The sequence below is a fragment of the Helianthus annuus genome, chromosome 13 (genome assembly GCF_002127325.2).
Source record: "Helianthus annuus cultivar XRQ/B chromosome 13, HanXRQr2.0-SUNRISE, whole genome shotgun sequence".
NCBI lineage: Eukaryota > Viridiplantae > Streptophyta > Magnoliopsida > Asterales > Asteraceae > Helianthus > Helianthus annuus.
Window position 1 is genome coordinate 77,238,481 of NC_035445.2, and position 144,179 is coordinate 77,382,659.

Sequence of the window (144,179 nt, forward strand, 5' to 3'; positions counted from 1 at the left end):
TGTTGAAAGGGGGAGTTCTGATTGTTTATGCCAAGTGGATGGCGAAATGAAGCGATTCACAGCAGTTTGTTTTCAAATTTCTTGTACAATTTGTTTTCAAATTTCTTTAATTGTGTTTGCATTTTAGGGGGTGTAAAAATTTTCAGAAAATCCAAAAACAATAGAAAATTTGAAAAAGTCAAAAACATGATAAAATTCAAAATTGAGTTTTGGTGTATAAAAGAGGAAATGATAGTACATCAGTGGACTATCACAACATGCTAAAGAAATGGAAAGTCAAAATGTGATAAACAATCTCACTGCGGATGTGCTAGTAGGTTTTTACACATTTAGTAGATTGTTTTCGAGATATAAATCTAAATTCAAACTTGCTTATCGTGGGGAACATTTCTTGGATATATGGGTAACCACCGAAATCTTGTTTGAAAGATACCTCTTTCTGAGATACTAGGTCTTTATACTCAGTGATATCTAGGGTATTATCCCGGGACTTCTGATTTTGCGGAAGCAATGGCCTAGTTCCCGTTTAATACTTTGCAAATTGCTTGAAATATAGCACAACCCTCAGTACAAAAAATGATGAAACATTGAAAAATGCTAATCATGTGTTGTTGAACAAAAGATCCTCTAAAGAGGACACACCAAAAGTCGAGCCGTCATTTCTTTGCCGAACGGAAGTTCTGACCTGAGCTCTAACGATTTCGCATTTACCCTTTAACAGATATCATCTAGGTATACTCACCTGTAAGACTGAATATTGGGATCTGGATACGGGAGTATATTCAAGAGGTGGGACACGCGATTAAGTTTAAGTGCTTAAGACATTAATCTCGTTTCTCGAAACAGTTGAACTTTGTGTGAAAATTTAAGTGGATCAATATACTGACAATCTAGGTGAATTGTTTAGAACTTAAAATGAAATGAAGCTTAATGGTGTTGGTGATTTGTCTCATAAACTGATATGATCCTCTTACACAAACTCACAAAAATATTATCTGTAAATATTTCTTTACTGCATTTTATTTCTTTTATATAAAAAAAATCCCAAAAAGATTTTCAGTGTGTTTTAGCATAAAATTTTGAAAAATTCAAAAAGATTTTCGACAACTGGTGTTGAAGTGCTGATTTTCAAAATTTCAAGTGCTAAACATGATGACATTTCGTGAGGGGGAGTTTGTGTTTAAAAGTTTTAAAAAGGTTTTAAATCTATCTTACAAGTGGTTCATCAGAAAGAGATCTACAAGTGGTGTCTGTGATTGTCTAATTCAAAAATCATAAACTTATGTTTGAGGTAGAGACAATGCAAGTTTGAAATTTGAGAAAAGCCAGGTTCCGATAACTGAGGACTCTGTGATTAGAGAAAGCCAGGTTCCGATACCTGAAGATCAGAATGAATGTCAGGTGACGATCCTGATTACGAGCATAGCTCGAGAAGGAGTTTGCTTGCAAAAGGGGAGCCTGTGGATGCAAAGAGCCAGGTTACGATTCTGGAACTAAAGTTCACGCAAGCGGAGGATGTTGATGAACTTAAGTAATCAAGAGATCAGATCAAGAGAATTGGAGAGAAGATAGAGCCATGTTCTGATCCTGATTCTGAAAAAAGGGCATGTTGAGAGGGGGAGTCTGTTTGGTGCTGATAGAAAAGAGAGGAGACAGACTGATAAAGACTGAAGGTGGCAAAGACTCGACACAGTAGACTCGTCAACATCTGAGGGGAAGTCTGTTGATGCATACATCTGTCGACTTCGTCTTGTATCGAGTCTAGCATTAATCATGGCACGAGGATCAAGAAATCAAGTCAAGCATATAATTTCGCATAAAAAGGATCTAATTCCGCATGAAGAAGTCAAGTAGTAATTCCGTACGGAATTATTTAATTCCGTGTGAGTCTTAATTCCGCATGAATGTAATCTCGTGTGAAGCTTGTTTCATACGGAATTAGGTGTCTATATATAGAGGTTAGTTCCATGTCAGTTGGTACGAAATTACTTTGGATTTTTCCGACGGTGAAGCTCTGTCGAAGTGTCTTCAGATCTGTAATCGTTTCAGAATCAATACAAAGACAGTTATTAGTGTAAATCTAGCTGAATTCAACTCATTATGTCTGTTTCTGCCTTTCATTCTGAGTAGAACGCCTAACGATCCTACACGAATTCTCCTATAATAACAGCTATCACACTAGTATAAAAGCCGCACCATTTGAGGCTTTATACAGGAGAAAGTGTAGAACGCCCGTAAATTGGGCTGAAGTTGGTGAAAGACAACTCTCTGGACCTGAGATTGTCCTCGAAACAACTAATAAAATCTTACAAATCAGAGATAGACTCAAGGCTGCCTGTGATAGGTAGAAAAGCTATGCTGATAAAAGGCGGAAGCCTCTAAAATTCCAAAGCGGAGACAGAGTAATTATTAGACTATAGCATATTTCATGGAGCAATATCCTCCTTCTTCAACTATAGCATATTTCATGGAGCAATATCCTCCTCTTCATCAATGTATTCAATCTAATTATGTAGTCAATAGTTTCTTAGTCTAGAGGATTAATTCTCTCCTTATTATTAGTCCGGTAACTTGTATTTAAAGTGTTGTATCTTTGTAGTGAAAATCAAGTTGGCCATTGTGATTTCATATGGTATCAGCCTAAACATTGCAAGATCCTTTCTCCTAGAAATCTTCTTCTTTCTTTTCTATCGGTCCCTTCCCAAAACTCTCCCATGGCTGCCGATCCAACTTCAACCCCTCTCCACTCCCTTGTTCATCTAATTAACATCAAATTAACCTCAACGAATTGTCTTACATGGGAGAACCAAGTTACTCCGGTTCTCTCCTATCTCAAACTTCTCGGCCATGTTACCGGAGACAACCCTTCCACATCTGAAACTATTCTAACTGACAACAAAACCGTGGTCAACCCCGATTTTCTAAAATGGCAAATAGCCGATCAGAAAGTTCTTCTCCTACTTAATTCTACCCTAACCGAAGAAGCCATGGCCGAAACCATTGGACATACAACCGCCAAAGCCGTTTTGAAAGCCCTCGCTGATGCCTATAGCCACTCCTCTATTGAACGAATCCACATTCTCAAAGATTCCCTTCGAACCCTTCAAAAAGGAACCTCTTCGGTTTCGGAATTCGGTCGAAAGTTCAAAGCTTTAGCCGACCAACTTTCGGCTATAGGTCATCCCATAAGCGATGAGGACAAACGCCATTGGTTCCTTTGTGGACTCGGCGCCTCGTTTGAAAACTTTTCCACCTCTCAAAGAACCATTCACCCGACTCCATCATTTCGTGACCTCTTGGCTAACGTCGAGAATCAAGAGATGTTTGTTCAACAACTCCATGGTCCTCAATCTCCCCAAGCCGCTTTCTATGTCCAACCAACCAAAACTTCCCACACCCGCACTCCTTCTTCGTCTCGTGGAAGAGGTCGCGGCTCTTCCTCTAGAGGCCAAAACCCCTCTTAAAAGACCTCCACATTGCCAACTTTGTCGCCAAACCGGTCAATATGCGAGTGCTTGCCCTCAACTCGCCTTTTTTGCCCAAAAATCGGTCTCACTTGATGCCAATCTTGCCGAGGCTTTTCATGCTCAATGCAATGTAGCCTCCGACTCTCCAGATTGGACCGCTGACTCAGGTGCAACAACACATATGTTACCCTCAATTCATAGTTTACACAATTCTAAATCCCACAATGGTAGCATTCGTGTTACTTTTGGGAACGGAAAATCATCACCCGTTTCTCATATTGGAAACACTAAATTACATGATTTGATAACGTTAAAAAATGTTTTAGTTGTTCCAAATCTTACAAAAAATCTCCTCTCAATTAGTAGATTAACGAATGATTCTCCGGTTGATGTGTTGTTTTCTAATAATTTTTTTCAAATCCAGGACCGAAAAACAGCGAAGGTACTAGCTAAAGGCACGTGCGAAAATGGTCTCTATGTTCTTACCCAAAGTCACAAGTCTCCCATTGATGCGCTTTCTGCATCGCACCTTCGTGCTTCTTTCAATAAATTGCCTAGTCGACTAGGACATGTTTCTTTTGATACAATTTCTACCTTAAACAAACTTGGTCGTGTTGTTGTTACATCTATATTACCTAAACCAGGATTATGTGAGTCTTGTGAATTATCAAAAGCAAAACATCTACCATTTATTGAAAATCTGAAACGTGCACAACATGTTTTGGACCTCATCCATTGTGACCTTTGGGGACCCACACCCGTGCTCTCCACGGATGGCTATCGATACTATGTCATCTTCATCGATGACTATTCCCGCTTCACTTGGTTCTATCCTTTAAAATGCAAGTCCGAATTCTTCACCATCCTCACCACTTTTTTAACATTTGTTCAAAATCAATTTTCATCTAATGTTAAAGTTTTTCAAAGTGATGGTGGCACCGAATTCACCAATCATCAAGTGCAAACATGTTTTATACAACACGGTATACATCATCGCTTATCGTGCCCTCACACACCCAAACAAAATGGGAGGGCCGAGCGAAAACACTGTCACATAACCGAAACCTGTCTGGCTATGATGTTCAATGCCAAAGCCCCACCCAACCTATGGTTTGATGCCTTCACCTCCACCACCTATATTATAAATCGCCTACCCACAAAACTTCTTGACGATAAATCTCCGTTTGAAGTTTTGTTCAACCAACCACCCACTTACTCAAACATGCGTATTTTTGGTTGTCTTGTTTTTCCCTACCTTAGAGACTACATAAAAAATAAACTTCAACCAAGAAGTGCTCTGTGCATATTCATTGGTTATAGTCCTAAGTATAAAGGTTTTCGGTGTCTTGAACCAACATCGGGTCGTATCTACACAACCCGACATGCAAAATTTGACGAAGACATCTTCCCTTTTCACCAAAATTCGACATCAACCAACAATACTAACCTACCCATTACCAATTTTGAGGAACACATACCCACTCCTACCAGCCCTCAAACACCCTCACCAACAATACCAAAATACCAAAATCCTCTAACCCACCCAAACCAACCACACCTTTCTGTGATGACATACCACCCTCTCACCCTCTCGCTGAACCTCCCAACAGTCCACTTCCCTCACCCTTATCCAGCCCAACAAACACATCAAGCCCATCTCACTCCTCTCCACCCAGCCCACCATCTGTCCCTTTACCCACGGCCCCCTCACCCTCTACTCACTCAAGCCCACCAAACTCCCCACCACCCGACCCACAAAGCTCCCTACCATCCGATCAACTCGACCAACCCACTCCACCTTCTGCATCATCCACAACCACAACCTCCACCAACAATCAACCCATTAACTCCCATCCCATGACTACTCGTGCAAAGGACGGGATCTTCAAACCCAAACACTTTGCTAATCTCTCTCAAACCACCACTCATCCTCTACATCACTCTTTATTCTCTTCCCACATTCCTAAAGGCATCAAAACCGCTCTCAAAAATCCTAAATGGATTCAAGCAATGCATGACGAACTAAAAGCTCTTCATGCCAATCAAACTTGGACTCTTGTTCCTCGACCCGCTAGCACCAACATCATTGGCTCTAAATGGATTTATAGAATCAAATATAAATCAAATGGATCCATTGATCCCTACAAAGCACGTCTTGTGGCTCAAGGATTCACTCAAATACCGGGTCTAGACTTCTCTCACACCTTTAGTCCAGTCGTTACGTCTTCCACTATTCGGGTTATTCTTAGCCTCGCCACTATTAACAAGTGGTCCCTTAGGCAATTAGATGTCAATAACGCCTCTCTTAATGGCCATCTCGCCGAAACCATTTTCATGGAATAACCGCCGGGTTTTGAAGACTCAAACCGACCCAACTATGTGTGTAAATTCAAACGTGCTCTTTATGGTTTAAAACAAGCACCACGTGCTTGGTTTCAGCGCTTAAGCTCCTTTCTTCTCAATCGTGACTTTCGCAACAGTCGAGCCGACACATCTTTGTTCATTTACAACCACCAAGGTATCTTAATTTATATTCTTGTTTATGTTGACGACATCATTATCACCGGGAATAATGACCATTTCATCAACAACTTCACATCATGTTTAAACAAAGAATTTAAAATTAAGGACCTTGGCCACCTAAATTTCTTTCTCGGACTCGAAGTTCATCACACAAAAACGGGTCTATTTCTAAACCAATCTAAATATGCTCACGACATTCTCACCCGAGCCGGTTTACTTGACTCAATACCGGTTGCCACTTCTCTCACATCCAAAGATGTTTTCACCTCTCCCGGCAACCCATTTCATGATCCTACTCTTTATCGCTCTCTCGTAGGTGCCCTACAATATCTCACCATCACTCGTCCTGATCTCTCCTATTGTAACACCTCGAAAATTTACGTCCTATAATGTATTGACACGTGTCATAAGCTTGAACGTGTTAATGAATACCATAGAAGGACTAAAGTTGACAAAAGTTGAAAGTATGTGAATTCAAGGGTTAAAATGTCAACAAGTGATAAATATACTTTACAGTAACCCTACATGATCCTCATAGCTTCAAACGAATGAATCATGGATCATACGGAACTAAATGTGGAAGAAAGTGAAGAATTACAAACTACAGGGGTTAAATGTGTCAACATGTTTAAGTTATACCTCTGAGTGACCCTTTAGCAAATCCGAGGCTTTGTAACGGTAAACTATGCTCACTAGAATGCGCGATATAAATTTCATAAAGTTTCGTTGTAAAATGAGAAAGTTATGATCAAATTCGTACATGAGGGGTTGAAAGCGTCAACATTGAAAGTTATGACTTTTCGGGTAGTAACAAAGTAACCGAGGACTTAACAAGATGGGTAAAAGTCTCGAGGCCCTCGTACGTAAATAAGAAGGGTTCATAATGCAAAGTTACCCCTCCGAAGAGCCAAGAGCCAACTGCAATAATGTAAAAGATTTGAAAAATCTTACAGCAGGTCTCAGGCGGGCCGCGTAAGAGTTATCAAAGGCTTACGCGGGCCGCGTCAATAAGGTAAAGATTCGAAATCTAACAGCAGGGTTCAGGCGGGCCGCGTAAAGATTAGAAGAAACTTAAGCGGGCCGCGTCAGACTCCCAAATGCAGAAAACGTTGGCAGCAGCACTGTTTGGTGTTTTAACCGACTTAAAACCATTATTTCTCAGCATGGGCGACCCCTAAATGACTCCTAGGCTCTAGGGACGTGTATTGATGATCAGGGACTGTTGGTAGAGTTGTGTGGCATGATCTTAAGCCACTAAGAACACTATAAAAGGCCTTAGTGTTGCGACTTTGTAACCACACCTTATTTCTGCATTTCTGATCATCTCTGGAGCTCAAGAGCCTTCTCTAAGCCTCTCTGGTCATGCATTAGACTTTAGTAAGTATGCTTAACCTTTCTTAGTTAAGTTTTTGCTTAGTTTTAGCTTAGAAGTCAAACCGTCGTAATTAACGGTTGACTTAGCGATTAATCACAAATGGTCCAGTGACTAGTCGAATCAAAGGTAGTTATATGATGGTAATTATGTGGGCATTAAACCCTTAAAAGGGCACCCTCTAATTCCCAATCTAACTAGTTCAAATGTCGGGTCAAAGTTGCTTAGAAAAAGTCAACAGAACCTTAATTTTCGGATTAACGCATAATTAACCATCTAGAAGGCATGTAACCTATTTTATCACTCATATAACTTGATAATAAATTTAATAACTGGTCTAAGCTTGTTTGATCCGACAATTTCCTATTTAGACCCGGTTCGGAACCGAAAGTCGCAAAACTTTGACTTTTGCTTTGACTTCAGTTCTGACCCGTTTTAGTAGAGTTTAGATATGCCTTAGGACTTCCTTAGGACCAGGTTACATGATGGTATGACCCTCTGTGACCGGTTCGTTGTTCGCCCGAGTCATTTGTACATTTCCGTTATATGCTTAAAAGTTGACCATAATGCCCTTTTTACCTTAAAACGAGAATTTTGGATATGTGAAAGAACAATAACCTTAGTTACTGATTTCTAAACATGTCCCTAAAATTTCATGTCAATTCGAGGTCTAGAATAGGAGTTATGCTAAATAGCGCAATTAAGAAAGCTTTTGTTAATTAAACGGCGCACTTAGCATAAAGCCTATCTAAACCCAAATTTTGACACCAAACCTTTTACACACTGATGTAATATAATATTTTGAGATTTTTAAAGATTTTTAATTATTTTTAACCTGCTCATGACCTAAGGTTATGACCTTGATTCGGTAATACCGAATATACCCTTTTCGGACATAAAACGAGTTCTACATAATATTTTGACGCCAATCCAATTGCTACTGATTTTAAATAATAAATAAAGTATTTTGAACTATATAACCTGATCAGAAAACTCAGATTTCCTGTATAACCCGGAAATCGCTTGAAACGACTTTATACGCGTATTAAACGCATAGTTTGGGTTTAAAACCATTTTGTCATATAAAGACTTATTACCTACTGATGTAACTTATTAAAATAAGTGGTTTTACTGATTACTTCAGACCCAAACATCAGAAGTATAAATAATCTCTTTTATAAACTTTAAAATGACCAAAAAACCCCTACGGGGCGTATTATGGGATTAAACTCGTTATGGGCATAATGGAAGGTATCCCACTGATATCACAACATATTTAGAGCATAATGACTTAGGAAACCTGTATAAGACTCTTACGGTTACCCGTTACGCCAATTACGCGTTCGGTTCGGTTTATGTAACTAGTTTACATAAATTAGCCGAACGGGTCAAACCTTGTCGTTTTTATCTCAAATTCCATAATGTGGTTGGATTACCCATATTATACAAGTCTTCAAACTTGTCGGGCCTAAATCACATTCTATTCCGGTCTTCGCTTATTCGTGCGTTCTAACCGTATCTGTCGTTAAAACTAACCGGTCTAAGTTTAGGCTTAACTAAAGACCCGTTAGGATTCTAATAGATTATTATAAACCTTCGTTCCAGAATAGGTGACCCGGTAAAAGCTACTTGCAATTGCTGTTTGTGAATTATACTTTGCAAAGGTAAATACTTTTAACTTATTTCCCTATACGGGCTTGGGGTACGGTATATAAAATACCGCTTGGTCCAGCTTTTAACTTAAATTTTTAATCGATTAGAGGTTAAATTATTGATATGCTTTGTTTTAAAATGTTTTGTTTGCTTAAAGCCTTTGGGGGGTTAATGACCATGTCCCGGATATCCTTGGCATCATCTTACGAGATGGCCACGACCTGAGCATGGGGTGTAGGCGTACACTCGTCGGTGCATAAATGAATAATTAATGTGGTGTGTCTATTGATCTTTAACCCGGTCTACGGAACGGGCTACTGAACGCATAAGGAACATGTAATTCGTTTACAAGTATTATATTCAAATAATTATCCCAAGTTATAAAAGTTTGTGCCACGTGCATTCAAATCAATTTTATTAAAACTTTTTCAAAAGTGTCGGTTGAATGTATTTCCCAGTGTAAACTGACGTATTTTCCCAAAAAGGTTAAGTGCAGGTACTATGCGAACTAGGCTGGCCTTCTCCTAGCATCCACAATAAGTCTCGCAAGCTTGGATGTCAACTGTTGAACAATATTTCCTATTTATTTTTTATCCCCCTGTGGATTATTTTTCAACTGTTTGTGACACTTGATATTACAAATTATATTCGGTTGAAATATATCTATCTTTTGCTTCCGCTGTGCATTTGAATATTGTGTTATTTGACTGTAATGTTACCAACTACGTCACGGTAATCCCCCACCGAGCCCACCGGTGAAACGTGTGGAAATCAGGGTGTGACAGGTTGGTATCAGAGCCAACGTTGAGTGAATTAAACACTATCCTTATGTGTTTAATCTCAATGACACAATTGCACATACTCGAGTCTAGACAAGAACTTAGGACGAATTCAAATTGTTGTTCTAGTTTGTCCTTTATTGCCTGTTATTTTATTTCATTTGCTTAAGCAGGAAATATGCCACCGGCAATCAGAAGAGGAGGAAGAGGCAAAGGGCCAATCACTACCCACAACGATCACGAGGCTGGGCCTTTACACATGCGAGCTCCTGCCAGCACAATGAGTGCCGACCCTCAGAGAAACAGAAGGAACCTTTTTGAGCCCGCTAGACGGTATATCTCGCACAGTTTAACACCTTCTTGCCGTCACACCTTTGGGCCGAACTCAGAAAACGAGCCCGATAACCCTCAACCTTCATTCATACCTCTCCAGCGTTCTGTTTCGCATCGTTCCTTTGGCGACCATACTCCTGTCTTTCAGGGCCGGTTCAACCCGGCAAACTATGTCCAAGAACCAGTGGGTTTTAACCCATTGGGACCAGAGGACCATTTCTCAGAAGACAATGCGATGGACATGGACGAGGACACGGATCCCGTCGAACCTGCAAGAGGCACCCCCAACCATCCAATCGAGATCTCTGATGGATCATCCTTCCATGGAACACCCTATCAGGGTCCAGACAGTTATCAAGCAAGGTTCAACCAGTGTGAGTGGTACTTTACACCCTCTCACCATTTATCGCCTCATGAGCAGCAGCAGCAGGATCCCTCCGAGGATTCGCGTTTCGTGGCAGTCACGCCACCGCCTCCACCGCTGCCAGTTCATCAAGCACCTTCGGATCCTCCAAGGCGTAGGAGAACTGGCGCGCGGATATCCGCACGAAGATGGGATTTTCACTTTAGCACCCCTCGACACTCCAGTGGCAGTCATTATCCGCCACTGCATGAAGACCCACAAATGGGTGGACCTTCTAACCCAGCTGCAGAGGTGAATTCTGCACCAGTTGCACCACCTCCGCCACCATTTGGTTATGATAACCCGATACCTACATACGCCGGTTCCACAGCGTACAACCCGTTTGAGCAGCCAGCTCACACTCACTACAACTATATTGGTGTCGACCCCTACATAGAAGCGGCGGCAAACTACCACGCCCTTCATCCTGAAGTACCTTATGAAACACCTTGGGGAATGGGATACTCAACTCATGGGTATCCAATACCTGCTAGACCTCCGGCTCAGCACCTATCACAGCAGCCACGTTTTTCCCCACCGGAGCAGGAAGAAATCCTCCACCGTTTAAACATGGTGGAACGAGATTTTGAAGAAGAACGTAAGAACAACCGTGGATTCCTCAAAGGTTTGGCAAACCTGTTAAAAGGAAAGAAGAAGCGAGATCATTAGTCTCTATATATACTATTGTATTTCCTATTTCAATCAAGTCCCTGCATGGACATTTGTTTGTGTATTTAGTCCTTGTGTGGACATTTATCTGTCTTTCAGTCCCTGTGTGGACTTGTCTATCAGTCCCTGCGTGGACTTGCCTTTTCAGTCCCTGCGAGGACACCTATCATAGTAATTGGTCCCTGCGTGGACTTGTTTTCTGTTTAACCTCTGCGTAGGTATCTGTTTATTTAAAAGTCCCATTTAGGGCAGTGTGTAATCCTTTTTATGTTTAATGGAATGTTAAGTTTATGAAATTCATTTTGTCATTATGTACATTATATATGAAATAGATAAATCAAAATCATTCCTTTTAAAATAATCTGCCTATCATATATTAATTAAGAATCTTAACGGTAAAACCTAGCCTTCGTGTCATTATAAGACCTGGGCAAGATGGTAAGACCTGGTTAAAAGATTCAAATCTTTGTTAACGTCTGAAAACATGTTAACACTCTTGGCAGATGTGATTCATTAAAATCACACGCGTCATTCTTACACAAGGATCCTTCAAGGGATTCCTAACCCTAAATTAATGATCTATAAATCATGGGTTTAAATCATCAATTAAGATGATCACATATCAAGCATCCATTAGTGATGTAGTGCCTACGGGCTATATTCATTGTCATATAAGACAAAAGACAGTAGTAATCTATGACTCCCTGTCAAGAAAAGGTAAAAGAACTATGTTCAAACCTTCATGCCCGGATTCTCTGAAATCATGGCTTATAGTTTAAAACGTCCTTGTGACTAGGCTTTTGTGCCACTAACAATATTGTTTATAATTAGGATAAGTTATATTAAAATCCTAAATAAATGTGAGTAACAAATTAACCCAATATGGTCTATGTTTACCATGGTTAATGAATTGTTAAAAAGGGCAACTCCATAATAAACTCCCAAATAAATTTTTGTCATTATCTTTTGTAGCAGTTCAAGATAAAATGGCTGACTCGGATGAAATAAACAGTCACCCAAAGGAGAATCAGAATGATGCCCAGATTAATATAGCAGGGGCAGAACTCCAAGCATTGATTGACAATGCTGTTACAAAAGCCTTGGATAGGCAGTATAGTGAGTCGAGCGGGACTCGGAGTAGGACCCGATCCGCACCACATTCTAAGCCCAAGACTCATTCTGAGGCGCATAGCAAGCCTCCATCCAAGAAAGAAGAACCAAAGAAAGATGATGACGATCGTCACTCTTCGAACCATCATAGTGTTCCGTCTCAAAGAGTCGTGCTGAATCAAGGACCCCGTGATAAGGGTTGCTCCTACAAATACTTTGTTTCATGCAAGCCCCGGGTTTTACGGGGGAGAAAGGAGCAATAGACTGCATGACTTGGTTGGATGAGATGGACACGGTGGTTGATATCAGCGGGTGCGCTGAGAAGGATGTGGTGAAGTTTGTGTCTCAATCATTCAAAGGTGAGGCCTTAGCCTGGTGGAGATCGTTGATTCAAGCCACTGGAAAAATTCCACTGTATGGTATGTCATAGGAAAAATTTGTTGCCCTCATCCGAGAGAACTACTGCCCTCAGCATGAGGTTGAGAAGATTGAGTCGGATTTTCTGTCGTTAGTGATGAAGAATCTGGATTGCCAAGCTTACCTTACGAGCTTTAATACGATGTCAAGCTTGGTTCCTTATCTGGTGACCCCGGAACCCAAAAGAATAGCTCGTTTCATAGGGGGCTTAGCTCCGGAGATCAAGGCAAGTGTGAAAGCCTCTCGGCCAGCTACATTCAGGTCAGTAGCTGATATATCCTTATCCCTCACGCTGGATGCGGTCAGGCAGAGATCGCTGAGGAACAAGGATGCCGAGAAAAGGAAGCATGATGACGATGACAACTCGCGTCGATCAAATAAGAAGCACCAAGGAAACAATGACCACAGAAAGGGACCTGGTTCAAGGAAAGGTAGGCACCAATCTGGAGATAAGCCCAAGTGTAAGACTTGCCAGAAATATCACTTTGGGAAGTGCAGACTTGACACAAAATCCTAATATCAGACAAGGCCTTGTGGGATTTGCAAATCCACGGAACATAAAAACCTCGAGTGCAAGAAACTGAAAGACGCGACATGCTACAGTTGCAACGAGAAGGGGCACATTAAGACAAACTGCCCAAAGTATGTAAAGAAAGCGGATGAAGGAAAGAAGACTAATGCTAGGGTCTTCAGGATGGATGCAAAGGAAGCAGTGCAAGATGACAATGTGATCACAGGTACCTTCCTTATAAATGATGTCTATGCAAGAGTACTATTTGATTCAGGAGCTGATAAATCGTTTGTAGACAATAAGTTTTGCAAATTGCTGAATTTACCTGTTAAGACCTTAAGTGTGAAATATGAGGTGGAACTAGCTGATGGCACCTTAGCAACCGCCTTAACCATATTAGAGGGATGTTTCATATCCATTAAGAACCACTCTTTTCCGTTGTCCCTACTTCCTTTGAAGTTAGTCGGATTCAACATAGTTTTGGGTATGGACTGGTTATCTCATAACCAGGCCCAGATTATCTGTAATAAGAAGCAAGTAGTGCTCAAGACTCCGTCTGGTGAGTCACTTACCATTCAGGGAGATACCCGGTATGGACTGTCAGAGCATGTATCTATGCTCAAGGCCTCTAAGTGTTTGGCGAAGGGTTGTGTCATCTATATGGCACAAGTAACTATTGATGAGCCGAAAACCCAAGATTGAAGATATCCCTGTTATTTCTAAATATCCTGAAGTTTTTCCTGAAGAACTACCTGGTTTACCACCAGATAGACAAGTAGAATTCAGAATCGACATTATCCTTGGGGCAGCACCTGTTGCTAGAGCACCTTACAGATTGGCACCAACAGAGATGAAGGAATTAAGAACACAACTGGATGAATTGCTAGCCAAAGGTTTTATTAGACCTAGTTCATCTCCTTGGGGAGCACCAATCTTATTTGTCAAGAAGAAGGATGGATCGATGCGTCTGTGCATCGATTACCGTGAGCTGAACAAAGTCACTATCAAGAATAGATATCCATTACCCAGGATCGACGATCTGTTCGATCAACTTCAAGGGGCAAGCTACTTCTCTAAGATCGATCTGAGGTCAGCTTATCACCAACTGAAGGTTAGAGATGAAGATGTGCATAAGACTGCATTTAGGACTCGTTATGGTCACTACGAGTTCCTAGTGATGCCTTTCGGGCTCACTAATGCACCAGCGGCATTCATGGATCTCATGAACCGTGTTTGCAAACCATACTTGGATAAATTCGTTATCGTCTTCATAGACGACATTCTGATTTATTCAAAGAATCAAGCTGATTATGAGAAGCATCTTCGATGTATTCTTTCACTACTTCAACAAGAGAAGCTTTACGCCAAGTTTTCGAAGTGTGAATTCTGGCTTCGAGAAGTCCAATTCCTTGGACATATGGTTAGTGAGCGTGGTATCCAAGTGGATCCCGCTAAGGTGGAAGCTGTCATGAATTGGCAAGAGAAGAAGACGCCCACGGAAATTCGCAGCTTCTTGGGATTGGCAAGATATTACAGGCGTTTCATTGAAAATTTTTCAAGGATTGCTGCATCCCTAACTTCTCTGAATAGAAAGAATAAAAAGTTTAACTGGGGCCCTAAGCAGCAAGAAGCTTTTGATATCCTTAAGCAGAAGCTAAGCAATGCACCTGTGTTGACATTGCCTAATGGAATAGAAGAGTTTGTAGTATACTGTGATGCATCACACACCGGGATGGGATGTGTGCTTATGCAGAAAGGCAAGGTTATTGCCTATGCTTCACGTCAGTTAAAAGTGCATGAAAAGAATTACACCACCTATGACTTGGAGTTGGGTGCCGTTGTATTTGCACTGAAGCTTTGGAGGCACTACTTATATGGCATCAAGTGTGTGATCTATTCTGATCACAAGAGCCTCCAGCATCTGTTTAACCAAAAGGATTTGAACATGAGGCAGCGACGATGGATGGAGACTTTGAATGATTATGATTGCGAGATAAGATACCATCCTGGCAAGGCAAATGTAGTCGTCGATGCCTTGAGTCGAAAGGAAAGAGTGAAGCCTATTAGAATCAATGCCAAGAGCATTGAGATAAAGAATAGTTTGAATGAAAGGTTGTTAGCTACACAGAAGGAAGCTGTACTAGAAACTAACTATCCTAATGAAAAGCTAGGAGTAACTGAAGAACAGTTATCCTACGGAAAGGACGGAATTTTAAGGTTAAATGGACGAATATGGGTTCAAGTTTATGGAGGACTACGAGAAGTTATCCTTCAGGAAGCCCACAGTTCCAAATATTCCGTTCATCCTGGAGTTGACAAGATGTACCAGGATTTGAAGGCAAACTTTTGGTGGATAGGCTTGAAGAAGTCTATAGCTACCTATGTAGCAAAATGTTTGACATGTGCGCAAGTCAAAGCTGAACATCAGAAGTCGTCAGGTTTGCTACAACAGCCTGAACTTCCCTCGTGGAAGTGGGAGATGGTGACGATGGATTTCATCACCAAGTTGCCGAAGACAAGGAAAGGAAATGATACGATATGGGTAATAGTTGATAGATTGACTAAGTCAGCACATTTCCTACCCATTAAGGAGACTTATAGCTCCGACATGCTAGCCCAATTGTACGTAGATAAGATTGTATCTCTACACGGCGTGCCTGTGTCTATTATCTCTGACAGAGATACTAGATACACGTCACATTTTTGGAAAAGTTTCCAACAATCTTTGGGCACGCGCTTAAACTTCAGTACGGCTTACCATCCTCAGACGGACGAATAGAGTGAGCGTACTATCCAGACTTTGGAAGACATGCTTCGTGCATGTGTAATCCAATTAGGTGGTAGTTGGGATAACCACCTACCATTAGTCGAGTTCTCGTATAACAATAACTACCATACGAGCATTAAAGCTGCTCCTTTCGAAGCCTTGTATGGTAGAAAGTGTAGAACGCCCGTTTGTTGGGCGGAAGTTGGAGATGTCCAGTTGACAGGACTTGAAATAATCTTTGAAACGACGGACAAGATTGTCCAGATTCGTGACCGTCTAAAAGCTGCCCGAGATAGGCAGAAAAGCTACGCAGATTTGAAGCGTAAACCTTTTAACTTCGAGGTAGGTGACAAAGTATTGCTCAAAGTATCACCCTGGAAGGGAGTGATGCGATTTGGTAAGAAAGGCCAGTTAAGCCCGAGATACATTGGACCATTCGAGATCATCGAACGTGTCGGATCAGTTGCCTATAAGTTAAACTTACATGAAGAGCTCAGTAGTATTCACAATGTTTTCCACATCTGCAATCTGAAGAAGTGTTTCGCAGATGAATCACTAGTCATACCACATACAGATGTACACATTGATGAGAGCTTGAAGTTTGTTGAAAAACCTGTGTTGATCGAGGATCGACAGGTTAAGAAGCTTCGAAGGAAGTATATACCGATTGTAAAGGTAAAATGGGATGCCCGTAGAGGTCCCGAGTACACGTGGGAGGTAGAATCCACGATGAAAGAAAAGTACCCTCATTTGTTTCAGTAAATCTCGAGGTCGAGATTTCTTTTAAGGGGGTGAGGATGTAACACCTCGAAAATTTACGTCCTATAATGTATTGACACGTGTCATAAGCTTGAACGTGTTAATGAATACCATAGAAGGACTAAAGTTGACAAAAGTTGAAAGTATGTGAATTCAAGGGTTAAAAATGTCAACAAGGGATAAATATACTTTACAGTAACCCTACATGATGCTCATAGCTTCAAACGAATGAATCATGGATCATACGGAACTAAATGTGGAAGAAAGTGAGGAATTACAAACTACAGGGGTTAAATGTGTCAACATGTTTAAGTTATACCTCTGAGTGACCCTTTAGCAAACCCGAGGCTTTGTAACGGTAAAGTATGCTCACTAGAATGCGCGATATAAATTTCATAAAGTTTCGTTATAAAATGATAAAGTTATGATCAAATTCGTGCATGAGGGGTTGAAAGCGTCAACATTGAAAGTTATGACTTCTCGGGTAGTAACAAAGTAACCGAGGACTTAACAAGATGGGTAAAAGTCTCGAGGCCCTCGTACGTAAATAAGAAGGGTTCATAATGCAAAGTTACCCTTCCGAAGAGCCAAGAGCCAACTGCAATAATGTAAAAGATTTGAAAAATCTTACAGCAGGTCTCAGGCAGGCCGCGTAAGAGTTATCAAAGGCTTACGCGGGCCGTGTCAATAAGGTAAAGATTCGAAATCTGACAGCAGGGTTCAGGCGGGCCGCGTAAAGATTAGAAGAACCTTACGCGGGCCGCGTCAGACTCCCAGATGCAGAAAACGTTGGCAGCAGCACTGTTTGGTGTTTTAACTGACTTAAAACCATTATTGCTCAGCATGGGCGACTCCTAAATGACTCCTAGGCTCTAGGGACGTGTATTGATGATCAGGGACTGTTGGTAGAGTTGTGTGGCATGATCTTGAGCCACCAAGAACACTATAAAAGGCCTTAGTGTTGCGACTTTGTAACCACACCTCATTTCTGCATTTCTGATCATCTCTGGAGCTCAAGAGCCTTCTCTAAGCCTCTCTGGTCATGCATTAGACTTCAGTAAGTATGCTTAACCTTTCTTAGTTAAGTTTTTGCTTAGTTTTAGCTTAGAAGTCAAACCGTCGTAATTAACGGTTGACTTAGCGATTAATCACAAATGGTCCAGTGACTAGTCGAATCAAAGGTAGTTATATGATGGTAATTATGTGGGCATTAAACCCTTAAAAGGGCACCCTCTGATTGCCACTCTAACTAGTTCAAATGTCGGGTCAAAGTTGCTTAGAAAAAGTCAACAGAACCTTAATTTTCGGATTAACGCATAATTAACAATGTAGAAGGCATGTAACCTATTTTATCACTTATATAACTTGATAATAAGTTTAATAACTGGTCTAAGCTTGTTTGATCCGACAATTTCCTATTTAGACCCGGTTCGAAACCGAAAGTCGCAAAACTTTGACTTTTGCTTTGACTTCAGTTCTGACCCATTTTAGTAGAGTTTAGCTATGCCTTAGGACTTCCTTAGGACCAGGTTACATGATGGTATGACCCTCTGTGACTGGTTCGTTGTTCGCCCGAGTCATTTGTACATTTCTATTATATGCTTAAAAGTTGACCATAAAGCCCTTTTTACCTTAAACGAGAATTTTGGATATGTGAAAGAACAATAACCTTAGTTACTTATTTCTAAACATGTCCCTAAAATTTCATGTCAATTCGAGGTCTAGAATAGGAGTTATGCTAAATAGCGCAATTAAGAAAGCTTTTGTTAATTAAACGGCGCACTTAGCATAAAGCCTATCTAAACCCAAATTTCGACACCAAACCTTTTACACACTGATGTAATATAATATTCTGAGATTTTTAAAGGTTTTTAATTATTTTTAACTTGCTCATGACCTAAGGTTATGACCTTGATTCGGTAATCCCGAATATACCCTTTTCGGACATAAAACGAGTTCTACATAGTATTTTGACGCCAATCCAATTGCTACTGATTTTAAATAATAAATAAAGTATTTTGAACTATATAACCTGATCAGAAAACTCAGATTTCCTGTATAACCCGAAAGTCGCTTAAAACGACTTTATACGCGTATTAAACGCATAGTTTGGGTTTAAAACCATTTTGTCATATAAAGACTTATTACCTACTGATGTAACTTGTTAAAATAAGTGGTTTTACTGATTACTTCAGACCCAAACATCAGAAGTATAAATAATCTCTTTTATAAACTTTAAAATGACCAAAATACCCCTACGGGGCGTATTATGGGATTAAACTCGTTATGGGCATAATGGAAGGTATCCCACTGATATCACAACATATTTAGAGCATAATGACTTAGGAAACCTGTATAAGACTCTTACGGTTACCCGTTACGCCAATTACGCGTTCGGTTCGGTTTATGTAACTAGTTTACATAAATTAGCCGAAACGGGTCAAACCTTGTCGTTTTTATCTCAAATTCCAGAATGTGGTTGGATTACCCATATTATACAAGTCTTCAAACTTGTCGGGCCTAAATCACATTCTATTCCGGTCTTCGCTTATTCATGCGTTCAAACCGTATCTGTCGTTAAAACTAACCGGTCTAAGTTTAGGCTTAACTAAAGACCCGTTAGGATTCTAATAGATTATTATAAACCTTCGTTCCAGAATAGGAGACCCGGTAAAAGCTACTTGCAATTGCTGTTTGTGAATTATACTTTGCAAAGGTAAATACTTTTAACTTATTTCCCTATACGGGCTTGGGGTACGGTATATAAAATACCGCTTTGTCCAGCATTGAATTTTTAATCGATTGGAGGTTAAATTATTGATATGCTTTGTTTTAAAATGTTTTGTTTGCTTAAAGCCTTTGGGGGGTTAATGACCATGTCCTGGATATCCTTGGCATCATCTTACGAGATGGCCACGACCTGAGCACGGGGTGTAGGCGTACACTCGTCGGTGCATAAATGAATAAATAATGTGGTGTGTCTATTGATCTTTAACCCGGTCTACGGAACGGGCTACTGAATGCATAAGGAACATGTAATTCGTTTACAAGTATTATATTCAAATAATTATCCCAAGTTAAGTTTGTGCCACGTGCATTCAGATCAATTTTATTAAACCTTTTTCAAAAGTGTCGGTTGAATGTATTTCCCAGTGTAAACTGACGTATTTTTCCAAAAAGGTTAAGTGCGGGTACTATGCGAACTTGACTGTAATGTTACCAACTACGTCACGGTAATCCCCCACCGGGCCCACCGGTTAAACGTGTGGAAATCGGGATGTGACACCTATGCCGTTAACCAAGCTAGCCAATTTCTTCAAAATCCCACAACCGATCACTTCCAGCTAGTAAAAAGGATTCTTCGTTATGTTAAAGGCAACTTATCACATGGTTTAACTTTTGATCGTCCTCCTAACACTACTTTACTAGGTTTTTCAGATGCAGATTGGGCTCGATGTATCGACACATGAAGATCGACATACGACCGCCACCACCAGCCCTTGGCTCTCCCAGATGCGCGGAAACCCGACCTCCACCCGCCCGAAGGCACGACAGTGGAATAATCGGTAAAACCTCGCCTCCCATCCAAGACGAACCGGCGCCATCCGTATTCGCCCTTCACCTGGACGCCGCAGAAAATAATGAGAAGAGTAAGAGTCGAACCTGGGTCTCAAGGAACACCAAATCTTTCCCCATCCACTCCACCACTACCTCATTGGCTAGTAAACTCGTCTAATACTCATACTCGTATGACAAATCTCTAACAGTGACCTTTGAATGTGACTAAATCATTTTTATCTAAAGATTCATATTACTGAGAAGAATATAAACCAACTACTTAAGTACTTGAAGACACGACGAATTAAATTATGGATTGAATCAGATATCTTTAGTATAACAAATATATATTTATACAAGTTGGATATTTAATAATAAGACTATACATGATACATCTACAAGTGGTTGGACATTCATCTGGCTAGAGTTCACTTTCTTAGGAATCAAAGAAACATGGTTGTATAATACACTCTACCATATATATGAAGTTGCGATTTTGGTTTTTTGTTGTAAAGAAGCACGATGACTAAAGGGTTTATTGATGAACATACCTTACGGCTTACGACGCCAAATTGTTGCATCACAATAGTCAGTCCACACTATCAAGAACATGTAATCAAGTGTATAATGACAACTTCAAACATATTAAACTTAGACACATACATGTAATCAGTTAACAAGTTGTGAGGTGATCACCAATTCACCATTAGTTTCTTACCATCAAATAAAAACTTTCCACACCTTTTTACAAACAAAAAAAAAAAAAAAAAGATTACCAAAACAAAGCCTTTGATTGAAAGTACAATTCAAAAGGGATGAAACTTAATCCCACATGTGATCATACACGAATATGAAACCTTGTCTTAACATTTGGTGTTTCACCAAGTCTTAAGATCAAGTGATAATACATCATTTGAACATGACTCGAGTTTTGTATATTCATAACAATGCCATGGGGTTAGCAAAACTTGGAACCATAATGGTAAAGATGACCGTATATCGTTTTTTAACGGAAAATTTATGTTGAGGTGTCTTAGGTAAATAAACACTCTTAATAATACCACATGAATGTATAGGTATGTAATGGAACACTCTTAACAATATACACATGATTGTATAGGTAACTAAAAGGGTATAAATTTAAAGCAATCTTAGTACCCAAGATATAAGCGCATCACCGACAACGGGTCATCTTACAATAAACTAAACGAATGAGACGAAGGACATGCAAGAAATGTTTCCACCTAACATATAAAGAAAGATAATTTAGTTAGACTTGAGAACATTCATTAAATATAACCTAATTTTGCACTTACAAGTATTAAAAACTTACACTGCTTTTATAAAAGACAAAGATGATACTACCAATACCACTAGGCCATGAATCACTAATAAAGATTATTGGTGGAATTTGTATAACACCCATGGGATTTAGGAATTTAATTGGGTCAGGTCTTTCTTTTAGGAAATCAAGTATATTTTGAACAAGGGAGAATTGTTGAAAATATTCAAAATATTAAGTTAATTTTAAGTTGAGTTTTAGGAAGTTTGAGATAATAATTTTGAAAGCGATTAAAATATTTTTTGAATCACCCAATTAGATCAGGGTCACAGTAGTGACGTCAATTAGCAAAAAAAATTAATTGTGGTTATTAACCATCTATATCTATATTTATCTATACTTTTTATAAAAGGGCAAATGAACATGACATAAGAAAAATTGAGTTGGCAATTATAAAGGTTGTCCAACAATTTCTTTCTTATCTCATTTTCGATTACTTTAGCCATTATCTTGAACCTAAAATATTCCATCGAAAAGAACATTATAAATTTCATCAAACCAATCAATAAAAGTGGTTGGATGATAAAGTGGCCATACACTGTTTGTTTCAAAAAAGCTTGTGTTGACTGGTGCACAAGTGTTGTATATAAGCACAAGAAGCAAGCGATTTGTAGACAACCGGTACAAGTGTGTTGAAGCAAAAACTTTAGCTTTCAAACACACATTCATAATAATCCATCAAGATGTCTAAATTTAAGGCCTGCATGAGTGAATTCTTTAAAAATGGGAAGCCATTTTTTGCAGTTATTTTCATACAATTTGGGTTTGCAGGAATGGACATACTTTCAAAAGCAGCTTTGAATGAAGGTATCAGCAATTATGTGTTTGTTGTTTATCGCCATGCAGTTGCCACCGTTGTTATGGCTCCTTTTGCCTTAATTTTTGACAGGTATATATCCACTTCTTATTATTTTTTATATTTTTGTATGATTTTGTGTTGTGTTAGTTATAAGTTACTACTTTAGAATAAGTATATTTTGAACATGTTAAGCTTTTTTTAAACCAGGAAAATAAGGCCGAAGATGACGCGCTCGGTTTTCATCAAGATTATTTTTCTCGGGCTACTCGAGTAAGTTTTGCAATCGAAAACGAAAACGATGTTAACTAGAAGTATAATTCGATGTTTGAGTGACAAGGTTATGTATGTTGGCAGGCCGGTTATCGATCAGAACCTTTTCTTTATGGGGATGAAAGCCACAACAGCCACATTTACAGCTGCAATGGTCAATATACTTCCTGCTATAACTTTTGTTATGGCATGCATTCTAAGGTGAATAGTGATATCATGCATTGCATGCATGAATGAATTTGTTTTAGTTTCAACCCAATCCTATTGTGACATTTCATCTCTCTCCGGCACTAGGGGCTTGCAACGGTGTTCCTATGGAGCACGTTGCTAGTTCATCTTCTTCCACCAACTCTCATCAAAAGACTGTTTGGAGGGGGGGTGGGGTTCCAACGCATGGCGTGAACCCGAGGACGCACCGTCCGCCCTTACATAGTTATTACCTATTTTTTCAACCAATATTAAAATTTAAAACCCAAAAAAGTAACCGAGTTTCCTCAGTACTCACCAACCAAGTTATATTATATTTCTGGTTGTGACCACTGAAAGAAAAAAACGTTTTTAAAATAAGTTTATATTATAGTGTTTTACTTTGGTTTGTAGCATATGCTTAGTTTATATTATATTGTTTTACTTCGGTTTGTAGCATATGCTTTTTAAAATCGGTTATTAAAATGGTAAACATTTGCCCAATAAAAAATTTAGCCAAAAGAGAACATGCCAATTAAAGAGGCGAGTTGCAATATGTCTTAATTATTATTTTTAACGCACACAATCTTATAAATCGTTTGGTTATTATTATTATTATGGTAATAACTTTGTTACTATAATCACAATAACTAAAACAATTAAATTATCTATAGATAACCCAAAAGAAACCATAGACATTCCAACACAAACATTTATGACATGTTACCAACCCGCTCAACTAGCCACCTCCAGTTTTATTACAGATGATGACCGGATATGCGCATAAGTCCATAGAAGTTTCTGAACTATTATTTTTTCAGGCTTGAGAAGCTAAATCTAAAGGGCATACGCAGCCAGGCAAAGGTAGTTGGGACGATTACAACGGTTGCAGGAGCTATGGTGATGACACTGATGAAAGGCCCAATTATAGAGCTGTTTTGGACAAAAGGAAGAACTTATCATGAGGTTGGAAACCAAGGAGTAGATTTCCGTCATTCCATAAAGGGTGCTACTATGATCGCGGTTGGATGCTTCAGTTGGTCAGGTTTCATGGTTTTACAAGTGAGCATCCGTACAACTGTATAGTAATAATTAAACATTGCTTTCAGAACCGAACAGGATCAACTGGTCAGACCGCTGGCCTAAACACTTTTTTAACCATTTATCTAAGCATGAGTCACTTTGGGTTGTGTTTTATTCAAACTGGTCAGCTAAAAATAGTAACGGTAATAATAGCTAGTAATGTTCTATTTTTAACATGTCAAATATTATATATATATATATAAGGGGGAGGCGTAAATTGAGTTACAAGTCATCTGAATTTAGTTTTTAAATGAATACAACCTCCAAAATTGAAAGGACGTCCCCACGACTCAAACCAAACACGAATTGGGTCGGGGCATGAACCTAATACAAAACTAAATCCAATCAGAATGGGCCGACATAAAAAACCTATGTTAAATATGAAAGAAAAGTGGGCATGTTTTGACCGGTACTAAAAATGAACCATTTCAACCCGCCCCATTTTGACCACTTACTTAACCCGCGTGACAAGCCCGTATACTAATGGCTAGATTACTAACTTGTCCCATGTACCTGTAGGCAATCACGCTAAAGTCCTATCCTGCTGAGCTGTCTCTAACCGTTTGGATATGCTTGATGGGAACAATTGAGGGAGCATTAGTGGCATTAATAATGGAGAGGGGAAACACCGCAGTTTGGGCTCTAAAGTGGAATACATCACTAGTAGCAGTTCTATACACGGTAAGTAAGAGCGACCCAAAGTCCATTTCTAGTGCATACAACCTCCTAAAAATGTATCTGTAGGCCAACTCAACACATCCTGACCCAGCTCGTTTCTAAAGTTGATGGTTATGTGTTGTTTATGCAGGGTATAGTATGTTCGGGTCTAGCATTTTACATTTCAGGAATAGTAATGAAAACTAGAGGCCCCGTGTTTGTGACTGCATTTAGCCCATTGAGTATGATCATTGTAGCTGTGATGGGATCAATTATTCTAGCTGAACAAATGTACCTTGGAAGGTATTTCTTTTTCAGCCCATTTTGGATAATTAATCATTAAATGATTAACTGACATAATATGATAATCTTGATAGGGTTATGGGAGCCATTGTGATAGTCGCAGGGCTTTATCTTGTCGTCTGGGGTAAAAGCAAGGATCAAGATGAAGTTGTTAAGTCTCTTTCGGCTGATGAAGAATTACCACAAATACAGGATAAAGAATTCAAAGAAAACCGTAATGATAAGATCATCACCATCAAAACATCAGATGGAGTTTCTGATCATCACAATCCGATTAATGGTTTAGCCTAGCGATTTTGTAACGCGTGTTCCAAATATTATCGCGCTTCTAATAAGTGTGTTTTAATTTTGTTTATGAATTAAAGGAACTCTAAGATGTTCTATTAATCACATTTTATGTATGCATTCTGTTTATAAACAAACATCTTGTTTGTTAGGTCATAGTAAATGTTTTTCTTTTACATTCATTTCAAGTATTTTATAAACTTTCATAAACTAATGTTTATGTTTTTACTTCAAATAAGATATAATAACAAACTAAATCAATAATAAGTTCAAAGAGAATTAAAAAATTTTAATTGGCATGGATTAAACCAATATTGGTGTCAACTGAAAATAACATTTGTCGCTCAACGACAAGAGCAAACTAGAAGACTTGGAAGAGTAGCTTGTTCTTGTCGATGATGATTTTATCGTCTTTAAGTGGCTTTGTGGGATTTTAGCTACCCTCCATGAAAGCTTATTTTCTGGTTCTGCAACACTCATTTCCTTGATTGCTATGGCTCTTTTAAGCAAAAGGTCCATCAAGGAAGCCAACATTTGATCATCTTCTCCAATCTTAAACCCAAAAAACTTAACCATTTTCAAATGCTTCAGTTGAAAACTGTGCAAATTATCGGTCCAAACGTATGGCCAAGATTCGTGAAAGTGAGGACTTGGTACTGCACTCCATTTTTCATCAATCTAATTTAGAAAATCAGAAATTTTTTATGAGCATTTGTATACAGAAAAGTCAAAAACAATAAGTGAAATGTGAAACAAAGCCGGCCCTTAGGGGGGAGGTTCCTGGGCCAGGGCACATTTTATCGGGGGACATGTTTTAAGCCTATTAGGTATTAGCCCAATATAACATAAACTATAACTTTAATCATTGTTTAAAAAAATAGTTCACATTAGTTATTTTTATAAGACCTAAGGTGCACGTTTTTCCATGCTCAGACAGGGCACCTGAGTTCTCAAGACCAGCTCTGATGTAAAACGTTTGTTTTCGACGGATCTGATCGAGATGATACTAAATTATAGAAATTCAACTGACCTTGATAAACAAGTTTTCCAATGATGGTGTGAGAGTTAAGAAGGCTGCAAGTGAATCCCTCTTTTGTCTGTTCATGCAATAATCTATCCATGACAGCTCCTTCAACTTGTCAAACTTGAACTCAAGCATATCTAGTGTTACACCTCTTGTACATAGCCACTTTATGATAACAACAAAATGGAATAAGTTGAAGAAAATTTTATAAATCAACCAAGGCTAGTAGTTTGATAATTTGTAGAACACAAAGTTACTTTTAATTGAAACTGTGTTTGGAACAAGTGATTCACTTTTTAAACCATTAGTTTTGTCTTCTAATTACATGCAAAGTCTGTATTATATTAGTTATGTTCTTAACTGTCTTCATTGTCACTAAGGATATTTTATTTTACCTATGTTGCATTTAAAGTAATTTAAATTATTAATGTTTATTTGCCATTTTTATATGTGTTAGTATTTACATAATTTGTTCAAAACCTTGCATGGTTATAAACACGGGAAAATTACCAAAATAATCATTTGACTAGTCAAAATACCAAAATAGGAAACAAGCCCGGCTGAGCCTCCAAATTTGCCAGCTTAGCCGGCGTGTTTTCTGTCTTGGAACAATCAAGATCAAACTTGACTATTTTGGTAATTTTTCCTATAAACAATGTTTTTCTTTGGCATCATAGCATAACAAAAACAAAGAAAAATAGGTAAAATATTAAAACTTGAAGATACCTCAAGAAGCCAGCCACTTAGAGTGAGAACTTCAACATCCTTGAGAGAAGCAAGAAGAGAGACAATATCTTCACAATCAAACTCATTGCAGTCACTTAGGGTAGTAGTACCCTTCAAGTTTAATGTAACATCACATAACTTCGGGACCTCTTTAAGCTCGATTTTAGCTAAGGTTCCTCGATACAAGAAAGATTTAAGGTTTGGAGCTGATAAAATATTGACACTTCTCATGTTTTCACAATCCAAAATCACAAAGTTATGCAACATGTCATGTGCTTTAAGATCAACATATTGTAACCCATTGCATTTTTCAAGACTTAGAGTTTCAAGATTCCGGCAACCAGAAAACAACTCCGGAAGAAAGCTTCTCGCCATTCCTGTAATGGATCTAAGGTGAAGGGTCTTGAGAGAGAATAAGTTGGCATTTTCACACAAAGGCAGTTCTATGGACAAACTAAAATCGTTTGTGCATTCGCCATGGAAGCTTATGTAAAGCTCTTTGTCTACTCCTTTAATGGCTTTCATGAAAAGAGTTTCTTCATGACTAACTGAGTTTGATTCAAGGAAAGAGAGATTGAGGATCTGGTAACTGTTTACATAAGTGTTTAAGAAAGAAGAGACGACCCGACTCATCTGTTGACCGGATTCTTGACTTGTTATTTGATCAGAATTGATGTTTAAGAACACTTGAATTGGTGTCCATAAGTGCTTCCATGAAGATGAAAGGATGATGGTTCTTGCAGCTTCTTTTAAAGGGATCAAGGAGACGATTTGATACAAGATTTCGGTTGGAACGTCATTGATTGAAATAGGGTTTTCTTTGTTTTCTGCCATTGTTGTTCTTGTTTTGTTTTAGAGAGACCAAATTGGATTGAAGAAAGTGGAAATGAATGTTAGGTTATATGTAAGGTGTGGCTATATAATGAATGACAAAATATGGAATGAAATAGGAGGCATGTTTGCATGGGGACACTTTAGTTTTCAAAGTCAAAAATATAGAATTCTATATTCATAACCAACATATATAGTTTCAAGATTTCCTTATGAAAACTGACTTGCATCTTGTATATTTTGCTTTGGGTCATAGTTGATGGTCATTCTTTGACTTATAACTTGTAACTCAAGTTGACGTTGACTTATGTTTTATATCTTTTTGCCTTTTTTATTAGCAACATCCAAACTTTTACGTAAAATGACAAAACTAATTGATAAAAAAAACTTCAACGATTCCAAACTTATTTTTTTCCTTAAACACTAAACCATTCCAAACCTCCATATTACATCTCACTTAACAAAAATTAAAAAAATTAAAAAAAAAACATGTGTGTGGTCCCACTAAACCAAATCGGACGACAAAAGTCCAACTCCTCCAACGGTGCTTGTGTGTGTTTGGAATTGAAGTTTGGATTCCAAACTTGCCACATCATCTCCCGTTGAAGATACTTTAAACATAATAGAAATATATAATTTAATCTATAGTATATTTCAAATAGATATTTACATTAAAATAATAAAACATTGACCATCATTTGTTCTGATCTCATTTTAAATATATAACTAAAAACATTAAATAAAATAATAAATATAACTAATAACATAATAGTAACTATGGATATAAATTTCATACTTCACATCTACAGGCATCCAATTTAAATAGCCAACATAGTTCAAGGACTGTAAAGTAAAATTGCTCTTTTCAAATTTATTATATGTTTTGACCAAATATTCCAAAAACAAACCCTCTTATTTTCAGTCATTCATGAGACCTGTAGTAACATGTAAACAGTTTTTCTCACAGACTTGTTTCAACTCAATTAAACAACTGCATAATCTTGTCAATACTGATCCGATTAACACCCAGAAATCACATCAAATCGCAACCAAATCAGTAGTTTCAGCCCCTAAAAAAAGTTTGTTTTTGGACGCATGTAAGCTGTTCGATGAAATGCCTCAATGGGATGTTGTATCAATCTCAACCTTGATCAGCCAGTTAACCCGACAAAACCGACATGAGGAATCATTCTACATCTTCTCCAGGATGCTTGAGATGGAAATTGAACCCACTGAATACACATTAGCATCTCTCATTCACGCGTCCACCGCTATGAAGAATCTTAATATAGGGAAGCAACTCCATGCTTTCTCAATTAAAACAAGCTTGAACTCGAACGTATTTGTGGGTAGTGCTGTTTTAGATCTTTATGCTAAAACAAACACAATTGAAGAAGCCCAAATGGTGTTTGAAGATACACATAACCCAAATGTGGTTTCTTACACAGCTTTAGTATGCGGGTACATCAAAAACGAGAGATTCGACGATGCGTTAAGAATCTTTAGAACAATGCCCGAGAAAAACGTTGTGACTTGGAACGCGATGATCGGAGGGTATAGTCAAACGGGTCATAACGAGGAAGCTGTAAACCTGTTCATTGATATGTTGAGAGAAAACGTTGTACCGACACAGAACACTTTTCCGTGTGTCGTTTCTTCAGCTGGAAACATAGCAGCCCTTAATATGGGGAAAAGTTTACACGCGTCGGCTATTAAAACTTTGGTTAACGTCGGTGTATATGTTGGTAATTCGTTAATTAGCTTTTACTCAAAATGCGGCAGCATGGAAGACGGTTTGTTGGTTTTCAACAAACTTGGTGATAAAAATATCGTTTCTTGGAATGCGATGATAAACGGGTATGCTCAAAACGGACGAGGTAAAGAAGCGATTGAATTCTATCACCGTATGCAAGTAAAAGGGGTCAAACCGAATTCAGTAACCCTTCTCGGGTTATTATTTTCTTGTAACCATGTGGGTCTTGTAGACGAAGGTTACGCGTTCTTTAACGAGGCTCGTGTCGAGAACCCTGGTTTACTTGAGCCAGCGCATTACGCGTGCATGGTGGATTTGCTTGCTCGCTCGGGCCGGTTCTCGGAAGCTGAGAGGTTTATTCAAGATTTGCCGTTTGACCCTGGGATTGGGTTTTGGAAAGCTTTGCTTGGTGGTTGTCAGATTCATATGAATAATGAGTTAGGTGAGCTTGCGGCTAAGAAGATTTTGGAACTGAACCCGAGTGACGTGTCTTCATATGTGATGGTGTCAAATTGTCATTCGGCTGGTGAGAGATGGCAGAGTGTTTTGAGCGTACGGCAGGAGATGAAGGAGAAGAAGATGAAACGGGTTCCCGGTTGCAGTTGGATTGAAGTTGGATGTGAGATTCATGTGTTTGTTAACGGGGATCGGAGATCCGGTCAGCAGGATGAAATTCATGGGGTTTTGAGGTGCTTGTTTGATCATGCAGCGGAGTGTGGTTCAAGTTTAAGCTTAGTAGTTTAAATCAACCATAACCATTGTTGTATAATTTAACAACACCAGAGAAATCAAAATCAAGAACTCACAGATCAATCAACTATTTGCTCTCTTATTCAATGCTTCACGAACGATTACAAAGAAAGAGTCTTAACTGAAAAAGGAAAAACGAACGAAAGCATGGTTATAACGGCTAATAACAAATTAGAGCCAAATTATCCTTATGGCTGCAAACGAACCAAATCCGGCGAAAAGTTCGTGAACCATTCAGCGGGAAGTTTGTTTGTGTTCGTTCGTCTATTAAACAAACGAACACAAACAAGAAATCCTGTTCGTTTAGTTAAATGAACGAACATGAACATAGGCCCCGTTTGTTCATTTATGTTCGTGAACGTTCAGTAACGTGTTCAGTAGTTCATTAGTGTTTTTTTGTATATCTATTTAAATATTTCAAAATTCCATCAAATTAGATATTTAATAATAGTCAATATATTTTATATTCTGTTTATGAACGTTTATTAGTGTTCACTTATTTCCACCTGTGTTTATGAACATTAGTTTGTATTCATTTATGTACATCAACGTTTGTTTTCATTCATTATCTAAAATTAACAAACAAAAATGAACAAATTCATTTCCTTAACAAACAAACACAAACATAAAATCTTGTTAGGTAAGTGTTCATGAACGCATATCTTTCTTAACAAACAAACATGAAAAAGGTATTATTCATGTTCATTCAATTCGTTTGCAGCCCTAAATTTACCCTTATTTCAGCAAAACCGTAAACTAACAATAGAAATGCACTATAACAAGATCATCAATCAAATGTAAACTCAAATTTTCATTAAAGATAATGAGACATTAACAATACACCAAAGTAAACCAGATCTAGATACTAACAATCAAACACTAACCCTAACCCTAAGCCCTCTCACCACGAATCCTCCTAGCAAGCTGCATATCCTTTGGCATAATCGTAACTCTCTTTGCATGAATCGCACACAGATTTGTATCCTCAAACAGTCCAACAAGATAAGCCTCAGAAGCTTCCTGAAGAGCAGCAACAGCAGAGCTTTGAAACCTCAAATCAGTCTTAAAATCCTGAGCAATTTCTCTCACAAGCCTCTGAAACGGAAGCTTCCGGATCAAAAGCTCAGTGCTCTTCTGGTACTTCCTGATCTCCCTCAACGCCACCGTTCCTGGCCTGAATCTGTGCGGTTTCTTCACTCCTCCAGTTGCCGGAGCTGACTTTCGTGCAGCTTTGGTGGCTAACTGCTTTCGCGGAGCCTTTCCTCCGGTGGATTTCCTTGCGGTTTGCTTGGTACGGGCCATTTGAGTGATGAAGATGATGAATGTAAACGAAGATTGTGTGTTGTGAGGTGTGTGATTTAGGGTTTGAGTGTGTGTTGTATATATAATGAGGAGATTTGGGATGTTGGCGGTGAAGATTTGAGATTTTGAAAATTGGTTTTTTGGGGGGTTTTGAAATTTGGGGTGGCGGGTAAATTATACACGCTGGCGATCCGTGTGATGGGTATGAAAACAAATGATCTTAGCCGTTGTTTTTATTTTGTCAAGGATTAATGAATGATTTCATATCTAATTTTTTTTTTAAGGCAAATTTCATATCTATTATTTTTTTTTTTGTTTAAAGGTGTGAATTATTCGCGAGTATTGGAGGTCTAGCATATGTTGTCTTAATTGGGTTCGCGCTAAAGAGCCCTCTCACACAATAAATCTCTAATTTAAACCCCTCAATGAGAAATCATATCACCCAGACTCGAACTTGAAACCCGGAGAGGAAAACTCATTCGGACCAACCATAGGTGAAACTAAAATACCTATGGCCATCACTAGAGCACTTTGCAAATTTCATATCTATTAATTTAAAAAAAGTTTTGTGAGGCATCTCACTATTCAATTTTTAACCAACTGGGGTCGCCCAGTTGGCCACCGACACCCACCTCTTCCCAGAGGTACCGGGTTCGAGTCTTGGGAGTGGCATATGTCGCCCAGGGTAAGAACTCGGCAAGGGGAATTCACCGCGGAGCTAGCTTGGTCGGGTAGCAGCTCCCGGAATGGGATCACTTCGGCGGTTGGGAGGACCATGCTCTATCCCCCCCCCCCCCACTATTCAATTTTTTTACTAATTTTAACTCTTACGCTTTCATTTTTTTACTAATTTTAACTCCTTAAAAGCCTTAAATTTTTTTTATTTGACATTTTAATTTCTTTTTTATATTGTTTTATCATCGTTTCGACATAGTTATTCATTTTTAAGATGATTTTTACGTTTCAGTCTAAAATTTGCGAGAATTTGCGAGTTAACACGCTACACGTTTATGTGGTTCAACGTTTTTTACGTTTTCTTTTTTTATAGTTTCACGATCCTATAGCTACGAGTAGGTCACATGTCGACTTAGTTATTCTCATCTATGTTTGACGTTTTGGTCTATTTTTTGTGAGTCGACACACGCTTTTTTACGATAATGTTTTACGTTTCACTCTAAATTTTGCGAGTTAACACGTCACAATGCGTGTGCATGGTTCAACGTTGTTTCGTCTACTTTTTGTTCGGTTTAACAAACCTGCCGCTAAGCACGGGTCCTAAATACTAGTTATTATAAAAAAAACACACATCTATCTATTATACTAAAGCAAAATAACTTTGCCACATCACCTGCTGATGTGGCAATGCTACTTATGCAGAGAATTCAACATTTGAGCGGGCAAATCCTTTTCCTCATTCCTTAGCCATTTTGTTAAAGCGGTGTCTTCAATATAGAAACTCCAATAATTTCTCAATCAATTGAAATCTTCTCCAATACTCTTCAATCAATCTTTAAAACCTCATTAAATTTCATATATCTTGCCTGTTCCATCGTTCTATCTCTCTGTTGATGTATATTATGTTTTCAATTTCAAACAATAGCTAATGATTCTATGATGATTCTTCGACTGCCTTGCTGCTCCTCCGAAGATCTCCAATCTCTTCCAGGTATACAAATGCTTCAATTGTATTGCGGTTTTCTGACAGTTAGGGTTCATGTGACATTTTGTTGATTGTAGTTTTGAATCTGAGCGATTGTGTACACAATTAGGGTTCATGCTAATAATCTGAATTTGATTCTGTAATAATGTCGGGGAGTCGGCAGACTATTTCACTGGTCGATTTCTTTGATTCTACGGTAACAATCATCTTTTAATTTATATCTTATTGGTTTCTTTGTACAGATCTGGTAGTTTTTGTTAGAATTTATAAATGAAATACCTATTTTATTGTCTTTCATTTGATTGATTCATCGGCGGTTGAGAAAGATGCTTTAATTGAATAAAAATTACTTACAGTTTTGGAGTATAAATGTTTGTTGTGCAAATCAAGAACAAATAGATTGGTTTATACAGGGTATATTAGTTAGGTTTGTTATGTCGACAAGGTTTATTATAATTATATTATATTAATATACAATATGGGATGTTCATTAATTTAAAAAATTGCGATGGATTTCGTTTTGGAGAGGATGGGTTGGAAATTCAGGATGTGCAAAGTGAGATAGTCAGGAGGCATATTGTTCCACAAGTGTTTATCAATGGGAAATCTCTTGGAGATTCAGATGGTAAGTCCAACTTCAAACAACTTTAATCACATTTTTTGTTTCTACAATAGCAGGTTAGTAAACGACAAAAGGAAAAAGAATCAGAGATGTAGAGATGTGTTGTTGATCTACAATATCAGAGTGGAATCAAAATCCTCATCTTCATCTTCATCTTCCGACTTGATACAGAGCCGGTGTGGGATCTGAGTTTGTTCTTCATCTAGGGTTTTGATGATGAGAGCAATTGTGTGATGAGCTTGCCTTGCTCTCAAGAAATCGGTTAGTTTTTTTTCTCACAATTATATGATTCCCTGTACCTAGGGTTTTGTTTCTCACGATTTTCTGCTTTGTGTGACGGTGGCTAGGGTTTCGCCGCAAGCGGAGAGACAACTGCTTTGTTGTTGTTTAGACTCAACCAGAAGAGAACCGTCATTGGAGCTGTGACAGTGGCGTACGAATGGGGATTCAAGTCAGCGATGGTGGTTGTGGCTTTGAGTAGAGTTTCGACTATTCATCAGCAAGGTAAAGCAAGTTTTATTGAATGTATTGAGTTGCAGGTTTGCAAAGTTATACAATACTTGATGTCGTTGCTGTTTTTGTACATTTAATTTAATTAATTGATCAACTTTTGCAGTTATTAAAGAATTTTCATGGTCATTTTGTTTGGTGAGATGTGCAAGTTATAAGATGTGCAAGTATTAGGAAATGCCACAAAGGTAATAACAAAACAACTTTCATCTATTTTGATAAAAGTTAACTGTTTAAAAAACCAAACAATTCTAGCAGAGTTGGCGTTAAATGTTTTCTTCTTATTTACGACATTTTAGTTTACTTTGCACAAGTAAGTTGGTTCTATATAAGGGCCTGGCTTTTTGGGTCTAGGTGCATAAATATTCATCTATCAGCTGATTTCTGTTGTGTTTTTGTAATTCTGTACTCCATGATTCAGATTTCGAAGGAACAATTTCATTGCAATGTGGATGTGTGCAATAGTTTTGTACTTTGTTAGATTAAAGAGCGATGGGTGATGCTTCTGAGCTTTAAGGTTATTCTCATTAATTTATCTTCCGTACTTGCATATAGTCGGTTATTTTAAGTGAGTTGAAGGTTTTTTTTTAATCTCAGTTTTTTATGCATGGTGTATTTATGATAATTGGTATTATGTGCAGGGACGGAACTACAGGGGGTCAGCTGACCCTCCGGCCGGCAAAATTTTCGGTTTTTTGAAGTGTTGAGCTTTTTTTTATAACTGGCCCTCTTCATTTTCTTTTGTAAAGCATTAAATCTAGAAGAAAAATTTTTGAAAGTTTTCCAGCCGACGAGCGGTGTTCTGACGAGTGCGAGCAGCTCTCCGATGTGTTTGTGAAGTTGCAGGTTTAAACAGAGAAGAAGACAGAAAAAGACATTAAAGGCTTTTTGTTGCAATGTTTTTGGTAAACCGCTGGAGTCCCTCAGCTTTTCTTGATCGCCGGCTGGTGGGTATTTTGGTTGCTGTTATCCGGGTTTATGGATTCTGCAAGTTGCTGCCGTGTTTAGTCTTTGTTTTATGGTTCCGGGGTTGCTGTTTTATTGTTGGGTCAGGCCGCATAATTACAGTCATGGGTAATATGGTAAAAATGGCTGCTGGTAATATGAAGATCTGCAACATTAACTCGTACAATATCAAGCATGTTTGGGTGTTGTACATGTTCGCTGCCCGCTGTGTTTTGATGTGGCTGGATCTTATATGCTGGATCAGCAATAAGTGCTGGTTGCATCAAGACGTGTTTGGCTGCTGCTGCACTGTTTTCTTCTGTGCGTCTCTTATGCTACCTGGTTATGACGAAAGCTGGCACCTGTGGATCCACAACTTGCTGTCCGATTTGGTGTTTTGGTGCCTAATGGGTATTCTTTTAATCATGGTAGAATTGATGAGGAAGTGGCTTCATCAGTAGTGTTTTTTGAGTCTTCGCATTCTGATTCTTCAGGTATAATCTTGCTCCCTTTGGTCTAATATAACACTCTTTGTTAGTTGGTACATAAACTATTAGTAAAATGTTTGGCTTATTTTGTGATATGTTTTAAAATTGTGAAAGTGATTTGGATTTATAATTTTATCTTCCTTTTGTAGACATTGCAATTGTTGATGCTAATATAATTCCCATTGTAAAATGTTGATGATCCATCACAATTTTGAACTAGAATTAATTATTAGCATTGTGGCACAAGTTTGGGATCAGGGATAACATCCTTTCGGATATGGGTTTTTCTTTGAATATGATGCCGTTTGGTACAATATTTTTTAACTTTAGTAAAAATAAGGGTAAGATAGTCAATTTGTAATTTAATTCTAATGAAATAGATCAAAATGGGTAAATATGATATTTTTAGATTTAAGGAATGGGATATATGTAATTAATTTTTTGGGTTGGGTATATATGTAATAAATGAAGTTTAAAGGGGATATACGTAATTGCCCCTTAAGTTTTTGTACCAAAAGAACTAATGCACATTTGTATTCTCCCAAAAGGGTGTTATTAGCATTCCTATATGAATTTTTAATAACAGACCCACTTCTAGATGGCTGAAAAAACCACCACCTATACCACATAAAACAAAAGCACAACCAAAGATGAACATCAAGTAGAATGAGCATGAACAACAAAGCAAGAAATAATGATGGGAGGCATTGGTGACTGGGGAGACTCGGGTGGTGACTTTAAATTGTCAACAATATGATCGAGAGTCTGAAAGAAATAGCATACCTAGATACGAGGCTTGACATGCTTTGGTTGTTTTTTTTACAAGAAAATGGTAGGTCATTCCTTCGTTTTAGACATGAGCAGCGACCTCGACCTATGGATGTGTTGGGTTACATTTAATGTCTCCGAACTGTAGTAAGTTTAACTTCAACAAACAATAATGTAAATAATGCACTTCTCCACTTTCATATAATATGACCTTTTTTGCTAAATGACTTTAGTTTCATCGTAGGATGACTTATTTGAAAACCATTGATGCATACACGTTCCAGATCAATCTTGTGCTATTTGGCAACCAAGGCGGTGATCGAGGAAGCAATGATCTTTATTTGTGGCATGAACATCATTGAGCCTGGTAGCTACACCATCTAATTATATTGTTTGAGTTAGTATTCTGATGGCGTGTTTACTTAAATCACTTTATGAAAGTAAATGAGAAAGTTTTTTTAGTTAACTGATTAAAGTAGTTTTATTGGTGCTGGGGAATGCAAATAGCTTCTTTGGTGATGTGAGATGTGGATTGATCTGCTATTAAACATCTCTTATAAAGTGAAGTTAATTTTAACAACTGTCAATGTTAATCGTTTTAATTTTTGAGTTAATTTATAAATTCTAAATTTTTGTTTCCATTTTAGTGTTTTTTTGTTTTAAGATTCAAGATTCGTATGTTATATTGGCGACATCTACACTCCTTTATGTTGTAGGTGAAATTAATCCTCTCAATTGTATTGACTACAAAAGTCAACTTCTAGATCTTCTCAAAACCAATAAGGTTTGTCTTCTTTTCTTTATGTTTTATCTACAACTCTCATTGCGTATAGTACAAATGATGATTTATAACAAATACGTTTGACATATATATGATACTGAAGGCTTAAACAAAAGAAATCATATTTTTTAATTCTTACATTAGATTCTAGCTATGAGTTGATAGTAGTGGCTTGGTATGTTTTAACTCATTATCTTGCAAAAAAAAAGATTGAATTAGGTTATGTGTTATATTAACGGGTCAAATGCCTTGAAAATAACCTGAATGGTCAATAATAATAAAAAAAACATGTGTTAATCAGCTTAGTACATGGATGTTATATTTTTTCATTACTAAGTATTTACTCTTTATTTTAAGTTTTTAAGCAATAATGATAAGACTTTAAGTTTTTCCTTACAAACTCTGAGAAGTAATGTAATTTTATTCATTCTTGAGAAAGTATTCTTTTATATTATTTCCAACTTTCATCCAAGTATTTATTTATAATGATTCAAATGTGGTGCATCTTACTTCCATTAACATGTGCAACCATATTTTGAAGAGTTGCTTTCTGAAGCATTCCGTTAATTAAATACTTGATTCACTAAACGTGAGTATTCTACACTTTGTATATGCAAGGAGTTTGTTTAACAGCTGGTGTTTTAACTTTTACTAGCAGAACTTATTGAAGACATTTCACAAATCACAAGGGCCTACCTTAAGTTAAAACCCAGGTACAATTAGCTACAACCTCTTTATGTAAACACACACACACACACTGTGATGAGTTGCATAATATTTATATTTAATAGACTTATGGGAGGTCAATACTTAGTTTCTAAAGTTGTTTAAAAACTTTCAAAATCAAGTACTTACCATACAAAATGGATTCAGGCAAAATAAGCTATTTTAAAAAAGTATTATTTTGACTCGGGTCAAAATAGGTTTACTAAATAGAGTAGGTACCAAATTCGTTTCACCACCTAATTTTTTTAACTTAAGTAAAAATAAGGGTAAGATAGTCAATTTGTAATTTAATTCTAATGAAATAGATCAAAATGGGTAAATTTGATATTTTTAGATTTAAGGAATGGGATATATGTAATTAATTTTTTGGGTTGGGTATATATGTAATAAATGAAGTTTAAAGGGGATATACGTAATTGCCCCTTAAGTTTTTGTACCAAAAGAACTAATGCACATTTGTATTCTCCCAAAAGGGTGTTATTAGCATTCCTATATGAATTTTTAATAACAGACCCACTTCTAGATGGCTGAAAAAACCACCACCTATACCACATAAAACAAAAGCGCAACCAAATATGAACATCAAGTAGAATGAGCATGAACAACAAAGCAAGAAATAATGATGGGAGGCATTGGTGACTGGGGAGACTCGGGTAGTGACCTTAAATTGTCAGCAATATGATCGAGAGTCTGAAAGAAATAGCATACCTAGATACGAGGCTTGACATGCTTTGGTTGTTTTTTTTTACAAGAAAAGGGTAGGTCATTCCTTCGTTTTAGACATGAGTAGCGACCTCGACCTATGGATGTGTTGGGTTACATTTAATGTATCCGAACTGTAGTAAGTTTAACTTCAACAAACAATAATGTAAATAATGCACTTCTCCACTTTCATATAATATGATCCTTTTTGCTAAATGACTTTAGTTTCATTGTAGGATGACTTATTTGATAACCATTGATGCATACACGTTCCAGATCAATCTTGTGCTATTTGGCAACCAAGGCGGTGATCGAGGAAGCAATGATCTTTATTTGTGGCATGAACATCATTGAGCCTGGTAGCTACACCATCTGATTATATTGTTTGAGTTAGTATTCTGATGGCGTGTTTACTTAAATCACTTTATGAAAGTAAATGAGAAAGTTTTTTTAGTTAACTGATTAAAGTAGTTTTATTGGTGCTGGGGAATGCAAATAGCTTCTTTGGTGATGTGAGATGTGGATTGATCTGCTATTAAATATCTCTTATAAAGTGAAGTTAATTTTAAAAACTGTCAATGTTAATCGTTTTAATTTTTGAGTTAATTTATAAATTCTAAATTTTTGTTTCCATTTTAGTGTTTTTTTGTTTTAAGATTCAAGATTCGTATGTTATATTGGCGACATCTACACTCCTTTATGTTGTAGGTGAAATTAATCCTCTCAATTGTATTGACTACAAAAGTCAACTTCTAGATCTTCTCAAAACCAATAAGGTTTGTCTTCTTTTCTTTATGTTTTATCTACAACTCTCATTGCGTATAGTACAAATGATGATTTATAACAAATACATTTGACATATATATGATACTGAAGGCTTAAACAAAAGAAATCATATTTTTTAATTCTTACATTAGATTCTAGCTATGAGTAGATAGTAGTGGCTTGGTATGTTTTAACTCATTATCTTACAAAAAAAAAGATTAAATTAGGTTATGTGTTATATTAACATGTCAAACGGGTCAAATGCCTTGAAAATAACCTGAATGGTCAATAATAAAAAAAAACATGTGTTAATCAGCTTAGTACACGGATCTTATATTTTTTCATTACTAAGTATTTACTATTTATTTTAATTTTTAAGCAATAATGGTGAGACTTTAAGTTTTTTCTTACAAACTCTGAGAAGTAATGTAATTTTATTCATTCTTGAGAAAGTATTCTTTTATATTATTTCCAACTTTCATCCAAGTATTTATTTATAATGATTCAAATGTGGTGCATCTTACTTCTATTAACATGTGCAACCATATTTTGAAGAGTTGCCTTCTGAAGCATTCCGTTAATTAAATACTTGATTCACTAAACGTGAGTATTCTACACTTTGTATATGCAAGGATTTTGTTTAACAGCTGGTGTTTTAACTTTTACTAGCAGAACTTATTGAAGACATTTCACAAATCACAAGGGCCTACCTTAAGTTAAAACCCAGGTACAATTAGCTACAACCTCTTTATGTAAACACACACACACACACTGTGATGAGTTGCATAATATTTATATTTAATAGACTTATGGGAGGTCAATACTTAGTTTCTAAAGTTGTTTAAAAACTTTCAAAATCAAGTACTTACCATACAAAATGGATTCAGGCAAAATAAGCTATTTTAAAAAAGTATTATTTTGACTCGGGTCAAAATAGGTTTACTAAATAGAGTAGGTACCAAATTCGTTTCACCACCTAATTTTTTTAACTTTAGTAAAAATAAGGGTAAGATAGTCAATTTGTAATTTAATTCTAATGAAATAGATCAAAATGGGTAAATTTGATATTTTTAGATTTAAGGAATGGGATATATGTAATTAATTTTTTGGGTTGGGTATATATGTAATAAATGAAGTTTAAAGGGGATATACGTAATTGCCCCTTAAGTTTTTGTACCAAAAGAACTAATGCACATTTGTATTCTCCCAAAAGGGTGTTATTAGCATTCCTATATGAATTTTTAATAACAGACCCACTTCTAGATGGCTGAAAAAACCACCACCTATACCACATAAAACAAAAGCGCAACCAAATATGAACATCAAGTAGAATGAGCATGAGCAACAAAGCAAGAAATAATGATGGGAGGCATTGGTGACTGGGGAGACTCGGGTAGTGACTTTAAATTGTCAACAATATGATCGAGAGTCTGAAAGAAATAGCATACCTAGATACGAGGCTTGACATGCTTTGGTTGTTTTTTTTACAAGAAAAGGGTAGGTCATTCCTTCGTTTTAGACATGAGTAGCGACCTCGACCTATGGATGTGTTGGGTTACATTTAATGTATCCGAACTGTAGTAAGTTTAACTTCAACAAACAATAATGTAAATAATGCACTTCTCCACTTTCATATAATATGATCCTTTTTGCTAAATGACTTTAGTTTCATTGTAGGATGACTTATTTGATAACCATTGATGCATACACGTTCCAGATCAATCTTGTGCTATTTGGCAACCAAGGCGGTGATCGAGGAAGCAATGATCTTTATTTGTGGCATGAACATCATTGAGCCTGGTAGCTACACCATCTAATTATATTGTTTGAGTTAGTATTCTGATGGCGTGTTTACTTAAATCACTTTATGAAAGTAAATGAGAAAGTTTTTTTAGTTAACTGATTAAAGTAGTTTTATTGGTGCTGGGGAATGCAAATAGCTTCTTTGGTGATGTGAGATGTGGATTGATCTGCTATTAAATATCTCTTATAAAGTGAAGTTAATTTTAAAAACTGTCAATGTTAATCGTTTTAATTTTTGAGTTAATTTATAAATTCTAAATTTTTGTTTCCATTTTAGTGTTTTTTTGTTTTAAGATTCAAGATTCGTATGTTATATTGGCGACATCTACACTCCTTTATGTTGTAGGTGAAATTAATCCTCTCAATTGTATTGACTACAAAAGTCAACTTCTAGATCTTCTCAAAACCAATAAGGTTTGTCTTCTTTTCTTTATGTTTTATCTACAACTCTCATTGCGTATAGTACAAATGATGATTTATAACAAATACGTTTGACATATATATGATACTGAAGGCTTAAACAAAAGAAATCATATTTTTTAATTCTTACATTAGATTCTAGCTATGAGTTGATAGTAGTGGCTTGGTATGTTTTAACTCATTATCTTACAAAAAAAAAAGATTAAATTAGGTTATGTGTTATATTAACATGTCAAACGGGTCAAATGCCTTGAAAATAACCTGAATGATCAATAATAAAAAAAAACATGTGTTAATCAGCTTAGTACACGGATCTTATATTTTTTCATTACTAAGTATTTACTATTTATTTTAATTTTTAAGCAATAATTGTGAGACTTTAAGTTTTTTCTTACAAACTCTGAGAAGTAATGTAATTTTATTCATTCTTGAGAAAGTAATCTTTTATATTATTTCCAACTTTCATCCAAGTATTTATTTATAATGATTCAAATGTGGTGCATCTTATTTCCATTAACATGTGCAACCATATTTTGAAGAGTTGCCTTCTGAAGCATTCCGTTAATTAAATACTTGATTCACTAAACGTGAGTATTCTACACTTTGTATATGCAAGGAGTTTGTTTAACAGCTGGTGTTTTAACTTTTACTAGCAGAACTTATTGAAGACATTTCACAAATCACAAGGAACTACCTTAAGTTAAAACCCAGGTACAATTAGCTACAACCTCTTTATGTAAACACACACACACACACACACTGTGATGAGTTGCATAATATTTATATTTAATAGATTTACGGGAGGTCAATACTTAGTTTCTAAAGTTGTTTAAAAACTTTCAAAATCAAGTACTTACCATACAAAATATATTCAGGCAAAATAAGCTATTTTAAAAAAGTATTATTTTGACTCGGATCAAAATAGGTTTACTAAATAGAGTAGGTACCAAATTCGTTTCACCACCTAATTTTTTAACAAATCTTATTTATAATTCCTAAATATTCATAGGTTTGTAAATTATAATTATAGTTTTTTTATTAATTTCATTTATATTTTGTTAAGTGTGAAGTGTCTGTAAGTGCTAACAAGTGAGAGTTGACATATTGGGTCTCAAGATTAAGAATATGTAAGATGACTGTTACAAATATCTAAGTTAATTGTTTTAGTATTTCTTTTTACCATTTTTATTGTTAAGACGCTTCTTTAGTGTCATATGAAAAAAAAATCATTATTACTTCATATCTTATTCGGTAGCATAAGATGATCCTTTGACATCAAGAATCTGTTTAGTTATCATATTGGCCTGACCTGTTAGGTTTTTTTAGAAATTGTTGTTTGATAGCAATAACTGATTCGTTTATCATATGTAATTAACCTGTTAGGATTTCCTAGATGTTTTCTTTGACATATGACTCTTGACCAATTGCAATTACCACTTCCTAGCATTGCTGATTTGGTGTTGTGTCCGTCGCTTGCCACAGTGTCAAATGTTGACCACATCGGAAGAACAGGTCTTCGATTGAGGGTACTCTGCACGGATCGTTGATATGACCATGGTTCTTTGATGGTCAGATATGGTCTCCGAGGGTCAGGTAGCATATTCCGATCAGGTCTACGGAAGGTGAGGTATTGCTCAATCCTTTTAGTTTGATTTTGATAAGTGATTATTCTTTTTTCCTTTTTAACTTTGCTTTGATAGGTGTTAATTGTTTGTGTTTTTTATGTATTTTCCAATTTATAGTTATTGTTTGGTTAACAAAGTCTTCAGATAGGCTATTAACAGAGGTACCAAGATTCAACAGATCATTTCTTCAATGTGAGTTCATTTTTACCATTTTTTTAATTCATCAATTTAGTGCCTTTATATGTGACAAATGAATTCATGATGTCTAAAGTGAACATGTTCGATGAAATACCTATTGATATTTTTCTTCCTTTTTAATTTAATTATTATTTTTTTCTATATTTTGATCCAAGTTTTCAACCAATTCGATGAGATGCGCCTCTTAGTTTTTTATTATTCTTTAATTTAGCTATTAAATTTTTTATTAAGTGTTGATCCAACAATGAAACATGTTCCGATGAAATGCCTCTGTGAATAATTTTATTCTTCTTTTTAAGATTTATTTATTGATTTCTATGTGCTTTTGTGATGAAGACACACAAGGGCTCCAAAGAAAAGCAAAAGCAAATAATTTGAGTTGAAGGACTGGTGAGAAAAGTCCAAAGTCAGATGTCAAATGTGAGAGAGTTAATTGCGCGTCTAATTTATTGGTGCATAGGTGATGGGCAACATTAGCTTTGGTGGGTGGGTGTTTTGGTGTGCGTTAGGAATCACGTGATGCATTGCTACTCGAGATAATTGAAGGTGTTAATACGATTTGGATAGTTCGATTCACAGGGTTGTTTTGGTTCATGTGGTGTATTTCTTTTCTTTTCTTTCGGAGGTATTGGAGTATTTCTGTCACGGCCCCCGACCCGGTTTGACCCGTTTCAGGAGCCGTGGGACAGAAATCCTGCGGTATTTAATTTAGGCGACAGCGGAAGTCTTTTTAAAACAGGATCTTTCAATAATTCAAACTGCCTGTTTTATAACTGAGGGATAAAATCCCATAATTTACAATAATGTGATTTCTCCGGGAAATCTTTATTTTCAAAACATGTTTCTTTTATTTATTTACAATGAGCCACTTTTCTAAGCTGGGAGTGCGTCATGGCACTTCTCTTTCTTTGCTCACAACATATCACCTGAAACATGTTTGAAAAAGGTTTTGTCAGCGGGGAAATACTGAGTGAATCATTCAGTTTACTAAAAACGACACATTAGTTATAATTCACAGTATTAAGAGCGATTACAATGTTTCTGATTATCAAACCAACTACCCACGGTACTTTACCACTCGACCCACTGGCCCACCTATCCAGTGGTGTCTGTGATTATGGTCATATCACCCATTGGCTGCCCCAATGTTGAAGATTATCAAGTAATGTATACAAAACCCCACATACCGGCTGTAATTTGGTGATTACAAAGACTTAATCCCTGTAATTATAACTTTGAAAATAACTTGGAGTTTTGTAAAACAGTTGATAAAAAGAGAATGACTCACATTGCAGATTTTACGAGCAGAGTTTAAGCTTTACTGATTTGCCTATGATTAACCTAATTTAAATAAAATGCACACACACAAACGGGTTAGTAACTAATTCAGCAGTTACGTCAATTCATGAGATTAAACCCTCACAACAATTAATAAGTGCAATACTTAATAATTCAATGGATTCACAACGAATGACAGAGCATAGTCCGAATTTGAACAGCACTCAAACATTCAAGTTGAAATCACAATGAATAACAAAGTATCAGCTCAATTTGAGCAGCACTCAAACAATCGTTGGATAGTTATATTCGATCGGACGTTGAATCATAATAGCGATCGAGTTATTACCCTGATTGCGGCAGCACCTCGTGATCGTGTGTGTTTAATTGTGATATAACAGCCTTAACTCGACGTACACCGAAGCTATTTACGTCGTTTCAACTTCTCTGTTCAAGTCCCAATGTCTGCTATTTATAGTAATTTTTGGGACTCCCTTACGGACCGTATGCCTAATCCCTTACGGTCCGTAAGCTAAACAGTCTAATTATAGGCTGCCTAGGCTCGGGACTAGCTTGGGTGAATCAAAACATTTGGCCAATCAGAACTTTGCAACGTTTTATTTAGATAACTATTCAACTAGGGTTTGCCCCCCTTGAATTTTAGGGGCCCTGATCCTGATTCCGATTGTTCTGAAAATTTTAGGGCTAATGCAGAATTACTTGGGTGTCTCAATTAGGGTTTTCTTATTGACTAATTATCGTCCTAATTATTGATTTTAGTGACAGTTGTTACAATTTTCTTTATGATTTAAGAAACAACTAGGTTGGTCCGCATTGGTTCTTTTGGCAGAGTGACATGACTTAGCAAAAGATATCATGGGTAATCATGAGTTAGGAAGCTAAGTTCAAGACGGCTCGGATGAAGATGTGCTAAGCGGTGGTCACTAACAAAGGCCCAAGTTTTGCAGAGGGTTTAGGGGCATTGGTAAGAAAGTCGGGAACCAGAAGGCAATATTACCTCAGTGAGATGAAGGATAGAAGACGAGAAATAAAATAATAGTAAATAGTACACAATATTATTCAAGAGTACAATGTAATCTTTAGAGACTTATAATTTTTGCTTACTTATTATTAATTCATTGTAATTTAATATTTACTTAACTAATGGAATGTTTCTTCCATTTAAAAGTGACATTATTAAAGAGTATAATTTACTTTAAGACCACCCGTGTAACACACGGGTCACACGGGTACTTAGACTAGTGTATTTTATAAAAGCTTTGATTTAGGTGTTTGTTTATTCTTGTGGATTGTTTTAAATTTTAAAATGTGCACATTTTAGTGTCATTTTTTCAGGTAATACATGCACATTTTATTGTTTAAATCTACTTATTACAGATTGATTATTTGCTATTAGCAATTTATTTGGATGTTAACTTGTGTTTAAATTTTACAGATGAAATATATTGGTTATATTACTTTAACTTGCATAGTTATACAAAGCAATTACACCAACATGGTTTAACTCTTTCTTAACCCTAGTAAATCCCACATGATTATCGATCTAAGGAATATCTTATCAAGGATACCAAAGATATCTCCTCCAATTAATACGGCTTTATCTCCTCCATAATCTTCTCCTTCCAAATCACAGCTTTATCTCCTCCATTATTAGTCAACGTAACTGTTGTAGAAGAGCTTTATCTCCTCCATTATTAGTCAACGTAACTGTTGTAGAAGAGCATGATTTGCTCCTGTGAATACTCCTTTGCTTTGTATATATAGTACCTCTTACATTGTATTAGACACAACTTTCATAATACAAAATACACAGCATTGTTCACTATTCTATATGGTATCTAGAGCCAATTAGCTCCTCCGAGCCTCTCTTTTTTTTTTTCGATCCTGTCCTACTCTTCCTAATCCTCACAGCCCTTCATGGCCTCTACCCTAGTCCACATTACCGCAACTACACATTTTCCGATCAAACTCACTCCGCAAAACTTTCCCTCATGGCGAAAACAAGTCCACTCAACCCTCATTGGCTTGGAACTTGAACATCATATTGTCGGAACTCAAAAACCACCCTCCCAAACCATTCCCGAAGGTGCTACCACCAAGCCAAATCCGGAATACCTCAAATGGTTTCGCCAAGACCAAATGATAATCTCCGCCATCCTCGGAAGTTGTTCGGATCAAATTCAGCCCATTGTATCCTCAGCCGACACTGCTCGGCAAGCTTGGGATCTTCTCAACTCGAGTTATGCTAGCGGCTCGCGGTCCCACATAATATCGCTCAAGTCTCGCCTCGCTAAAAACCCACGTGGTTCTCGCACTATCACCGAATTTCTCAATGACATGAAGTCTATATTTGATGAACTTGCTCTCACTCAAAGTCCCATCCCTGAAGAAGATCTCGTTGTTCATGTTATGAACCAATTAGGCGATGACTATGCTAACCTTGTGGCTGCCTTCAAAACCCGTGACAACTATTGCCTTTCCCGATCTTTTCGAAAAACTCCTTGACCATGAACGAACCCTCAAAGAATCGGCACCCGTACCAACCACTTCCACTGTCAACTACACCCACCGAAACAACCAAAACCGACCCTACAATCGGAACCCTCGACCCTCATCAGTCTCCACCCAACCCTCACCCAATTGTTCCTCCTCATGGTCATCTAAACCAACATCTTCACAACCAAATAACCGCACTAATCGGTTCAACCTATTCTGCCACTACTGCAACATTCCCGGACACGAAACCAAGGAATGTAGAAAACTTGGAAGATTCCTTCGTGAACACCAAGTAACCACCAACACCTCCTCTACAACAACCCCTACTGTGAACCACACCTCTCCACAGGCGGGTTCGAACTCTTGGATGTGGGACACTAGCGCTAACGACCACGCCGGTAACGGTCGCAACTCCGTGCATATTCTTTCCGAATATGGTGGTTCGGACGAGATTGTTTTGGGTGACGGTAAATCACTTCCCATTACACATATTGGCCAACAAACTCTTCCCACAAACTCACGGCCACTTTTCTTAGACAATATTTTAATTGCTCCTAATCTTCGTAATAATCTAATTTCCGTTGCTAAAGTTTTTCGTACTAACCGAGTTTCTGTTGAATTTTTTCATTCTTATTTCTTGGTTAAGGATCTACGCACGGGGGCGCATCTCATACGGGGCATTAACGTCAATGACGTTTACTACGGACCAACCACAACGCCTCATCAAATCAACACAACCACAACAGGATCCTTACTTGCGTGGCACCACATTCTTGGACATCCTTCGTTTCAAGTTTTTATGTCTATAATGTCTACATTAGGACTTAAAAGTAATAAAGTGTCACCCGAGTCTTTCCATTGTAATTCATGTTCATCAAATAAAAGTCATAAAATACCTTTCGGTAAAAACTCATTTGTCGCCAACAAACCATTGCAACTTCTATATTCGGATGTATGGGGACCCGTCCAAACATCCATTGATGGTTTTAAATATTATGTAATATTTGTTGACTATTTTTCAAAATATATTTGGTTATTTCCAATAAAAAAGAAATCAGACGTTGCAACCATTTTCCCACAATTCAAGTGATGCGTGTCAGTGTGTATATAATTTTGATGTATATTTAAGCCCTTTTTACACTTTTAGCCAAGTTTTAAATTTATAAAACACGATACTCACTAACACTAAACACACATATGGGCAAGTGCACCCATCGTGGACGTAGTATAGTGTTGGTAAGATACCGAGGTCGTCCAAGGACACAAGAGCTTTTAATACCGGTTTATCCTCAACGTCTAATCAAATCAAAAAGTTAGAAAAATGTTTTAAACTAAGAAAAATAAAAACTAACTAAATGCTGAAAATAAAAATAAAATAAAAACAGATAGACAAGATGAATCACTTGGATCCGACACGTGTATTAGTATAACCTTTGATTATTTTCGCACTTTTGCACTTGCTTAAGAGATTATCTTAGTTATTGTAGTAGGCCCCTCTTTTGAAGGTGACGTTACCCTCAACCCAGTAGTTTGAGTCAGCAAGGATACAATCCTAAAGGGTCGGATTATTGAAAGATAATGAATTAAGTTATTAATGCAAATTGTGGTAGGCCCCGCTTCTGGCGGTGACGTTACCCTCGGCTAAGTAGTCTGAGTCAGCAGGGATACAGTCCTAAATAACCGGGTTATAGTATTAATAGTAGTTAACTTATGAGGGGGTCAAAGAGTTTGGATCCCCGCCATCCAATACCTATGGGCATTGAAGGAGATCCTACTAAATTTGACCCAGGTCCCAAGCAGGACCTCTAAACGTTGAACAAGGGCAAGACCCTTACCAAACCGTTCCCTTAACCCCCGACCAGGTAGCCAACATACCTCCATATAGACCGTGGAGATATGAATGGTGAAAATCTTTTATTTTATATAGACAGTAAAATAACGCCAAGACACCACGGACAAACGATAAGGAAAGATCACCTTCAACATAAGTAACTAGTTATTAAAGTCATTAATACAAAACCAAATAAAAAGTGCAAAAGATTAAAAGTAAAAAGTATTATACTAAACACTTGTCTTCACCAAGTGATGTAAGAGACTTAGGCAAACATGGCCTTGATTGTCAAGAACTCTTACGATCAATCTTGGATCCCGAGACGACTCACACACTCTATGATGGACAATGGATGATGGTGGTGGATGATGGTGTTATGGTGGTGGTGGGTGGTGGATGAAGTGTGAGAGAGGTGGTGTGCCAAGGGATGAGAGAGAATGAAGCCAAGCTCCTCTATTTATAGGCTGAACAGAAGGCTGGACACGGCCCCGTGTCCGCTGGACACGGCCCCGTGCCCCCCTGACACTCTCTCTCCTCATTAATTGTAATTGCGAATTACAATTAATGCGCCTGCTGTACTTTCACCACGCCCCCGTGCTCGCTGGACACGGCCCCGTGGTGGGCAATGGAAGCTTCTACTGGTTTGTCTTTTCTGCTGCTTCCTGGGCACGCCCCCGTGTTCGCTGGACACGGGGCGTGTTCAGACTCTGTTTCTTCCTTTTTGCTTTGGGAGGTGCCGTTGAGGGTCCGGGCAGTCTACTTTTGTTCCTTTTCTTGTATTTATGGTAGAATTAGTGGTCTTTTTGCTTCTTTTGTGATTTTGAGCTCATTTCATCCTGAAAATACAAAAGGAAGACAAAAACACTCTTTTTCCAACATTAGTACTTAAAAAGGGTTAGTTTTATGCCTTAATTGATGTGTTTTATATGTTGCATTTTACACACATCATCAAGTCACTTGTAGAAAAATACTTTCAAACGTCCATTATTTCTCTTTTCTCGGATAATGGTGGCGAATACATTGGTCTCAAATCCTTTCTCACCACTCATGGTATATCTCACTACACTACACCTCCTCATACACCCGAACAAAATGGTGTGGCTGAACGTCGCCATCGACATGTTGTCGAAACGGGACTTGCCCTCCTCCAATATGCCCATCTACCATCCTCATTTTGGTCTCATGCGTTCCAAGCCGCTACCTATCTCATAAATCGCCTACCCACAACAATCTTGAATAACAAATCACCTTATGAAGTGTTATTCAATGTTTCTCCCACCTACTCCAAACTTAAACAATTTGGATGTCTTTGCTACCCATGGCTTCGCCCTTACACCACCTCAAAATTACAACCTCGATCTGTGTCTTGTATTTTTCTTGGTTACTCGTCCTCAAAATCCGCTTATAATGCTTTGATCCTAACACAAATAAATTATAGCACTCTAGAGATGTTGAGTTTATTCAACACCTCTTCCCTCTACATTCACCATCCTCGACACCTACTGCTCACACCTATACATCTTTTCTAAATATCCATACTCCAAATTCAAGTGGCACATATCAATCGACTACTCCCTCATCTCCTCATATACCAACACATTTCCCACCCACTGATCAACTACTAACTCCACCATCAACAAATCCAATACCACCTGAGCCACCCTCACCTCCTACCTCTATGAACCAAACTCCAACCTCTCCTACACCAATAACCGCTACTACACCTTCCACCCAATCATCCACCACACCCGCTCCTACACCAACTTCCGCACCCACACACTCTTCCTCAACCGACATCACCTCTACCACCGACTCACCATCTACTCAAACCGCAACACCGTCTACCAACACTACTTCTCCCATTAACACAACACCCTTACCCACTCCTCTAGCTCCACGAAACCGAAAACCAAACCCCAAATACTATGGTTCCAGCTTTGTTAATCATACCACAGTCCATCCACTTCCTCCTACCATCGAACCATCATGTGTCTCCCAAGCCATCAAAGACCCATTGTGGAGGAAAGCAATGGATGACGAATACAATGCTCTCCTTCATAACCAAACATGGGAACTTGTTCCACCCTCCACCCATACACCCATCGGTTGCAAATGGGTTTTTCGTGTCAAACGAAAACCTGATGGGTCAATTGACAAGTATAAAGCACGCTTAGTAGCGAAAGGTTTCCATCAACAACCAGGGAAAGATTTCTTTGAGACTTTCAGCCCCGTCACCAAATCCGTAACCATTCGCGTTGTCCTCTCTCTTGCATTTTCTAACAATTGGAGCTTAAGGCAACTAGATGTGAACAATGCGTTTTTACAAGGCACTCTACATGAAGATGTTTACATGGTTCAACCACCCGGGTTTACCAATCAACAATTTCCAAATCACATTTGTAAACTTCGGAAATCTCTCTATGGACTAAAACAAGCACCGCGAGCTTGGTACATGGAACTAAAAACATTCCTTCTGAATTATGGTTTTCAAAAATCTCACTCGGATGCATCGCTTTTTGTCTATAATTCTAATGGGATACTTATGTATTTTTTAGTCTATGTAGATGACATTATCTTAACAGGTAACAATACAAGGTTCATGACCAAATTTGTCAACTTACTGTCCAAAAGATTTTCTCTCAAGGACCTTGGGGATCTTCATCATTTTCTGGGCATTGAAGTTATACCAACATCCAACGGCTTGTTCCTCTCGCAACACCGGCACATCAGCGATCTACTTACTAATTTTCACATGGATGGTGCAAAGGATGTCACAACCCCACTAAGCTCCTCGGAAGCCCTTTCTCCAGATGATGGCTCATCTCGTATCGATCCAACAATCTATCGGAAAATTATTGGTTCGCTTCAATATCTTGCCTTCACTCGGCCCGATGTTAGTTTTGCAGTCAACAAATTGTCTCAATACATGCATGCTCCCACAACAAACCATATGCAAGCTCTAAAACGTGTGATGTGCTATCTAAAGGGCACTATTCATCATGGGTTGTTCTTAAAGAAAGGCGAACCCGTAACCATTAGCGCCTTTGCTGACTTTGATTGGGGTGGCATTCGTGATGGCGGCCGATCAACAACCGCATACCTTATCTATCTGGGATCAAACATCGTGTCTTGGAAATCTACGCGCCAGAAAACAGTCTCGAGATCCTCTACGGAAGCCGAATATAAAGCCTTAGCAAATGCCGCGGCTGAAGTCACATGGGTTCAACACCTTCTCAAAGAACTACATATCTCGCCCTCAACATCACCAAGTCTCTATTGCGATAACATGGGGGCAACATATTTATATTCCAATCCGGTGTATCACTCAAGAATGAAACATGTTGCCCTTGATTATCACTTCGTTCGGGAAAAAGTTGCGGTCGGCCAACTAAAAGTGTTTCACATTAACTCGGAAGACCAACCGGCTGATACTCTCACAAAGCCTCTAACTCGACGTCTTTGTCAAATTTCGCTCCAAGATTGGAGTCTCCAATGGAGCCTCCATCTTGCGGGGGCGTATCAAGGATACCAAAGATATCTCCTCCAATTAATACGGCTTTATCTCCTCCATAATCTTCTCCTTCCAAATCACAACTTTATCTCCTCCATTATTAGTCAACGTAACTGTTGTAGAAGAGCTTTATCTCCTCCATTATTAGTCAACGTAACTGTTGTAGAAGAGCATGATTTGCTCCTGTGAATACTCCTTTGCTTTGTATATATATTGTACCTCTTACATTGTATTAGACACAACTTTCATAATACAAAATACACAGCATTGTTCACTATTCTATATATCTAACCTCAAATATCATCAACACGTTTTGAGCACATTTGTTGTGGACAAGAGAAAAACTCGACGGTTAAGTTGCTCGAGTAGGGTAATTCCAGGATGAATGACTCAACAGTCTATAATAGTGTGTTTGTGTTTAAGATAAACCCATTTACAACAAATATGATCGTTTTCATGTATCAAATTTACAAAACGATATCATAAGACGGTCATACTCCCAAGCCAACGAGCTGTATGGCAGATTTCGCCTAGTTTAGGGACCCGCAAGTCAATATGCAAAACGGTTTATTGGTCACATTACCAGTAAACCACAAACTATAGTATTCAACAATCTGACCCTCTCATACCATGCACTGATGCACATATGTTTTGTGCACATGAGATACATCGATTCTCTACAATGATTCGACTACTTTCATATCAACAAGAACAAATATATATATATATATATATGGGACACTGTATCTATACGTAGCGCTGTTTTCAGTCATCACTTTCTTATTTCCTGTCTATGCCTTCATTTTCATTTAATATGCGATTTCGAAAATCAAATGCCATTTTTGGAAGACCCTCTCTGAGTGGCACCTTGGGCTCCCAGTTTAACAGTTCTTTTGCTTTGCTGATATCTGGTTTCCGTTTCTGCCGATCATCAGCAGTGTTCTCTCTAAATTCTATTGCAGCGCTCTCGTCAATTGTCTCTTTCACCAACTAATAACGCGTCCCACAAAGAAAAGGCGATCAAATTACTGAATTTTGTTTAAATCTAGTTTATATATTCCATCACCATAAGTTCGTATATTATTCGAGAATTTTTGTTTACAAAGATAAATTATACATAGTCTATGTAATTCAATGAAATAAAAAAAAAAAACAGTTTTATTCTATAAATAATGGAAAACTCTGCATAAAAAAAAGTAAAAAATATACCAAGTCGGAGACATACTGAAAGCTTCGTGTTTGTTTTCCATCACCATAAACTGTCATTGTTGTTTGCGGATGGCCTTCAAAACATATTGAAAACTTAATAACACAAGCATAAACCTTAACTTAATGTTTTAAAAATCATAAAAACATAGAAAAGAACAGAATCATGCAATTTTACTTGTGAAACAAAGTTGTTAACTACACGGCCATCATCTAGACACATCCGAGGCCCGTATGTGTTAAAAATACGTGCAATTTTGACCTGAAAAACAGAATTTAGTTACCAAATGATAGCTAGTCGGGTTATTAGAATTACGCAAAAGCTATTGTTTCTTTAAATCTTTGTGTAAATGTAGGAACTCTTACATATAAGCTGCATTATCTGAACTTTATCAAGATTACTAAAACCTTGCTTTTATTTTCTAGCTCAATGCAACCTCACAAACAGATGGTCGAAAATCAGAAGTCAAAACATACCTCCACACCATCGCCTCGATGATAATCCATTGTTAAAGTTTCAGCCATTCTTTTCCCTTCATCATAACAGCTTCTAACACCTACACGACTCTGGAACTTTGATTTAAAAAATTATAAATATAAAAGCATATAATGAAGCAATATGCTTATAATGAAAAGGGTGCATGTTAAAATTCCAAATGTAAATGATACACAACTCTTATGAGGTCAAATTGGCCAAATTTAAACCTTGAAATTCATAACCGATAGCGCGAATTTTCACTAAATATGGATAACTATATTTGAGCTAGTAGCGAGATTAGCGTGTCTACATTAAATGAATAGAGTTTGTATTGACAACATGCACATAGGATTCATATCATAAGGCACCAATTTGGACTTCACAAGTCGAAGCATCTTTTTTTTTTTCTTTTAAACGGCGAACATACACCCCTAAAATCCACCTATGGCCCATTTTGTGGGACTCAAACCCGCACGACTTTGATGAAGATAAACACCTGGTGCCACTAAGCCAAGAGGCCATCAACATGTGGCTTTCTATCCATCTAAGCGATTAAATCACATCGAAAGAATCTTAATAAATACCCACTTCAAGAAAAACAACAAAAACACAACCATAATCAAGGATATGATGGTTTTAACAGGATTATACTTATAATGTACAAGTGTATATACGATTCTAGTAATTCTCTGTTTAAAATTGATTTCGTATTTAACGTTACCCTTACATACAACTTTTGTAATTTATAGGAAACGTATAGCCACAACGTGAATATCATGATATTAATTCAAACCATTTAAAAAGTATTAAAACTATATAATTTGTAAACAACACTTGACTTAAAAGAAAAAATATACCAGAAATATAAAAAAATAAGTCACCATATATACTTCAAATACTCGCATAACTGTACGTATATAGATAGTTATACGATTGGTTATGGGCCAGGTGGGCGTGGAACAGCCTGCCACCCTGTATAACGCTGAAGAAGATTTTTGAGCTCCTTCGTTGCAGGTACAACCGTCCATGTCTGGTAGTGTTGGCTCGGGTGAAACAAGCCACTTGTTGCCGTCGATCCCAATAGGCCCGGTTGAGTACCGCTCATAAATAGGTCACCCTGAGATATAATGCAGCCTGTGCTTGCCTCCTCTTTGTCAGGTGCCTGCACGACATACAATAATGTTATAATAATTAATTTTAAGTTTTTAACCCATAGTGAACCAGAAAATCCATTTAGCTAAATGAGTCGGGTTCAGGTTGACTTTACGGGTTCGTGGGTTTACATGTTTACCCATTTATGTCATAACTTAGACCAGTTAACATCAAGTTTTACAGTTTAAACGTAATTACTTTATTTATATTTGTATTTGTATAAAGGGAATATGAATTACCTTCTCGGTGAGGTATTTAAAAGCCACTTTTTTCTGTCCCGCTTCGTATATATTGCATTGTGAAAATATCTGAAGAAAACAATCAACAAGTTGTAGCATACTCAGAAAAAAAAAATATAAAGAAATTAAAGAGTTTATGTAGCAATTAACCTGTGATTCAACACTGGCACAGACCGCATAAATGCCCCAGTTTCTGGTGTAATTGTTATACAGATGCACTTTGGCATACCTAACACGAGGATGCCGTTGTCGGGTCCCATCAAAGAAACAATGATGAATTGTGACACATATACATCTGTCGCCATGGTGCGAAGCATCAGCTCCAATCAGCATTGTTTTGTCATGGTTTGAAAAGTGACAACTGGACGCACACAATAAGAAGGTTGCAAATTGTTACAAATTCTTGATATTTTCATATCGAGTAAAATGCCATTTTCATCCTGAAGTTTGGCCAGTTTTGCGACTTTCGTCCAAAGGTTTGTTTTTCCGCATCTGGATCCAAAAGGTTTGAAATCTTGCCATTTTCATCCGGCTCGTTAACTCCATCCATTTTTCTCCGTTAAGTCAGGGGTATATCTGTCCTTTTTGTTAATTTATAGAGCAATTCGGTCTTTTTCAGATGTATTTGGTCTTTTTACATAAAGTGAAAAAGACCGAATTGCCCTTTAAGTCAACAAAAAAGACAGAAATACCCTTGACTTAACAGACAAAAATGGATGGAGTTAACGAGCCGGATGTAAATGACAAGATTTCAAACCTTTTGGATCCATATGCGGAAAAACAAACCTTTGGACGAAAATCGCAAAACTGACCAAACCTCGGGGACGAAAATGGTATTTTAGTCTTTCATATGAGATAATCAGCTTCAAGACTCATTATAAAAAAAAAAAAAAAAAAAAAAAAAAAAAACTAACCGGGAAATGGTAATATTTGTGCTTTGACGGGTAATATCAATCAATCCATCGTCATAATCCTTGAGACTACACCGATCAATCCATATGTGCTTCGAATTGGGCTTGATTTGAATACCATCTACATCATGTCCTCTACCGCCTTCAAACTCTAAGTTACATATGATCACATGTTCACATTCTTTAAGCCTAAGCCCCTTGCCCGTTAGCTTAATCCTTTGACCCCGTCCATCAATGGTCTTGTAAGACGAAACATTCAAATACGACGACAGTTCAATGGTACCCGAAACTTCAAACACAATCCATAGAGGCTCTTTTACGCGACATCCAGCTCGAAGTGATCCCGGCCCATCATCTACAACATATACAAATATTTTTCATAACAAAACACACAAATTTTATATAAACGTCAATCACCTCAAAAACGAAACACACGGGTGTACTTGAAATTTAGAAGACTGTGGGGTTTGGCTGCCAATTTAGACTTGCAAGTCAAGGACCGACATTGAATCTAGTTTTAATATTATTATTAGTGTTTTGTTTTCTAGTCTAAGCCTCCGATTTTCTATTGCTCTGTCTACGAAGGAGTATTGGAACTAGGGGCGACATCTGTTGACACGACCCGAAACACAACACGAAAAAAAATAGGTTTTGGGTCTACTAACACGATCCGTTTAGAAAACGAGTCGAATTCGGGTTGACACGTGGTAAAACAGGTCGGGTTCTGACCGTTTTGGTTAACCCGTTAACTCATTTAAGTATTAGAAAAAAAACCTTTATATTTTTGTTTTTGTTTTTCCATTTTCCATTTAAATGGCCAGTTATAAGAATGTTAGTTTTGTCACACTGCTTGACCGGTTATAACTCGTCAACATGTATGCCTCATTTAAAAAAAATAGGTTAAATGTGCCGTGTTCATTTTAACCCGAATTTATATGTGTGGGGTCAGGGTTAAAATCTTTGGCACGAATAATAGTATGGGTAGGGCCCGGGTTGCACATTTCAACCCGCCAGCCAACCCGACACAATAGACACCCCTTATTGAAACATTAGGGTTTATTCGTTGGTTCTCCATATATTGTAAGCATCTATTGGATTGGATTAAATGGAAATCAATATCTATTAGTAATCGTAGATTATAATTCATATATCGCAAAAACCCTAATGATCGAACAACAAGACGATAATGAAATCAGAGTGCGATCAATAATCAAGGGGACAGACCTGATAGAGTGGTAACATGATAAAGTGGTCCGTGAAGTCCACCAAGGGCGAATCGACCGAATCCTTCAGCTTGACCGGCGAGAGCTCGTAAACTGTAATCAACGTGAGAGTAAGGAACTGATGGTAATGGCATTTGGTTGGTGGGTGGGGGCGGGGGTTGTGGTGCGTGATTTGATGGGGGTGGGGGTGGGTGGTAATATGCAGGGGGTTGAGATGGTGGTTCAACGTTATTATGGTTGGGTAGGTGGTGGTGGTGGTGGTGTCGCTGGCCGGAGTTATGGTTCCCCATTGGTTTTGATCGGAGGTCTGATTTTGGAGTTACCGACACGATGAGTCAACTCGGCTGACCATTATACCTTTCTTTAAAATTAAGTAAAGCGGTTGTGAGTTGTGAGTTTGTGACATAGATTCGTAAAAGCCTAAATGTAGTTAAACAAAGGCATAACGGTAGGTTTAACCCTCCTCTAAGGCTAGTCGATACCGGCGAGAAAAGGACGTTGAGGACGGGACGTGGGGGGCGGCACGGTGTACACACCGGCGACGGACCACGACGGTATGGGGACGATCCCCATACCGTGTAGCCTAAGGAAGGAGTTAGGATCTCTACCGAGAAATAAACTAGCTGACCCTTAGATATTGTATCCAAGTTATAGGTTTCCGAATGTCTAGAGGTTTGGTTTTACTCTGTAAATCGCAACTCAAAAAACTAAGGATTTATAAAATACAAAATTATCATAATGCCCTTCGTTTTCTAGGTAAAAGGACAGAAATACCCAAGTCAACTAACAATTGACTGACTAGTTGATTTTTTAAACGCCTCTCGATTGGTATATATATATATATATATATATATATCTTATTTTATACTAGTTGATTTTTTAAACGCCTCTCGATTGGTATATATGTATATAGTCAATTGCAATAACCACTTACTATTTAAAAAATAATAATCGTAAAATGTCAGAGATTAGCTAATTTGAGCTAATCCAAAAATTAGGATAAATTATCATTGAACAATAACAAATAGGGTTGTTTATGAGCCGAGCCGAGCTAGGGCAAGCTCGGGCTCGGCTCGATTATAAACCGAGCTGGCTCGCCTAGGCTCTGGCTCGGCTTGGTTTGGCTCGATTTTAAAAATAAAAATTAATACATAGCTCTCAAATTTTAATATTCTAAAATATTATTCAATACTTCAAAGAACGTATTTAAAATAAGTTCAAACTAATACATTACAAGCCAAAATCACGTTCAACAACACAAAACAAGTTTATATTTCAAGTAAATACAATATTTGGTCATTAGCATGGCAATCAACCTTTAAATATGTCATAGATATTAAACTACAAGCCTAAATACATGTAAATAATAATCCTTTTGTAATATATTATATGTATATAAAAATAAAATATATTATAAGTAAAATAATTCGAGCTAAGCCGAGCCGAGCTACCAAGCGAGTCAAACCGAGCCGAGCTGGCTCACTTTCAAACCGAGCCATATCGAGCAAGCTTTTTTCAAGCTAAATCCAAACGAGCTCCAAACCGCGAATTTTTTTGAACAACCCTAGTAACAAACCATTCATAATAAAATTTGACGAAATCACACAAATATAGCTTGATTAAATATATATATATATATATATATATATTTTCAATAAATAAAACTACTCTCCATCTATGTAGTTAATACCCCTATATATCACCGATATATCAGTGGTATATTGGTTATTAGTCCTCTGCCGAAATATCAATACAAAATATCGATACTGATAATATCAACAATATCGACCATCCGATTTTTCCGATATCGATACCTTTCTTCTTAGTTTTACCATTCATCTTTCTTATTATTACTGCCATTAGTGTTTTAAGCCTTAATTGTGTTAGTTATTAGTGTTAAATGTTAGTGTTTTAAGTTTTTGTCAGTTTCTACTTGCTACAATTGTTTTGCAAGTTGCAAAAGGTTAATTTGTTAATAGTAGAAGTTATGTTAAATTGCTATATGAGAAAAATGCTCGGATAGTCCCTGTGGTTTACCCTTTTTTCACCTTTAGTCCCTAACTTTCTAAAATTACAGCTATAGTCCCCAACTTTTGCAATTTCGTTCCCGAATAGTCCCTAGCGCGGATGAGGGTTAGTTTCTGGAGTTAAGTATGTATGAAATTACTAAAGTGCCCTTGTTCATAAAAAAAATATGTATAACTTTAAAAAAATCTAATTAAATCATGTTAGTGGGCCTCACCATTTTCTATAATATAAAAAACAAACTCATCCACTCATCCCACCCCTCTCCCTACCTATAGTCTGTCTTCCCGACAAAACCCACCCCACCGCACCCCTACGGCAACCACCCAACTCCGAGCACCCCAACCCCCTATCGCTGCTGCTTTGGCCGTCCACCGAACTCCAAGCAACAAAACCACATCATCAACATAAGCACAGTGACGGTGAGTATCAAACCGCCATCGAACCTGCAAAAAGAACCACCTTCGATGCGCGGGAAAATGATGATACGGCTCTGTTTCTTTCTCACAATGTCGCTCTCTTCCCCATCAAACTGCCATCGAACCTGCAACACTAGAAGCAAGCTCTGTTTCTTTCTCTCTCTGTTGCCGGAAAAACAAACCAACGACTCTGTTTCTTTCTCTTTCTGTCAGAAAACGAACCGACACTGTTTTGGGCGAGTCACTGTTGTCGGCGTTTTTAATCGGTCAACGAATGAACAGGGAGACAGACCGTGAACTATAAGCATACGGCCTTGCATTTGATGATGAGCTTGGTACTAGTTAACAAAGTGGGTAAATGAAGGAATTTTTTGTGTTGATTGACCTGAATTGGATTGATCGTAAAAACTTTTGTTTGAACACTTACTTGTTCTGTAAATAGCTAAATAAAAATGCAAAAAAGACCTTTTCAGTAATAATTTGTTATTCTGAATGGATGATATGGGTAACCTGATAAATTAAGAATATGAATTTGTTGTTCCGGGTGGTGGTGGTGAGTGGGGAAGATGAAGTGGTGGTAGATCCCACATAAAATTTTAAATAATAGTTTTATTTGCTTTTTAACATTTTAGTTATTAATTTAACCAGTAAGGGTATTTAGGTCATTTCATACTCACTTAACACCAAAAAATAACCCTTATCCACGCCAGGGACTATCCGGGAACGAAATTTCAAAAGTTGGGGACTATAGGCGTAATTTTAGAAAGTTAGGGACAAAAAGTGAAAAAAGTGCAAACCACAGGGACTATCCGGGCATTTTTCTCTTGCTATATATATAAATTTAGCATGATATTAAAGTTACCGATATCCCACCACGATAACGATATCTCAAATATCAGTACTTAACCGATATCCGATATTTTATGGTATTAACTCCTTAGCTCTCTGTTACAAAACATACATTTGAACTTGTATTAAAAAAACTGCAACCTTTTGTCACTTGATCCTTTATGATTACTTGAAAAGATAAGGGCCGCATTGGTAGTTATTTAAAAGCACAAGTGGTTGTATAAATAAACTTATATACTAACCTCGTGTGGAAACCTATAAATAAACGAGTGAGTCCGTCTTATCGAGACCGCAAATGCAAAACTTAACTACAAACTCTGTTTATGGAACCACCGCAGCAGCGTCATTTCGCCGGAAGCTTTTTCCTTCATATAAACCCTAATCTCACCTACTGTAATTCACACATACAATGATCTCATATATTATTATTATTATCTCCCTGTAATAATAATAAATCCACTCAACAATGAACACCGTCTTCGAAGGTAACCCTAATTTCTCCAATTTCATTCTTTAACACCCCCCCCCCCCCCCACACACACACACACTTTTCACATATTTGGGATAACTCTTATACATGTCTATTGTGCTTAGGGCTGCGAACGAACCAAACGACCTTGTTTGTGTTCGTTTGTTAAGAAATACATGTGTTCACGAAGTGTTCATGAACACTTACCGTGTTCGTGTTTGTTTTTGTTTGTTAAGGAAATTAACTTGTTTGTGTTTGTTGTTAATTTTAGGCAACAAACGCAAACGAACGTTGATGAACACAAATGAGCACAAATGGTAACAAACGAACACAAAGAAGCGTTCATTGAACAAAATATATAATACACTGACACTTATTAAATATTTTATTTGTCGAATTTTGAAGTATTTAAATAAATTATAAAAACTAAAATCACTAATGAACTATCAAACACTATCGGATACGTTATCGAACGTTCACGAACATAAATGAACGAACGAACGCGGCCTCTGTTCATGTTCGTTCATTTAACTAAACGAACGGAATTTCTTGTTCGTGTTCGTTTGTTTAATAAACGAACGAACACAAACAAACTTTCCGCCGAACGTTTGGTTCATTTGTAGCCCTAATTGTGCTTAGCCGAGTCCCATGGGTCATGCATAGTAATGTTATGACCTCAAGATCTATGAATGTAGTTTTTAAAATACTTAGGTAGTGTTTGTTTTGTGGAATAGAATGGAATTTGAATTGGAATGTAAAGAATTCCTTTTGACATCCCATAATGTGTTTGGTTGGTATAAATTACGTAGTATAATTATCAATGAAATTGGTATAATTCCTTTGAAATGTACAACAAATGGAATGGAATCTACATTTCAATTCCATCTAGATTCCATTCCATTATGTGAAATGAACACTACCTTAGTTTTGCTATTCAGGAAGGGTTAGCGGCATAGCTCGTTGCATGTTTGCCTTCTATTTCGATGTAATTTCCCTTGGGGTTGAAATTTTAAATACTCAATTTCATTACTTTAATACATTGTTGTTGATTCTTCATAGAAATATGATTTGAAAGTGTAATTTGAATGGAAATATTGTGCTATTACTAAAATACATTGCTGTTGATGCTTGATGTTTGTGATGAAGAAGATGAGAAGGATCTCGAAAAGGGGTCAGATTCAGGCTCAAATCCCGTTCACCGAAAGTCACCCTCTCCGTCTCGTAGGGTAATAGACTCTTACCCCGCCCCTTCCCCGAGGGCACCTGCATTAGTGGTATCCAATTCCGGTAGATTATGGATATCATCTTCAAACGCTGCTAAATTATTCGGTGCTTCAAGTTCCAGTAGCAGCCTGCCGAACACACCGGGCTCATGCATGTCACCATCATATACCACTTCCAATTCCGGAAAATCGTTATTGGGATCGTATTCAGGGAAATCATTGATGGGCCAGGGTTCGAGAAAGAAGTATGTGCAGCAGGTGACCGGTAAACACAACGATACCGAGCTCCACTTGGCGGCACGACGTGGCGATGTGATGGAGGTTAGACGGATTCTCGATGAGATTAATGAGCAAATGCTGAGGACCATGAAGGGGGATGAGTTTGATGATGAGGTGGCGGAAACTACGGCTTCGGTGGTGAATGAAATGAATGAGTTGGGAGAAACGGCTTTGTTTACGGCAGCAGAAAGAGGGTTTATCGAGGTTGTGAAAGAACTGTTGCCGTACACAACTAAAGAAGGACTTGCTTTGAAGAACCGGTCCGGTTTTGATACGTTGCACATTGCTGCTAGAGAAGGTCACCGGGGTAATCTTTTCTTTTTCATGAACATCTTCACATAATTCATTGTTGGAGTAAAATGCCATTTTCGTCCCCAAGGTCTGGGACAGTTTTGCGACTTTCGTCCAAAGGTTTGTTTTTTCGCATCTGGATCCAAAAGGTTTGAAATCTTGCCATTTTCATCCGGCCCGTTAACTCCATCCATTTTTCTTCGTTAAGTCAGGGGTATTTCCGTCTTTTTTGTTAACTTAAAGGGCAATTTGGTCTTTTTCACTTTATGTACAAGCATATAGCATAACGCACAAGTATTCAAAAAGTTCGAATTGCCCTTTAAGTTGACAAAAAGACGAAAATACCCCTGACTTAACGGAGAAAAATTGATGGAGTTAACGAGCCAGATGAAAATGGCATGATTTCAAACTTTTGGATCCAAATGTGAAAAAACAAACCTTTGGACGCAAGTCACAAAACTGGCCAAACCTGGGGGACGAAAATGACATTTCACTCTTCATTGTTGTATGTGAACTTTGTGTCGGTTAACTTTATCATACGCAGAGATTGTCAAGGTCTTTCTGGACCATGACCCGGGGCTTAGCAAAACCGTAAGCCAGTCGAATTCAACCCCGCTTACAACCGCAGCTGCAAGAGGCCATTCATCAGTAGTCGATGAACTGTTATCACGAGATTCCAGTATAGTATATATCACAAGATCAAATGGAAAAAATGCATTACACTTAGCTGCCAGACAAGGCCACGTGGACATCGTCAATGCATTGCTAAAAAAGGATCCATTATTGGCCAGAAAAACCGATAAGAAAGGTCAAACTTCTTTGCATATGGCGGTAAAAGGGGTTAGTTCGGAAGTTGTGAGATTGCTTCTTCAGGCTGATCCGGCCATTGTCATGCTTCCTGACAAGTTTAGTAACACGGCTTTGCATGTAGCTACACGAAAGAAACGGGTTGAGGTACTTATTAACATTTAGTAAAACGGGTCGCGGTCGGTTATAAACTTGGCATATGTAGAATTTTTTTAATTCAAAAATGGGTTGTTTTCGGTTCTGGATTAGTCGATATCTAAGATAGCGAGAATTATGTGTCTTGGAGTTGCAAATACCAAAGATATCAAGTCGTTATCTGAGATAGCTGCTTCATTTGCTACAAGACAAAATTCCTCATCCCCGTCTCATATTTTTAGTTTTGTTAACTCCAAAACATAGAAGTCGCTATCTTATATAGCGACTAATAGAATTTTTGTCATAGGCCTTTGGAGAATAACCCATTTTTGAAAGGGAAAATCCCGAAAATATTCATATTGGCTAAGACTATTAACAAAATAGCATTTACTTTTTAAAAGTTATTGATCAACCAGAGGGCGACAATTGTCTTTTGCCACAATAGATTTCAATCACATTTCAATCTGGTGCAACAGATTGGATCCTTTGGCACAACAATCCATGCATGGCCCAATAGGTCCATGCATGGCGCAACAGATCCATATTGTTGCACCAGAGGCCTTTTGTATTAACAAAAATTAAAGTGATTGGTGACATGTGTCCTCCCTTGACGGTGGAAATTAAAAATAATAAAAAGTCAAACGACCATTTTCGTAATTTCAGAAAGTCAACTCTATTTTGTTATTACTCTCGGTCAAAAATCGATATTTTCCTCATTTCCGCTTATTTTTTAAAAATTAAACTATACAATCATATTTTAACGTTCAATAATCAAACTCTATTTCTGATCATGTAAGTACAGATAGTAAACGAGTTGTTACTTCTCCGAGACACAAACGTAAACGCCTTAACACGAGACCACAAAACCGCTCTAGACATCGTGGAAAACCTCCCGTTCTCCGAAGAAACCTCCGAAATCAAAGAAATCTTAATCCGTTACGGCGCCCGACAAGCAAACGACTTAAACCAACCAAAAGACGAGCTCCGACAAACCGTAACTGAAATCCGAAACAACGTCCACAACCAAGTGGAACAAGCCCGAAAAACAAACCGAAACATGAGCGGCATCGCTAAAGAATTGCGTAAACTCCACCGTGAAGGCATCAACAACGCCACCAACTCCGTCACCGTAGTGGCAGTACTCTTCGCCACTGTCGCATTCGCAGCCATTTTCACTGTCCCCGGTGGTGATGATAATGATGGAGTGGCGGTTATGGTGCACGCACTGTCGTTTCAGGTGTTTTTTATAGAGTCAACTGCCATTTTCGTCCTTGTGGTTTGTTCAATTATGACAGTTCAGACCAAATTTCAAATTTGTACCATTTTCGTCCTTGACATTCTTAAGACATGCCACTTCCATCCAAAAAACTAAGGTTGAATCGAATAATTGGACAAACCACAGGGACGAAAATGACAGTTAACTCATGTTTTTTTTGGACGAAACTGACATGTTTCAAGAATGTCAGGGACGGAAATGGTACAAATTTGAATTGGACAAAACGAAAATGGCAGTTAACTCTTTTTTATATTTAACGCCGTTGACAAAATACGGTCCCGAACCACAAACCTAATAGAAACCAACCACTCTACAAACAAACCTCACTAAAAACACAAGGGGAAACATCAAAATCTATTTTATTATTTTACTATTTTAGTATTTTGTTTTCGTTTTCGTTTTATTTTTTCAAAACTATAATATACTAAAAAACACCTTAGGAGGGGAGGTATTGGGTTCAAGTCCCATAGACAGCAGGGAATAAAAAGAAATTTGCCATACGTGAAGATTTCACATTTTTCTATAAGTTTTAATAAATTACCCGTTTAACTAGCAAGTTAAACCCTGCTTAAAATCTTAATTTAACTGGTTTGTTTAAGATCACTAGTTGATGGATTATATATCAATTCAGGTGTTTTTTATATCTAATGCGGTCGCATTGTTTACGTCGTTAGCGGTGGTGGTGGTGCAGATAACGGTGGTGAGGGGGGAGATCAAGTCGGAGAGGAGGGTGGTTGGGGTGATTAATAAGTTGATGTGGTTGGCGTCGGTTTGTACGACGGTTGCATTTATTTCTTCGTCATATATAGTGATGGGGAGACATCATAGATGGGCGGCAAATCTAGTGACGGTGTTTGGTGGGGTGACGATGGCGGGTGTTTTGGGGGTTATGACTTATTTTGTTGTGAAGTCGAAGAAGTTGAGGAGAGTGAGGAGGAAGTCGAAAGGGAGTGGGTGGCGGAATACGGAATTTTCTGATGATGATGTTAACCGGATTTATGCTATTTGATTGTATTATTGATCAAAAGAATATTATACGGGATTATTCTAACTACTTGTTGCTGCATATGGAAGTCGAGGAATTTGTGTTCTCCTCTAAATCGGCTAGCATCTCAAAAACGATTGAGGATATTAAATTTTTGGGATTTTTTTTGGATTAAAAATAGGTCTTTCCTTAAAAGTGTTCTGTGGAAACATTGATGTAAATTTTCTTTGTAATTCATTGTTGTTCTTTTTTTTTTTGTTTCTAGCGCCTTGCTCGTTGGTTTAATGAAATCGGTTGTTAAAAAAACTGTTTTGTTTTCTTTTTTTTTTTTGTTTCTAGCGCCTTGGTTTAATGAAATTGGTTATTGTAAAAATTGTTTTGTTTTCGGTTGTATAGAGATTAAAAGTTTATACCGGTAATAAGTGTGTTATGTTTTAGTGTTGGTTGAAAGTCAAAGGTTATATTTGTATTGTGTTTTCGTTAAACCATATGTTTGTTTTATTCTTTCTAAAATAATATGTAAAAAAACAAGATCAGGTTAGATTAAATTATACTAAGAATCGTACGTGGAGATATCACAATATTTTTATCACAACTTTCAATAAATTACTCATTTAGTCACCTTCTTAGTCCTGAAACATAGGTGTTTGGTTTTTATGTTAGCTTAACTCATTTGTTTACAAATTTGGAACAAAAAAAAAAGTAAAAAAAAACACTCTTCAATCTTCTTCACGTATCCGGAGCTAGTTATGGTCTCCGCGACGAGTTCTTTGAGATCTAGATGTAGTACAAAGATGGGTATAAATGTATAACAATAAACTTATATGAACTTAGAAAAAAATAATAATGAATAACTATTATAATGACCAGAAGGATGACAAATAAGTAAATAATTGAGACTGAATAAAATACTATACATTATATATCATTATTTTGCAAAAGGAACATGAAATCCGATGTAGTACAAAGATGGGTGTAAATGTATAATGGTAAACTTATATAAACTTGGGAAAAAAACTTTTAACGGATAACTAACTGAAAGATAACAAGAAGTAAGTAAATAATTGAGACACTTTATATTGTATATCATTAATTTTGCAAAAGAAACATTAAACAATGTCACGAATGACCTCTAGTTCAAGTGGTAGGAGGACTTGAGTTCTTCTTTGAAAACTCAAGTTCAATTCTCATTTGGTGCAAAAAAAGGAGTGAGACACTGGTGGGCAGTGATAGAAGACCCATGAAAACCTGGATTCGATCCTTGAGCCAAACGAGTTTTACTGGTAATTTACCGTCATACCTACGGGCGGGTGGGTTATCGGGTTTTCCCCGGAATTGGTGGTGGACGACTCGAGTTACTCTCGGAGTACTCCGTTTGTCCAGTAGGTACCCTGAGAGTGCTCGGGATTGATTTGTTGGCCGGGAAAAAAAAAACTTGACAATGTCAAAAGGCAAAGATGTATTAATTTTAGCAAAAGAAACATAAAAGTTGACAATGTCAAAAGGCAAAGATGTAATAGAAATTAGAAAAATCAAAATATACACCAACACCTTTAAATTATTAGGCATCTTTTGGTCATGGTGATTACCAACGCGTAAATAACCTTTATGCTTCAAAAAGTTGCAACGAAGCAACTTTCACGTGCCCCTAAAGTAACCACAAACACTACCCTTATAAACTTCTTATTGGCAATCTTTTCATTAGTATTTTAAAAACTAGAAATTTATATATTGTAGAGTAAAGGCTATGTACAAATAAGTTTATCATACAAAATGTACGAATAAGGTGGAAAAGTAAAAAAAACATTATGACATTTTCATAAATATTAAAATTACTCTACAAATGTATCTATTCATAGAGTAATTATCAAAATTACGCTACGAATGCATCAAACAGAATAAAATTCAAATTTACTCTAATGTGTATCATAATTAGTCTGCTAGCTGATCAATATAACATAGCATACACAATTACTCTACAAGTTCATCAAACAATATACAATTCAAAATTACTCTATATTTGCATCATAATTATTCTAACAGTTCATCATTAATACACTACTAGTCATTCTAAATTAGTCTATAGGTGTATCAAACAACTAGTAATTGAAAATTACTCTACAAGTGGATCATAATTACTCTACTAGTTTATTAAAATAACATAACATACACAATTACTCTATAAAATTCATCAAATAACACACAATTCAAAATTACTCTATAAATGTATCATAATTATTCTACGAGTTCATCATTATTACTCTACAAGTGCATCATAATTACCCTACCAGTTTACAAAAAAATAATAGACACATTTACTCTACAAGTTCATCAAACAACATAAACTTCAAAATTACTCTACAAGGATATCATGATTACTCTACGAATAAAATAATTACGAAAATGTAACCACGTTTTTTTTTTTACTTTATCATCTTATTCGTACGTTTTGTACGATAAACTTATTTGTATTTGATATTTTGTTATATTTTGTATTGTATTTTAAAAACTAGAAATTTATATTTTGTATTTAAAATAATTATTACCACATAACCAAAACTTAGGAGTTTCTTAATCAAAAAATATGTGCCGGATTTATACATATTACCAAAAAGTTAGGGTTTTGTTTTTTTTTTCTCACGATTATATGATTCCCTGTACCTAGGGTTTTGTTTCTCACGATTTTCTGCTTTGTGTGGCGGCTAGGGTTCCGCCGCGAGCGGAGAGACAACTGCTTTGTTGTTGTTTAGGTCAGCGATGGCGTACGAACGGGGATTCAGGTCAGCGATGGTGGTTGTGGCTTTGAGTAGACACAGGTTTTAATGTTTTTTGATTCTGTCAAATGTTCCTGATGTTGTATATTTTTCTTATTTTCTCAGCTGATATTGAAAATATCACCCTATTTGATCGATTTGACTTACACCAGACTGATGCAGGTCGATTCAAACAGTTTGAGAGGTAGGTTTTCATAGTTGTGATGGCAAATACTTGTGCATGCAAATATTGCAGGTTAACTATATCATTGTATCATTATAACAACTGCATTTTCTATATATACAGTAAAGCTAAGTTTATTTGTCCACAGTTTTGCACTGTCCTTGCTTTTAATTGGTTTCATAAATTAGCTTGTGATCAAAATGCACTGAACGTAATTACAAACCTTATTCATATATAACTTATAATGGTGAAAATAACAGGTTTGACATTGAAGGGGATGATATTGACGGGGATGATGTGACACTAGAGATATTTCCTTCAAATAACCATTCCATTGACCTACCAAACACTCTTATAACCTCCCCTCTTAACAAGATGAGCCTAAAAACGTAAGTATTAGTTAATTGTCTTATTTTCAGACTTTGTTCAAATGCATGAATTGATTTTGGCTTATGTTTAATCCCTAACGGGTCATATTAGTAAAATATGATTTATCTAGGAATGGAAAGGAGCAACGAGTCGAACCGGAATATCAATTGACAGTCTGGCTCTTTTTCGACTTGACTTCCATTTAAGGTTTGTTCTTTGACACTTAATGTTCTGATGCTTATTATTGCTTGATTTGAGTTCTTGCTTCTTCTATTGTTCTGATTGTTAATTATGGTCTGGTCAATTACTTATGCCGATTTTGAGTTGTGGCTTCTCCGCTTTGTAAGGTAAACAACTGGCTTCTCTAGAATTTGTTACTATAATAATCAATTTAAAAATATTCCTGCTACTTCAGTTATGATTTTTGCTATTTTAATTGCTATGGTTTATTACTTTGTTTATCTTTGGTTGAACACTTGAACTCTACAGATGGTTAGTTATTGTTAATCGATTGATCAATGATTTCTGGTAGAACATTACAGATCTTTTAATAAGTCGTCTTAAGGATTTTTAGTGCTAAGCTAATTCAATTTCTTTTTTGATTATATGTACGAAGCTTCTGTGATTGGCAAACTGGCTTCCTCGAAATTGCATTACTTTTAAGTCAATTTAATCAACTGATGATCAATATAAATGTAAAATTAGCTTTAAATCATTCTATTCAAGCATGCTATCTTAATTTGTTGGGTAAGGGGTCATTTTCTACTCATTTTTATTTCATTTTACTTTTTATATTTTCAGATTTTGTCAAAGTCAGCAACCAACTCCGTCATGGAAACCGTGGATCCGGAAATATCCGCAACGTGCAAAGACCTCGCGGAAGTAAAAAAAGGTATTCCAACTCGCGCTTTTGTGCACCAAGCGTCAACCATCCGAGCGACCAACAATGCATGAAGTAGTTCGCGTCCTCAGCAGCATACTCCCCGCACGCAAACACAACCCCACGGGTCCCACCGTTCTACTCCCGTCTTCAAAAGTCAAGCTACATGGACGAGTACGCCAACCTCAAGACGCCACATCTCGTCAACTGCTCATCCATTAGCACCTCAGATGCCCAACTGTTTATGAAATTTGGTAAGGTTATATCCCAAAACATAGGGGTGTTCAAAAAATCCGAATCGGATAATCCGAAGTTTCAGATTTGGATTCGGATGTGATTTTTTAAAAATTCGGATAATCGGATTATCCGATATCCGAAAACTTAAAAAAAATAAAAAATATATAGATAATATATCCCATGTATACACTAATCAGTATACACACCACACAAAAATTAGGATTTTGTAATTTTAGTTCCGGCTCGTCCCTAATCCCCTTCGCTGTTTCAATCGGAATGTGATACGTCACCTACTCGCCCTCCATTGCCGGTCGCCTTCATCTCCTTCCTGGTCTCCGTCGCCCCCAAAGGTACGTTTCTCTTAATTAATTTTATTGTAGGTTGTTCAATTTACATTCAAGATTGGTGTTTATAAAAATTTGCAGGTTGTTTCCTTTATGTTCAAGAGTGTCTATAAAGACAAGATCTGTAGATTGTTCACTTTTGGCAAAACAGTGATTAAACTTTAAAGTAATAAAATGTCTATATTGACCTTGGTTATGGAACACTATGGTATTTGTAGCAAGTACAATGTCTATATTGGCCTTGGAACACTTTAAAGTAGTAAAATGTCTATAGTGGCCTTGGTTATGCTATTTTAGTCTACATCTTGCTGGATAACAACTGTACTGTTTTGTGCTATTTTAATAAAAGTTGGTTTTTGTTAAAGAAAATGTAGTTGTTTATTGTTTTGCAATATGGATGCAGGTTGTGTATCTTGATAAAGATAAGAGGAAAGCTATTGTCCATGTGTAATGAACTTACCTATATGTACTAAAGTCTTTGTAATACAAACATCCGACCTGTCATTGGTTTTACCCTAATGAAGTTACCTGTTAATTCTTTTTTTTTTTTTTTTTTCTGTAATGAACTTACCTTTTTTCATAAATGTACTCAATCCCATGTAACACCTGAAATAATTGAACTGATTATTCAGTTATGATTTTTTCAAAACAATTTATTAAATAGTACAACCTGTGTATCACATGGGTAAATAATCTAGAGGTGTTTATGGTTCGGTTTTTAATGGTTTTTAGGTGAAACCGTTAGTAACGGTTTTTTATTATTGAAAACTGAAGAAGACCAATAACGGAGTTGTAGTGTTTATTTTATATGAATAAAGTTGGATGATCCGATCAAAAAAAAAAAAAAAAACCGATCAACATTCATTTGAATCCCGTGTGAAATTATGTGTTTATGGTATGGTACATTTTTTTTTGTTGGTAATGTTTGCCAAACATGAATGGTTATCCACTTGTAAGAAATCATATAAAAAAATTTCTTTTGTAAATATAATTTTTTTTAACACAACTCATAACCCGTGAAACTCACGGGTATATAACCTAGTTTATACATATTACCAAAAAGTTAGCTTCTAGATCTGGTTAGACACCGATGTTTTATTTTATACGGAAAAATTGGTTATATCTATATGTTCCCCTATAATGGGAGTTGCCGAATTATATCATAGTATCGCCTTTTTGTATAACTTTCCTCAATATTCAACATTCAAGTTGCCTCTCTTTACAATGGAGTTTGACAATGGTTCTTGTTAGAACTTAACACCGTTCTACAATGGTAAACAATAAAGTTCGTGACAAGAGTTTGTTTAGGTAGAAAATGTCAATAGAAAAATCCAAACCCAATAATTTATTTTAATATATCACATGTAGGTATGGACTACGGATAGAGGTGTAAAAAAAAAACCGATTTTAGAACCGTAACCGGAAAAAAAAGCCGAAACCGGTTTTAGAACCGAACCGACGGTTTGTGACCGGTTACTATTCTTGATCTGAAAAACCGGTTAATAACCGAAACCGGTTTAAAAAAAAAACGGTTTTTTTGGCAAAAACCGGTTAAAAACCGATCCAACCGGTTACACCAGTTACTGTTTTGGACTTGAAAAACCGGTTAGTAACCGAAACCGGTTATTAAAAAACCGGTTTTTGTTTTGGATGAAAGAAACCGGTTCGGTTAGGAACCGGACCGGTTTTTCAAAAAAAAAAAAAAAACCTATTTGTACACCTCTAACTACGGAGAGTTTAGGGTGATGTGGTGCATTGATCAACAGGTCTACTTAGGCTTTAGTTAACTAAATGTGGGGATGATCAGGATGGAGGTCTTGATCATCCTGGAGATATGTGAGAGAGGGTGGGGATGATCAGGATGAAGGTGAACCATACTGTAAGCCGAGGATGAAGGGGATACAAGGGGAACCACACTGAGAACCCTAACGAAGTGAGTTCAAAAGACTATTATCATAAGTTTTCTCATAGAATAATGAGAATTAAAACTCTCTTATTTTAGCCTCATATCATTCTGGTTCTTCTATTTCTACATATCAAGCTCTTTTAATTTCTTTAGCAATTTGGAGTTTTTTTTTACTATAAAGTTGATGATCTATACACCAAATTACGTTTTTTAGAATAGATTTTTGGATGTTTTTTCTTTATGTCTCGGACAAATGATTCATTCATTTGTCTTTAATGGTAGTAAATAGAGTTGAATTGTTATAAACCTCATTCAAAGTAAAGAACTTGATATCATCTTACAATGCCTTGTTCCATGGCGAAACATTATTTGATTTTACGCATTCTTGTACTTTTGGTTGTGGTTAAGCTTGTAGAACATTGTCTTGTTTAAAGATGCCCTCACGATGTTGCTTTTCTTCATCGGTCATACAACTCAATTTAAATGTATGTTCTACAAATTGAGGTTCTTTAAAGAAACTGTAAAGTGTAATTTGGTGGTTTATGGGCGGGGTTAGATAATCGGATGTCGAGGGCCTAGTCAAAGATAAAGTTAAAGTGTGTACCCTAGTACCTTTAGTTATATAGCTAGTAGTAAGAAGGGTGTTGAACTACTACAAAGAGTCTATGGTCATTGTTTAGATTTAGATTGGGTTGATTATGAATCTTGTAATGTTATATCAAAAAATGGTTTGAAGGTAGAAATAATGATATGATTCCGATTGTTTGTTTTTTAAACGAGTTAACTATTTAAAGTATGATTAGAGATTATCAAATGGTGATTAAAATTGAGTTTGGTAATTCGAAAACCTTATATTAGACATCAACAGTTATATATCAAACACAACTGGTGCAAAAACCATCACAATATGAATCAAAGACAATCGTATGTTTTATTAATCAAGAACAACAACCAAACCCTAGCATAAATCAAAACTTCATAGTAGCAACTATCTCTCAATGCCAATGTTGCAAAAAAAAAAAAAAAACACTTAACAATTTCGAGTTCAAAGCAATACTAACAAATGATTCATACAAAGTCAATCACAAGATTACACTATGTTTTATCAATCTAAAATGTATAAAATAAACCCTAGAAGGCTCACAATCTTTACACCCGGGGATGATCGTGGAAGACTAGCCAAGCATGGTTGATGATTTCATCTTCAGTTCCTTCCTTGGATTTCGGTATGGATTCTTCAATCGGATGATGAAAAGGCTCCAAAAACTTACCCAGAAGCTCCCAAAAGGTCCCAACCTCATATGTTGAAAGTGGGGAAAACCCACAATTAAATCCGGTTAAACGAGTTGTTTCGCGAGTTAAACGTCACTCGAAACGCACTTGGCGTCGTCTACGTCATTGATTGGTTCAGATAGTCATGCCTGCTGCCTGGCGCCATTGTTGTCCATGGCTGATGCTGGTGACTTCGGCGATGTCGCTGCCGGTTTTCTTGCGCGCTTTACTTCGTTTACTTGTTTCGTATCCCCGGTTCGTTGTTGTTCATTCATAATGCTCTGGAAAGCCTCCCAAATCCAACTTAAACTTGTCAATGCCTGTAAAACACAAACCATCTCAAAGTAGTGCAATCCAATAGTAAATTTCAATAAATAAGCAAAATTAAACTGGTTAAGCCTTAGAGTTTTATCAACCCATCATCAGGATGATTCCCTACTTCTTAAATCTCGCATCGTAAGCCTTATGTGGTTTACTTTTCGTTACACTTTGAGTCCCTCCAGTCACGTTATTAATTTAATCCGTCATTTACTTAACGGTATGGGGGTATTTCGGTCTTTTAACCCTGAAGTGAAAAACCTACCTCATATAACATCCTCCACTTTATCCAATCCCAACCATTTGCACCCTTGTCGTTTCACCTTCACCTACCTAACCCTCCTCGTCTCCGGCCACTCATCCATCATCTTCATCTCCAATCAACGCCCTGACAACCCCACCTTCTGAACCTACCTTTGACGACCCCACCTTTGATACCCAGCCCTGAACCCACCTCCGATGACCCCACCTCTAATACCCACCTTCGATACCCACATCCGATCATGGCATTTTCACTCTAGGTGACAATGGAAACTCAATGTCTGACATGTAATAACGAGTTCATGATTATTACTCCTTGATTAGTGTAGTTATCTTGAAAATTGAACTTGATACAACTAAGTCAAACATGTGTAGCCAAAATATGGTCATTAGTACCCTGAGCACTTGAGGGTGGTCTTGAAGTTTTGGAACAACATAAACTTTGTTTACCGGTTTGAACGAGGAAGCATGGAAGAACATAGGATCAAGTAGGTTTGGTGATCTAGGTTTTTTGTTGATCATGGTTTTTGATCATCTAGATTTTTTGTTGATCATGCTTTTTAGTTGATCATGGTTTTTGGTTGATCAAGTTTGTTATATATGTTTAAACATATAATGAATGGAGTTAGAAATGTTAATGTAATCTGTACATTTGATTTTTCCTTAATCTTCATATTGCATTTTCTCCTTAATCTTCACATTAATTTAGCGGTTAAGTAGTTAGTTGTTGGGTCATATGCATGCAAGTTCATATCTGTTATATCAGTATCGTAACATCATTGAATTTTTTCCTTAATCTGCAAATTGGTTTAGTGGTTAAGTAGTTAGTTACTTGGGCATATGCATGCAAGCTCAGATTAATTTGATCAGTACCATAACAACATTGCATTTTTTCCTTAATCTACACATTGGTTTCGTGGTGGTTAAGTAGTTAGTTACTTGGTCATATGTCGAGAAGGAATCATGGATGTCAATGGTTTATTGTCCTAAAAATGGGGCCCGTCTCTAGTATGTCTAGAAAGCAACCTATTTTGTTAAAATTTAGTAATGTTATATACATATAACGGAAATAACACACAAATTCATCTCCTTTACATTCGTTATAGAGTGATAGAACATGAGTTTATCAATTATCATATACATTTTAGTTGAGACAATACCATGGACCATCATGAACACTATCATATACATTTAAGTTAAGACAATAACATACGTTTCACATTAAAACCAAAAAGACCAACGACGTCAATAATATATGTTTTACATTAAAACTAAAAGGACCAATTAATGTCATCCAAAATTGACCATATAACATTTTTGTATAAAATATACTTTATTGTTAGCATTTTTCATGGTAAAAGATTATGATTAGAATATTATTCATCGTAAAAGATTATGATTAGAATGAAATGAGTACTTTTAAGAAAAATGAAATATATAAAGCAATTATTAGACATAATGATCTTGTAAATTTGTAAGCATATCTATATGATATACGGATTAGGTTCAAGAGTGAACACTAGTGTGTTTGCGAACTGAGCGAACTAATTCTGCCCATACACGTATGTAAATCAATGGCCAGGATTTAATGATGAAATACACTAGTGTATTTTATGATTTGATGATAAAATCCTAACCATACACGTGTGTAAATCAATGGCCCGTCTAGCTCAGTTGGTAGAGCACAAGGCTCTTAACCTTGTGGTCGTGGGTTCGAGCCCCACGGTGGGCGCCAATGATGAAACACCGGTTAACACCAATGGTTAACTAGCTGGGTCGTCTCTTATGAGCGTTCAATCTCCTTCTCTACTCGCTTCAGACTGAGGCCCTGCAAAACAGCAACCATTAGCTCGTTAAGAGGAGAATATGGGGGTTTCCCTCTTAACCGGGCTCCGGCGTGAGAATAACTACTGCTCTGAGGAAGAAAACAGTGTGTGTTGTAGGTGAAAGGTGAGGAGAACATAATGGAATACCTGAATGATGAAAGGTCATATTTATAGCCGAAGGGTGAAGGAGGGAGGAGCGACCTTGCCAGCTGTTATCGGGCGCCAGCTGTCCGACCAAGGGGGACATCCTCTTGGTCTCCTCTGCTGTGGTCCGGATAGTGGTCCACGTGGCGCGCCGATATTCGTCCATGCTGGAGAAATCGTACTGCCGTTGTTGGTCTGCCCCCAGATTTGTTGCAGGTCTACATGGCGCTGGATTACTGGTGACACGTGTCGTCCTTTCTGTCGGAAGGAGCATCTTTGGTGCCGCCTTGACGTCTTCCAGAAGCTTCTGGATTTACTTGCTGATGTAGGCGCCATGTTGGACGGAAAAAGTGGTGTGGTCTCTGCCATGTGGACATGGAATTGGGACCATACCTTTTCAACGTGTGTAAATCAATGACCAAGATTTGTTCACTCAATTCGCATATATATATATATATATATATATATATCAGTGCTCACTCTAGAAGCCCACCCTATGATATAATATATGTTTAAAGAATTATAAAATCAAAATTCCTTTTAAAAACTATGCATTTGTAAAACCGACAATATATGATAGTGATATCCATTGGGCACAAAATATCAACCTTATAAGAGAGGTTTGTGGGCCAAGGCGGCTACTCAAGTCAACCAATATATCACTTTCGAAAGTTACTATACACAACTAGTGGGGCCACGTCACCAATAATCATCAAACAAAACTTCTAATTGTAATTGACAAATGCTATGGTTTTTATGGTTTGCAAAACCATGTTACTTATAGCATATTCTAGAAGGTTGGTTGGATTATATGCTAATCCATTTATATAAATTCGCCATTTCCATATCTTGCAAAGCAATAGGTTTCAAGGTTTGACTTCAATGAAGCTCTCATGCTAACCTTCATAATTCTTGTTTGTAACCGAGGTCGCACTAACATGAGCGTTGCGTAGGGACGCGATTGAAATCCAGAATGCATAACACACCATGATAACTGATGAATAAATTCGTAAATTAAATAAAATGATATATCTAAATGTGTTATGCTATTTGCGTTGTAACTCGGCTCTGAACATCAAAATAATATGAAAATGTAAAACAATATAGTAAATAATAAAGGTAAAAAAGGTAAACGAAAAATGAAACGATAGAAACTCGGTCGGTTTTGGTGCACCTGTTATAGCAAAGAAAAAGAAAAGTTAAAAAAAATGTTTAAAAAAGTATTGACGCGTCCATTAAAAAAACTAAACTAAAAAAAAACTTTCGCCACACTTGTTATATAGCAAAGAAAAATAATAGTTAAAGAATATCTAAAATGGTGTTAATGTGTTCTTTAAACACCGATTTAGGAGTAGAAAAGTAATTTGGTTAAAATAAAATAATAGAATAATTAAACTATATGTAACGGACAAAATAAACTAAAGGGCCAAAAAAGTCACTATTCTCAGTCTTTTCTTACAATTATCTCTATGTAAATTTGACACAACTATAATTTTTGTATGTTATATATACGTATTCTATATAGAGTGGCATCGATCTATCAAACATCTTATACCCTGACCCCAGAAAAAGAAAGTTGGATCCATCAATATTCGTTTAAATGAAAAATGTTAGTTATTTTTGTCTTCAGGTACAATCTAGAAGAAGAAGCAGCAGCACATCATAGTAGAAAAGGTTATACTAATTAAATGGTAGTATGAAACAAATCATGTATATAGTAAGATATTTCGGTCAATTTTATAATATTATTTCAATCGATATTATAACTATGATTTTTTTTTGCAAAAAATTTGAAATCCAACTAGTAGGTTGTTATGCCACATTTTTTAATGAAAGATTTTTTTAAATTAAAAATTAACTAAAGGCTCAAATTTGATGGCAAAATGTTACACACTAATAATCAATGTTTTAAAAACCGGTAAATACCGGCTGGTTATACCGGTATTACCGTTTCCAGATATAAATCCGATACGAAACACCCCGGTAAATAAGTGAAACGGCATAAGATTTGCACCAACGGTAAAATCCGGTATACCGGTTTGAAATGTAATACCAGTACTGGCCCAGGGTTATTTTAGTTTGCGTTGTTACTTATTTTTATTATATATGTTACTTATCTTACATAATTTTGATATATTATGATTATTCGTAACTAAAACTTCTTATTTAATATTGTATGAAACGAAAATAGTTATTCTCTAGTTGATGAGGATGGCGATAATAACGAATTTCGTCTTTTATGCGATCGTGAACTTGATGTATTCAACACTCAAATGGCTTAAACATATCGTACACTCTCATTTAAAAGAGCTTGTTGAAAAATTGAATGATTTTCGATTAACTTTTGGATTATTTTTTATTATGGATTTACTTTTGGATCATCTTTTAATATGTAATTATGCATTTTTTTTTATTAACTTTTGAGTTGATGTTGTAATTTATGAAATTAGAGAGTTAGCTAGTCAACTCGGTTGAACCGTTCGGTACAACCTGGTACAACCTGGTTGAACCATTTTTTAGCCTAATCCGGTTTGATTTAAAAACTGGTTTTTAAAACATTGCCAATAATTCTTTAATACTTCTCTTGTCCTCGGACCTTCTCTTTAAAAGACAAATGTCTCTACCAAATGGACTACCTCACACGCATTCGTCCTGACTTATGTGTTAGTTAATGCATGAATACATATTATAGAAGACACTTATTTTCAATATTTATCAATATTTATTTACCACAATCTTAAAGTGGAGAATAGACTGAGAGTGAGATCAAACTCAAAGTAAGACTTGTTTAAATCATACTCTAGAGATACACAAACTCTAACTCTCATCCTACCTTGAATACAAGGCTTTTAATATGTGGCTCGACAAAATGGCAAGAGAAGCGAGAAGCTTCGGTAAAGTCAACCCTAAGCATTGCAGTTGATCGTTCGGAGGCAACCTACTATTATTCAAGAACTATGGTAGTTTGAATTGTTGACCCTGAACATCACTCGCATATTTATTTGTCAAAAATATCAACCTAACTTGCATTCACTTAAAATCTTGTAATCCAAACACGACCCTTTTTGCCCATTTTACTAAATGAGTCAAATGTATTTATACGTTGCTAATTAGTTATTTTTTATATAATTTCCCTTTAATTCATTCGAGTTTCATAAAGGGAATACATGTGACATCTTAATAAGGTACTTATGTTTAATTAAGAGTAAAGTGTCATTTTCGTCCCTGTGGTTAGACTATTTTAACGACTTTTGTCTCTGAGATGCAATTTTCATCTAAAATTGAAGTTCCAAATTTTATCATTTTCATCCCTGGGGCCAAACTTCGAGGGACGAATGTCGCAATAAATTGCCAACCTCAAGGATGAAAATGACAAAAAAAAAAAACAAAGGTGAAGGACTAAAATAAAAAAAAATCATTTTGGATGAAACAATCAAATATGCTCAAACCACAGGATGATTTTGGCATTTTACTCCTTAAATAAAGTCATTTAAGTTTTCAGTTTTTTCGTAATTACAAAACCACTCAAGTTTCATCATTGTTTCATTATTGTTACTATTTTGAATGCTAGAACTAAGCGAACTTTTTTTTGAACGTTGAGTTTCTTTTAATCCATATCGCCTGCAGGACTTAAACTCAAAACCTTTTATTTCCAAATTAGGATGGTTAAAGGCTTTGTCTTTGACAATGGACTATCACCCCATTGGTTATTATTTGTTAATTACCTTTTTCAAAGTTAACCTTAAGTGGGAGGTAACTAAGAAGATGTTTTTATTTGAGCCGGATCTTGAGATGTTTTTATTTATGTTCGGGATTAAAAGTGAATTTAACTGCATCCTTTCTATTTGGGGTCGGGGTTGGAGAACATGAGGTAGACATTATGGCCAATGTGTTAAATTGTAAAGTGGGATCTCTTTCCTTTCAGGTTGTTTGGTTTACCGGTTGGGCTGATATGAAGAGAGTGAAAAATTGAAAGCATGTGATTGAAAAGTTTAATGCTAAATTATCTGCTTGAAAGGCAAAGTGTTTATCTTTTGAAGGAAGGATAATCCTAGCTAAAGCAATAATTGGGGCTCTACCTAACTACTTTTTCTCGATGTATCTTGCACCAAAGCAAGTGATTAAAGCTCTCGATGCCATCAGGAGAGATTTCGTTTGGGGCAAGTGTCACGGCCCCCGACCCGGTTTTACCTGTTTCAGGAGCCGCGGGACAGAAACCCGTGGTGTTTGTGTTTATTTTGGCAGCGAAAATTTTAACAGGATCTTTTAAACTGAAAATACCCAATTATTTTATTTTACATTTTGGGACAAACCCCATAATTTACAATAAGGAAATTTCACGAGGAAATTCCCTGTTTACACCAAACATGTTTATTTATTTTACTGAGCCACTTTCTTCAAGCTGTATGCTACGCGACACTTTTCCCTGGTTCACAGTAAATCACCTGAAACATGTTTAAAAAGATTTTATCAGCGGGGAAATACTGGCGAGTCATTCAATTTGTACAAAACGACACATTGTTATTATTTACAGCATTAAGAGTTTTCACATTTGCCCCTATCTATTAATTAGCTGGTTCAGTTGTCACTCGACCGTATATATGATCGTGGACATATCACTAAATTAGGCTCGCCTACCTAACGTGATAAATCATTAGTAGTAAGGTGCACAAAACCCCCACATACTGCCAGAAATTAAAGATTAGCAAAGACTTAATCACTGCAAAATATAACTGGAAAACATTTAGGGTTTTGTAAAGCAATTTGATAAAAAGAGAATGACTCACATTGCAAGTTTAGTTTGACAGAATTTTGCCTACTGATTTAGCCTCGTAACCTAGTTAAATAAAAATGCACACGAAACTAGGTTAGTAACTTAATATAACATTTACGATAAACTCACGAAATCAAAACCCTCACGACGAATGACAAAGTATAGCCAGAATTCGGGCAGCACTTAAACATCCATCGGATCGGTTTCAATCGATCGGACATTGTATCGTAGCAGTGATCGAGTTATTACCCTGTAATCGTAGCAGCGTTTCCCTATGTAAATCTATGAAATTGAGCAGTATTTTTCTTCTTTGAAGAAGTTTTACGAACACAGATGAAAAGGCCATGCACTGCTCGTTATATAGCTGAAATTTAAGTCTCTCGCGGCCCGCGTAAACCTGAAGAGAGTCTTACGCGGCCCGCGAGGGCCACCCTAGCTACGGCTAGGGCTAGCGTGTCACGTGTAGGCTTGCCACGTGTCTGACACGTGGCATGGAAGCTTATCCGAATCATCAACAAGCTGTCGCGGCCCGCGTAAGCTTAGCTTAATTCTTACGCGGCCCGCGAGTGACCAATAAAATTAAATTTCTTTGTTTTTCACAAGGATAGGGTTTTAGGGGTCCGGGTTTCTACTTACGGAGCGTTTTAGGACAATTTCGTGCAGGTCTTTATGTGACAACTCGAACTTTAGACTCACTTTAATGTAACGTTTCGTGTCCATGCGATACTTTGAACTAATGAATGTTACGTGAACTTTGTGAAAAATATGTTGTGTATATATTGTATGTAATATATGAATGTATGTAATGGTCCAAAACGCACATCATGATCCAAACCGCACAACCATTGTTCGAGCGCACAAGGCCGTTGGGCCACTTCCTTGTAATCGGACCCTTAGGGCAGCCCATTGAGGGTTCGGCCCATCCTTTTAGATTGATTATGAATTAGGGTGTTTGTAACTCCCAATCATTGTTACCAAAACACTCTCACACAAACCCTAGACTTCTCTCTCTCTCTCTTTCGCGAACCAAAGGCAGCCGCACATCATCGGAGCTCATAGTGTTTTGGATCAATCCCTTGTTCCCACTCTATTCGGTTAGTATGTTGATTATGGTTTGATGATTTTGATGTGTGTTACGTATGATTGATAATGTGTTGTTATTATTGAGTATAGTGTTCATATGAATCGGCTGTTAATGTTAACTAAAGAACCGAATAGATGTATGTAATTAGCCGTATGTGTATGTGATTATATGATGATACGTGATTGCTTGAATAATCCTGCTGATCGATTATGTTACATAAGAACTCGGGCTGTTTACATGTTGGGTATCGTTGAGTTAGTTATGATTAAAAATCTTGATCATGGTATGATTGTTAGAACCGGATGTGTTTATGTGTGTGGATAAGTGTTCTTGATTTTTGGGTTATTAATATTCAAACGAATTCATGATGAAAAGGCTTGTTTGATCGGCATTAAAGCAATCATATGCTGGAAATCATGTTAATTGATTGAGGAAAAATAGGAAACTAATGTTAGATTGTAACTGATTGCATAAATTCTGGATTTTTCAAACCGATCACACAAGGGTTGATGCATCGCACAAGTTGTCCAATTGTGCAACTGTTGGGCTTATCCTGCCGGTTGGGCCTTAAGGCCCAAGACCCACTCGCACAAGCTGATACCAGACGCACAAGGTGCCCGAGTCGCACAAGTGTGATGTTGGTCCGGGTGTACAGTTTGGGCCGGACTACTTTAGATCGCACAACCCATTTCCTGATCGCACAACCCAGCTGAATCGTACAAGGTCAGCTGGATCGCACAACGTCATTGTGTGTTTATTTTGGGCCGAATGTTATAATTGGGCTGGGTACTATTGGACTAATTTAATCTGGTCGCACAACATGAACTGGATCGCACAATACCATTTGTATGATAATTATTTGGGCCGCTTATGCATGTTGGGCCGGTTTATTGTTGGGCTGATGTTGGTTACACAAGTTAAATGAATTAGTTGACTACTAAGATGTTGCCATGATCAATACGTGCTTTCAACATGTTAACTTATGTGATTCATACGTGTTTTACTTGAACCGAACCTGACTTATGTGGTAACCCTGTTAGGACGTGGTTGACCACTGTTAGTTCAAGAAACTCTCTCTTTCTCTTTGTGTATCTGCCGAGCAACCCAAGGTGAGTTCACACAGCCAAGGCATGGGGTTCCCAGGGTGGGAATGGGATTGAATGAACTATACGTACATACTTAGTTAATGGAACTTAATGATACGAGTCCTCAGGGTGAGGATGGTGAATGATAAGATACGGCTAGACTAGTATACCTACTTGAACAGATCTTCGCACACACGCCAAGGGTTGGCTGCGATAATTATGACTGATCTTCGCACACATGCCTCGGGAAGGCTGCGAACTAAACATATTAGAACTTCGCACACATGCCAGGGTGGCCAGCGATACAAATATACATAGTCTAGGATATCTGGGAGTATTAACCCAAATCTTCGCATACATGCCGAAAGGGCCCGCGATGGAAACCAATACTATACATGAACAATGAACGAACTAATACGAGGCATGATTAGATGAACGAACGCAATGCTTGCTATACCATTCTATTACTGAACTTACTTTCTGTGAACTCGCTCAACTAGTTGTTGACTCTCTGCTGCATGCCTTGCAGGACCTTAGGTACATTATGGAGCTTGCACAGGGAGGAGCAGGTCGTTGTGGGCAAAGGATCGTGAATGCTATTTCAACACTTATGAGGATTCATACATTAATATTATTGTTTGGGTTACTTAAATGCTTCCGCTATACTTAACTATATTACACGTTCAATATGATTGGTGGTTAAGATCCTGGTCATGTCACGCTCCCAAGCGGTGATACTCCGCAGGTGGATTTTGGGGGTGTGACAGATTGGTATCAGAGCCATTGGTTATAGAGAACTAGGTTTTAATATGGGAAAACGTTTTTATTAAAACCAGACTATAACCAGAACAGTGCTCTTAACGATCCACAACGACGCTTCGCTCCACGTGCAAGACTCGACATCCTAGGTAATAAGGTTTATGTTTATTGCCTGTTTGCTAGAACTGTTTAGAACTTTGCTCGCATTACGCTTAGATACACATGATACTATAGCATGAGGACACCTACGTGCTTACACTTTTCTGTCATCGCCCTACTCGCGAACCACTCTCGCTTACGTTACTTTTACTATGAAGATCATGTCTGGACGAATCAACATGACTCAAGCCCAGCTAGAGGCTCTCGTTCAAGCTCAAGTTGCTGCGGCACTTGCAGCCACACAAGCAGGAGGTATATCCTGTGATTATAGCACACACTAGGATCTTTAGATCCTACACTCCTAAACTAGCCCCTGTAATTAAACTTTGCCCTATTCATACACAATAGGTCAACACGCGCAGCCACCTGTCTGCACTTTTAGGAATTTCATGGATTGTCGTTCCAGCACCTTCAACGGCACGGAGGGAGCAGTTGGACTCCTCCATTGGTTAGAAAGGCTCGAAACTGACTTCGAGGTGTATGATTGCCCTGAGTCTCGTAGAGTAAAGTTTGCTGCTAGGACACTCGAAGGTGCTGCATTAACCTGGTGGGAAGCACAGGTTCAGATGTTAGGGCTGGCAGCTGCTAATGCCACTCCCTGGAACGAGTTCAAGGACCTAATTAAGGAAGAGTTTTGCAGTCAAGAGGACATCCACAAACTAGAGGAAGAGTTCCTCAACCTACAGATGGTTGGGTCTGAAATTGAAGCTTATACGAGGAGATCAAACGAGTTAGCCACATTTTGTCCTACTATGGTAGATCCTCCCACCAAACGCATCGAACTGTATCTCAAGGGTCTAGTGCCCGAAATTCAGAGTCAAATGACCACAGCTAACCTTGGCACCATCCAGCAAGTCGCTCGACTGGCTCATCGTCTCACCGACCAGGCTGTAGAACAGAACAAACTACCAAAACGTGCTAAGACTGATACAGCATGCCCTTCTGGAGATAACAAACGCAAGTGGGATGAAAACCTGAGCACGGGATTAATTTTGGTCCAGCCTCTGACGCAGAAACAGGAGATGGATGACTACCATTGGTCCAGATATCAGTTTTCTAGTAATCATGGGCAGAAAAGATATCGAGGAATTCATCCATGGTGCAACATTTGTAACAGGCACCACAGCGGACGGTGTCGCAAGGAGCGATGTCAGAGATGTCTCAAGATTGGACATGAAGCTAAGGATTGTCGAAACTCACGTCCTATAAGCCAGGAACAACGACAACAACAACCTCAAGCCTCACAGGCTCAGTGGCAGCAGCAAAGTTTTAGGGAATGTTTTCAGTATGGTACAAAAGATCACTATGAGAGACAATACCCACAATTGAATTGGAACCAGAATCAGAACCACGATCATGGAAGCAGGGACGACAACGGGGATAGCGTCGGGGAAAGCAATGGAAAACATGACGCCGGGGCCGCATGTGCATGATTGGTCAAGGAGACGCCGTGAACGATATTTGAACTTATAACTTGTTTTGGGTTTTCCTTATTATGTCACTGTTACTCAAATAAAGTTTGGTTTGAACATCAATCGTATTGGGTTTTATGAATTATTTTAACTACTATACTTTATGTTTGATATGATGGATGGTTTGATATATTTGAACGCACCTGCCGTATTTAAGGACCTTATGAACAGGGTGTGCAAACCCTACCTAGACAAGTTCGTCATAGTATTCGAGAAGTCCACTTCCCAGGCCACGTAGTGAACAAGGATGGGATCCATGTCGATCCATCCAAGGTAGACTCGACCAGAAACTGGCCTGCACCACGTACTACAGACGGTTTACCAAGGATCTCTCGAAGTTTGCTCAGCCGCTTACGCTACTGACACAGAAGGGTGTCACCTATCGCTGGGGAGAACCCCAGGAGACTGCTTTTCAGCACTTAAAGGATAGACTTTGCAGTGCACCTATCCTCTCATTGCCAGAGGGCACAGATGACTTCGTGGTATATTGTGATGCATCCATTCGGGGACTTGGATGTGTGTTAATGCAGCGCGACAAGGTTATCGCTTACGCCTCTCGTCAACTCAAGGTTCATGAACGCAACTACACGACGCACGATTTAGAGCTAGGAGCAGTTGTTTTCGCGCTTAAGATATGGCGACACTACCTGTACGGTACCAGGTGCACGATTTACACCGATCACATGAGCCTCGAGCATATCCTTAAGCAGAAGGATTTGAACATGCGTCAACGGAGATAGGTTGAACTACTGAACGACTACGAATGCGCCATCAAGTACCATCCAGGCAAGGCCAATGTTGTGGCGGACGCCCTCAGTCGGAAGGACACTCTACCTCAGCGCGTGCGAGCGCTACAGCTTACGATCCAGTCTAGCCTGCCAGCACAGATACGAGATGCTCAGGTAGAAGCATTGAATCCGGAAAACATTAGAGCTGAAGCCTTACGCGGCTCACGTCAACGAATGGAACAGAAGGCAGACGGCGCCTACTATGAACAGGGCGTATTTGGGTCCCACTTTATGGCGGACTACGCGAACTTGTAATGGATGAAGCTCACAAGTCTCGCTACTCGGTACATCCAGGGTCGGATAAAATGTACCACGACATCAGCACTACTTATTGGTGGTCTAGCATGAAGGCCCACATCGCTACTTACATCGGAAAGTGTTTGACCTGCGCGAGGGTCAAGGTTGAATATCAGAAACCAGCTGGTCTACCTCAGCAGCCTAAGATACCGCAATGGAAATGGGAAGAAATTTCCATGGACTTCGTTACAGGCCTACCTAGATCTCAGCGTGGGAACGATACCATATAGGCGATCATGGATCGACTCACCAAGTCTGCACACTTCCTGGCTATAAAGGAAACGGATAAGTTCTCCACTCTCGCAGACATCTACCTCAAAGAAGTTGTTTCAAGGCACGGGGTGCCCATATCTATCATTTCGGATCGCGATGCACGATTCACATCAGAGCTATGGCAAGCAATGCACAAATCTTTCGGCTCACGATTTGGCATGAGCACAGCTTATCACCCTCAGACGGATGGACAGTCTGAGCGTACGATCCAAACTCTCGAAGACATGCTTCGGGCATGCGTTATCGATTTCGGCAACGGCTGGGAAAAGCACCTCCCTTTGATGGAGTTCTCGTACAATAATAGTTATCACACCAGCATCCGAGCCGCTCAATTCGAGGCATTGTACGAACGTAAATGCCGGTCACCTCTCTGTTGGGCAGGGGTGGGGGATAGTCAGATCACGGGTCCAGAGATTGTAGTGGACGCCACAGAAAAGATTGCACAGATACGACAACGCATGGCGGCAGCACGCGACCGTCAGAAAGCCTACACGGATAAGCGTAGAAAGCCATTGGAATTTCAGGTCGGGGACCGGGTTTTATTAAAAGTTTCACCCTGGGAGGGTGTAGTTCGTTTTGGCAAACGGGGCAAACTGAATCCACGATATGTCGGACCATTTGAGGTCATAGAACGAATAGGCAGGGTAGCCTATAGATTGAACCTACCAGCTGAACTCGGGGCAGTTCACAATGTCTTTCATGTGTCGAACTTAAAGAAGTGCCTATTAGATGAAACCCTCATCATTCCTTTTAAAGAACTCACTATCGACGAGCGGTTGCAGTTCGTCGAGGAACCAGTTGAAATCACGGACCGGGATGTGAAGGTCCTCAAAAGCAAGAGAATCCCTCTTGTTCGAGTTCGTTGGAACTCCAAACGTGGCCCAGAGTACACCTGGGAACGCGAAGACAGGATGACAGAAAAGTACCCCCAGTTATTCGAAACCAATGCAACCACTACTGAGGATGAAGCTACTACTTCGGAATTTCGGGACGAAATTCCAGATCAACGGGGGGAGGATGTGACACCCCAGGAAAATCAGTGAACAATACAGTTTACCTAGCTCCCTCAGTGAGTGCATACCAAATTTCGGGACGAAATTTCCAATTAGTTGGGGATAATGTGACAACTCGAACTTTAGACTCACTTTAATGTAACGTTTCGTGTCCATGCGATACTTTGAACTAATGAATGTTACGTGAACTTTGTGAAAAATATGTTGTGTATATATTGTATGTAATATATGAATGTATGTAATGGTCCAAAACGCACATCATGATCCGAACCGCACAACCATTGTTCGAGCGCACAAGGCCGTTGGGCCACTTCCTTGTAATCGGACCCTTAGGGCAGCCCATTGAGGGTTCGGCCCATCCTTTTAGATTGATTATGAATTAGGGTGTTTGTAACTCCCAATCATTGTTACCAAAACACTCTCACACAAACCCTAGACTTCTCTCTCTCTCTCTTTCGCGAACCAAAGGCAGCCGCACATCATCGGAGCTCATAGTGTTTTGGATCAATCCCTTGTTCCCACTCTATTCGGTTAGTATGTTGATTATGGTTTGATGATTTTGATGTGTGTTACGTATGATTGATAATGTGTTGTTATTATTGTGTCACACCCCCAAAATTACCACCTAGGGAGTGTCCCTGTTAGGCGTGTGACGACTAGCAATGAGCCACCAATTACGTTGAATCACAAGTTTGAAATAAAACTTCGTTATTTAAAGATACTAAAATCCCAACATACGTTATTCAAAACCATACGTTTAGCGGAAGCGTTAATGTAGCGTAATATAAACGTTATCCAAACAAACATAGTAAATAAAAGTCTGATAATATATCCCTCGAGCAACCATGACCACTCGCGCCCTCCAGCCAGCAAGTTCCTGCTTTCAAAGTACCTAAGGACCTGCGAGCATGTAACACACGTATCAGACAAAGCTGGCGAGTTCACAGTTTTAGAAAACGTTTGTTACCCGGTGTATGTAAAACAGTTTAATACCCAATGCAAGTAATATTGTTAATATCTCATTTCCAAACACGGACGGCTCACGGACTGCCCTTCCCACGTACTCCTATCTAGTACTGGGCCAGACTGGGTCATTAGTTCACCTCCGTCCTCTACAGGCACGGGGTGAGGGTGCCAAACCTAAGTAGCGCTACTAACTAATACCCGATGAGGGACTTACAAAAGATGATAGGTGAGAATATTAACCAATATACCCGTTTTTACCCAAAGACTTATCCCCCCCATGGGATACCCACTGACTGTCCCCAACCACTGGGACGCATGCTCGAATGTAGTGAACTCACCTTGATTTTGCTCGGTAAGGTTATTTACTCGTTTGACCGTTTGATCAACCACGCCCTAAAAGGGTTATTGGTACAGTTAGTCACGACTAATCCATGTACTCATGATTTACACCAAATATGTAGATTGCTCACAAACGCGTACATATAATCTAACTTACAACGGTATGCATGCTATACACATGTAAACACAATCTATTAATTAGTTCATCAACAAATCCATCACCTTACATTCATAAATATAGCATACTGGGTAATCTATCATTAACATATTAACATGAAGTCAAAGTCATACATGACCCTTCTATAAGTTTTATGATCATAGTAACTACTAAACCCACTAACAGTTCCTCTAATAATCCTAAACAATAATTCGAACATTATTAAATTATGTCGGTTCAATCCCTATGTTATCATCAGCATCACAAATTATTATTTCAATCATTACCATCCATTCACACCAATCATGTTATACATGCTTGATCAACACAAATTCACAACCGGCAATATATAACTAACCGAGAACATAAAGTCCTTGTACCCAGTTCGTGAGTGTGTAATTGCGGCCCAACCCACCCATAATATTTGTGGAAATTCAAATACAATTAACAAGGGCCCAAGTCATATACCCCATGTTCTACGCTACTGTTATGATCATGCATTTCTAAACAACACTCACACCATTCAACTCACAAATATTAAAAGAAATATGCCGCCCACTATAACCAATCCCATGTTATTAAATTATGCCGCCCACTATAACCAATCCCATGCCCCCCCACAATTGGTCCAATACCCTCTTTGTTTAGTGGGATTTATGTGTTGACCAACAATCAATTCAATATCCATATTATTTGTTGTCAGGAACCGAGTTGTGCACATGGAGGGCAAGAAGGACAAGACTACTTGTTGTCAGATTCCTTAAATTACTTCAATCCTATTAGACCTTTAACTCCACTAGTACATCAAGTTTTTATTATATAAATCACTTCAATCCTATTCTATCACATACAATATAAACATATATTATCACATAAAATCACATGTTCATGCCATCGATAAGACCACCAAGAAATTAATACATGCGTTTAATATACTAACCGAATACAAAGGCACAGGTTTGGTTTCGAGTGTGAAGAAGGGGGTGTCTCCTGTTGCCGCAACTCCAAAGAAATTAGGGTTGATACATTGATATTGTGGGTTCACGTATTCTAATCTAATATTAACAACCTAGAGTGGGCCGGTCATGCTTACTAAATAAAACAATGATTTGGGCCGGTTAACACAGAAATATGGATTAGTATTTGGGCCTAGTCCAACAGTTATTGATTGGCGTTACACGTTATGCTTGGGTCGAGTTCGCTCAAGTATGCTACGCGTGCCGTTTCTTAATCAAACAAACACACACACAATGCACAACGACTAAATATGTTAGCACGTTTAACAAAGTCACGGTCGAATAGATAAATCAGAACAAGAACGGAGAAGTTACAAAACCGAAGATATACTAACCTTGAAACTTCAAGTTGTCACATCATCCCCAACTTGAAAGAAATTTCGTCCCGAAATTTGGCAAGTAGGTACGAGAGAGTGAAGTGACAATTCAAGATCGTTGCGGATTTTCCTCAGGTGTTACATCATCCCCAACTTGAAGGGGAATCTCGTCCCGAGATTCACTAGTTTTGCTTGACTCTGCCTTGTCGTTGGGAAAGAGGTGAGGGTACTTTAGTTTCATCTGATCCTCGCGTTCCCACGTGAACTCCGGTCCACGCCTTGAATTCCAACGAACCCTAACAATCGGAATTCGACTGTGTTTACGCACCTTGACCTCCCGATCCATGATTTCAATAGGCTCTTCGACAAACTGCAGCTTGTCATCTAACTTGAGCTCTTGAAATGACACGACCAGTGTCTCATCAACCAGACACTTCTTTAGTTGCGAAACGTGAAAGACATTGTGAACATTACCTAATTCCGCAGGTAACTCGAGTCTGTAAGCGACTTTACCGATCCGCTCAAGAATTTTGAATGGCCCAATGTAACGTGGATTAAGCTTGCCACGCTTCCCAAAGCGTACAACGCCCTTCCACGGTGAAACTTTCAACATGACCCGATCATTAACTTCGAACTCCAAAGGCTTTCTACGCTTGTTAGCATAACTTTTCTGGCGATCACGCGCTGCTGCCATTCGATCCCTTATCCGAGCTATACTTTGTGAAGCTTCTAGAATGAATTCAGGACCTGTGAGTTGACTGTCACCTACTTCCGCCCAACAGAGAGGAGAACGACATTTCCGCCCATACAATGCTTCGAACGGAGCTGCCTGAATACTTGTGTGGTAGCTGTTGTTGTAGGAGAACTCTATTAACGGCAAGTGTCTTTCCCATCCCTTCCCAAAATCGATCACACATGCCCGCAGCATGTCTTCAAGTGTCTGAATAGTGCGCTCACTCTGACCATCCGTCTGTGGGTGGTAAGCGGTGCTCATATCAAGTTTCGAACCGAACAATTTGTGCATAGACTGCCATAATTCAGAAGTAAAGCGCGGATCTCGATCTGAGATGATAGAAGTTGGCACTCCGTGCCGAGCAACTACCTCCTTAAGATATACTGCTGCAAGCTGCGAAAACTTATCTGTTTCCTTGATTGCTAGAAAATGTGCCGATTTAGTGAGTCGATCAACAATCACCCATATAGTGTCGTTTCCAGCCTGAGTTCTTGGTAATCCAGTAACGAAATCCATAGCGATCTGTTCCCACTTCCACTTAGGTATTTCTGGCTGCTGTAGTAGACCCGAAGGCTTCTGGTGTTCCGCTTTAACTCTAGCACAAGTTAAGCATTTACTCACATATGTGGCTATGAGGGCTTTCATATTCGGCCACCAATACATATCCTTAAGATCGTGATACATCTTGTCCGATCCCGGGTGAATAGAATATCGTGACTTGTGTGCTTCATCCATCACAAGTTCTCTAAGATCACCAAACAGAGGAACCCATACTCTTTCCATGAAGTAGTAAATACCGTCAGACCGTTGCTCGAACTTCTTCTTGTGTAGACCTCGTAATCCTTCAGCCTCGATATTTTCTTCCTTTAATGCCTCAATCTGAGCTGAACGGATCCGAGCAGGTAGATCAGAGTGAATAGTAAGCTGTAGGGCACGTATACGCTTCGGTTTCGGTTCCTTGCGGCTAAGAGCATCTGCTACAACGTTAGCTTTACCCGGGTGATACTTGATGGCACACTCGTAATCATTGAACAACTCTACCCAGCGACGCTGACGCATATTCAACTCTTTCTGGTCGAAGATATGCTGAAGGCTCTTGTGGTCAGTATAGATGGTGCATTTCGTGCCGTAGAGATAATGCCTCCAAATCTTCAGTGCAAAGACCACTGCTCCTAGCTCCAAGTCATGTGTCGTGTAGTTTTTCTCGTGTACCTTCAGCTGACGAGAAGCATAAGCTATCACCTTCTCGCGTTGCATCAACACGCAACCGAGACCCTGAATCGAAGCATCACAATAAACCACAAAATCCTCGGTACCATCTGGTAGAGATAGAATCGGCGCGCTGCATAACCTTTGTTTCAAAAGTTGAAAAGCATCCTCCTGCTTCGTCCCCCAAGAGTAAACTACTTTCTTCTGTGTTAACGAGGTGAGTGGCTGTGCAATCTTTGAGAAGTTCTGAATGAAACGGCGATAATACCCTGCTAGACCGAGAAATTGCCGCACCTCCGAAGGGTTCTTTGGTGCCGCCCAATTTCTAATGGTGTCAACTTTGGCAGGATCCACATGTATGCCTACCTCATTGACTATATGCCCCAGAAAATGTACCTCCCGTATCCAAAAATCACACTTAGAAAATTTTGCGTACAACTGCTCCCTCCTCAGGAGTTCTAAGATAAGGCGTAGGTGCCGCTCATGATCCTCCTTGTTCTTGGAGTAAATTAGAATGTCGTCAATAAAAACGATAACGAAGTCGTCAAGGTATGGCTTGCACACGCGGTTCATGAGGTCCATGAAAACCGCTGGTGCGTTGGTTAACCCGAATGGCATAACCAAGAATTCATAGTGACCGTATCGCGTCCGAAACGCGGTTTTGGGAACGTCTTCCTCTCTGACCCGCACTTGATGATAACCAGACCTTAAGTCGATCTTAGAGTAAAAGCTCGACCCTTGTAACTGGTCAAACAGGTCGTCAATACGAGGCAAAGGATAACGGTTTTTGATCGTCATCTTGTTGAGCTCGCGATAATCTATACACATTCGTAAGGACCCGTCCTTCTTCTTTACAAATAAGACTGGGGCTCCCCAGGGGGAAGAGCTAGGTCGGATGAAACCCCTATCCAACAGCTCTTGGAGTTGGTTTGATAATTCCTGCAGTTCTCCTGGCACAAGACGATAAGGAGCACGAGCAACTGGGGCTGCCGCTGGGGCGAGGTCGATCTGGAATTCCACCTGACGATGTGGAGGTAAACCAGGGAGTTCTTCAGGAAATACGTCAGGATATTCCCGAACAACTGGAAGATCCTCGATCTTCTTTTCATCAGACGATGAATCGGTAACAAGAGCTAATATAGCAGGATAGCCCTTACGCAAATACTTCTGAGCCTTCATTGCCGAAACAATGCTAACTGGGGTCCCGCTGCGATGACCTTGAACTGATAGAAATTCCCCACTGGGAAGGGGAACACGTATGATCTTCTCCTTACAGAGAATCTCTGCTTGATACTTGGACAACCAATCCATTCCAACGATCACATCGAAGCTTCCAAGAGTAATAGGTATTAAGTCAATGTCGAATACTTGACCCAGAAGATCGATTTTACACCCAAGTAGAACATGTGTAGCTTCGATTGTTTTACCATTTGCGATTTCTACTATGTGTTTCATTACGAGAAGTGTAGGACTTAACCCTAACTGAGAACTGAACCCCAAAGACACGTAACTCCAGTCGGCACCAGAATCAAATAAAATAGAAGCAATAACACCATTCACTGAAAACGTACCAGTAACCACGTTGCCGTCGTTCCGCGCTTCACCAGCTCCCAACACAAACCCGCGCCCACGCGCGACATTACCCGCATTGTTGTTCCCGTTACTACCCCCTGTGTCCTGCTTCAGCTGGGGGCAGTCTCGCTTGAAGTGCCCCTCAGCCCCACACTGAAAACACCCCTTCTGAGTACCCTGGTTCTGCTGAGTCTGTTGTCTACCCGACTGCTGTGATGACTGCTGCTGAGCTGGAAAAGTGGCCCTACAATCCCTAGCCATATGCCCTGGTCGATTACATCGATGACAAACACGAGCACACTGTCCCTTGTGATGATAGTTACACTTGCTGCACAAGGGTAGCTTCCCTGCGTATGATCCCTGCCCTGATTTGGTACTCGAGTTCTGATTCACTGATGCTGACTGACTGAAACTGCGGGTGCTGCCAGTATCCGTCTTCTTCTGAGGCTGTGCAGAGTTAGACCCCTTGCCCGCATCGTCCCACTTACGTTTGCTATCAACAGCAGATGCAGTGGAAGTGGTGGCGGCTGTGGTAGTGCTAGAAATACGAGGTGGCAATGAGTCGCTCTCCACCTCCTGGTCAACGATTTTATGTGCCAATCTAACAATCTGGGTTAGGTTATTGAGATTCGCTGCCGTAACTAAACCCTTCACCCGTGGAGGTAACCCCTTAATAAACAACTCGATTCTTCGAGGCATGGGTCGGGACAAGTTCGGACACAAATCAGCTAACTCATACGACCGCTTCACATACGCCTCGATTTCAGATCCCACCATTGTCAGATGATAGTACTCATTCTCTAACTTCGCTATTTCATCTCGAGGACAATATTCCTCCCTCATCAGTTCTTTGAAATCCTCCCATGTAGTGGCGTTCGCCGCCTCAATCCCTAGCAGTTGGACCTGGGCATTCCACCAGGTCAAGGCACCATCCAGAAGCGTGCCTGCAGCAAACTTTACCCTATCCCCAGCTGGGCAGTTACATATCGCAAACACTGACTCCGCCTTTTCGAACCAGCGTATAAGTCCTACAGCCCCTTCAGTGCCACTGAAGGTCTGTGGCTTGCAATCCATGAAAGTTTTAAAAGTGCAGACCGGTGGGTGAGGCTGGTTTTGTGGCGCCGGCTGACCAGCCTGATAAGCTGCCAAGGCTGCAGCCACCTGGGCATTGAGTAATGCCTCTAGCTCAGCTTGAGTCATATGAATTTCGCCTTGTCCGTCACCACGGCCTCCACCACGTCCACCGCGTCCACCACGACGACCTCCACCACGTCCGTTCATGATTCTATAAGTATGGAAAGAGGTAACAAATTAACAGACCATTGCAGGCGAGTGTCAAGTATTGCTATAGCATTCACAGTTTTCGAGGTTCTAATACAACATTGACTAACAACGCGGGATTCCTTTTTCACACTAGTCGAGATTTACTGGGACTCACATGCACCTCACGTTGTTATTATGTGTGCACCCATAATAATAACCTGATTTGCATGCTTATCTCAGTTCCTCCCTACTCATGTTAGAAGGTTCCCCTAATTCATACAGTACGACCGTCGATATCACAACATAGCGCATGCAAACACAAGTAGAGTCCTACTCTTAAAACACGTGGTATAGACAGGTAGCATAGCAATTCATATCGTAACATCATATGTGCGTTCGAGTGTGATACCAATCATGAGTATATACTAACTATGCCCTACAATAGTAAACAAGAGACGAACCTTGCTGCCTGGAGCTGAGTGTCATGGTCCATGTCGTATCGGTATGTCGTATCAGTTCAGTTATAGTCTGGTTTTATAAAACATTTTTTAAAACCAATTCACTATAACCAGTGGCTCTGATACCAAACTGTCACACCCCCAAAATTACCACCTAGGGAGTGTCCCTGTTAGGCGTGTGACGACTAGCAATGAGCCACCAATTACGTTGAATCACAAGTTTGAAATAAAACTTCGTTATTTAAAGATACTAAAATCCCAACATACGTTATTCAAAACCATACGTTTAGCGGAAGCGTTAATGTAGCGTAATATAAACGTTATCCAAACAAACATAGTAAATAAAAGTCTGATAATATATCCCTCGAGCAACCATGACCACTCGCGCCCTCCAGCCAGCAAGTTCCTGCTTTCAAAGTACCTAAGGACCTGCGAGCATGTAACACACGTATCAGACAAAGCTGGCGAGTTCACAGTTTTAGAAAACGTTTGTTACCCGGTGTATGTAAAACAGTTTAATACCCAATGCAAGTAATATTGTTAATATCTCATTTCCAAACACGGACGGCTCACGGACTGCCCTTCCCACGTACTCCTATCTAGTACTGGGCCAGACTGGGTCATTAGTTCACCTCCGTCCTCTACAGGCACGGGGTGAGGGTGCCAAACCTAAGTAGCGCTACTAACTAATACCCGATGAGGGACTTACAAAAGATGATAGGTGAGAATATTAACCAATATACCCGTTTTTACCCAAAGACTTATCCCCCCCATGGGATACCCACTGACTGTCCCCAACCACTGGGACGCATGCTCGAATGTAGTGAACTCACCTTGATTTTGCTCGGTAAGGTTATTTACTCGTTTGACCGTTTGATCAACCACGCCCTAAAAGGGTTATTGGTACAGTTAGTCACGACTAATCCATGTACTCATGATTTACACCAAATATGTAGATTGCTCACAAACGCGTACATATAATCTAACTTACAACGGTATGCATGCTATACACATGTAAACACAATCTATTAATTAGTTCATCAACAAATCCATCACCTTACATTCATAAATATAGCATACTGGGTAATCTATCATTAACATATTAACATGAAGTCAAAGTCATACATGACCCTTCTATAAGTTTTATGATCATAGTAACTACTAAACCCACTAACAGTTCCTCTAATAATCCTAAACAATAATTCGAACATTATTAAATTATGTCGGTTCAATCCCTATGTTATCATCAGCATCACAAATTATTATTTCAATCATTACCATCCATTCACACCAATCATGTTATACATGCTTGATCAACACAAATTCACAACCGGCAATATATAACTAACCGAGAACATAAAGTCCTTGTACCCAGTTCGTGAGTGTGTAATTGCGGCCCAACCCACCCATAATATTTGTGGAAATTCAAATACAATTAACAAGGGCCCAAGTCATATACCCCATGTTCTACGCTACTGTTATGATCATGCATTTCTAAACAACACTCACACCATTCAACTCACAAATATTAAAAGAAATATGCCGCCCACTATAACCAATCCCATGTTATTAAATTATGCCGCCCACTATAACCAATCCCATGCCCCCCCACAATTGGTCCAATACCCTCTTTGTTTAGTGGGATTTATGTGTTGACCAACAATCAATTCAATATCCATATTATTTGTTGTCAGGAACCGAGTTGTGCACATGGAGGGCAAGAAGGACAAGACTACTTGTTGTCAGATTCCTTAAATTACTTCAATCCTATTAGACCTTTAACTCCACTAGTACATCAAGTTTTTATTATATAAATCACTTCAATCCTATTCTATCACATACAATATAAACATATATTATCACATAAAATCACATGTTCATGCCATCGATAAGACCACCAAGAAATTAATACATGCGTTTAATATACTAACCGAATACAAAGGCACAGGTTTGGTTTCGAGTGTGAAGAAGGGGGTGTCTCCTGTTGCCGCAACTCCAAAGAAATTAGGGTTGATACATTGATATTGTGGGTTCACGTATTCTAATCTAATATTAACAACCTAGAGTGGGCCGGTCATGCTTACTAAATAAAACAATGATTTGGGCCGGTTAACACAGAAATATGGATTAGTATTTGGGCCTAGTCCAACAGTTATTGATTGGCGTTACACGTTATGCTTGGGTCGAGTTCGCTCAAGTATGCTACGCGTGCCGTTTCTTAATCAAACAAACACACACACAATGCACAACGACTAAATATGTTAGCACGTTTAACAAAGTCACGATCGAATAGATAAATCAGAACAAGAACGGAGAAGTTACAAAACCGAAGATATACTAACCTTGAAACTTCAAGTTGTCACATATTGAGTATAGTGTTCATATGAATCGGCTGTTAATGTTAACTAAAGAACCGAATAGATGTATGTAATTAGCCGTATGTGTATGTGATTATATGATGATACGTGATTGCTTGAATAATCCTGCTGATCGATTATGTTACATAAGAACTCGGGCTGTTTACATGTTGGGTATCGTTGAGTTAGTTATGATTAAACATCTTGATCATGGTATGATTGTTAGAACCAGATGTGTTTATGTGTGTGGATAAGTGTTCTTGATTTTTGGGTTATTAATATTCAAACGAATTCATGATGAAAAGGCTTGTTTGATCGGCATTAAAGCAATCATATGCTGGAAATCATGTTAATTGATTGAGGAAAAATAGGAAACTAATGTTAGATTGTAACTGATTGCATAAATTCTGGATTTTTCAAACCGATCACACAAGGGTTGATGCATCGCACAAGTTGTCCAATTGTGCAACTGTTGGGCTTATCCTGCCGGTTGGGCCTTAAGGCCCAAGACCCACTCGCACAAGCTGATACCAGACGCACAAGGTGCCCGAGTCGCACAAGTGTGATGTTGGTCCGGGTGTACAGTTTGGGCCGGACTACTTTAGATCGCACAACCCATTTCCTGATCGCACAACCCAGCTGAATCGTACAAGGTCAGCTGGATCGCACAACGTCATTGTGTGTTTATTTTGGGCCGAATGTTATAATTGGGCTGGGTACTATTGGACTAATTTAATCTGGTCGCACAACATGAACTGGATCGCACAATACCATTTGTATGATAATTATTTGGGCCGCTTATGCATGTTGGGCCGGTTTATTGTTGGGCTGATGTTGGTTACACAAGTTAAATGAATTAGTTGACTACTAAGATGTTGCCATGATCAATACGTGCTTTCAACATGTTAACTTATGTGATTCATACGTGTTTTACTTGAACCGAACCTGACTTATGTGGTAACCCTGTTAGGACGTGGTTGACCACTGTTAGTTCAAGAAACTCTCTCTTTCTCTTTGTGTATCTGCCGAGCAACCCAAGGTGAGTTCACACAGCCAAGGCATGGGGTTCCCAGGGTGGGAATGGGATTGAATGAACTATACGTACATACTTAGTTAATGGAACTTAATGATACGAGTCCTCAGGGTGAGGATGGTGAATGATAAGATACGGCTAGACTAGTATACCTACTTGAACAGATCTTCGCACACACGCCAAGGGTTGGCTGCGATAATTATGACTGATCTTCGCACACATGCCTCGGGAAGGCTGCGAACTAAACATATTAGAACTTCGCACACATGCCAGGGTGGCCAGCGATACAAATATACATAGTCTAGGATATTTGGGAGTATTAACCCAAATCTTCGCATACATGCCGAAAGGGCCCGCGATGGAAACCAATACTATACATGAACAATGAACGAACTAATACGATGCATGATTAGATGAACGAACGCAATGCTTGCTATACCATTCTATTACTGAACTTACTTTCTGTGAACTCGCTCAACTAGTTGTTGACTCTCTGCTGCATGCCTTGCAGGACCTTAGGTACATTATGGAGCTTGCACAGGGAGGAGCAGGTCGTTGTGGGCAAAGGATCGTGAATGCTATTTCAACACTTATGAGGATTCATACATTAATATTATTGTTTGGGTTACTTAAATGCTTCCGCTATACTTAACTATATTACACGTTCAATATGATTGGTGGTTAAGATCCTGGTCAGTCACGCCTCCAAGCGGTGATACTCCGCGTGTGGATTTTGGGGGTGTGACACTTTACATCCTCCCCGCCTTATTAAAATCTCGTACTCAAGATTTACTGAAATAGGTAAGGATACTTCCACTTTATTTCCAATTCCAGTTCCCATGTATACTTTGGTCCTCTTCTCGAATCCCACTTGACTTTGACCAGCACCAATCTTTTGTGCTTGAGGAAATTGACCTTCTGTCTTCTATTTGAAGCGGTTTTTCCACAAATTTTAACTTTTCATTTACCGCTATATCTTGAAGAGGTACTAACAGGGATTCGTCAGATAAACATTTCTTGAGATTGGATACATGAAACACGCCATGTACCCCAGCTAGCTCTTTTGGTAGTTGTAAGCGATAGGCAACTGGTCCTATTCGCTGGATTACTGGGAATGGTCCTATGTATCTTGGACTCAGTTTTCTCTTTTTACCGAATCGAACTACTCCTTTCCAAGGAGAAACTTTTAAGAGTACCTTATCTCCGATTTGAAATTCTAACGGCTTGCGTCGATTATCTGCATAACTTTTCTGGCGATCTCGAGCCGTTTTCAGTCTTTCCTTGGTATGAGTTATCTTGTCAGTGGTTTCCTGTACAATCTCGGGACCTGATAATTGGCTTTCTCCTATTTCTGCCCAGCAAACTGGTGTTCGGCACTTTCGTCCATACAGTGCTTCGAATGGGGCAGCCTCAATGCTTGCATGATAACTATTGTTATAGGAGAATTCAATTAAGGGTAGGTAGTCATCCTAGTTTCCACCAAAATCTATTACACATGCCCTGAGCATGTCTTCTAGGGTTTGGATCGTCCTTTCACTTTGTCCGTCTGTTTGGGGATGGTATGCAGTACTTAAATTTAGTCGGGTCCCCATTGCTTCTTGGAAACTTGTCCAGAAATGCAAAGTGAAACGACTATCCCTGTCCGACACAATGGAGAGTGGGACTCGATGTAAGGATACTACCTCGTCTACGTACAACTTAGCCAATCTTTCCATGCTAAAGGTTTCCTTCATCGGCAGGAAATGAGCTGATTTGGTTAATCGATCTACAATTACCCAGATTGCGTCTTTACCTTTCCTGGTCTTGGGTAACTTGGTAACAAAGTCCATTGTTATTAGTTCCCATTTCCATACAAGCATTTCTAATTGTTGAAGTAATCCTGAAGGTTTCTGGTGTTCTGCCTTAACTTGTGAACAAATTAAACACTTAGAAACGTATCTAGCTATGTCCTTTTTCATCCCTATCCACCAGAAATTATTCCTTAAATCTTGGTACATCTTATTATTACCAGGGTGCATTGTATACCTAGATTGATGGGCTTCTTCTAAAATCTTATTTCTTAAGTTTCCTTGCTTAGGTACCCAAATTCCATCAATCCCTTGTTCTAATTCCTTTAGTCGTCCTTTCATTCCTTCAGCATCATCCTTGATTGCTGTTTCCTAACATTCTTCAGTTGTTCCATTAAATCTAACTGTAGATTTAATCTAACAGCACGGACTCACCTTTGCTTTTCATGATACTTACGACTTAGGGCGTCTGCAACTATATTTGCCTTTCCTTCGTGATATTGAATATCACAATCGTAGTCACTTAAAATTTCCATCCATCTTCTTTGCCTCATGTTCAATTCTTTTTGCCCAAATATGTACCTTAAACTCTTATGATCTGTATAGATGGTGAATTTACTTCCGTATAGATAATGTCTCCAAATTTTAAGGGCAAAAATTATGGCTCCTAATTCTAAGTCATGGGTCGTATAATTTTCCTCGTGCTTTTTCAATTGCCTTGAGGCATATGCAATTACCTTTTTGCGTTGCATTAGCACACATCCTAAACTTAGCTTAGAGGCATCACAGTAGACTTCAAAATCTTCTGTTCCTTCTGGTAAGGCTAGAATTGGGGCATTTGTTAATCTTTGCTTTAAGATTCTAAAGGCCTCTTCTTGCTTGGGTCCCCATTCAAACTTAACTGTTTTACAGGTTAGCTTAGTTAATGGAACGGCTATCTTAGAGAAATCTCTTATAAAGCGCCTGTAATATCCAACTAATCCTAGAAAACTTCTAACTTCGGTGGCTGATTGAGGGACCTTCCAATTGGTGATTGCATCTATCTTGGAGGCATCTACGTGAATACCTTTGTGATTCACCATGTGACCTAAAAATTGCACCTCCTGTAGCCAAAATTCACACTTCGAAAATTTGGCGTAAAGCTTTTCTTTTCTTAACAGAGTTAAGAGCGCATGTAGGTGTTCACAATGTTCGTTCTGACTTTTGGAATAAATAAGTATATCGTCAATGAAGACAATTATGAATTTATCCGAATACGGTTTACAGATCCTATTCATCATGTCCATAAATGTTGCAGGAGCATTTGTTAATCCAAATGGCATGACTGTAAACTCGTAGTGACCATACCTAGTTCTGAAAGCAGTTTTAGGTATGTCTTCTTCTTGTACCTTCAACGGGTGGTATCCAGAGCGTAAATCTATCTTAGAAAAATATCTAGCTCCCTGAAGCTGATCAAAAAGATAATTAATTCTAGGTAATGGGTATCGATTCTTAATTGTAACTTTATTCAATTCCCTGTAATCGATACGCATTTGCATGAAACCATCTTTCTTTTTCACAAACAACACAGGTGCTCCCCAAGGGGATGAACTAGGTTGTATGAATCCTTTGCTTAATAATTCATCTAATTGCTTTTTCAGTTCTAACATTTCGGTGGGTGATAACCGATAAGGTGCCTTAGCTATTGGTGTAGTTTCAGGAATTAGATGAATTCTAAATTCTACTTCCCTATCCGGTGGTAATCGTGGTAGCTCTTCTGGGAATACATCCGGGTATTCTGATACTACTGGGATTTCCTTAACTTCCTTACCTTTAGTGTTAATGATTACCGAAATCATATACACTATTCCTTGCTTTCGTTCAATACTAGCAACCTTCATTACTGAAATGAACTTCATTGGTTTACGTGGCTTATCTCCTGTAACCACAATTACTTCTCCTGCGGGTGTATGAATTTCTATGGAATTCTTATCACAGAGGATTCGAGCATGGTTGGCTACTAACCAATCCATTCCTAGCACGACATCGAATCCAGCTAAATTCATAGGTAAAAGATTTGCAGAAAGTTTATGGCCTGAGAGTTCTATCTTTCCTTCTTGCAGAATCTTATCTATGTTAACAGAATTTCCATCGGCCGTTTCTACCATATAAATCTGCTTAAGTTTGGTTAAGGGTTGCATAAGAGCTTGGCAGAATGAAGTATTTATAAAACTTTGGTTTGCACCAGAGTCAAATAATACCTTTGCGTAAACATCATGTACAAGAAACGTACCAGCTATTACATCTGGAATCAGATCTGCTTCTTGCGTTGTCAGCTGAAAGGCTCTAGCATTCTTCTTATTAGTTCCTTCCGCAGGTTTGGCCTTGTTATCAGCTAGCTTGACCAGTTTAGGGCATTCTGGTCTGAAATGTCCGGTTTCTCCGCAATTGAAGCAAATCATGGATTTCTTCCTGCAATTCTCCTCTTGGTGGCCCGGTTTCTTGCAGAAATTGCAATTTTCTTTACATTTTCCAAAATGTTTCTTTTTGCAATTCCCGCAAAATGGCGATATGGAGGGTTGTCCGGTTCCCTTCCTTTTGAAATTACTAGTATTTCCCACACGAAATCCTTGGGTAATTTTCTGAGCCAATTCCTTTTTCCTGTTTTCTTCTCTTGTACGTACCAGCCCGTCGGTTAAGGTATTAGCCAATTCAACTGCATCGTCAATTGTGCTGGGTCTCGTAGCTTTGACGATATCACGAATCTCGCTAATTAAATCCCAAATATAGCCAGAAAAAAGTATCGATTCTGGCGAAGCCAGAGTTGGTACAATTCTGGCATACTCGAAGAACTTCGAAGTATACCCTCGACAGTCAACATCCACCATTCGGTGGTTCAGGAACTTATTCGCCATTTGTTCCTTTTCAAATTCGGGACAAAACTTTCTTTCCACCAATTGCTTAAATTCTTCCCAATTCATGGCATAATACATGTCACTTCCCTTGGCTTGCAATACCGTATTCCACCATTCTAATGCCTCTCCTTTGAAAAGGTGGGAGGCATACATGACCTTATCTTCCTCGACGCATTTACTAATTTTAATTACTGCTTCGGTCTTTTCCAACCAACGCAGTGCGACAGTTGCCCCTTCATTGCCTGTAAATTCGACTGCCTTACAGGCAAGAAATTCTTTATAAGTGCAACCAGGTGTTGCAACTTTCATTTTCTTAAGAATTGGGGCTTGAACCACATTATTATCATTATTGCCGCCTCCGTTTACACTGTTACTAAAATTATCGTCGCGCGTGCGTTTACTATGGTTGGCTTGCAAAGGTTCAACAGGGCTTTTAACAGCAGCGACGATTGCCGGGATAACATTGGCTATTCCCTGGGCAACGATATTTTCTATGTCTTGCCTATTAAGAAAATGATCCTCATTGTTTTGTTCAGATTGATTAACTTCATTAACTGGTTCATTGACGGCGTGTTCCATCTGATAATTAACAATATATATAAATTATTGGCCCAAAAATGGATAGCAATTAAACACAACAGGATAATCACACATAATCAAGTCAACACGTATAGCCAAAATTGTCGACCTTGCGACTTTCATATTTTTATATATATTAGTATGCATCGATACACACCGTGTATTTTACAAAAGTTTTATTTTAATTATTATTATACAATATTATATTATTACTATTATTATTATTATATTGTTTTTATATTATTATTATTATTATTATTATTATTATATTACACAAACATCACCACCACAGTCAGCTGTCCTATCAGAAACGACGCTCCCTCTTGTCGTATTTCCATGAGATCTTTTCTCCCACTTCTCGGATTCGAGTTCCTGCGTCCACCAGTTCCTCACCATAGTGGCGGAGTTCAGCTAAATTTTCTGTGCTCATAGGTGGGTATGGTGGAGGTTCAGGATCAAACTGGGGAAAATAAACATTGGGGTTATTCATGAAGTTCTGAAATTGCCAGCCGCTCACTCGCTCGTCCACCATTCTTCCAGCTCTCCTGGTAGAAGTTGGGGGTTGACAATAGGGTCCGGTATTGCATGTTCCAAATTAATTGGAAGTTGTGATTGAGCAGGGAAATTGAAGAGGTTTTCATCGGCAGGTCCGATGAGATCACAGTTTGCAAGTTTGCGATCCAGTTCTTCCCAAGGCGGCATCTCCTGGGCCTGACCTGAGCTTTCCCCTATCTCCTTTCCTTTCCCTTTCTCTTTCGGATCCTCAGTCTTTTTCACCTTCTGGGCAGCTGGCTTCTTCCTACGTCCGCGTTTCCAGTCCAAGATTCTCATCCTTTTTAGGCTTTGGTTTCTCCTGCGGTTGGGCCTAGAACATTATTGGCTCCTCAGTATCTGCTTGGTAGCCAGATTGGGTTCCTATGATATCCATATCGGTGGTATGGATTGTAAAGTTTCGGAGTGCCTCCGACAGTTCATTCATGTTGTTAGCACACATGAAGAAACACACACAATTTTAAGTTAAAAATCTTTTTGTTAAATTAAATTTTCACAGAATCACAGAATGGCAATTTGGAGAATTAAGTATTTCTAAATACTTAGTTGGCTTAAATCAGTGGCTCTGATACCACCTTTTTCTTTCACGGGCCCCGACCCGGTTTTACCCGTCAGGAGCCGCGGGACAGAAACCTGTGGTATTGGTGTTTATTTTGGCAGCGGAAATTTAACAGGATCTTTTAAACTGAAAATACCCAATTATTTTATTTTACATTTTGGGACAAACCCCATAATTTACAATAAGGAAATTTCACGAGGAAATTCCCTGTTTACACCAAACATGTTTATTTATTTTACTAAGCCACTTTCTTCAAGCTGTAGTGCTACGCGACACTTTTCCCTGGTTCACAGTAAATCACCTGAAACATGTTTAAAAAGATTTTATCAGCGGGGAAATACTGGCGAGTCATTCAATTTGTACAAAACGACACATTGTTATTATTTACAGCATTAAGAGTTTTCACATTTGCCCCTATCTATTAATTAGCTGGTTCAGTTGTCACTCGACCGTATATATGACTGTGGACATATCACTAAATTAGGCTCGCCCACCTAACGTGATAAATCATTAGTAGTAATGTGCACAAAACCCCCACATACTGCCAGAAATTAAAGATTAGCAAAGACTTAATCACTGCAAAATATAACTGGAAAACATTTAGGGTTTTGTAAAGCAATTTGATAAAAAGAGAATGACTCACATTGCAAGTTTAGTTGGACAGAATTTTGCCTACTGATTTAGCCTCGTAACTTAGTTAAATAACAATGCACACGAAACTAGGTTAGTAACTTAATACAACATTTACGATAAACTCACGAAATCAAAACCCTCACGACGAATGACAAAGCAGCACTTAAACATCCATCGAATCGGTTTCAATCGATCAGACATTGTATCGTAGCAGTGATCGAGTTATTACCCTGTAATCGTAGCAGCGTTTCCCTATGTAAATCTATGAAATTGAGTAGTATTTTTCATCTTTGAAGAAGTTTTACGAACACAGATGAAAAGGCCATGCACTGCTCGTTATATAGCTGAAATTTGAGTTTCTCGCGGCCCGCATAAACATGAAGAGTGTCTTACGCGGCCCGTGAGGGCCACCCTAGCTACGGATAGGGCTAGCGTGTCACGCGTAGGCTTGCCACGTGTCTGACACGTGGCCTGGAAGCTTATCCGGATCATCAACAAGTTGTCGCGGCCCGCGTAAGCTTAGCTTAATTCTTACGCGGCCCGCGAGCGACCAATAAAATTGAATTTCTTTGTTTTTCACAAGGATTAGGGTTTTAGGGGTCCGGGTTTCTACTTACGGAGCGTTTTAGGACAATTTCGTGCAGGTCCTTACAACAGGAAAGGAACGGAAAAAATAAAATTAGATAGATCGCATGGAACAAAATGGTAAAACCTAGGAAGTATGGTGGAACTGGTATAGGGAACCTACTGAGGGCAAACTTAGCTTTAATGGTAAAATGGTGGTGGAAATTCAAGGGAAACCCCAACACATTATGGGTTAGAGTCATCAAGTCCATCCATGAAAGCAAAAGATAAAGCAAAAGTTTTTCGTTAAATAGAAAATATACCAGTACATGGAATGACATAATGTCAATAGAGAAGGAGTTGGCGGAAGCATGAATCATAATGAAAGATAACATCAAGGTAGTTATTGGTACAGAAACAAAGATTAGTTTCTGGGCCGACATCTGGGTGGGGGATAGCACGTTAAGAGAACAATTTCCTAAGCTTTATAAAACTAAAAAAATAAAAATATAAAAATTGTTGATTGTGTTAACAAGTTGGAATCCGAAGACCAATGGTGGCTCAACTGGACCAGGCCACCGAATAATGATAGTGAGCGGACCGAATGGACAAATTTGTCAACAGTCTTATATGGTTTCAAGTTTTGTGCAGGTGCAGATCGCTGGATATGGAGAGCAGACAAGGATGGTTTCTCGATCGCGGGCTTGATAGACCTAATTGAAAAGAGTGCATCGGCCGAGAATGATGAAGAATGGAAGTACTGGACCAGATTGGTGCCTCCGAAGGTCAATTATTTCTGTTGGAGTGCATGTATGGGAAGAATTCCAGTGCATGACGAGTTACTAAAGAGGGGCGTTGAAATCCAACACCATTGGAGCCCAAGATGTGAAGCATTTGAAGAAACAGTTGACCACCTACTCATCACATGTACGATGGCGAAATCTATTTGGTGGAACATACTGGCCTAGACGGAACTACCCATGAATTTGCCTCTTATCTCAACTGTGGAAGCTTTGGAGTGCATCAACATTCTTTCAGGATCAACCGCTTGGAAGAGAATAATCAACTTAGTGTTCCAAACTACTATGTGGCACATTTGGAAGGCAAGGAATAACAAAGAATTCAATGGTATCCAAAAGACGGATGGAAAAGTTATACAAGATATAAAAGCAGACACGTTCTTATGGTTAAAAGCTATATCAAAGTTTAGTGATATTGCGTCGGAGAGATGGTTGATTTTAAAATTTGAGATATAGTCATGTAAGCTAAAGTGTTTGGTTTGGGGTGTGGGGGGGGGGGGGTTTCTTTTATTTGTATTATATGTTTTCAGGTTTTACAGCATATGCTGGTCGTGTTCTATAATCGTAGAATTCGATCGTTCAAAAAAAAAAAGGATAACTAAGTAGATAGAAATTACTAAGATAATATTAAAAAGAGTAGTTTTTATCGAAACAAGCCATAACTTTATCGACACATTAGTGAAACTTTATTCATACTTTTACAATCTTACCCCATATAGACGATCAATAACATCACTGTAAAAAAGTTACCAATTTTAGGAACTCGCATATAAATCCAACATCATCCAATTCAAATCTAAGATGAACTATATATAAAAAAAACAATTAAGATGAACTATATAGAAAAAAAAACAATTTTTTGGAGAAAAGCATGTTACATGCCACAATAGTACAATCTCATGGTCAAAGATAATTCAATTCTTTCACTTCACCAACAGTCAAATTCATATAAGAAAACGAATATTGTGATGCAGCAAGAAAGACCACCACTACCACTAAAGGATGCATATGATTGATTGCTTCAATCACTATTCTCTCTATTAAACTACTTTTTCTTCTTCTTCTTCCCATCCTTTCAAATTACTAAACTTTATTAATTTAATTTCACTTGCTTATCACCCACCATTTTCAATCCTATTATTCCTCATCAGACTTTCAAATTCTGTTCTTCAATCTTTCTTCAAAATCCCCAACTTCTTCTTATTATTATTAGCTTGTTTCTGCAATTTCCCACATGGATGGAGTGATTTGTTCATAGATTCTTCAAGATTCTTCATAACCCATGTAAGATTCTTTCATCTCTAGGTTATGATCATCAAAAGTTTTGATTTTTATGCAAGATTACTGTTCTTTAATTTGAACAGAGCAATACCCACATAAAGTAATGATTAGTATGATAATAATCTTGATATTTAGGTTTGATTGATATGGGTATCTTTTGTAACTCATTAGAACTAACAAAAGTTTTGATTTTTGAGCAAAATTACTGATCTTTAATCTGAACAGAGCAAAACCCATCTAAAGTAATGATTAGTATGATAATAATCTTGATATTTAGGTTTGATTGATATGGGTATCTTTTGTAACTCATTAGAACTAACAAAAGTTTTGATTTTTGAGCAAAATTACTGATCTTTAATCTGAACAGAGCAAAACCCATCTAAAGTAATGATTAGTATGATAATAATCTTGTTATTTAGGTTTGATTGATATGGGTATCTTTTGTAACTTATCAGAACTAACAAAAGTTTTGATTTTTGAGCAAAATTACTGATCTTTAATCTGAACAGAGCAAAACCCATCTAAAGTAATGATTAGTAGTATAATAATCTTGATATTTAGTTTTGATTGATATGTGTATCTTCTGTAAATCATCAGAATTAACAAAAGTTTTAATTTTTTTTTATTAATTTTTTTTTTACAAAATTAGTGTTTTTTGATCTGAACAGAGCAAAACCCACCTAAAGTAATGGTTATTAAGATAATATCATAAGAATCTTGATATTTGGCTTTGATTTATATGGGTATGTTTTGTAACTCACCAGAACTAACAAAAGTTTTGATTTTTTTTTTTTTTTTACAAAATTGCTGTTCTTTGATCTGAACAGGGAAATACCCACCAAAAGTAATGGTTAGTAAGATAATAATCTTGATATTTAGCTTTGATTGATATGGGTATCTTTTGTAACTCATCAGAATTGGGATTCCGATCATAATCCGGTCAGATGGATTCTCCGGTGACCGGAAACCGGCATCAGAGCCTGAGCAGAAACCGGACAATGGAGAAAAGAGATGATACATCTTTGCATATAGCAGTGAGAGCAGGGGATGTGGATTCGGTTATGGAGATTTTGAGTAGTACAGGAGAACAAGAATTGAAAGAATTGTTGTCGAAAACGAATCAATCTGGCGAAACAGCTCTTTATGTGGCTGCAGAATATGGTTGTGTGGATTTTGTTAGAGAGATGATGAAGTATTATGATTTGGAGGCTGCTGGGATCAAGGCGAAGAACGGGTTTGACGCGTTTCATATCGCGGCGAAACAAGGCGATCTTGGTATGGATTTCGATATAAACTCATGATGCTTGTTTTGTATATGTTGTCAGTTGTTTTGTTAATTAATTGTTGAATACTGAGGTCAAATGAAGTAAATTTGACCTGAAATTTAATATAGGAGGTTCTTGAGAAAAAAAAAGGAAAACTAAATCATATGATCAAATAGTATTATAAATTTCTACAAAGAGATAAAATTGGTGGATTTTTTTTAGCTTGGGAAGTAATAAGTTTGACCAACAAAGTCAACTTGTACCATTTTCTTAGGGGTTGTTTGTTTACCTCTTAATGAGGCTCTTAATGGTTCAGACCTCTTACTGGTTCAGCACTTAACGGTTCAGAATGTTTGTTTCACGAGCAGAGGTCTGAATGGTTCAAACATTTGCCTCTGAATGGTTAAGATTTATACAGAGTCTGAATGGTAAAGACCTCTAATCTGAGTTGGTCAGACATTTGCCTCTAAACGGTTAACCATTATACAGGCTCTTAATGGTTCAGACCTCTTACTGGTTCAGCACTTAATGGTTCAGACCTCCTCTTACTGGTTCAACACTTAACCATTCAGATGTTGCCAAATAGCCCCTTAGATCGGTTTCCATTTACCTAATAATTTGCGACACAACAAGTTCTTGATAACCTTAGCCTTGTAGTCTTGTACCTAGTAAATTCTCCTTCATTTTTTCATAAGTTTGACCTGAAAAGTCAACTTGTAACTTTTTCTTGAAACCGTGTAGTGGTTGGTCGGCTAATATGGGGCCGCATAATGAGTTCTTGACAAATCAAACAATCAGGCCTAGAAGTTGATTAGGTATTTTTGCATAAATGTTAATGATCAGGAAATCTTGAATTTGGAAAGTAATAAGTTTGACCTCTAAAGTCAATCCTTACCATTTTCCTAGAACCGTTTATTGATTGGCAACATTTTCCTAGAACCGTTAATTTGCGATATAATGAACTCTTGACAACCTTAGCAATGTACTTAGCATGAATTCTCCTTCATTTGTTCCTACGGTTGACCTGAAAAGTCAAAATGTAACTTAGGGGCCGTTTGGCAACATCTGAACCAGTAACTAGTAAGGCTCATTAAGGCTCGGCTCGTTCGAGCTTTTAACTTAGCCGATCCCAAGTAGCTCTCGAGTCTCTAGGCTTGTTTACACCCCTACCAATAAGTGTTGAACCGGGTAAGAGGCTCTGAGCCAGTAAGTGTTGCTGTTTGGTTGGACCTCCGAATGACTGTGCAGAATGACTATTTTACCCCTCTGAACTATTTTGTGTTGGATGAAATGTATCTGTTTAGTCAAACACTTGGAACTGATTATTCGATTTAACACATCCAAATGCTCCGTTAATCAACGGTTAGAAACGTTATACTCAACTCGTTTAAGTTATGATTCAAGACGTCTCACCATCCCATTGTTGCACACGTTTAAGTTATACCACACTTTTTAAAAATTCAATCTTTAGTATTATTGACCTATTGCATTAAATCTTGACCCGATTGTTTCTTTTCAGAGATATTGAAGGTTCTTATGGAATCACAATCCGAGCTTTCAATGACGTTTGATCAAACGAACACAACGGCAGTACACACGGCTTGTGAACAAGGTCATATCGAGGTGGTCAAATTCTTATTGGAGAAAAATAGTAGTATGGCGACTATAGCCAAAAGCAACCATAAAACCGCCTTACATTCTTGTGCACGAAAGGGTCATTTGGATGTAATGAAAGCGCTTTTGGAGAAAGTACCCGAAATCGCCACTAGAGCGGATAAAAAGGGACAAACCGCTCTTCATATGGCTGCTAAAGGACAAAGTGTTGACATTGTTAATGAACTTATTGCGGCTGATGATGGACTCATAAACATGGTTGATAAAAAGGAGAACACTGCGTTACATATAGCTACACGAAAGGGTCGCTTAGAGGTAATCATGGATTATTATGCTCTTGTTTTAAGTTGACTTTGACTTTTGAGGTCAAAATGGTAGTTTTTACTTTCGGGTTTTGTTTGAATTGTAGTTTGAGATATAAGTTTAAGAGTAAAATGCCATTTTGGTCCCTGAGGTTTGGTTACTTTTGCCACTTTAGTCCAAAACTCAAACCTTTTGCATCTGGGTCCCTGTGGTTTCCGTTTTATTGCCATTTTGGTCCAAAAATGAAATCAGGTCATACTTGTCTTATAAAATCCTGTAATTTTGTCATTTTCCTCAGGGGGCAAATCAGGTCATATTTGTCTTATAAAATATGGTATTTATTTGTAAAAAAGAAATGATCATTTTGCCCCTGCGGAAAATGACAAAATAACAGGATTTTATAAGACAAATATGACCTGATTTCATTTTTGGACCAAAATGGCAATAAAACTGAAACCACAGGGACCCAGATGCAAAAAGTTTGTGTTTTGGACTAAAGTGGCAAAATTGACCAAACCACAGGGACCAAAATGGCAGTTTTCTCTAAGTTTAATGTTGCAGTAACATTTCGAGAAAGTTGACTTTGAATCTGACTTTTGAGGTCAAAATGCTAGCTTTTAAATTTGATTTTTTTCAGATCGTATTTCAAGTTAATTAACTCGTGAATATTGCTTGATTTCACGGCCTCTATTTTCTCAAAGGCTCTTAAGATTGTCATAGTTTCCTTTCAAGAAAGTTGACTTTGACTTTTTAAGTCAAAATACTTATTTTTAGACTTGAAGTTTTCTCATTTATCTCTAACTGTAGTTTGTTATGAAGTTTACTGTCTTACCTCCCAATAATCTGAAAAAGTTGGAAAGAATCCCTTACAATTTTAATTTCAAAGTGTGGTGTTTTGACTTTGACTTTGACTTCTGAAGTCCTCAAAAGTCAAAACTCATGAACATTGCTTAATTTCATGGTTCTCAATTTGCAGATTGTTCTAGCACTGCTAAGTCACAAGGAAACAATACAAAAAGACGCCATCAACAAATCTGGAGAAACCGCACTCGATACTGCAGAGAAATTTACCCGACCCGATATCGCAACCGTCTTACGAGAACACGGAGTTGTGAATGCAAAGTCATTGAAAAAACCACCACCAATGAACCCCGCGGCTCGGGAACTCAAACAAACTGTAAGCGACATAAAACACGAGGTCCATGACCAACTCGAGCACACGCTCAAAACTCACAAACGCGTTAAAGGGATCGGAAAACGTATAAACAGAATGCACCATGAAAGCCTCAACAATGCCATCAACTCCACCACTGTTGTGGCGGTTTTGATCGCTACGGTAACCTTTGCAGCCATATATCAACTGCCCGGACAATACGCCGATGGATCATCGGAACCGCCCCAACCGCCCCCTGTTGATAAAACGTTAGGTGAAGCAAACATATCTGGAAATCCCGAGTTTATCGTTTTCTTGATCTTCGACTCACTTGCGCTATTCATATCGCTAGCGGTGGTGGTGGTTCAGACGTCAATCGTGGTGGTGGAACGACGGGCTAAGAAACAAGTGATGGCGGTTATCAATAAGTTAATGTGGTTAGCATGTGTTTTTGTTTCGGTAGCGTTTCTTGCTCTTTCGTTTGTCGTTGTGGGAAACGAGAGGTGGTTGGCGGTTGGGGTGGCGGTTATAGGGTCAGTGACATTGGCATCAACACTAGGAACAATGTGTTACTGGGTGATCATGCATCGGATCGAGGCTAACAACTTAAGGAGTATACGTCGGTCGGCGAGGAGTAGCAAGTCGCTATCGGGATCGGTTTCCATACACTCGGATTCCGAAAATGATGATTTCAAGAAACTATATGCCATCTGATTCTTCACTGCTAATGAACCATTGTTCTGTTATAAATGCAAATAAAAATACCATGTTTTGCAAGAATAAATGATTTTGGACAAAGTTTTTCAAAACTTTGCAATTCTTGCAAAGTATAGGGTTCTTTTTGTATTTTAACATAAATGAGGGTTTGTTTAGAGCAAATTGTCAAAGTATGATGGTTTAAAAGTTAAACCTGAGGGTATCTTATTGCAACTTAGTTGTTGTATCAAATCAGCTACAAGTTCATATGTATATATATATATATATTTCCAGAGGGAGAGAGAAGGCATGCATGTTTTGAGATGCTGCTATATGCATTAGTTGTTGTACTATTTTGTATGTGCATTGATGGTTGTACTCTAGGTTGGGTGGGTCTTAATATGCTACACCTGGGATTGTTCTTATTGTATGTATTTTAGTATATAGTAATGGTTATAAAAGTGTATTGAGGTTCTAAGTATTCTATTATATATAATGCTTGATCTAGAGTAGGCCTTATAGGACCGGCACGTTAGGGTCTAATGTGCCAGGTCAAAACGGGTTCAGATCAAATTGGGGTTTTGTTTGAGGTCAAAACGGGTTCAAATTAAATTGGGGTTTTGTTTGAAACGGCCGTCTTATTAAAACTCTCACTTTTGTTTGGGACAATATGGGGTTGAACTAAAATTTTCTTTTATTAGAAATAAACCATAATAAATTCTCACTTTGTTTTATCTTTTACGACGCATAGTGATAACAAGTATTGTTTACAAGCCTAAGTACTAAAGAACCGCATACTAAAATAACTAACATACATACATGATTAATTAACTACTAATTATTAAGTAACATTCTACTAGAATTAGGCAACATAGTAGGAGACTTTTTCTTGTCACTCATTTTACGATTCTCTATCTTTAACGTTAGCGCCACATCACTATATTTGAGTTTCGTCTTTTACATCCCAAAAGGGAGGGTATGGGTCTTTTCCTTCTCACCCATCCTAAAAAAAGGCATAGGTAGGTGGGCATGAGGTGATTAGTCATGTGAAAAATGAGAGGGGGTATGGATTTGAATGAGATCATCGGTGGAATGCCCACCTCCGTTCTTGAATTTGCTCGGTACCGAAATACAAGGAATGGTATAGCTAGTGGTACCCACATGCAACCTAGGATTTATTCTCGAAACCGATTGTGAAAAACTCTACACGTCGTGTGGCCCAACAATAACACCTCACCAATGCAGATGTCAATCTACAATTTACATTGTCTGCGAAACATAAATATAACATCATATCACACTAATCCCTAGTCTGACTTCTAAACAATCATCACTTCCATTGGTTATTGACATGCGTCTCGACCCAGTCAAGAGTGACGTGCGATACATGCTTAAAATAGACGTTAGCTTATGCTGATGAGTTTATGAATATACACAAGTTTCGTAAAATCACATTAGTACAATCATGACTTGTAACCAGCCTATGTAATTATCGTTATAACCCGATCTCACCACTGGCATCCTGCAGTGATAAGCATCCTAATATAGTCAAACCTAACTACACCACATGTCGATGTACCTACCGATAAGAAGGTCCCCTACATACATGTATATGTATGCCGAAGTTTTATCTATGACATATCAGATTCGTAAACTAATCATGAGTTTTCAAGACATATTCATGACAATTACAACTTAGATAAGCATGTTCATATAGTAAAACATTCATAAAACTTACCCTAGCTCTAGGTGATACTACAAGTGATTAGAACTTTACCCCCTAGGAATTAAGGTAATCTTAGGCAAGTAAGGGGTGGGGTACTTGCTAGTCATCATCGTGGTCGGCTTTGAGAAACCCCACCTAGTTTAGGCATGGGTGATCATCCACACCTAGAACACGATTAAGCTACCCATTTCCTACCCTACCCCTAATATTGTTTAAAATACTAAATTTATAAATTAAACTTAAAGACTATAGAGACCACACCTAAACGCGTACCAATTTTTAATAGAATAGCGTTGAAATGAAAAGGTAATGTTGTGAACTTAAAATCACTTGCTATTTATAGAATTTGTTAACCAATTCTATGAGTCAGGTTGTTGCAAAAAAAAAAAAAATAAAAAAAAAAAACGATCTTCAAATATTAAACTTTTAGCTTATGGTGTGTTTGGTATAGGGTAATGGAATGGAGAGGTAATGAAATAGATAAACGAATGAAATATATCATTACCATTTACCTTGCTTGTTTTGTTATCATGTGGAAATAAAATGAATTATTACTTTTAGTTGTTTTGGTAGGCAGGAAAAGACGAAAGAATTAAATCGGGGGTTAGTGGTGGTGGCAGTGGCGAGCGGGTGGCGGTGGCATGGGGGGTGGGGGTGGCAGCGACAGTGAGTGGTGGTTGATGATAGTAGTGGTGATGGAAGGTGAAAAAAGGAATGGAAAAAAAACCGGAAAGGGGGGGGGGGTGTTTGAAAGGGGGGGTGATTATTGTTTTAATTAACTAGTAAGTATGATTTATATTAATGTTTTGTTTATTTTTACACATTTAAGCTATTTATAAAACTATCCGGTTTTTATAACTGTTCTGATCCATCCGTCTAGCAACTTGATAGAACAATTAGTTCTATCACTCATCTTATTTTAACATGACAATAAAACTTATCTTGATATATTCTTGATTTGATAATAGCTAGTCAATACAACCTCGTTATTCTTGTTTTATCACATTGTTTGAATCGTTACACAATTTGACCATGAACCTCATCTTATATTTAAAATATACATCTTGTTGCCTTTCAACATCTTATTTAAAATATACATCTTCTTCTTGTTAGTTAAAAACTACCAAACTACCGATTTAGATCACAAAATAGTTAGGCTATGCGGTATGATAGAGGCTCATCCTTGGAGGATGATCCACGTGAGGATGGGGAAAGTGGATTAAACTAAAGAAATGAGGGATGAACCTAAAATATATACATATGAGTTGTATGTATACGTGTGTGTGAGGATGGTTTTGTCTTGTAGTGCTCGTCTCCAATGTCGGTAGGGCGGTGTTTGAGACATCACCGGGCCAGGCCGAGCCCCACACCGCATAGGCTTAGCTTACAATTTCCATTTCTATATCAAACAACAAAAAAAATCAACAATAAGTAAGTATATGACATAAAAACCGCAACTAACTACCAACCGGTATAGAACCATAGATCCAGTAGATGATTACGATATTCCACGCTGTCAACCCAATCAATCCAACGGCTCAGATCAACCATCAGATTGAGTAAATTACAATAAACGGCTCACATCATCCCTTTTCCAATCTCATTCACATCTGTATTTTAGCAAATTCTCACCCTTTTTATTTCCTCCTCCGCCATTCTACACCACTCCTCCGCCGTGAACCACCGCCGGAAACCCCAAAAATGACGATTTCCACCAAAATCGTCACCGCTTTTTCTCTCCTCTTCTTCCTCTTAACCGTTCCATCAACGGCGGAGATCAAATCTCTCAAGATCCGATCCGATAACCGTCCGATGATCCTCTTCGAAAAATTCGGATTCACACACACCGGCTTCGCCTCCGTCGCGATCTCCTCCGTCTCCGTCACCTCCTCCTTATCGCAACCGGATCCGGCTCGCCTAGGGTTCTTCCTCTTGTCAGAAGAATCTCTGATTCAAGTTCTTCTAGAACTTCAACAAAACCCTAATTTCTGCGTTGTGGATTCAAAATTCATCTCGTTACTCTTCACTTTCCGAGATCTATCACCTCCGCCGCACTCATCGTTCAACAAATCGTATCCAGTAACGTATCCGAACGAATACTCACTGTTTTTCGCTAATTGTAACCCTGAATCGCTCGTAACGATGGATGTACGTACAGAACTGTATAATACGGATAACGGAGCTAAGGATTATCTATCTGCCGGTCTCACGCAGCTTCCGTCACTGTATTTTATCTTCTCTATTGTGTATTTGTGTTTTCTAGGGTTTTGGATCTCGTTGTGTTTGAAAAACAAGCGATCTGTTCACCGGATCCATTTGTTAATGGGCGGATTGCTTATTATGAAAGCGCTTAATTTGATCTGTGCTGCAGAGGATAAACATTATGTGAAGGTTACTGGTACTCCTCATGGATGGGATGTGTTGTTTTACATATTTCAGTTTATTAGGGTTGTGCTTTTGTTCACTGTGATTGTGTTGATTGGGACCGGATGGTCGTTTTTGAAGCCGTTTTTGCAAGAGAAGGAGAAGAAGGTTTTGATGATTGTGATTCCGCTTCAGGTGTTGGCGAATGTGGCTTCGATAGTGATAGGGGAGACTGGTCCTTTTATTAGAGATTGGGTGACTTGGAATCAGGTGTTTTTGTTGGTGGATATTATTTGTTGTTGCGCGATTATTTTCCCGATTGTGTGGTCGATTAGGTCGTTGAGGGAGACGTCGAAGACTGACGGGAAGGCTGCGAGGAATTTGGCGAAGTTGACTTTGTTTAGGCAGTTTTATATAGTGGTTATTGGGTACTTGTATTTTACGAGGATTGTTGTTTTTGCGTTGAAGACTATTGCAGCGTATAAGTACCAGTGGGTGTCTAGTGCAGCGGAGGAGATTGCGAGTCTTGTGTTTTATTTGGTGATGTTTTACATGTTCAGGCCGGTTGAGAAAAATGAGTACTTTGTTCTTGATGATGAGGATGAAGAGGCGGCTGAGATGGCTCTAAGGGACGAGGAGTTCGAGCTTTGAAGTTGCATATTGAGAAAGAGGATCGTTTTCTTGTTTTGTCATTCATACTTGTTTAGATGATACAATGTGAGTTGTCAACTTAAAACTTCTAGTAGTTTTTTTTTTTTTGTGGAACAGTTTGATGTTACTTTACCTTTTATCTTATGTCATAACTACTATGGAACTAATGATAGTGTGTGTTCAAAATTTTGTATTTTCGTATTGGATGATCTGTTAATGTGTTCATTCTAAATCGTTTGTCTTATCTTGTCTTGTCTTGTCTGCTGGATCCAATGTTCATTTCTTGATTATTTCTATGGTGTCTAGTGATTAGATTACTAGGCCAGTGGCTAGTGATTGACGTCGTTGGCTGTAAGTAGATATAAGCATACAAGTATAACATGTAAAATTGTATTCTCTATCCCACATAAGTATCATAACCATAAGTATCATAAACACGCCTCTAACTGGAATTGCTTATAATGATTCACCTAGACACACATTTGCAACATTGTTACGTCTTCTGGCTTCAGTTTTTTTCTGAATTATATGTCTTCTGGAGTTCTTGCGTGGTTCAGTTTCACACAGGAATTTGATTTTCTGCTATCTTCCTGTTTTTTTTTTTGTCCTTGTGGTTTCTTTTTCTTTTAGACTAGAAATAGGAGCTTATCTATGTTTATGTGACGGGTTTAACTGTAAGTTGCCTAAAACCGATGGTGCACAAATCATCTTCCTTAGGAGTTCTTGGCCTTGCATGGTTTTGTTTCACACAGATATTTGATTTTCTGCCATCTTCCTGTTGTTTTGTCTTTCTTGTGGTTTCTGTTTCTTATAGACTAGAAATGGGAACTTGTCTATGTTTATGCGATGGGTTTAACTGTAAGTTGCTTTATACCGGTGGTGCACAATCACCTTTTTTTCTTTCTTTGAAAGAGTATAATATAATTGCCATACTAGTTCATTTCAACCTTAGGGGGTGGCGTGGTTGTAACTTGCAAGCTTTTCGAGTCCGTCTAGCAGATATCTTAGGGGTTGTTTATGTTTGTTTGTTTATAATATAAACGAACCTTCCGATGAGCTGTTCACTGAACATTAGGTTCGTTTATGACCTACAGATTAGTGATAGAATCCTAGGAAGCATCCTAATGATGAGGCCAGTGTCTAGTGAAGTAGTGATTAGATTACCAAGCCAAGCCAGTGGCGTAGGCTCTTGGTCGGTGGCTGTAGGGCCGGCAATTTTAGACACGTACACGAATACACGACACTAACCTACACAAAGTTAATAGGTATTGTGTATGGCCTTAACAGGTACTAAAGAGGTAGACACGAAAATACCTGTTAATTTTCGTGTCTAAACAGGTAAAATATCTGTTTACCTGTTTAGTACCTGTTAATACATGTTAACAATTTTAATATAATAAAAATATAATTTAGTGTGACCATGTGATTTGAAAACCTGATTTTATCATTTATCTTTCTAGTTTCCCTAACCCTTCTCGTTCCCATTCCAATAAACTTTACATTGTTTTGAACGGATGTTGTGAATTATTTAAACCTTTTGTGATTTGTCATTTATGGATTTTATTTCAAACTTATTACGGATTATGCGTTTATGCATTATTTAAGCCTATTGTGAACTTGACAACTTTTGTTTCACTAAACAGGTTATCCTAGATACGTAATTATTGAAACATTAGTAAACAGGTATTAACAGGTAATTATCGTGTATACCTGTTAAAAAATATTTCGTGTTTGTGTATGAAAAACTGGACACGAAACCTTATCGTGTCGTGTTCGTGTATGGGATTTCGTGTATCGTGTATTATCGTGTACAAGTATACACGATATGCCAGCCCTAGGTGGCTGTGAGTAGATATAGACATATAACATGTCAAGAGGCATCCTCTGTCTGTCCTACATAAGTACCATAACCATTCGTTGTGAGCCAGCTGTTCATCTGCTCAAACACACCTGTAATCGGGATTATTTGTAGTGATTCTCATACAATTTCATTTGCAACATTGTTAGACTGGAACTGGTCTTCTGGCTTGTTGGTTCTGTGGCATGGTTCAGTTCAACACAGATATTTGGTTTTTCCGTCATCTTCCTGTTGTTTTGTCTTTATCGTGGTTTCTGTTTCTAATAGACTAGAAATGGGAGTTTGTCCATGTTTATGTTACGGGTTTAACTATAAGTTGCCTGAACTGGCGGTGTACAAATCACCTTTTTTTCTTTTGAAAAGGTATAATCGCCAAACTAGCTCATCTTCAACCTTAAAGGGTGTAACGCAGTTGCAAGCGTTTTGAGACAGAGATCATAGGGTTGAATCTAACTTCTACTGGGTTTTTCAATTATTAAGAAACAAGAAAGTGTGTTGTCACCGTGATAACTTTGAGAGAATACAGAGGGGTATTCTTTCCTAGTTAGGTGGGTTTATGTTAAAAGGTCAGTCTCGAAGAACAAATGGGAAGTGACATGCTGGATATGCAAGCAAATTGGGTACTAAATAATAATTGCACATTACCTACATTCGTTAAAGGGCAGGGAAGTGAATGCTGTAGAAGAGTGTCATGACTTGCATTGTGGAAGGTTCAGTTGAATCTTAGATTTCGAGTGTAGTTGTGCAATAATACATGCTTGCCCGTGTAAGGAACTAATTTCGAATGAACACGGTAAAGTCTACGCTAGTAGATGACAATGTTCCGAGACTAAGACTATGTGATGTGGATTAACTAGTCCATTGTCATATCAATTTCATGTAGGAATTTGAGCAATAACTAAACATCTAATAGCTAGGTGTAGGAGAATAACTAAACACCCAATACGAATAACTAAAACAAAAATTAAAAGGAAATTGGATTTTGATAGTTCCATTTAGAGGTGGTTGGCCACCGGCAGTCCAACTTTTGAATATTACCAAAGGTAGTCCCACCTTTCAAGTATTTTTCTCTAACTATAGCTTCGTTAAAAAACTTAACGGAGTTCAATTTTTTTTTTCAAATTACAAACTTATGTTTTAGAGCTTTTGATTAGAATGGTGATACGGGTCGATTGATGCAAAACTTACCTCGAAACAGTACTCCAGACGGTTTGATTTCTGTTTAGTGGAAGTTTAAGCACCTGAATTGAAGCACCATTTTCGTCGTTTGGAAGTAAATTTTACATCAATCGACTCGTATCCTCGTTAAGATCAAAATTCAAAAGCCTAAAAATTAGTTTGTAATTCGGAAAAAAGTCAACTCCGTTAAGGTTTTTTTTTTTTTTTTTTTTTTTTTTTTTTTTTTTTTTTTTTTTTTTACGGGGATGCAGTGAGAGATTGGCGAGTTAGTGAATCCCCCCCCCCCCCCCCCCCCAATAACTAGGCGGTGCGGGTTTCCCTAGTTAATGGGCTGATGTGCCATGCTTAGTTATTTCAAAACGCCCTGGTTAGACTGGTTGCATATGTTTTTATGTTTATTTGGATTTTACATAACTTGTGTTTAAACTTGTAAAAACGTTGAGATTTACAAAGTAAGCAAAGATACAAGGGTAATAAGAGCACAACCCAAAGTAAGTGAATGACACTAACCTATGAGGGATAACCACCTCATTTTAAACCAAATCCATGGAAAAGTTCCCAAATTGGAAGGGGTAGGGATAGGTCTAAAACCATGGAACTGCCTAAACCGGTCATCGGTTTGGTTTCACGGCCTGATCAATTTTTCGGTCGGGCGGTTTAGGAAATTTCAAACCGTATCAAATTGTTTAATTTACATTTTTTACTCGAAACCAGCTAAGTAAACCTACAAAATCACAAAACCGATAAAGTTGATCGGCTGTTTTATCAATTGAAAAAAATTTGCTTATATGTAGCAAAACAGCTATAAATTCAGAATATAGAAATCTTTGACCTTAAAAGTCAACTGTGTAACTTTTATTCTACATTCAGGCTTTGAATCCTCTAGGGTTTATTATTGAAAAGAACCCGAAATTATTCTACATTCAGGCTTTGAATCCTGTAGAGATTATTATTAAAAAGAACCCGAAAAGGTCAACAAATGGGTCAAACTTCTAAGTCTCCATTAAAGTTCAACATCATAAAACATACAGACACAAACCTCTAATCAAAGTTATCAATTTTGACAGACTTAAACTCATCTGCGACCTTGAAGTGTCCCACTAAACGCGCGAAAAACACCATTTGTTGTTCAAGTGTAAACTTAATATTTTCAGCCTGCATGTCACAAAAAAATGATGCAAGTTCATATGGGAAACAAAACTTAAAACAATAATTGTTTATATATTTAAGAGTAAATTAAAAAAATCGTCCTTTATGTATGTCACTTGTTGCAAACTGTGTCCTTTGTCTTCAATAATTATAGAAAACGTACTCGATGTTTGCAAACCCTTGCAAATTATGTCCTTTAGCCCTAGCTCAGTTAATTTTTGTGGTTAAATCTGACCAAATGGACCCCACATGAGGGTATTTTTGTGGTTAAAGCTGACCAAATGGACCCCACATGAGAGTAAAATGACCAAAATACCCTCATGTGGGGTCCATCTGATCAGATTTAACCACAAAAAATTAACCGAGTTAGGGCTAAAGGACATAACTTGCAAGGGTTCGCAAACATCGAGTACGTTTTCTGTAATTATTGAAGATAAAGGACACAGTTTGCAATAAGTGACATACATAAAGGACGATTTTTGTAATTTACTCTATATTTTATCTATCTTTACCATTCGAAAACCATGCTGCTCGCCTTCATATTCCACAAGGGCAACTGGTAATCCTTTTGATTTCAATGCTTTGTATATTATTCTTGCTTGTTCAGGATTTACCACCTGTGAAACAAGACACGTTAACTTTGAACAACTGTGTGAACAGAATATATAAATATTTCAGAAATCGATTTTCATACCTTGTCTTCCAATCCTTGAAAGAGGATAACGGGGCACGAAAACTGATTGACAGAATTCATAGGGTTTCGTTCGACGAAAGCATTTTCACTCCCTATTGCAAATTTTTAGCATTTTTAGTTAATAAGTAATGCATCGAAGTTTAAATTCGATGCTCACAAATACTGGTTTCAGAACCGGACTGGCGACAGGGAACCGGCTATATTATCGCAGAGGCTGTTTAAACCGGCGAATTGACTGGGTGGTTTGACTGCATTTCAATTTTTCTTAATCTCATGTACTTACTAATTTATTACTTTAGGCTTCATATTTTGTTACTACTGCAAACCGACGCCAAAAGATAACGTAGTTCGATATTTTATCTTGAATTATGTATATGTATATGGGGAATGGTTATGTATATGTATATGGGGAATGGTTAAAATGAGAACTCCCCGAAGTTGTGAGAACTTGAGAACTTCTTAAAAAGAATGTTCTTTAAAAAAAATTGATATAAAAATTAATATCGTATACGAAATCTTACATTAGTGTAAGGCAAATTTACATGTCAAATAAATATCAGCTCGGCAATTTTTCATTTTTATTTTTTTGACAGATGTTTTAGTTAAATGTTCATCTACGTTTGTGCAAAATTTGGTTGAAAAGCTAGCACGGAAAGTAGGATTTCCACCGGAGTTCTCGCGGTTCTCGCAACTCGAAGAAGTTCTCATTTGAACCAGATCCTATATATATGTATGTGTGTGTATGTATATTCCGAACACTGGACCACTGCTAAGGTGGACGGATCAATGACCGGTCCGGACATCCGGTTATGAAAACATTACACTCACAACTCACAAGTCAAGATATTTAATTATTTACCAACAAGATTATCAATGTAGTAGGCTTCAAACTTGACACTTTGTTCTTTCAACATCTTCAGATCAGCTACCTGTTTGTGACCATGGCATAAGTTTCTTAGGAGAGAGGGTAATTCTAATACTATACAATAATATTCATAAAATATAGAGTTAAATGCCATTTTAGTCCCTGTGGTTTGGACCATTTTGCCAGTTTAGTCCAAAGGTTTCATTTTTCCCCTGTGAGTCCAAAAAGGTTTCACCGTTGCCATTTTAGTCCATTGGGTTAACTTCAACCATTTTAACTGTTAACGAGAAGGGCAATTCGGTCATTTTATATGGCTGAATTGCCCTTCTAGTTAACAGAATTACATGAAGAATGACCGAATTGCCCTTCTCGTTAACAGAAAAAATGGATGAAGTTAACCCAGTGGACTAAAATGGCAACGGTGAAACCTTTTTGGACCCACAAGAGAAAAATGAAACCTTTGGACTAAATTGGCAAAATGACCCAAACCACAGGGACTAAAATGACATTTAACTCTAAAATATAAGAAAAACTTATAACATAAATATTGAGTACATACACCAAACAAAGAAGCTCCAGCTTTGAATATATTCTTGAAAGCAAGTGCAGCCAATGTCGTATAACCGCCAGCAGAGCACCCGGTTATGCACAGTCGTTCACCATCTGCCTTTCCACTCTTCACCTGTACAAGAAAAAAAAGCAAAAAAATTAATACAAGAAAAAAAAAATATTAAATGACTCGTAAATGTATATACGTATTACAAGCTTGTAGTAAAATTACCAAAAACTGAGCACAACTGCAACAGTCGTTGACATCAACTATCCCCCAGTTCTTCAAAAGTCTTTCACGAAACTTTCGACCATAACCTTCAAATTATAATTAAAATTATTTTAGCAACAGAACAGATAATTTATTAAAATGAAAATTGGCAAATTGCATAGAATGTAACAAACTCTGTTTTTATTTTTAGTTTTATTTTGGGTAATATACCGGAGCTTCCACCGTAATTCACATCTACAAAAGCCCAACCGCGACTAGTCCAAAACTGGATATTAAGATTCAAGGATCCATGTGCTTCATCGGTAGGCCCCCCTGTTGCAAAACGTGAAGTACAAACACATGTCATAAAACTATATCAATTTTAACATGAACAAGTAATCATGCCATATTATAATGCAAACCCATTTATGTATGGGGAATTGGCCTGTAATAATCCCAACTAGAGGTCTTGGCCATTGACAGTCCCACCTTTAAATATTCCCTCCACCAGTGCCACCTTTCACATATTTTTCCTACACCGGTCCCCCGATAAAAAAACTTAACGGATAAACTGGGTATGGTTGTTGTTGTTGTTGTTGTGGGATTTACTGGGTATGGTTGTTGTTGTTGTTGTTGGTCCCCCGATAAAAAAACTTAACGGAGTTATGTTTTTTTTTTTTCCAAATTACAAACAGTTTTTTACGGCTTTTGATCAGAACGACGATACTCTTAGCGATAATTATTATGTATTTTTATATGTTTAGTATTATCTTTATTATTGGTGTAGATATTGTAGATATCTCCTGTATTTTTAGATGATTGTATTTTCCCCTATATAAGGGGTTTCAGTTATTCAATAACATCATCAAGATTTTACACCATTACAATCCTTCATGGTATCAGAGCTACGGTTCTGAATACCCTCTCTATCTTCTTCAACTCTACGTTTCCTCCCTGCCATCTCCTGCGATTTTTTTTTACCCTCCTGCAACCCTAGACCTTCGATCCAGCCACCATGACAAAAAAAGATGATAACACAGCCCCGAGTTCTTTAGCCGACCCCAAAAACAACCCTCTCCATCCGGCCTATTCGGTCACAAACATTCAAACCAAGATCAGAACCCTTGATGGTACCACCGTCACCTACACATCTTGGGTGAAATTATTCCGTTTACATGCGGTTGCTTATAAGGTTCTGAATCACATTGACGGGTCCCCTGCTCCGGCTGAGACAGCTGATGATTATGCTCAGTGGAAAGAGATCGATGCTCTGGTTATGCAATGGATATTCAGCACTGTATCAGACAACTATTTGAAGCGCATCCTCGACACGGAGGCCACTGCACGCGCCACCTGGGTGAAGTTGGAGAAGATTTTTCTCAGCAATAAAAAGGCACGAGCCGCGTCTCTCGAGACCAGGTTTTGTAATCTAACCCTCGGCTCCTGTTCCTCAGTGGAAGACTATTGTCAACAACTATCTGACTTGTCGAATCAGCTAGCCGATGTCGACCAGCCAGTCTCAGACTCCAGGCTGGTCTTACAGCTCGTACGCGGGCTTCCAGAGGAGTATAACACTACAGCAGCCCTGATCAATCAGCAAGGGGTCGATTGGGATCAGGCTATTACCATGCTTAATGATGAAGTTCTCAGAATCGAGGCACGAAAAGGTTCCAGCAGCTCTGTTTTAATCGCTCAGCAGCAAGGGGTCTCTCAGAATACCTCGGCTACACCTGCTCAGCCCTCGCAACCACACTTCAGCGGGTCCGATAACCCTCCTGTTGCTTCTCGAGGCAGAGGTAGGGGCCGCAATTCTTACTATCGAGGCAGGGGCCGAGGCAGGGGTCGCTCTGGTCACGCGGGTAACTCTTATCCACCTTGGGCCTCCAACCCAAGTTTTCCTAACTGGGCTTGGTGGACTCCCCCACCATGCCCATATCCAACCCAAAACCCATGGAAGCCCAATTCTAATAACACACCAACAGCCCCGGCCCATTTTGCAGGTTATAACCCGGCCCACTTCAGCGATCCGACTGCTGCCCAGTATTCTCAGCCGCAGCCGCAGCCCACTGGTTTCAATGCATTAAGTCCGGCTGACCTCAGCGCTGCTCTAGCACATGTCCAGCTCAATCCATCTAACTCTGCTTGGAATAATGACCTCATGGACACAGGTGCTGGCTCCCATCTTACACAGGAACCAGGTAAAATCATCCTCCCACATTCTTATCCTATTAATGCATCTATTTTAGTCGGTAATGGCAATAATATACCAATTCTCGGATCTGGCACTGGCTTTCACCCATTACCCAATCGAACATATATCTTACCAAATGTTCTTTACAGCCCAAACATAATTAAGAATTTAATTTCTGTTAGACGATTTACTCGTGACAATAACGTTTCTGTGGAATTTGACCCATTTGGTTTTTCTTTGAAGGACCTCAAAACTAAACGCTTGCTGTCTCGCCACAACAGTACCGGGGATCTCTATCCTTTCACTCCTCCACAACTTCCACCCCATAAATTACACCCTCGGTCAGTCCGTTGCATTTTTCTCGGGTACCCCCCCGACTTTAGAGGTTATCGGTGCTTCGACCCTACCACCGGTAAGGTCTTAATCTCTCGTCACGTCACTTTTGACGAGAGCACTTTCCCTTACACAATTCCGCAACCTCCATCCACTTATTCATTCTTGGACGACTCCTTGCCCTTGGGTTTTTCGTTCAAGGCTCCTACTCTTAAACCATCCGTTATCACCCCTTTTCCAATTACGTACAGCCGTCGCCCAAAACCAGTCCGCCTACCCCAAACTGCTACCGGTACCACCGCAGCGTCTGCTGCTCCGTCTTCCGTCCCACCACAGTCCCAACCCGTTGTCCCTGTCCCTCCGGCACCCTTCCACAGCCAACATTCGGCCTCAGGTCACCCCATGACCACGAGGTCCAAGTCGCGTCATAATCCTTCCACTACTCATTCAGCCTTTACCGCCCCTACCCTGTCTCCCATACCAAAATCCTATGCCAACGCCATTGCCGATCCGAATTGGTTACATGCTATGCAGGCTGAATTTAGTGCATTACAGGATAATGAAACGTGGGAATTAGTCCCCCGACCGTCGGACCATCCCGTCATTCGTTGCATGTGGTTATTTAAACACAAATTTAAATCTGATGGTTCGTTAGAAAGGTACAAGGCCCGATTAGTGGTAAATGGCAATTCTCAAACTGCGGGCATTGATTGTGATGAGACCTTTAGCCCAGTTGTTAAACCGAGCACGATTCGTACCGTTCTCTCTTTGGCGGTTTCTAGGTCTTGGTCGATACGACAATTGGATGTTAAAAATGCTTTTTTGCACGGGGACTTAAATGAGACCGTATACATGCATCAACCACCAGGTTTTGTTGATCGTCGTTTCCCGCATCACGTTTGTCACTTGAAAAAATCGTTATACGGACTCAAGCAGGCACCGAGGGCATGGTACACACGGTTTGCCAATTTTATTCTTACACAGGGGTTCCGAAGCAGTGCGTGCGACAACTCTTTGTTTGTCTATCATCAGGGGGCTGGTAATATTGCTTATCTGTTATTATATGTAGATGATATTATCCTTACGGCATCGAATGACACTTTACTTCATAATATCATCTCCACTCTTTCTCGAGAGTTTGCTATGACGGATTTGGGTCGTCTTAATCATTTCTTGGGTATCTCGGTGAAGTATACCGGCAACGGCATATTTTTAACACAGTCACAGTATGCTAAGGATATTATTGCACGGGCCTCTATGACAGAGTGTAAGCCATGTACCACTCCCGTTGACTTGTCTTCCAAGCTGAGTGCCACTGATGGCCCTCTATTTGCAGACCCCACTTTATATCGCAGCTTGGCTGGTGCATTACAGTACTTGACCTTCACCAGACCTGACCTCTCTTATGCTGTTCAACAAGTTTGTTTATTCATGCATGAGCCACGGGACTCGCACTTTGCCTTCATGAAGCGCATCATTCGGTATATTCAGGGGACCGTTGACTATGGTATTCGGATTATTAAATCCTCCTCCCATTCGCTGGTTGCTTATTCTGATGCGGATTGGGGTGGTTGTCCCGATTCACGTCGTTCTACCTCAGGCTATTGTGTCTTCCTTGGTGACAACCTTCTATCGTGGTCGTCTAAACGACAGCCTACAGTATCCAGGTCAAGTGCTGAAGCGGAATATCGCGGGGTAGCAAATGCTGTGGCAGAGGTTACTTGGATTCGTAATTTGTTATTCGAGCTGCTTACGCCTTTGAAACAAGCTTCAGTTGTCTATTGCGACAATGTTTCTGCCGTTTACTTGTCCAATAACCCGGTCCAACATCAGCGTACTAAACACATTGAGATTGATATTCATTTTGTCCGAGATAAAGTGCGTGTGGGTGACATTCGGGTTTTGCACGTGCCTTCGGCTTTTCAATATGCAGATATTTTTACCAAGGGTTTGTCGCGGCAGCTCTTCCAGTCTTTTCGGTCCAGCTTGAGCGTCTGTCCACCGCCCGCTCAAACTGCGGGGGTGTCTTAGCGATAATTATTATGTATTTTTATATGTTTAGTATTATCTTTATTATTGGTGTAGATATTGTAGATATCTCCTGTATTTTTAGATGATTGTATTTTCCCCTATATAAGGGGTTTCAGTTATTCAATAACATCATCAAGATTTTACACCATTACAATCCTTCAGCTACGAGTCCATTGATGTAAAACTTACCTCGAAACGGTGCTCCAAACGATGAAAACAGCGCTTCAATTCGGGTGTTTAAATTTCCAACTAACAACAATCAAGTCATTTGGAGCACCATTTCGAGGTAAGTTTTACATCAATGGACTTGTATCGTCGTTCTGATCAAAAGCCCTAAAAAATCTGTTTGTAATTTGGAAAAAAAAACTTAACTCCGTTAAGTTTTTTTTTAGCGGGGGACCGGTGTAGGAAAAATATGTGAAAGGTGGGACTGGTGGGGGGATATTCAAAGGTGGGACTGTTAATGGCCTCTAGTTGGGATTATTACAGGCCAATTCCCCTTTATGTATCGACTATATAAACGTATAATAAGTAGGGAACATAATTACCATGGCTCTCTAATAACAATGGTGGTTTTTCTTCTTTACTGGCTTCATACATAGGATTTGCAGGTGGATAATAATATGCATACGCGTTTTCACCGGGAACTCCTGTTGGAAATTCGATAAACTCCGGAGAGCTAAAATAGGACTCGTATTTTGAACTTGTCGGTGAAGAAGACCAAATAACCTTGAAATCCAAAATTTTCGATGCTTGATCGTCTAAAGTCACCTGGCCCATGTAAAAATATGTGCAAAAATTGGTACAACTTTGTTATTATGGGAAACATACTTTTAAGTTTTGCTTAAAAAAGCTTAAAAAAAGGGTTAGGATCAAATACATAGTCTCCTAAAAATAGGAAGTCGTAGGAAGGGTATCAAACGGACTCTGATTGAACTCATTCAAGCGGCGTTGGAACCGTCTCATCGAACTCTACGATATGAGATTTTAGGGTTTCGCTTTTTGATGTTTAGCTTGTAGATTTTTTTATTTTTGTTTAGATTATTGTGTCTTTTCTATATTTGCGTCATTTTTGCGACTTATTGTGTCTTTTTCCTCGACATTGTGTTATATTTTGCGATACAATGTGTCTTTGTACCCTTCTCATTTTTAGGAGACTTTGTAGGATAAATTTACCGTACAGAAAAAATATTACTAAACATGAGCGGACCTTAGCTATCGACAATGGGTGAATTGCAGATGCGCCCTCAACATAGAGACAGTTTGCACCTGAAGTCTACATGAAAATATAAAAAATAAAATAAGACACAAAATTAAAAAAGAAAGGTTTAAATATAACTAAACTGAAACAGGATAGGTTGGGACTTGGGATTACAATATTTCGTAGATCAGTAAATGGAATCTGAAGATCGGTTAACGCATTCTTATTCATGTCCAATACTCCAAGATATGACCTTCCTTTCTGCCTGTGTACCATTATTAACATTTAAATGAATGACATAAAATTAATATTTAACACCAATCATATGAAGGATGGAAAACTAATGCCTGTAACTGCAAGCGATTAAGCGTTTTTGCCCGTTAATCATCTCATAAGAGTTTATGCTGTAAACCCACGACGGTCTTGTAAATTCAGCCTCCAATGAATATACAGGCACCACCTTGTTATCCGCTTCAACCTATCAGCAAAAAAAAAAAAAAAAAAAAAACAGATTATATAAATAAAATTAAAGAAGTTATATGCAAATGCCAAAATGTTACATTTTCTTCAATAACAAAAGTTATGAAATTAGGCATACGAGGCCTATGGACCACACACAATTGTAGAAACTAATGTAAATAATAAAAGGAGTTAATTGCCCGAATGGTCCCTGTGGTTTAACGTTTTTTCACGTTTAGTCCTCACTTTTTGAAAATAGCAGGTATGCTCCCTATGGTTTGTAATTTTGTTACTCGGATAGTCCCCTGAGTAGATGTCAGTTAGTTTGGAAATAGCAGATATGCTCCCTATGGTTTGTCATTTTGTTACTCGGATAGTCCCCTGAGTAAATGTCAGGGGACTATCCGAGTAACAAAATGACAAACCATAGGGAGCATACCTGTTTTCCAAAAGGTGGGGACTAAACATGAAAAGACGTGAAACCACAGGGACCATCCGGGCAATTAACTCTAATAAAAGGGAAAAAAATAGCAATGCATGTTAGTGGAAATTACCCATTTGTGAAGATTCCAAAATCCAATATTTCTATCAGTGATAAAGAACAATTCTCCTGCAGCATAACACATGTAAACTGTAAACAACCAACAGTAACTATTTTTTGTCAAGAATATAATCACCTTCAGATGACCACTTTGGCTCAGTTGGAGATTCAACGATGGTAGGGTCAGCCCCCGCCACACATACACGTTTGTATACGTCTCTGCATAAGGCATTTGATTTAAAAAACAAAGTAATATTGTGCAGTTTTGGCCAACCGTAGTTAGAGTAAATTACACGGATGGTCCATGTGGTTCACCAAAATATTAGATTTGGTCCCTAGCTTTCCAAAAGTACATGGATGGTCCCTGTGGTTTGCACGTTGTAACACATTTAGTCCCCAACCAACGAAGCTAAAGGTTTTAGCATGTCCAAGTTAGGGACTAAATGCGTTTACAAAGTGCAAACCACAGGGACCATCTGTGTACTTTTGAAAACCTAGGGACCAAATCCAAAATTTTAGTAAACCACGAGGACCATTCATGTACTTTACTCACCATATTTATTTTCACCCAATACAAGACTTTCGAAAAGTTGGTAACTTTTTGAGTTAACTTTCGTTTTGATCCTGGTGGTTTGGTCATTTTAACGGTTTTGCTCCAATAGTTTAAAAATAGCCATTTTCCTCCCTGATCTTTCGAGTTTGTCGCCAGTTTGCTCCTTTGCTCCCTGGCTCTAACTCAGTTAAAACATTCAATTAAAAGTAGGGGTATTTCGGTAGTATATTCCCTGGCTCTAACTCAATTAAAACGTTTAGTTAAAAGTCGTAGTAGTCGTGGTCGGCAGGTGGTAGTTGCAGTTGGTGGCCGGTAGAAAGAGTGGTTGGAAAGATGGGGGATCAGAAAAGAATTACTTATATAGATGTAAATAAACAAGTTGTAGGTATATTTAGATGAAAAGACTTACATGCCCTTGCTTTTATCTATAAAATTACCAAAATACCCTTCTAGTTAATGGATTTTTGGATGGAGTTAGAGGCTGGGAGCAAAATGACGATAAGTTAGAAAAATCAGGGAGGAAAATGGCTATTTTTAAACTATTGGGGCAAAACCGTTAAAATGACCAAACCACAGGGCGCAAAATGGAAGTTAACTCTTAACTTTTTTATGAAATAACCGACGAGAATAAGAAAAAAACAGAAAATAGATAGCATGGTAAGTTAGGCTTTTAATAATATAACAAATGAGCTTGATCATGATCAAATGAGTCTTACTATAATTTGGAATAAGTTTACCCGTTATCAGAAATGTAACCGACCCAAAGTTGGGATCTATCCCATGGCATGTTAGGGTGGCTCCATTCAATCCAAGCTATCCGTTTTCCGTCATTATCTAATCTGGGGAACGCGTAGAAATCATTTCCACTGATTAACACCTTTGGATCTGCATGCCACCAGTACAAAGAAGACGTTGATTGTTAAATGTCCAAAAAAAGAGAAAAACAGTATTAAGTTATTATTAACAATACCTTGAATAACGCTCTCATCGAGTTCAACTGCTACAATAGTTGTGACAGAGGTTGAGACACTTTCGCGTCGATCTGTCAAGAGACCACATGAAAAATTTTCTAGCAAAGATGACTAACATTTGATTTAAGTAAATGAGTAAAATTGGGTATAGTGTTGATTGACTATGTACCTTCGCGAACGGTGATATAGCGGTTAAACCTTTTATCGAATACTCCATCAGCATAGGCTACTAGTGGTCCACCAAAATCAGGGGAAAGTGCCACAGGTGGTGGTGATTCTGCTGCCAAAAGAATGAACATTCAGCATTTCTTTTTCAAGATTCTATTAGTTTTCAATTTCTCTTTTCTCCGAGGTCCATCAAAATCTTCGAGGACATGATCAGGGATAGGAGATTTTGTAGAAGACGATAAAGGACCTTATGTTTTCCTACATTTAGCTTTAGTTTTGTCTTAACGTGTAGAATTTTAGGAGAGCGTATAGTTACTTTTAAGGTTGTTAGTGCTATTTTCTCTTCTCTCGTTTTTCTCTCGTCTTCTATGTTCCTGCTATCACTAGTATTAGTAGTCGTACGACCCTGGGCTGTTTGTTTCAGCTCTTAATGGGCGCTTAATGGTTCAGACTTTTTACTGGTTCAGCACTTAATGGTTCAGTCTATTTGTTTCGCGAACAAATGTCTGAATGGTTAAGCGTAGAGTCTGAATGGTTAAGACCACTTATCTGAATTGGTCAGACATTTGCCTCTGAATGGTTAAACATTATACCGGCTGTTAATGGTTCAGACCTCTTAATGGTTCAACACTTACTCATTCAGAAGTTGCCAAACAACCACTATATGTTTTTTTTTTTTTGTTATGTGTATTGTTATACTTTGTATTTTGTAAAAAAAATGATATTTTTCGAGCAGGGTCTCAATGGGAGCAGTCTCTCTATCTCCAAGGATAGATTAAAGGTTTGTCCCACCAATAGCTTGCTATACGCAGGACTACACCGGTCACGTTTGTTTGTTTGTTTGTTATATCAGTTTTCAATTTAAGAAGTAACAATGTTGACTTTTAAAGCAAAACACCCAACTGTTTCTAAGGAAACAAAGTATTACAATATCATAACCATGAACAAATAGGGCTGAGCAGTATACGGTTCAGAACCGTCAGAACCAGGGAACCGAACCAGAACCGTTAGATCCAAACCGTATTTTTGTATATAGGGTCTGGTTCCGGTTCTTAAATTTGGGTAAAAACGGTTCCCGGTTCGGTTCCGGTTAAAGAACCGCTAGAACCGGTTGGATTATAAATATTTAAAACCCTATTTTGTTAATGGGCTTTTCAACATCACGACCATCCTAATTCTTATTCCCTCCTCTTATATTCATTCCACAATCTCATCTTTCATCTTCTAATTCTTCTCATCTCTCAACCCTAACCCTAATTACTTTAACCGGTTATTTTTCTAACTGTAACCGGTTAATAACCGATTTAGGAGTAACCGGTTAGAGTGGTTATTTTTAACCGTGGATTAGTAACTGGTTATTAACCGGTTTTTTAACCGATAGATCAGTTAACTAAAAAAACCGAAAAAATAAAAAAAGGCAAAATAACCGGTTAATTAACCGCACCGGTTAAAGTAATTAACCGGACCAGTTAGAAAAATAACCGGTTAAAGTAATAACCAGTTAAAGTCAGAAAGTCAAATAAATAGGTATAACCGGTTAACCGAACCGATTATTAAAATTAACCGGTTTGTGCACCTCTACTCTAGAAATGCAAAACCAACAACCCCCTCCCCTCTTTTCCCATATACCAAAATGAAATTCAGATCTAAAACCTATAAATTTTCAAACCTTTAGAACCAATGGATTGCATGTAGAGCCTCTGATCATCATAATTCGAGAAGAAAACAGTATCTCCAGACACCGAGAAATCACCACCACCATATTCATTAGCAAGTGTGCGCACTGAGAACTCCTTTGGCGTTATGTCAGTAGCTTCATCATCACCTCCTTTAACAACAACTGATCGTCTAAAATACAAAAAATAATAGCAACAATTATAATAATAACAATAGGGGTTTGTGTGAGAATTGAAGAATAATGTACCCTGATTCAGTAGGGCGTGATTCAAGCCACAATAAGCGACCGAAAGAGTCAACGGCGGTTCCACAGAGAGTCTTGCCGGCGCCGGAAACAACGTCGGAGGTGATCGGAGATGACCAGGAGCCGTAGGGTGCGGTTAGCTTTTGCTGAGACATTGCAAATTGCAATCTTCTGAGGTAGTAAAACACTTAACAAGTGAAGTTATTAACAACAGACGATTGCCAGTTATCAGAATCATATTTTATCCTGTGTAGTCACTAGGGAGTAGGGAGGGAACAAGTTATCTATTTTAATTGGGTGCGTGCAAAACCGTGCTAAGTAGTAACCGAACGACGGCTAAAACCAGTAAAAAAGGTAAAACAAAAATACGGATTTATAAAACCAAGTTACTCTCACGTGATGTAAACAATAGACGCAGTAAAATTTATAGTGACATGTATTAGAAAGTTGAGAGAGTAAAAAACTGAGAGACCAAATATGATCACCAATCATCATACTAAGTAGCAATCTAAGAACGACTAAATTTAAAGAAAAACGTTAAATAAAAACCAGTTAAAACTGAAAACATTTAACTTTTATAGCAAAATTATTAAAAACTAAAATTTCGTTACAAAATTAACTGAAAAAAAAAAAACTTTTAAAGTTTCCAATGCAAAAGAAGAAGAAAGAACACAAAAACAAAAGCACTAAAAACAAAAATTTTGTTACTATTCTTAGAAATATAATATATTTTTGTTTTTTTCTTTAATGGAGAGCACATGCTCGTAGAATCTACTTTTTATATTTTATAGTCTATATAATTCTTAATTTGTGGGGATGAAGACGCACCGTTTTGGTTGGATAAAGACTTCATTCTATTTTCTGTTATTCGAATAAGGCTTCAATCAAACTTTTAAAATGTGTAACAAAAATTATTTGCTTAAAAATACATTAAAAAATTTTATTTAAAGAATGCGTCCGTCCACCCACCACAACACCTAAGTCCGCCCATACTAAGAGATCGTCTACTTTTATTTGTAGTTCATGAGGAGTTTGGCAAGGGATTCTTTTTTTTTGTTCTTTTCTATTATGGCTATAGAAGTGTTACATATGACTACCATAAAGGTTGCGTAATGGCTACTTTTCACGGCATCATTTTCCTAAATAACGGTCTGTCACCTCTCTTAGGGAGAGGTAAACTATTTTTTTAAATATAAAAAACAAAAAAAAAAAAAATTGTGACCCGGTTTCATGTGCAGCAACGGTAAAAAAATTCCCTCCCCTCACGCGATGACTATACACCGAATTGGTACAAACACACGCGGCAAAGGTGACCGACGGCGGTGTTCCCCGTGAGGTAAAGGGGTTCACCACTGCCTTTACCGCACCCACCCCGTTCAACCTAAGATGTTAAGATATGTTGTTTATGGGCTGCAGTGTTCGGTTGGTGCAAAATCCCTCCATATATTGGCGATTCGATCATGGAGTTGATGGACATTCCAAAACATGTGGCATCCTCCCTAAAAACAAAGAAAGGTGTTACATGTTGTAGTACGACTACCTGCTGGGAAATATGGAGGTCTAGGAACGATAAGGCGTTTAACAAAAGAACATTTCGATGCATAACTTATTATCGATATCAAGTGTTTAACAAAAGAACATCTTCGATGCATAACTTATTATCGTTATCAAGTGTTTAACAAAAGAACATCTTCGATGCATAAACTTATAAACGATATCAAGACATCATTGTTCTCATGGATGAAACCAGTGCGAAACTCGAAAGTGGAGAATGGGAATCAGGGGCGGACTCAATGCTTTAGCAGCCGTAGCACGGGCTACGGCTCAAATGCGTATTCGTAGTGTATTTTTTTTGGTTTTATACCAATGATATCCCTAAAATTATTTTTTTTTGGTTTTATACCAATGATACCCCTAAAATAATACAAGGATACCCCTAACCAACCTAAATTTGTAGAATAAGGGAGCCCGATTGAAACAGGGCCCAATTGCCCAAATTTTTAATAATATGATTGAAATTGTGGCCCAGTTACTTAAATTTTTAATAATATAATTGAAATTGTGGCCCAATTAGTAAGGTATTTATTTTACTTTAATATTTATTTATTGTTGTTTTTTTATATGATTGTATGGTAAAAAAGAAATAAGAATACCCTTGATTTAATGGGCTATAGTGGGAATGTTGATGCAATTTAATCTCGGCAGGTTTTGATGTAATGTTTGTCCACCTGTATACTTGTTGTGCACTGTCTTCCTTTTACCCATTGCTAGAAGTGTTTTTTTAATAAAAACTAATTATCCCCGTCGTTCGAACAAAAGATAATAAATATTTCTATATATGTAACTTAAAAAAACAAAATAACGAGCTCAAGTTACTCACAAGTAAAGCTTGAAACGATTAAATAAAAATTCAAATCAATTCAAGTAGCCGTTAAGAAAATGAGTTCAAGTAGATGTGCTCGTTCTTATTTTTTCTCAATTACGACAATAGTGGTAAGAATTATCATTGAAGGTATATATTCTCTCCAAAATAGAAAATAAAAAGAAAGGATACTATTATTAGGTATGGTAAGCTGTATCGAGTGGCGGTATACAATTCATTGAACCAAAGTTATATTAGTAATAAAGTATCTTTTGGCATCGTAAGTTGTATCGAGTGTCTGTACGATACTGGTATCGTAATTGACCAATACCGACCGAACAGCACTGGTACCGCTACTTGCATTCGTTTGTATTGTTTTCAATCGATGTAAAACATGTGTCGATTGACAACGATTCTGAGTGCCAGTAGGCCCGTAGCGAAGCACGCGAAAATCCCACTAGTTATACATATGAATACTAAGAGCATTCACATCCATTCCACCATATTTTCACCCTAAATTACACTAAAAAACACTACATTTTCTCTCTCCTTTTCAATTAAATAATATTTTTTATACCTTTATCCATTACCTTTTCTCTCTCCTTCACTCACAATCACTTTCAAAATATATTAAAAAATTATAGAGGGTGAACAGTGTCCCCCCGAATATACAGATAAATAGTAACGTTTTCTCTCTCCTCCACTCACAACGACTTTTTATACTTTTTATATTTTAAAAACACCACACACACAATTTAATTATTTGGATGTGAATGCTCTAACTCTTGCTGAATAGTATCATAAAATAAATAAACAATTATTAAAGAGTAGTTGTGTCTTTTAATTTTTTGTTTGAATTGAGTGTTAAATTTTTAAACCAACTATTTTTGTTTAAGTCATATATTTTTGGATCAGTTAGGGGAGGCGGGGTGGTCCGTGATGGCCAGTGGCGGAACCAGAACGATTTAGTTAGGGGGTCATCATAAGGTTATATTCTATATTGGTTTAAATTAGGGGGGTCCATCTCTAACTTTGTTCTTCAAAAACTCATAATTTATAAATAAAATTCAAAAAGTTCCTGTGACCGGAGGGTCAACGGACCCTCTTGACCCCCCTCTGGTTCCGCCCCTGGTGATGGCCACCCCATCACACGTGGAATGAAAACGAACACCGCCGCCGCCTTGTTTATAACGCGTGTAAATCGTAACGTGTTATGTATATCACCCGTTGAAAATGTTGCACATCTTTAGATATATAGGAGAGAGAATGGAAGAAAATGGTGACGATGATTGTATGGTGTTCGTGGCCAAATAGAAGGCATGCAGGGAAGCATGTGGCAGCTTAATTCCGTTCATGTAATACGTGGCCAAATGGAAGGCATGGAGAGTCTCTTCCATGTCTTTTTTTACATTATTTTAATGTACATTTTGTTGTTTGTTTTTATTGGGGCTTTTGTCACACCCTGGCTTTTGCGGAAGCATGAGTTTATTTGGTGTGACTTCTTAATACCATAGCAACAATCACAACAATGCTATATGAAAATAAAACACATGATAGTCATCCATTCATCAAGTTTAAAGTTACCACCAACATCATTGTTTTTAAAAGTCGACACATGAAACAAGTTACAAACATGACATGAATTTAAAACGTGTTCACTTGAACAACAAAAGATTTTAATAAAAACACGGTTTAAGACTTGTAACCCGTCCAGGCAAGGGTCACACCTCCTAAACCTGGATGACATCATTATTCCCTACGCAGCTTGACTCGATTGCATACTTCGCCAGATCCATTAATTTCCTGAAATACATGTAGTTTGAAAAATCAATAAAAGTTGAGCGAGTTCATGTAAAAGTATGTATAAACCTTTCATGTATGAATAAAAGTCCCTGGTATGTAGCAATAAGGAAAAAGAGATCACCAATGGGTTGCAAAGCCACTGGTATGTGTGAGAAGGTGCAGGAAAACTCAAACCTAGCATATTTGTTACCGGGCTTCGGCGGTAAGACACAGTCACCTCTATGGGCCGCCCCGACCTCACGGATGTGGGCTCGCTACACCCAAATAGATCTATCACTCTTGTGTCCCTCGGTCCTAACAACGAGGATTAATGGCCTTAAGTGTTGTACCCACCCCTCACATGATCTAGTAGTAAACCCTCCCTACGCTAACCATACCATGTAGATAAATGTTTGTAATAATTGTCGCATGTATTTCACCCCCTAAGTATAAAAGTGAAAACAGTAAAGAGAAAAGGGGGACATGAACTCACAGAAGTGCGTATCCTGTAACGTCAATCTCAAACGCGATCAGCTACCTGGCGACCTACACGCACTAATGTCTATTAGACGAATGGGCCGTGCCTTGGCTTAGGGTTTAATGTTTTGAGTTACGTTACTTTGATATTATACTTGTTAAAATAATATTAATTATTTTAACTTAACTTTTGTATTTAGGAAAAATAGTTAGGCAACTATTTCGTATTCACACTTCTTAGGTATTTTATATGTGTATTTCCTTCCTAAGGATGGGGGTATTTATACATGTACACTCGTAATTTCTGAAAAATATATTTTAAGTTCCACTTAGAAAAATATATTTAAATTATTTGTCTAAAACATCTTAATTCCAAAATATACATATTTTTCCCAAAAATATTATATTTTACTTCATAGATTTTCCAAAATAATATTTACCAAAAATATACGTATAAGAGTATTTTTCCGAAATATCTCATAAGTGACGTTTTAGCGTTTCGTATTGCAACAATACTTGCGTAACTTAAATATTTATTTTGTAAGAGTTTTGGTATTATTTTGGAGTCGGAATCTTATGGTATATAATAGTTATATTATTTTATCCTAAAAATAATATAGCTAGTTCACAAAATAAACAAACAATCACACAAGCGTCTTATTTAAAATATATATTCTACATATATATTTATCAAATTTTATTTATGAAAATCAACCTCCGGCACTTAGTATTTTTGTAATAAAAATCATGGCGAAGTTTATTTTGAAAACCAAGTTAAAATATATTGGTAACACTTGTTGGAAAAATATTTTCTAAGTGTTGAAATTTTAGAAAAATTTCGCCAGAGTTTCCTTTGTAAATGGAGGCGTCCATGCTTACTAGCATATCATTTTCTTTTGTAAAATCATTCAATCAATTCTCAATCATCAACATACAACCTCTATTTACCAAACTAGTCAAAAACAAGGATAAACCATAAACTCATGAACTTGAAAATTTATGAAAACATGTAGTAACTTACTAGCACACTTAGTAAGTCTTGTTACCTTCCGAAATGTGATTAGTTCCTTTAAAAACTTCATTTTTAAAGAGTTTGTATTTTCACAACTTCTAGTCATATTTTCTAAAAATATTTCTTTGTGAAATTTTCTTATTACACAAGTGTTTCTACACTTGTTTACTCACCAAAATGTGATTAGTTTATGTAAGATCCAAGTTTTAACAAAACTCATACTTTCCACTTGGGTCTTTTGAAAAACCACTCATGGATCTTTAGATCGACAAGTTTATAACCTACTTTGATCTTTATTTTTCAAGAAAACACCCATTTATCCAAGTTCATAGTTTATGTGTGGATGATTCCATCATCCACAACATTCTTACTTTTACATCTTGCTAGTTCATGTTTTTAATCATGATCTAGCAAGTCCATATGATGATCCACATCATTTTTACCAACAAATAATAACCAACAAACATAACAACACAAGAATAACATGATTTCATCACCATTTTAACCATACTTCATCACTAGTTAGTTTATGTTCCAAGACTTGTTTATGTTTCTTTAGAGTTCTTATCTTTTCATCATTCTTTCAACTATTAACCATCAAAAATATGAAGAGGATGAAGATCTAAGACACTTACCACTAGCACAAGGCTAGGGGAGTTCAAGAGTGTAAAAGTGGTGGTTAAAAGAAAATGAGAGAGGTCCTTGAGCTTCCGAACACACCAAGCTTGCTTGTATGATCACTTACACCTTTGGATACCCTTAGAATGAATGATGAAGCTTAAATGATGGTGGTGGTGATGGGGGTTGTGTTCGGCCGAGACAAGGAAGAGGGAAGAGAGGAGAGTGAGTTTTGAAGGTGTTGAGTTGAGAATGAAAGGTTATGACACAAGGTGCTTCTTTATAAACCAAGTTCACCCTTTAACCATTGAATAACATGTTCTGTTATCCACAAACATGATCTAATATAATAATCAAGAAAATCAATGGGCGGGTCACCCATGTAACCGTCGCCCAAGGGGGGGGGGGATATAGGATTGGGTTTCAATGGATGGTTACTAATCTAGTTAGGATTCAAGTATTAAGTTTGTGTGTTATGATGTGTTATATAATATATAATGTGTTAGGGTGTTCGGGGACCCTAACTAGCTCAGAAAAATAAAAACAATGTGTTTGACAATATTTTTGTGTTTCGGGTAAAGTCCGGTTGTTTGGTTGGGTGTTGTTCTGTTAAAGTGCTAAATTAATCCATAAGGTCCCTTTTATAATACTTTTAGTGACACATTTAATTCCCAACACTTTGGAAAGTATCTAGGACTATTTTGTCAAGTTTTTGCACTTTACTAGCATAATTAAATGCTGAATTTTATTATTAAGTGCAGAATTCTGCATTTAAAGTGTGTTTTAGGCACTTCCTGGCACTATAACTATCACCTAGTGACGCAGTTTTATGGTCCTCACTTCCCTACACTCCCTACTAGTGTAGTACTCTATCTCTGGCTCATACTGGCCTCAAAAACATTGTCTGTCTAGGTGCTGGTATTGTCAGCATGTTTTCTGGGTTATCCGTTCAGTGTGCTAACTGTGCTTTGTGCTTCAAGTTTGTCACTTATGTTTGTGTGTAATAAATGTAGTGACAGTATGAAATGTGATGCATATGTATGTATGTAACAGAAAACAGACAGCAGTTTAATCACAGTTGTAATCAAGCACAGTCATTAAGCACAAATTAAATATTAATTAAGTGTACGGATACCTGTAAATGTGAGGGTTGTCACAGCTTTTGTGATTTCTTGTGATCTATGCAAAGATGTTGTTTTTTGCTTATTCTTCTTATTAAATTAAAAATGAAATTTATAAATTAGTGTTTTATTGTTAATTTCTAAT

General features: G+C 38.1%; 10 protein-coding genes, 4 long non-coding RNA genes and 1 other non-coding gene across 20 annotated transcripts; 11 read left to right on the plus strand and 4 right to left on the minus strand.

Moving 5' to 3' along the window:
• Window positions 1–5,324: 5,324 nt before the first annotated feature.
• On the plus strand, window positions 5,325–5,810 carry LOC110901086 (uncharacterized mitochondrial protein AtMg00820-like). The gene has a single exon (XM_022147939.1). The coding sequence runs from the start codon at window positions 5,325–5,327 to the stop codon at window positions 5,808–5,810; it is 486 nt and encodes a 161-aa protein (XP_022003631.1).
• A 16,370-nt stretch (window positions 5,811–22,180) lies between these two features.
• On the plus strand, window positions 22,181–25,428 carry LOC110898265 (WAT1-related protein At2g37460). The gene is made up of 7 exons (XM_022145028.2): window positions 22,181–22,552; window positions 22,670–22,732; window positions 22,817–22,933; window positions 23,740–23,980; window positions 24,521–24,682; window positions 24,810–24,961; window positions 25,036–25,428. Exons 1-7 carry the CDS (start codon window positions 22,347–22,349, stop codon window positions 25,250–25,252), a joined length of 1,158 nt encoding a protein of 385 aa, XP_022000720.1. The 5' UTR covers window positions 22,181–22,346; the 3' UTR covers window positions 25,253–25,428.
• Window positions 25,429–25,549: 121 nt separating this feature from the next.
• LOC110901085 (F-box protein At2g39490) lies at window positions 25,550–27,830 on the minus strand. Its single transcript, XM_022147938.1, has 3 exons — window positions 26,997–27,830; window positions 26,277–26,435; window positions 25,550–25,924 (listed from the first exon to the last, which is right to left on the minus strand). Exons 1-3 carry the CDS (start codon window positions 27,828–27,830, stop codon window positions 25,550–25,552), a joined length of 1,368 nt encoding a protein of 455 aa, XP_022003630.1.
• A 900-nt stretch (window positions 27,831–28,730) lies between these two features.
• Window positions 28,731–30,417, plus strand: LOC110898264 (pentatricopeptide repeat-containing protein At5g42450, mitochondrial). Its single transcript, XM_022145027.2, has one exon. It carries the CDS (start codon window positions 28,756–28,758, stop codon window positions 30,322–30,324), a length of 1,569 nt encoding a protein of 522 aa, XP_022000719.1. The 5' UTR covers window positions 28,731–28,755; the 3' UTR covers window positions 30,325–30,417.
• A 700-nt stretch (window positions 30,418–31,117) lies between these two features.
• Window positions 31,118–31,697, minus strand: LOC110898263 (histone H3.2). Its single transcript, XM_022145026.2, has one exon. It carries the CDS (start codon window positions 31,630–31,632, stop codon window positions 31,222–31,224), a length of 411 nt encoding a protein of 136 aa, XP_022000718.1. The 5' UTR covers window positions 31,633–31,697; the 3' UTR covers window positions 31,118–31,221.
• Window positions 31,698–33,190: 1,493 nt separating this feature from the next.
• On the plus strand, window positions 33,191–72,063 carry LOC110898261. 5 transcript variants are annotated; one of them, XR_004877228.1, is made up of 9 exons: window positions 33,191–33,298; window positions 33,370–33,488; window positions 33,971–34,175; window positions 69,456–69,529; window positions 69,629–69,707; window positions 69,947–70,075; window positions 70,167–70,262; window positions 70,857–71,522; window positions 71,598–71,817. It is a non-coding gene; the product is annotated as an uncharacterized LOC110898261 (long non-coding RNA). The 5 variants fall into 5 exon arrangements; XR_004877229.1 differs by having other exon boundaries at window positions 33,198–33,298; window positions 33,402–33,488; XR_002569283.2 differs by lacking the exons at window positions 33,191–33,298; window positions 33,370–33,488; window positions 33,971–34,175 and having other exon boundaries at window positions 69,369–69,529; window positions 70,857–71,189; window positions 71,393–71,522.
• LOC110902845 lies at window positions 36,351–38,119 on the plus strand. The gene is made up of 4 exons (XR_002571455.2): window positions 36,351–36,772; window positions 36,870–36,992; window positions 37,342–37,409; window positions 38,065–38,119. It is a non-coding gene; the product is annotated as an uncharacterized LOC110902845 (long non-coding RNA).
• LOC110902844 lies at window positions 39,000–43,994 on the plus strand. The gene is made up of 6 exons (XR_002571453.2): window positions 39,000–39,193; window positions 39,543–39,610; window positions 40,272–40,326; window positions 43,305–43,449; window positions 43,565–43,639; window positions 43,982–43,994. It is a non-coding gene; the product is annotated as an uncharacterized LOC110902844 (long non-coding RNA).
• Window positions 41,134–42,510, plus strand: LOC110902843. The gene is made up of 3 exons (XR_002571452.2): window positions 41,134–41,399; window positions 41,749–41,816; window positions 42,479–42,510. It is a non-coding gene; the product is annotated as an uncharacterized LOC110902843 (long non-coding RNA).
• Window positions 55,224–58,404, minus strand: LOC110898262 (probable pectate lyase 4). Its single transcript, XM_022145025.2, has 5 exons — window positions 57,993–58,404; window positions 56,772–57,123; window positions 56,008–56,218; window positions 55,858–55,926; window positions 55,224–55,628 (listed from the first exon to the last, which is right to left on the minus strand). Exons 1-5 carry the CDS (start codon window positions 58,279–58,281, stop codon window positions 55,404–55,406), a joined length of 1,146 nt encoding a protein of 381 aa, XP_022000717.1. The 5' UTR covers window positions 58,282–58,404; the 3' UTR covers window positions 55,224–55,403.
• Window positions 61,527–67,002, plus strand: LOC110898258 (ankyrin repeat-containing protein ITN1). Its single transcript, XM_022145022.2, has 5 exons — window positions 61,527–61,769; window positions 62,900–63,562; window positions 64,091–64,500; window positions 65,291–65,725; window positions 66,396–67,002. Exons 1-5 carry the CDS (start codon window positions 61,751–61,753, stop codon window positions 66,771–66,773), a joined length of 1,905 nt encoding a protein of 634 aa, XP_022000714.1. The 5' UTR covers window positions 61,527–61,750; the 3' UTR covers window positions 66,774–67,002.
• A 4,869-nt stretch (window positions 72,064–76,932) lies between the features above and the next one.
• Window positions 76,933–77,005, plus strand: TRNAK-CUU. Its single transcript has one exon. It is a non-coding gene; the product is annotated as a tRNA-Lys (tRNA).
• A 32,530-nt stretch (window positions 77,006–109,535) lies between these two features.
• LOC110898260 (ankyrin repeat-containing protein At5g02620) lies at window positions 109,536–115,525 on the plus strand. The gene is made up of 4 exons (XM_022145023.2): window positions 109,536–110,019; window positions 110,932–111,291; window positions 112,801–113,210; window positions 114,175–115,525. Exons 2-4 carry the CDS (start codon window positions 110,961–110,963, stop codon window positions 115,063–115,065), a joined length of 1,632 nt encoding a protein of 543 aa, XP_022000715.1. The 5' UTR covers window positions 109,536–110,019; window positions 110,932–110,960; the 3' UTR covers window positions 115,066–115,525.
• Window positions 115,526–118,196: 2,671 nt separating this feature from the next.
• LOC110898257 (protein CANDIDATE G-PROTEIN COUPLED RECEPTOR 7) lies at window positions 118,197–120,020 on the plus strand. The gene has a single exon (XM_022145021.2). The coding sequence runs from the start codon at window positions 118,475–118,477 to the stop codon at window positions 119,786–119,788; it is 1,314 nt and encodes a 437-aa protein (XP_022000713.1). The 5' UTR covers window positions 118,197–118,474; the 3' UTR covers window positions 119,789–120,020.
• A 3,674-nt stretch (window positions 120,021–123,694) lies between these two features.
• LOC110898256 (probable dipeptidyl-peptidase 5) lies at window positions 123,695–137,350 on the minus strand. Of its 2 annotated transcripts, none has more exons than XM_022145020.2 (18): window positions 136,666–137,350; window positions 136,411–136,589; window positions 134,743–134,850; window positions 134,573–134,644; window positions 134,340–134,487; window positions 133,186–133,268; window positions 133,063–133,118; window positions 132,397–132,527; window positions 132,224–132,314; window positions 132,059–132,124; window positions 131,397–131,619; window positions 126,525–126,626; window positions 126,315–126,400; window positions 126,093–126,215; window positions 125,528–125,597; window positions 124,669–124,760; window positions 124,487–124,591; window positions 123,695–123,980 (listed from the first exon to the last, which is right to left on the minus strand). In XM_022145020.2, the coding sequence occupies exons 1-18, from the start codon at window positions 136,815–136,817 to the stop codon at window positions 123,867–123,869; spliced, it is 2,001 nt and encodes a 666-aa protein (XP_022000712.1). In that variant the 5' UTR covers window positions 136,818–137,350; the 3' UTR covers window positions 123,695–123,866. The 2 variants fall into 2 exon arrangements, with proteins under 2 accessions (XP_022000712.1, XP_022000711.1); XM_022145019.2 differs by having other exon boundaries at window positions 134,743–134,853.
• Between the last annotated feature and the right edge of the window lie 6,829 nt (window positions 137,351–144,179).

Bases quoted from the DNA above. Each gene is read 5' to 3' on its own strand.
- LOC110901086 (XM_022147939.1), top strand. From the start codon at position 5,325: ATGACTACTCGTGCAAAGGACGGGATCTTCAAACCCAAACACTTTGCT.
- LOC110898265 (XM_022145028.2), top strand. From the start codon at position 22,347: ATGTCTAAATTTAAGGCCTGCATGAGTGAATTCTTTAAAAATGGGAAG. The intron at 22,553-22,669 runs GTATATATCCAC...TTTTTAAACCAG, and splicing joins TTTGCCTTAATTTTTGACAG to GAAAATAAGGCCGAAGATGA. The intron at 23,981-24,520 runs GTGAGCATCCGT...ATGTACCTGTAG, and splicing joins CAGGTTTCATGGTTTTACAA to GCAATCACGCTAAAGTCCTA.
- LOC110901085 (XM_022147938.1), bottom strand. From the start codon at position 27,830: ATGGCAGAAAACAAAGAAAACCCTATTTCAATCAATGACGTTCCAACC. The intron at 26,436-26,996 runs GTATCTTCAAGT...GTTATCATAAAG, and splicing joins TAAGTGGCTGGCTTCTTGAG to TGGCTATGTACAAGAGGTGT. The intron at 25,925-26,276 runs GTCAGTTGAATT...TTTCTAAATTAG, and splicing joins TGGAAAACTTGTTTATCAAG to ATTGATGAAAAATGGAGTGC.
- LOC110898264 (XM_022145027.2), top strand. From the start codon at position 28,756: ATGAGACCTGTAGTAACATGTAAACAGTTTTTCTCACAGACTTGTTTC.
- LOC110898263 (XM_022145026.2), bottom strand. From the start codon at position 31,632: ATGGCCCGTACCAAGCAAACCGCAAGGAAATCCACCGGAGGAAAGGCT.
- LOC110898262 (XM_022145025.2), bottom strand. From the start codon at position 58,281: ATGGGGAACCATAACTCCGGCCAGCGACACCACCACCACCACCACCTA. The intron at 56,219-56,771 runs GTTAGTTTTTTT...GTGTGCGTCCAG, and splicing joins ACAAATATTACCATTTCCCG to TTGTCACTTTTCAAACCATG. The intron at 55,927-56,007 runs GTTAATTGCTAC...TGTTTTCTTCAG, and splicing joins GTGCCAGTGTTGAATCACAG to ATATTTTCACAATGCAATAT.
- LOC110898258 (XM_022145022.2), top strand. The intron at 63,563-64,090 runs GTAATCTTTTCT...TATCATACGCAG, and splicing joins TGCTAGAGAAGGTCACCGGG to AGATTGTCAAGGTCTTTCTG. The intron at 64,501-65,290 runs GTACTTATTAAC...ATGTAAGTACAG, and splicing joins CACGAAAGAAACGGGTTGAG to ATAGTAAACGAGTTGTTACT.
- LOC110898260 (XM_022145023.2), top strand. From the start codon at position 110,961: ATGGATTCTCCGGTGACCGGAAACCGGCATCAGAGCCTGAGCAGAAAC. The intron at 111,292-112,800 runs GTATGGATTTCG...GTTTCTTTTCAG, and splicing joins GGCGAAACAAGGCGATCTTG to AGATATTGAAGGTTCTTATG. The intron at 113,211-114,174 runs GTAATCATGGAT...CTCAATTTGCAG, and splicing joins CACGAAAGGGTCGCTTAGAG to ATTGTTCTAGCACTGCTAAG.
- LOC110898257 (XM_022145021.2), top strand. From the start codon at position 118,475: ATGACGATTTCCACCAAAATCGTCACCGCTTTTTCTCTCCTCTTCTTC.
- LOC110898256 (XM_022145019.2), bottom strand. From the start codon at position 136,817: ATGTCTCAGCAAAAGCTAACCGCACCCTACGGCTCCTGGTCATCTCCG. The intron at 132,315-132,396 runs GCATTAGTTTTC...AATGGTACACAG, and splicing joins TTAATCGCTTGCAGTTACAG to GCAGAAAGGAAGGTCATATC. The intron at 126,401-126,524 runs GTATATTACCCA...TATAATTTGAAG, and splicing joins GAATTACGGTGGAAGCTCCG to GTTATGGTCGAAAGTTTCGT.